Consider the following 144,179-nt stretch of genomic DNA (forward strand, 5'->3'; position numbering starts at 1 on the left):
TATTTTTATTAATTTACCATAAGTCTTTTACAAATATGGTATTTGGCCCATAGGATTCACTTAACTAAAACCTCTTTCTTCAGCCTTCATAAATAGAACGAGGGTTATGGACTAAATATAAAAATAGGTTTTATTTATTTACTATACGTCTAATTTATTTATATTTTTATTTATTTACCATACCTTTTGAGTAAGTATAAAAAGACGTTTTATTTATTTACCATACCTCCACTTTACTTATATTTTTATTTGTTTACACCCTTACATGTATATAAGGTGACTTATGGAGTAAATATAAAAAATGTTTTATTTATTTACCATACCTCTCATTTATTTATATTTTTATTAATTTACCATACCTCTTTTATAAATATGGTATTTGGCCCATAGGATTCACTTAAATAAAACCTATTCTTGAAAATGGACGAATGGATTCACTTAAATAAAACCTATTCAACCTATTCTTGAAAATGGGCGAATCGAAGGTTGTAAGTCCTAATTTCAAGGGCTAAATTTACCTTTTTTACCCTCTCCCTTAAAATAAGGTGGGCTATTTGAGGTGATTTGTAAAAATGTACTATGCTACAAAATATTCGCCCACTAAAATTTAAAACCCCTTAATTTCGCCAAAGGGCGAACATTCGCCCCTAAAATTATCCTTGAGTGGCTTATAAGCTGGCGCTGCCAAGCCACATTCGAGTTCACAATGTGTTTCATGTGTCCCTACTAAAGAAATATGTGTATAACCCTCAACACATTATTGACTGGGAAAATATTCAGGTAAAATAGTTAGATAACTATATGATTGGATATATTATTCTGTTGAAAATTCAAAGTTAATTTTTTCTTTTAGTGTTCCAGGTCAAATAGGAAGGAGAATTCTTGGCAGAACCCCTTCGTATTCTCCACCAGAGAGAAACCAACTTGCGGAAGTGAGCCATCACCCAAGTTAAAGTGAAATGGAAGCACGTTGTTTCGAATGAGGCCACTTGGGAAGAGGAGGAGTTTAAGTGGAAGACTTATCCAGCCTTGTTTTTAGAAAACAGAGAGAACACTAGGGTGGTGTTCCTCATATGGGGGGGAGATGTAACATCCCCAATTCACTTAAAAGGACTAAGGTTACCAAGTTAATTTTGTTAAATGTTGAATTATACTTTTTTTTACTTGTTAATGATTTAATATTAACAGACTGAGACTAGAGTGCCATGTATGTTGTGTTTACCAAAAACTATTGGTAATAATGTTTTAATAAATAGAAACTCTTAATTGTGGTTAAAAGAAATGGTTGCCAAGAAAAGGCAGTTACTCTCTACCTGAAAAGGGAGAGAGGGAAAAAAGAATCCTAGAGCTGGGAGGGGGAAGGAAAAGCCAGTGGGATTTTTGCAGAGGAAGACAGTTAATAGAAAGTATAGGACTTCAGGCTAGGTGGAAAACCCTGATGCCCAAGGTACTAACTCTAGCTAGTTAATCTAGTGTGGAACACAGATAGTGCTCGGGGGAGAGTCTGGACGTAATTTCTAGACTTGTGGTTGGGAGGAAAAGCCTATCAGAAAGATAGGTGAAACAATGATTTGCTGAAGAATAAGTGTCCACCTAATAGATAAGTAACTATTAAACTCTCATGATTTATTGTTCAGCTCTCTGATAGATTCAGATGTTCTAGACATAAAGGATAATAGAAAATTAGTTAACTATTAATTGATGTAGGTCTGAATTTATCAATGACGGATTTAGAAATGTAAAACAAGGTAAATGATTGTGCTTACACCAATATACATTCGTAAACAAATATCACAGGAAGCTGTAGACCTTTTTTTTAGTAAAACCAGTTAAATAACTTGATCGAACAGAAGAGAATTATGTGCAAATTCAGAATCAGTATTATAGTAATAGTCCTTGGCTATTAAAAATAGGAATCATTTAGAAACTTAAAACAAGATGATCCAAGAATGAGCATAGATAAGCCAAGATTATGAATTTTAACTAGCATAATCGAATACATTTTCATTTTCACACCTATAAATGAAAATTACAATATCAGGCAGAAGGTGTTAGCCTTTGCAATCATTGTTACTTTTACGGTAATCCTACAGGATGCTGGAAACAAAAAAAATAGTTCCTATTAGGTAGTGAATTATGAGATTATTCCCTAAAAGAAATATACTATGAATACCAAGCTTCTGATGTTTGTCTTTTTCTTAAAATGTACTTTTATTCAGAAATAGAGAAATAATGTGAAGTAAACTCATGAAAAATTGATCTCCATCAAATGTATATTTAATCAGAAGTAGAGACTTAATGCAAAGAAAAAATATGAACAGTGGTTTTTTTTATAAAATGTACATCTTCATTAGAACCAGAGAAGTAATGCAAAGGCCTCTTCACGAGAAATAATAAAAATTTATGCTGCAGAAGTTTACGAGAAAGTAAGCTGGATATAACCCATCATTCGACCACGTAGGGCAATTGAAAACATATATCATTAACAGTACTATAGGGCCCATGTGTTCGAGCTAACAAGCTTAAACCAACTACTAAACAACAGATTAATGAATAAGACATAAACCCCTGGAAACCCTTAACTCTAACGATAAACTAGAACCATAACCACAATCTTGCTGCGCCGAACGAATTCCATCCTCAACCTCAAAATAACTTAGGAATAGTATCATGACCAGGAGAGAACCAACCTGTACATACGACGAAGACATGGGCGAGGAGTTGACCTCCGGATGTTGATCTCCAATCAAAACAAGGGTAGTAGCATACTTGTGCCAAACCATTAAGTTCGAGGTCAAAAACTTGAAATCCAAGATCTTAGCTAAATAGAAGAAAGATAAATGCGCAAACATATATGGTATACCCACAAATGAGTCATAAGCCGAAGCCTCCTTGATATCCTATCAGTTCAAACCAGTCGAAACGACTCAGAACTTTAATCGACATAATGAGCATATTCATAGAGGGCAGTCTCTGATTATTCTGCGAAGGAAGTACCTGGCCTATAATGATGAGCTTCTGCCTCACCTCCGAAGAGCTGACATCCGAACCTATCGTGATATAAAGACCAGGGACGACGTTGCAAGCAAGTGAGCATAGTCATTACCATGCCACTATCTTACAAAGATAATGTATACATTAAGAGTGTAGTGATTCTATTGAACTGCAAGAAATTTTACCTTACCTGCTTTGTCGTGAGAGCAGATCAGCCACCATCTAGCGAGGGTCAAACTTTCTCGGCTGCCGCAGAGGCTAGTTGCTATGGAGCAAGAAACCTCGTTCAATTGGCGAAGAATGACAGAGTATCGACTAGAGAAGGGTAAAGTGGTTAGGTAAAACCCTTTGAATCCGGCATCATTCGATCTCTGCAAATCAACCGTCACCATGGATCCACTTGATGTACCTAGCAATTAAGACCTCTTCCCTTTCATTTAACGTGTGGCCCTTCGTGGCTCACTCGGGATCCGACTGAGGTTGGGAAGGGAGCCCCATATGTGTAATCAGCTCCAAATATCTATTACATGGGGTTATGATTTAAATTATAGTGGTAAGTAATTCATACCATGTGCAATATGTATCCTTAGGATTAACACTTTAATTATGATGGGATTGACCGTATATGGGATCCAAATTATGTTGAATAGGTAAGTAATGCAACCGGAGAAAAGGGTTAATATATTTTATTATTATTATTGTTTATACATGTTACAAAAACAAATCCTAAAAGAATGATCAAATTTTCAACCAAATATATCTATCTAAAAGAATATTAATATTGCTTTTAATTAGGAGAAAAATGTATCTTTAAAAAAAAAACTTTCAATGTGCAACAATTTTAGTCGCGCTATAATAATGAAATATGTTCTTACTTTAGATAAAAATAATATTAAGTTTAAGTTTAATAATATTATTATTATATTTAGGTTTAATAATAATATAATAATATTACATTAGATTAATATAATAATAATTATTAATAATATTATTAATTATTATTAATAATATTTTAATATTAAATTTGAGTAATATTAACTCTTATATAAGATAAATAACAATTATATAATACTAATATTAAATATTATTAATATTTTTTTGAAAAGTATTAATATTATTAATATTTTTTTGAAAATTATTAGTAGTATTAATATTAGATATCATTTTTTGGGATTCAACCGCGTTAAGAAAGTCATTCATCTATGACCATTTCCATGAGAGGTAGTCGTAACTAATTAATTTCTCATGATTTTTAAATTGTCCACTTAGCACTCATTGCATCGGGTGATACTCACAGGAGTGAAGAAGTGGGATTGAAACTAGTGAAATGAATCACATAGCATCAATCGTCACTTCCAAGGCTTGCACCCGATAACCAGGACTTCTCGGGAGGTCACCCATCCCAAATCGCCTTTGGCTCAAGTGTGCTTAAGCGTCCTGGTTACCGGGTGCAAGCCTCGGAAGTGACGATTGACGTTATGTGATTCATTTCACTAGTTTCAATCCCACTTCTTCACCCCTATGAGCATCACCCGATGCAATGAGTGCTAAGTGGACTATTCAAAAATCATGAGAAATTAGTCAGTTACGACTACCTCTCATGGAAATGCTCATAGATGAATGACTTTCTTAACACAATTGAGTCCCAGAAAATGATATCTAATATAATGCATTGCGAAAGACACTCAATACTTAAGTATTAATATTACTAATATTAATAATAATATTATTAGTAATTATAATACTATTAAGTTAATAATGTTTAAGTTTATTAATAATACAATAATATTACTTTACATTATAATAATATTAAATTAGTATAATAATGTTTAATATATTATTATTGTTATTATTAAAAAATAACATTAAGTTTAATTCATATTAATATTAATATTAATATTAACATTTATATAATATTAATATTAATTATATAACACTAATATTAATTATTAGTCATGTTTTTATTATAGAAAAATATTGAAAAAATTAATTATAATAATATTAATATTAACATTTATATAATATTAATATTTATTATATAACACTAATATTAATTATTAGTCATGTTTTTATTATAGAAAAATATTGAAAAAATTAATTATAATAATATTATTAATAATTATAATAATGTTACATTAATAATTTATTATATTAACAATATTAGATTAATTATGATTTTTTTTTTAAATTAATTATATTGTTAATAACATTTACATTAATATCGAAAATATCATTATAATAATTTATTTCTATATAGTTTTTGATGGTGTCCAATAGTAACCATAATCAAATTGTCATATCTCTTCTATTTATCTTCACCTCCTTTTATAAAATGCACATTTAAAACACATATAATTGAAATATATATATAAATAATTGTCTCCTCTATACTTGCTATTAAATTCTATGTAAATAATGCTCTAATAATCATAAATTGTGTTTGAAACCCTTCCTTTTTCTTATGTCTACAACATGTGCATCAAAAATTCATTATATATGATAAAATAAATTTAAAACGATTTAAACACTTGTATCAAATATTATTTAACTATTTATTTCATATACCATAGGGTGGTTGTTGCATGGCCACGACATATACTGCATGTCTATCACATTAGGTGACATATTGTGTCACACCATAGGTATATTATAACACTAATTTGAGCCATCGAGAATTTATATAACCCTATATTAGTGTCCTTGTATATCTAAAGACTTTATATAAAAATATATTTGTATTTAAGCAATGTCGGGTAAAGCACTTATATAAACTTTGGATATGGGCATGGTTGGCACCTAAGACTTCTCAAAACTTCTTATTTGACCATGTAGCACGACAAGGAACCTGAACCGGTGTGGAAGAGAGTCGACTCTTTGGCCCATGTGGCTGCCATGCGGATGGAAGGCAGTCATTTTCCACACCATGCATCGACGTGTAAGGATCTTGGTAGTCCATTTGTTAGGTCTTTGAATCAACGGTGGAGACGTAATAACTACCCCTACGGTCACTCCGATGTCTCAACTTCCATTTTCACATTCTATAGTTGGAGAATAGGCTCTGCAATATAGGGTTTCTGTTGAATATTAAAATTTTAACTCATTCAGTGGCCGATTCCCCCTCACCAGAGTCAAATAATACCATGTTAATGGCTTCCAAAATTGAGACAGGTGAATTCCTGTTTACTATGTTCCTGACATGACATATCCCTTTTTTTTCATATGACATGTTCCTAACATGACATATGACATTTTCGAATGCTTACCTCGCACCTCCACAAGGTTATCCAGGTTCTTACAAATATTTTATTATTTGCCCAAGGTTTCCACATTGAGTTGTCGAGACCCTTCCAGGTTTTCATGTTTAGTGTTTGGAATGAGATGAAGGCCGACGCGACTACTCTTAATCAAAAATATGTACCCTTTTTTTTCTAAAGGAACATTAAGGCCACAATTCGACCATAAGGCCACAATTTTTGCTAGCTTAATTTGTTTACAAGGTTTAGACTGGGTTTTTGGTTTATCTTTTTTATAATAGCCCATATTTCCTTGTCATGAATGGGTTTTTACATTGTTACAATAACCATGGTACCTTGTTAATATCAGTTTTAAAAAAGGTTGTTTAGATTACAATTATTTATGGCTATACCAACTCTTTCGAACTTTTTTTTCTTTTGCATTTCTGAATATATGTTTGTAACATATACTCTGAATTTATAGATGTAGTTTTTTTTTTATATTTTGCAAATCTTATTTTGGTCTGCTCTACGTCATATATTCTAGATTTATTTTGTCACTGATACAATTTTGTTCGTGTTTTACTTGCATACAAATTTTATAGGGTTTATTTGTGACCTTTGTGGCTATAAATAATTTTTTTTGTCTGTCTTGAAGCACAGTTACAATATATTCTTACACCACAATGTTATCTTTCCCATATTAGCTTTTGGGGTTTAAAGTTATGGTAATTGTTTTGTATATGTTGTATATATTTAGTTTTAATATTCCATGTATATCTTCTAATTATACATCTAGATTTATTATATATAGTTAATCGATAACATATTAGGCTATAATCTCTGGTGAGACCCATCATGGGACTTGCCATACTTTTCTATGCCCTAACTTCTCTAGTCCAAGACTATTGTTTTTGGAAAGGAAGGTAAAAACTTTACCTTCTGAAACCCTAGAACAACTAACGAGGATTGGTATTTAAGTCTAGTTAATAAGTATTTCTAACTCTAACATAGTTCCCTCACTTAACTTAATTTCCAAAATATTTTAGGATAAAGAAAGGATTACACCAGTAGTGTCAATTTTGTAACCCTAACTTTCCATACTATGATAATATCGTTTTGTCTTTGTTGGCAGATTCATTTATTCCATCCTTACTTTCCATACTATGATATATCGTTTTGTCTTTGTTGGCACATTCATTTATTCCATGCAACATTAGGTTTAGTTTAATAACATGGTTACTCACCTTAACTTTCTACCCTCCAATTATGACAAGGGTAAAGATTTACTTTGCCTTAAAGTCCTCCCTACTACCTATAACAAGTTAGAGACACATAGAACAATACTAACATATGCATATCCATGAGTATGACATAACCATATTGATATAGATAGATAAACATATAAAATAAATCTAGTTCAAGTTAATTATTTAGCCTCCTTAAATAATATTACTCATTTCCGAAAAAAGGAAGAAGTAAATCATCATACCATCTAAGACAACTAAATAATTATCTAGATTTCCTAGAAATGAGTTAAAGGTCTTCAATTTTTCTCTCAAACTTGAACCATCTTCTATAGTTGGTCCCCCGCCCCGAACTTTTTTGCTCTTGTCAGAAAATAGTCCAAAGATTTATTTTTAGATGTCACCTCTTGAACCCTTTTAGTAGCATCTTGCTTAATTTTCTTGGGCTCAACCACTCTTTCTCTCCCATTGTTTAAAGATTTCATAAATATTGTCTTTCTATCCCACAATACACTTATGCAAATTTCACATCATGACGTTTTTCTCTAGTTATTATTTGTTCAACCTATAATTCCCATTTGGCCAAAAGGATGATTTTTTCCTTTTTCTGTTTATGCCCTCTTTTGGGCATAACTAATTCCATCTATTTTCTGATAGTTAGGAGTGTAGAAATTATGACGTAGATTTTCAATTTCTCATGAAGTTTCAATCAAAATCACAAGACACAAACCTACTCTATTGCTCCGTGGAAACTAATTCACAATTTAGAACACCAATCACAAATATGCAATGAGAAATAACACACACGGAGACAATATTTTTTCCCAGGGAAAGCAAAATACAAAAAACCCCAATGCCTAATTGCACTAATATGATGAATAGATATGTATTACAATTTCTTTTCTCAACCGACCACACCTTGAGAGTGAATAACCTATCTCTCTTCTCACTGAGAATATTTGACCCAGACTTAGTCAATTTTTGTCACTACATAAGCCCATATTTCCTTCTGAAATTGTTGAGGAAATAGGCTCATGTTCTTTAGGAATTCCCCCCTATTTTCTTGCACAATTCCTCTGGGTTGATCACTTTACCAATACAATAACTATACACTCAATTTTGTATATAATTAATTGTACACTGCCTTGGAAACTCCACCACAGCTAGGAAACTCGTATTCTTTGCATGCATGAGATAATTATTAGTTGATTGATCAGTTAACTAGATGATCTCTAAGTTAGACTGATGTCCCACTACTTAACAAACCACCCACTAGTTCTATTAATAGTTAGAACTAGTTTAACTAATTACAACTAAAATTAACTCAACCTAGGCTCCTAAAATTTAGGAATCACTACATACAACTGAAATTCATGGCCCTAACATGAATTAACTGAGATAACTAAGTGAAATGTGCCATGTCACGTGCGTTAACTACTCCAATTTGTCTGCTGATGTGGAATTTTGAATTTCCTCAATTTGGCTAAGGAAAAATCAAATTAAGAGTTTCTTGTTGTGTTTTTCAACACTCCCTCTCAAAAAGAAAGGGATTATTAACCACCCCTATGATGCACCTGTGGAATGTACTTTATGTAACACCTCTCACTATTGTTGTTGCAACTGCAAAAACTGCAACTAAGAAGCATTAAGAAAACATTGAATCAATCTGCAGTTGTCTATTGAGAAACAATGATGCTATTGATTCTGCTACTGAGCCTCCCACTCTGATTTCAACACTCCTCTACACTCCTTAGTATATGAACGAAACTTATCCTCTTGCTACTGAATACTGTGGGCCCTCATCGCAAGGTAATGATCCATGAGGAGAACGCCTCAATGGACCCTGCCCAAATTTCTACAACTCTTGGATTAAGGATCACATCACTCAACCTCACTTGTGGTGGTATAGTTGCATGTGCTCACTCTTCCCACTTGGCTCAAACTCTCCCCCTACTGGAGTTCTCTACTTGGGCGGATGTCTCCACTTCGCCTCCTCTCCACCTATCTATTTGTGGCTGCTCCACAACTCCCCAAGGATCCTTCTAAGGCACTATTTTGAGATTTCTATCCTGCTTCCTCTCAACCACCATATCTCTAATCTATGCCTTTCTCCTCAAGGTTGTTCATGTATCTTCTACCTCAAGTGCATACAAGTTCTTGACTTAAAACCTGATTTGCTTCATCTGTCCCATGGCTATGTGTCTTAGGAATGCCTTTCCTTTGCTGAAGATCACATCATAACCACAGTCTTCCAAAACTGTTATTGAGATGAGATTTTTCATTAGGCTTGGAACGAACATGAAATTATTGAGTCGAATAGGGGATCCTAACTCCCTCTGAAAGGTGACTATACCAATCTCGGTCGCATTGTACCTTTCATCATTCCAAAACTCAATATGCATATGGAGATATTTCTCCTCTAGATCACTAAAAAACTCTCTATGCCTAGTCATGTGGAATGAGGCACCAGAGTCCAAGTACCACACACTCCCCATCAAAGTGCAGGCCATGCATGTGATAAGGGTGAATTCAAGCTTGAACTGTGAAGCAAAATATTCAATTGTTGCTCCTCCTGGAGACTCCATATCACTAGAATTTTTGTGTGTACACTTTGTAGCATAGTGCTCGAATTCATGAAAATTGAGGCATTTAATTTTGGAAAAGTTTTTATTATTTCCCTCTGGGATGGATTCGTCCTCACCTCAGGACTTCTTTCCCCTAGCCTTCATTCCTTTACTGGCTAGAGAAAATTCCTCTTCCTCTTCTTTGAAGGAGGTTCCATATATGGTATTCCAGCTTATTTCCTCATGTACCAAATCAGTCCATAGGCATTCCGAATTTGGTAGTTTCTCCCTCCCATTCACCAAATCTTGGTAGTTATGCCAACTCTTGGGATGGCCTAGAAGGGCTAGGTTTACCAAATCATCATCTGAAACAATAACACCAACTCCTGTAAGCTCATCACAAACTTGTGTGAACCTGCTCAGATACTGTTGAATAGTGTCATTCTTTTGCATCTTGATCTTTCGAAGTTTATCCTTGAGTGCCAACTTCATGTAGTCACTACTATTCTAGAATAGATCTCTGAGTGCCTGCCACATTGTATAATGAGTTTCTTTCCCATAGAGATTTGTGACAATGTGGTCCCATACTCCCTCCAATATTATTCTCTTTTCCCTAGCTACATCTTTATTCCATTGGGCTAGGTTCTGGACATCGACTTCTCCTGATCTTGCAACATCTATCTTGATGTATTCTAACAAACCATTTTCATCCAATACCGCTTCCATGTGATCCTTCCATACGCTGAAATTAGAGCTTCCTTCCAAGGCATACTTTAGCCTCAACCTGTTGAAGCTCATATTCCCAACTCTGAAGAGATCTTGCTACACTAAACTGCAAATTCGAACCTTCTAAGAAACAAATTCAAAATTCTTGCTCTAATTTGAATCGTGCTCTGATACCATGTAGAAAGTTTGTGTATATTTTCAACTTCTCATGAATTTTTAATCAAAATCACCAGACACAAACCTACTCTACTTCTTTGTGGAATGTAATTCAAAATTTAGAACACCAATCACAAACATGCAATGAGAAATAACACACATGCACACAATATTTTTTCCCTGGGAAAGTAAACTGCTAAAAACACCAATGCATGCTTGCATTAATATGATGAATAGAGATGTATCGCAATTTGTTTTCTCAACTGAGAAAACCCTACAAGTAAATAACCTATCTATCTACGCACTGTGAAGTTCAGACCGAAACTTAATCAATTTTTGCCTCTACTTGAGCCCCTATTTCCTTGCATAATTCCTGAGGAAATGGGCTCCTATTCTTTAGGAATTTCCCCCTATTTTCCTATGCAATTCTTCTCGGTTGATCACTTGACCAATATAATATCTATACACTCAATCTAGTATATAATTAATTGCATAGTTACCAAATTCGAATTCGAATTCGATTCGATACAGAAAAAATTCGACTCTATAAAATTCAATACGGAAAAAATTTGACATTATACATCTTACAAGTACTTAATATTCTTTTTTTTAATATTAGATTTATTTATTTTTTTCTATTTTTTTATAAGTTTTATTTTATAATTTTTTGTAATATAGAAGTTACTGTTTTTTTATTTTTTTATAAAAATTGTGGATTTGGAAGCTTACCATTTTATATCTTTTATAATAATGAATTTTTCCATTTTATAATTTTTTGTAATATAGAAGTTACTGCTTTTCTATAAAAATTGTGGATTTGGAAGCTTACCATTTTATATGTTTTATAATTTTTTATAATATTGATTTATCTTTTTTTTTTATAAGAGTTATTCATTTAACACGATATAGAAATTAGATTTTTTCTTTTTATAAAAGAGGTACCAATTTGCAACCAATTCATTATTTCATAATTCTTGTTAAAATAGAAGTTATATTTCTTTTAGTTGCAATTATATAGAAATTATTAACTCATCTCTCAATATGTATAAGAGCTATTTATATTATTTAATATCAATGATAATATTGATTTATTTTTAATTAAATTAATTATTTAATAAAAATTTTAGATTTTTGTATTAGCAATTTATTTTCTATTATGCCATATTATGTGGTAGAATAATTTGTAAATAATGTATAATAAAATATCAAAATCAAACTAAAATTAAAATAATCAAATTTCTAACCAAATTTCTAATAATATTTAATATTTTATAGAGAAATTTAATAAAAATCATTTTTTTATAATATAAGAATTATTAATTTTTATTTTTATTTTTATGTTTATAAAAATTATTGTTTATTTTTTTCCAATTTTCTGATTAATCCTCACATAAAAACATACCGAAAAAGTTAAAAAAAAAAAAAATTATCACTAAAACTAAAAAAATAGCTGCATTATTTTTATAAAATTTCAATTCTCAACTTTCCCTGCTTTATTTTATAAAAGGTAATTGAAAAACTTGATTTATTCTTTTGTGATTTTATTTAGCAGTGATTTGTAAGTGTTTCTATCAATGGTTACACAGAGCCTACACAACCACACTCTTCGTCAAGTCAGCGGGAGCAGCACAGTGGACACACTCTTCGTCAAGTCAGCAGGAGCAGCACAGTGGACGCTGGAAATAAACTGATAGAAAGCTTTGACCAAAATTTTTCACTGCTGACCTGTACCGAATTGGACACTGACGAATTATTCGTCGTACCGAACCGAATCAGCGAATTTCCGAATTCTTTTTGCCGGTACGGCCGAACTTGGTAACTATGATTAATTGTACACTACTTTGGAAACTCCACCACATATGGGAAACTCGTATTATTTGCATGCATGAGCTAATTATTAACAAACTGATCATTTAACTAGATGATCTCTGAGTTAGACTGATGTCCCAATACTTAATTGACCACCCACTAGCTCTATTAATAGTTATAACTAGTTTAACTTATTACAAATAAAATTAACTCAATCTAGGCTACTAAAATTTAGGAATCACTACATACAACGAAATTTCATGCCCATAAATCGAATTAACTGTGTTAACTAAGTGACAATTGCCATGTCACCTCAGTTAATTATAACAAGCTGTCTGTTGATGTGGAATTTCAAATTTCCTCAATTTGACTAAGGCAAAATCAAATTAAGAATTTCTTGCTGCATTTTTCAAGGAGTTGCATCTCATGTGATAACCTTTAACACATTTTTAGGAATTTTAACAGATCAAAAATTAATTTCTTCTTTCATTACTTACAATAAATATTTACATTAACATGTCATGCCCTTATTATTTCAGCTTTTCTAGCCAAATAATTAAATAAGAAAACATAAGTAATTGTTCAGGGTATTACATCTTCACCCCCCTTTACAGGGACACCGTCCTTGGTGTTTCAAATTCTATTCTTCTTTGGAACCACATAGGAAAATAATTCATAATTTCCTCTTCCATTTCCTAGGTGGTCTCCTTAGGCCCAAAATGTTTCCATGCACTTTTACCTGAGCAATGGTTCTATTAGGAAGAGTGGCTTCCCTTCGATCCAAAACTTGTAGAGGTTCGACTTGTACAACATTACAATCAATTATATGAGTAGGATAAAGTATATATTTATTTAAAAGAGACACTTGAAATACATTATTAATTCTAATATGAGCTAGTAATAGAAGCTAGTAGGCCATTGGCCCAACTCTGACCAATATCTCAAATGGTACACAAAACTGGGGAGCCAATTTAGAATAGTTCCCCAATTTAAAAGAACTATTTTTTGGTTGTAATTTCAAATAAACATGTTCACCCACGTGGAACTCTTTATGGGTTCTTTTTAAATCAATGTAACATTTCTTTCTATCCCATGCATCTTACAGTTTTTTCCTGATTTTCCTTACCATTTGCTCCATTTCCTACAATAATTATGGTCCTAAAACAAACATGTCATCAAGTAGAATCCAAATTAGAGGAATATGACACATCCTCCCATACATGGCCTCAAATGGACTCATCTTGAATGACGCTTGATAAATACTCTTATAGGTGAACTCCACTAAATGCCGATAGTTCTCCAATTTTGTAGGTCAGTTCATTACATACATACATAACATTGCCTCAAGAACCTGGTTAACTCTCTCCATATTCCCATTACTCTTTGGATGGTATGCAATGCTAAAGTTTAGCTCCATACCCATTCTAGTAAATAACAACTTCCAAAGGCTTGAGGTGAATTTCAGATCTCTGTATGATATAATTGTCTTGGGTATGCCATGAAGACTGGAAATTTTAGCCACTTGTGCAGCTTCATAAGTGGATTTCATAGGAATAAAATGGGAAGCCTTCTATAGTTTGTCTGCTACCACCATAATGGAATCATGTTGCTTTCGTGTTTGGAGGAATCTAGTAATATAATCCAAGGAGATCACTTCCCACTTCCACCCTAGTATAGGTAGGGGGTTCAATGATCTGACGGCGTGATAGCATTTTGTTTTCACTTTCTGACATTCTTGGCACCTTCCCAAGTATTCAACAACTTCCTTCTTCTTCCCTAGCAAAAAAAAAAACATTTTTAATGATAGTAATCATTTTTTGATACCTTGGATGACCTGGAAAATGTCTCTTATGATCTTCATATACTATTAATCTCTTAATTTTTTCATGTTATTGAATATAAAGTGTATTTTTATATGTTAACAATATACTTTTACTAAGTTCATAGTCAACCCACTTCCCATTGATCATATTTAATTTCAAGACCTTCACATATATGATTATAATTATGATCTGTTAATGTTGCTTCCTTAATTTGTTCTAGAATGTCTATCTCAATTTTTCTTATTGTAATTTCATACACTTGTTTCAAACTTCGAGTTAATGTGTATTCTACCTTGTTTTATTTTCCTTTAATATGTGTAATGTTGAAATTGTATTCACTTAAGAAATCCATCCACCTAGCCTACCTAACATTCATGTCAAGTTGGTTGAAGAAACATTTCAGACTTATATGGTTTGTAATTAAGGTGAAATTTTTTCCTATTAGATAGTGCCTCCACATTTTTGGTGCATGGATTACAACTGCCAACTCCAAATCATAAACTACATATTTTTTCTGATGTTATTTTAGTTTACGTGACTCATAGGCCAGTATGTGCCCCTCCTGCATAAGCACACCTCCAAGATTTTCTAGGAACACATTAATGCATACTTCAAAATATTTGTGTGGATATGCTATTTTGAGCACTGGCGCAACAATAAGTAGATATTTCATCCTCTCAAAACTTTCCTGACATTGTTGCGTCCACTCAAATTTCATTCCTTTCTTCTATAGAGAGGTTATAGGATATGTTTACTTTGAGAATCCTTCTATGAACTTGCGGTAGTAATTATAATTCTCATGAATGATCTTATATCCACCACATCTTTTTGTATTGGTCAATATAGAATAACTTCCACTTTCATGGGATCCAATGTTATTCATTCTTTTGAAATCACATGGCCAAAATATTGTATCTTATCTTGAAAGAACTTGCATTTGCTGATTTTTTCATGCAATTGATGTTCACGTAAGGTTTGCAATATTGGTTCTAAATTATTTTTTATGTCCTTCCAAATTTTTGCAATATATTAATATATCATCTATAAAAATCAATACAAGCTTATCCAAAAATTTACCAAACACATTGTTCATTAAACACATAAAGGTGGCAAGTGAATTTTTAAGCTGAAAGGTAACACTCTGGATCTATAGTGTCCATACCGAGTTTGAAAGGTTGTCTTTGGTATGTATTCTTCTCAGATGGTGATATCTAAATACAAGATCTATCTTAGAAAATATAGTTTCCCCATTAACTTCATTAAACAATTTGTCTATACGAGGTAAATGATATTTATTTTTTATTGTTAACTTGTTTAGTTAGAGGTAGTCAATGAACAATTTGAAAGTTCCATCTTTTTTTCTTAACAAAAAGAACTAGTGCACCCCATGTTGACACACAAGGTCTAATATAACCCTTATTGATTAATTCTTGCAACTGCATTTCTAGTTCCATTAGTTCTGATACACTCATCTAATAAGGGGCCGTTGATACTAGTATTACTCTAGGTATCATTTCTATGGAGAAACGTACCTACCTTTTAGGTGGTAAACCCAAAATCTCATTTTGAAATACATCCAGATGATATCTTACAACTTCTAATTCCTCCAAAGACATAGCTTATTGTTTCAAGGAATGGTATTCCATTTTAATAGGGAAACATTTATAGCATTTCCTTGTAGATTTTCTTAGTTGCAATGAAAATATTTGACATACAAAGATGGGCCTGCGTATGGCCCTTATAATTTATGTTTCTCCATTTTCTGCAATATACGTGACTATTTTTTTAAGGAAATTAACAATTTCCCTATGAATTTCCATATAATCCATTCCTATTAAGACATTTTATGAACCTAAAGGTAGTATGTTCAAGTTTACTTTAGTTTGGTTCCCATTTAATACAACTGAGCATGAATTTACAGAACTATCAACTTGTATTTTTTCATCAGTAGCCAACTAGACCAACCGAGACCTTTTATATGTCAGAGCTACTAATTTACAAATCTCTACAACCTTAGGTATAACGTAAATTAGGCTAGAACACGTATCAATTAATACATAAATAGATTGGTCAAGGATACTACCTTCTATATCAACCATGGTAGATTGATGCTCCACTCGAAGCTCTTCCAACGCCATGCTAATACACGAAATGTTCCTAGATACATTGTTGACGATGGAGGCCTTCTAAATATTTTGTACATCTTGGGCTAATATTATGTTTTAAGGATAATTTTGTAGGAGGTGGGGTTCACCACAACTACAAAAGTTCATGGTCCTTTATCTTTTCCATTCGGTCCTATATTATACTCAAGTTGTTTAGACCCAATTTGAGTTTGCATTTGATATTTTTGGGTATGATTTTTATTTTTTTTGAAATTCAGATTTTTACCCCTTTACCAAACTATTTAAATTGTGAATTTTTTCCTCCTTTACCACTTTTATCTAAATTGGTCTTTCTTTTTATTTAGCAAAGATTTGGAATTTTCATTTTTTTTACATGGCTTGTTGGTAAAAAAATATTACTTTTTAGATAACCTCATCCAAGGTTTTGGGGTTATCATATTCAATTCACTCCTTAAATGTAGAAAGAGGAAGTTCATGAAACATTATATCTTCACTTTTTCTTCTTTTATTTAAGGTACATAACGTAGAAAATGAGTGAATTTAGTCACCAACTCATCCATATAAATCTAGTCCAGTTTTAAATCATGGAAATCCTTCACCTGATCATCAAAATACAGTTTAGTTAAATATTTCTCCTTGAACACTCACTAGAATTCCTCCCAGCTAACCTCCTTTACTTTTAGGTTATGTATTGTTCTAAACTCCTTGCACCATTTGGCCTTTAGTTCAATGACGTAGTTATAAATGTGAAAATACCAATTAATATTGAGCATCAAAGCTTCTATTGCTTCCTCAGATCCCCATCGTAAGTTGGGGTCCTCATTTTTCTTGAGTTTCTCCCCAGATTTAGACTTAAATTTAATGAACTATGCTCTTTCTCAGATTTCCCTTTTAACTTTCAACCATCGCCTCCATTGTCTTCTATTTTGAGGTTTCCCCCTTTCTCTCTCCCTCTCTCACTATTTCCAAAGTCTTTGGGTTTCACTTATCTTTTGAATTCTTGATTAATTTCTCTTGTTCTACACTTTCCTTCAATAATTGTTCATGTCCAACATGAAGATTGGTTATTTCCATCTACAGGTCCTTCAATATATTGAATAATTCCCTAGTAGGGATTGCTTCCTGTTGGCCCAAATGCACATAAATTTCTTCTTCGCCTATATGAGTATCTTCATTGTGCTCTTCCATGGATTTTCTGTTATATAATATTTTTCTATTTTATATGTGTGAAATTTAACTTTCATTGTTAGATGAAAATATGGTTGGCCCAAAGGTCTCAATTTTGAACATGGCGCTCTAATACCACCAATGATATCCATTCTATTTGATGGGCCTAATTGATAGGTATATCATAAGGCCCATCTGGCCATCCTTCAACCTATATTTACCTTTTTCCTTGCATTTAATAACATGTTTTTGGCTATAATGTGTTTATTAGGAAGATTAAAGGATGTTTGTCATATCTCATGGCATAATATAATTAATATGTAGGAAAAGGGTGCACTTAAGTGCATTTACTATGCAGTTGGACAATATGTCAGAGGATTATACCCTAGATTTACTCACATACAAATTGACTTGCTCCCTGTATTTACTCACCCACAGTTTAGAGATCCACTAAAAGTTTTTGCACTCAAGGATTGTGAGGATCTTAGGGAGCTAGATGCATATTTCTAGTGATTTTGGAGGGAAGAAACTCTATTTCCAAGGAGGCATCTCAATAGTCATCTTTGTATAAATAAGGAAGCTTGAGGCTCAATAGGATTCAAAATTTTGGAGCAGATAGAGATTACTAGGAGCTAGGAGCTTGAACTTGTCATTTTCATTCCTTTTATCATGTACTTGAAAATTATTTTATATCAATGAGAAGCTTGCTATTATCTTCAATCTGGTTTTTCTTTAGAGGTATGAGTCCCCTTGAGTTATGACCCAACCCGGAGGCTCTAGTCTCTCTCTCTATATATATTTTATTCATACATTGTCTTTCCTAGCAGTATTTTCTTCCCTTTCTAGAAGAATTTGTTTATGAAAAATTGGCTGTACAAGTCTATTTATCACCTATCTTGCAAGAAGTGTGGTTTAGGATATTGTGATAGAAAGCCAAAAATATATAGTTTATTTTGCACATGTTAGATCTTAGATTAGCCTTGTTTTTGCATCTTTATTTTCTACATATTAGTGATTGGTTTAAAAAATTTCTTTAATTATAGGAAGCATAGTATCTTGTGGATGAAGATCTTGTATAGACTTCAAGATAAGTTATATTTCAATGCAATAAGTCAAATATCAAATAAAATTTAACTCACCCTTTCTCTATCATTTCAACTTTCTGCAATTTGCACTGTTAACTTACTCTAGATGTTTGCAAAAGTTGAGTAACTTTATGTGGTGTGTAGACACTACTATTGATTTGCAAGGTTAAATTTTTCATTCAAAATCCTCATCCTATCACCAAATCCTTTCCTTTCTATCTCAACACCTCCTTCAAAGCATTATTCATCAAGAGTACATTTCTAGTTTTCTGAAGGTCACCGTGTGCATTGTTTCTTGTGAAAGATGGACCCCTAAAGAGTACTAAGCTTGGTAAGGGAAACATACAAATTTATCCTACCTTCCACTACCCTTTACCACCTTCATATATCCTATTTATCCCTCAGAATGCTCATGTATTCAATTCTATAGAAAAATAGGGCAATCCTATAGCAATCTTGTAGCATCATATAGCACCATGTAAAAACCCTCCAAACTTGACTAGAATTGTCCTTGAAGCTTGATTATTTCCTCCTAGCCCTATATAATGTCTCTTATGCTATGAAACTATGATTGGGGAAGATTGTTGGGTCCCTATAATACTAGTGATTACCCCATTACTATTGTAGTTGTATCACTTATTAATATTGTTGTGCCCCTATTGTCCCCATATTATTATTACTGTGCCCCATAGAATCCCTCTATTGTTATTTTTGTGGCTTTATATTATTATTGTTAGGTCGGCTGGCTTATATTGTACTCCTTAGACTCCTATATATAGAAAGGAGGTATTGTCATTTGAATCATCCAAGAATTTTTCATTTATGTAATGTAAAGGAGGTTTCCCCCTCGAAGAGGCTGAATTCTAAGGCGTTGATCTATCTTTTCTATCTTTTTGTGAGCTGGTTTAATAACATTTGGTATCAGAGCTTTGGATTCTAGGGTTTTGCTGCTCCAAATAGGTCAAAGTGGCATTTTTGCTATAACTTTTTTCTGCGATGTCTCAGAAGCTTAAAGAAAAACCTATTTGAGAATACATTGCGTTGAACCTCGGGTCTGAATTTCAAAGCTTTTCGCGCTATATTTGCGCATATATGATCTGAGGAAGTGGGTATTTTTTAGACTCCTGAATTACATTCCAAACAGGTGACCTGGGGAAAATCGTCATAACTTTCTCTCTGAGCATCAGATTGAAATTTCGTAAGAAGATATAGAAATAGGACGGAGTATAGTGTCTTTAATATATTTTTTAGAGTCAAAGGTAGAAATGGTGACTCGTGGCATGTCGTACAAGTTCATTCTATTGAACTAGTCTATAATCAAGTCACTGTGGGAGATTTCACATAACTCTTCCTTGGAAAATCAAAGTTGGATCAGACTGGTGGCATTGGAAAGAGGACAGAGAGGGATACTACAAGTCACAATTTCAGAACTGGATGACTGGAAAGTACAGAGATACATCAGAGGCAATATCGAGCTCCTACAAAGTGAAAAAAGGTGTGTAGATTTTTTTAAATTTTTGCTTAAGCTTGGTTTGAAAATTTATTTTGAAGGAATTCAAAGGGCATAGTAGAGCATTATTATCGGTAACTGATGCCTCGAGGAAAGAAAATGAAAACATCTAGTAAGCAACCTGAAACCTCTAGCATGATTCATGAAGAAGAGGAAGAAATGTTACATGATATATCAAAATTACAAGACCAAGTGCAACAAATGTCACTCTCACAAAAGCTAACAGAAGCTAAGATAAATGGCGTGGAATCTAAGATAAAGGGCATGGAAGCTAATATGGATGATTTGAAGATAGATTTGAAGAAAGATTTGAAGAGAGACATGGCAGATTTGAAGACAGACATGGCAGATTTGGAGACAGATTTGACAAATTTTCTACAAGAAATACTTACTAATGGTGAAAATGTAGTAAAGGAAACTCATGATGCGAACAAAAGAAATTTTAATCATGATTTCATAGACTCTAATGTGGAATCAAAGACCCACCATATTCCAAAAATCGACGTGAGGAAGTTTGATGGCAAGGATCCCGCAACATTGATATTACAGATGGAGCAATTTTTCGATCTCAATAATGTGAAAAACACACAAAAGGTAAGTATTGCAAATTTATATTTGGAACCAAATCAGTTTGTATGGTATCAATGGCTTTGCTCTAGTAAATAAATTATCACTTGGGAAATTTTTACGGAAGAATTGACAGCACATTATGAGGATACAAAAAGCAACACTTTTTTTAGCCAATTGATAAGTCTCAAACAAAAGGGTTCAATAATGGAGCACATTGAGGAGTTCCAAAATTGAACATAAGGGTAAAAAATATTCCAGGGAGCATAGGATTGATGTGTTCATAGGGACTTTAAAGGATAATATCCAACATGATGTTCGCCTTTGAGAACCTGATTCATTAGAGAAGGCATTCAGGTTAGCAAGAAAAATGGAAAGCAAAATTATGGCAACCAGGAAGCATAACACTCACAACTATAAAGATGGAAGTGTTGTTGCCCCTAGTCTTCCACAACCTATAAGGTTGACACCACAACAATTGGAAGAAAAAAGAGCGAAAGGGCTTTTTTACAGTTGTGATAGAAAATACACTAAAGGTCATAAGTGTGCTAAGGAGAAATTATTCTACATAGATTGTGAAGAGGAAGAAGAAAATGAGCAAGAAAGGTCAAAAGAAGAGGATATACTCCAGGAACAAAGCCTAGATAAAGAAGAAATGAATCCGACACTATCTTGTAATGCATTGGCAGGAATTACCACTCCTCAAACCATCAAGATAGAAGGACAAATCAAGAAGAAAAAGGTAATAGCGTTGATTGATTCAAGAAGTACCCACAAATTTATTCATTGTAAGGTAGCAAAAGAATTGAATTTCTTCTTATATCCAACACCAGAATGTCAAGTGATGGTTGCAAATGGAGGAACGATAAATCACTCTGGAAAGTGCCATAATATCAAGCTATCCATAGGAGAATATGTATTGACTAGCCCAATGTTTTCCATTCCAATCGGAGGTGTTGATGTTGTACTAGGAGTCCAATGGCTACAATCCTTGGGTACAATAGCTTTTAATTTTCAATAACTTTTCATGAAATTTTCTGTGGAAGGAAAGGAAGTGGAATTAAGGGGTATTGCAAGGAAACTAGGAAAGATAATCAGCTCTAACGGTATGAAAAAGCTTCTAAAAAAGGAACAAAGAAGTGTAATTGCATAATTATGTTTGCTAGATGTTTCCACATTAGAACCATCTATTTCTCCAAATCTCCAAATCTCCAAAATGTCTTGGAAAATCATTCCAAGGTATTTGAGACTCCCAAAGGTCTCCCACCTATTCGTGATCATGATCATGCTATTCATCTGATTCCAGGAAGTGTTCCTCCAAACATCAGGCCGTACAGATATCCTGTTGGCATTATGATTCAAGTGTTGTCCTTGATGGCAACTCACTCAGAGGTTGGTACAGGTGATGGAAACTTAATCAAAGGACAGATCTTAGTACAACAGGCCAAGAAAGTTCATACACGCAGGTTCATTAAGCCCAAGTAGCGTATACAAGCAGGTTCACTATATACCAAGTCGCGTATACGCAGGTTCTCTATATACCAAGTCGCGTGTACACGCAGGTTGGCTTCAGTAAAAGCGCGTGTATGTGGAAAACTTATCTTTGGTCCACGACGGTTATTCCTTGGAAGTTGTGCCTATGGTTTTGGACCTTGGTGTCTCGACGGACGTGTTGATCCCTAGTTTTCAAGCTGATGGTATTGTGTTACTATGGTTTTGGACCGTGGTATTGTGAAGGGACTAAAGCTATATAAGGAGAAAGATCATTAGGCCAGAATGAGTAAGAGTGAGTGAGTGATGAAGATCTGAGGAAGTGTGAGATCTAAGTGCTGGTTATGGGTTGGTGATCTGAACCAAGGTTTCATTTATGTGGAGGATGATGAATGATGGAACAAGATCTCAAGGCTTGGAATGATTATCTTCATATGGTTTGACTGTGCATAGACTAGATCTATTGACGCATGTTTATTGTTATGATCTGGGTATGTTTTGATGTCTGATATAGCTGCAGAGTTTTAAGGTTGAATTTACAGATCTGTACGCGGGTTGTCTTTGGTAAAAGAGCGTGTACACGCAGGTTGGGTTCGTCGAAGTAGCGTATACAATGTGAAGTATGAAGATGGAGTTGGATTTGGCTGTTGTTATGTTGTCTGTGTTCTTGATAGAGTTTCAGTGATTCAGTATTGGGTGATTCAGAGATTGATGACGCAGGTTGTACTACAATGGTGATTGTTTTATGGATCCAGTATGAAAATGTATGAAACGTGGTCCCGGGAAGATCGTAGGCCGGCACCTACGTACTGGTAAATATATCAGCCAGTACAAGAGCCAAGGGGTTGTAGCTCCCTTCCAGGAGCAGCTGGAAAACGAGTGAAGGTTGGAGCCTTCTGTAGGCAGGCACCTACGTACTAGTAAATGGATCGGCTAGTACAAGAGCTATGAGGGTTGTAGCCCTCTGCAGGTTGTAGCCTGCGTGCTGGTAAAGGACTGCACCAGCATATTGTAAAAGAAGTTTCTTATTAAAGGAAGATAGAAACAAATTGCAGCAGGTGGTTTTCACCCACATTGGGTTTCCACCTTATATCATGGTGTTCATGTGTGTGCCTTATGTGTGATGATCTGTTCTGTTATACTGCACCTGTTTACTGTTAATATGGTTAATAATATTCTGATGCATTTACTGAAGATAAGCTAACTGAATCATAAGATTTCTGGATATACGCTAGTTGCTTTAGACACAGTAGCGTGTACACGCAGGTTCACTTAACTGAAGTAGCGTATATGTTTCTGAGTATGAAATTGAAAAGTTTTATTGATCTGATAATACTGATTCACCCCCCCCCCCCCCCTCTCAGTATTATTTCCAACAATTGGTATCAGAGCGGGTCCTTCAGAGAAGCTTGATCGCTTGAAGGAGATTCGTAGAACAATGGGGAAGAAAGCACGTCAGAAGAAGAAGACAGCTCAAAGGAATAATGACAACCTGCCATTGAGTGGAAGCAAGTATTCAGATCCTGAATCACCTCAGATTGAAGATGGACAAGCAAATGAAGCATCAAATCAAATCATAGATCAACAAGATCTACCTAGCAAAAGGGAGAATGCCCTCAAAGAAGAAATCATCATATTAAAAGATCAGTTGGAATGTGCATCCAGAATTCGACAAATGCTGCTAGCACTGAATAAAGAGCAAGAAAACGAGATCCTTGAACTAAGGCATCAGTTGGATGAAGGAAGGAAAGCTGAAGAGACCTTGAAGAAGCAATGTCTGGAAAAAGAAGAACAACATCAAGTTGAGGTAAATATCTTGAAAAGTAAATTAGAAGAAAAGGATAAACTATTACGATTTCAAGATAGTACTAAGATCTTGGATGATATTCTTAGTAGTCAAAGGTCCCCTGCTATCAAAACTGGTCTTGGTTTTCATGAGTCTATTGAAGGTGAATCTGGTTCACAAAGTAAGACAAGAATCTCTAATGCAAAATCTGAAAGGCTCTACAAGGAGATGAAAGGACAACTCCATCAACAATCAAGGAAAGAGACTCCTCAAAGAAAATCTTTTACTCCTCCCATGAATAATGTTGAATGTTATGTATGTCATAATTTTGGACATGTTGCAGCCATATGTAGAAGAAGAAGGTTTCAAGACCATCATGCAGAAAGATCATCACATTCAAGGTACTTTAATGGATATTGCTTTTCTTGCAATATGTTTGGCCACAAAGCTGCTGATTGCTATAGGAGGAATATGAAACATGTAAGATGCTATGCATGTAACAAGTTTGGACATAGAGCAAAGGATTGAAGGAACAAAGCTCATGATAAGAAGAAATCATCAACATGCCTGAAGATATGGAAGAAGAAGGAAGTTCAGTCAGAAAGATGTGGCACAGCACAAGGTACTCAGCACAGCACAGACATAACAGACTCAGGGGGAGCTGAAGGTATAGAACTTCAGTGTTCTAATTCTCATACGCAAGTTTAATTAAGGGAAGTCACGTATATACGCGAGTTTCACACTGCAAAGTCGCGTATATGTCAGTTTGTGAAAAAGCAGTGGGGACAGACTCGGAAAAGGGGTCTGATATGATCCAGTCCAGTATATGCTCTATTGGTTAACAATTACAGTCTGCTGAGGATGTCTGGAAATGTCTTGATACTTATGGAACAGGCTCAGGGGAAGCATATACTTCAAATAATGCATTGTTGGCATTATGGTTAGAAGTTGTTGATAAAGTCTATGAAGCTAAATGATACATCTTGCTGTTTGATCAAAGGAATGGTATTGCAGGCTGATGCTTATGGTACAGATCATGATGCTGCTGGTGGCTTTCATAAGTCTTGGTCTAGATATTTCATCACTATGTCATGTATCTCTTTTTTTATGATGTCAAGGTCATGTAACGGCCTATGTTGGTTTCCCCACTATGCCTGGGATGAATGATGTAATGTTCATGTCTTATCATGAGTAAACTCTTAATGTATCTCCACATGGTTAGGTGGATGAGTCAATATTGGTATATCCCCACTAGGTTGGGTGATGAATGTATGTATTGAGTCTTTTGGTGATAGGAAGTCTTTGTTCTTCTTGAAGAACATCTTTTGCAGATCTTGCCTACAATCAAGGGGAGCATGAACAACACAATTCAGCAAGAGCAGGATGGATAGATTGGTACACTTTGGCATACACAAAGGGGGAGCACATTTGGAGATTTCAGCAGGTACTCAGGGGGAGTATGTACAGCAAAAGGTATACCAAAGAGGAGAATATCTTGGTCCGCCCTTTGCCCTTGATGTCAAAGGGGGAGAGTGACTTGGTGTGGTGGTTGCCATCAAGTCCAAAGGGGAGATTGTTGGCATTATGATTCAAGTGTTGTCCTTGATGGAAACTCACTCAGAGGTTGGTACAGGTGATGACAACTTAATCAAAGGACAGATCTTAGTACAACAGGCCAAGAAAGTTCATACACGCAGGTTCATTAAGCCCAAGTAGCGTATACAAGCAGGTTCACTATATACCAAGTCGCGTATACGCAGGTTCTCTATATACCAAGTCGCGTGTACACGCAAGTTGGCTTCAGCGCGTGTATGTGGAAAACTTATCTTTGGTCCACGGCGGTTATTCCTTGGAAGTTGTGCCTATGGTTTTGGACCTTGGTGTCTCGACGGACGTGTTGATCCCTAGTTTTCAAGCTGATGGTATTGTGTTACTATGGTTTTGGACCGTGGTATTGTGAAGGGCCTAAAGCTATATAAGGAGAAAGATCATTAGGCCAGAATGAGTAAGAGTGAGTGAGTGATGAAGATCTGAGGAAGTGTGAGATCCAAGTGCTGGTTATGGGTTGGTGATCTGAACCAAGGTTTCACTTATGTGGAGGATGATGAATGATGGAACAAGATCTCAAGGCTTGGAATGATTATCTTCATATGGTTTGACTGTGCATAGACTAGATCTATTGACGCATGTTTATTGTTATGATCTGGGTATGTTTTGATGTCTGATATAGCTGCAGAGTTTTAAGGTTGAATTTACAGATCTGTACGCGGGTTGTCTTTGGTAAAAGAGCGTGTACACGCAGGTTGGGTTCGTCGAAGTAGCGTATACAATGTGAAGTATGAAGATGGAGTTGGATCTAGCTGTTGTTATGTTGTCTGTGTTCTTGACAGAGTTTCAGTGATTCAGTATTGGGTGATTCAGAGATTGATGATGCAGGTTGTACTACAATGGTGATTGTTTTATGGATCCAGTATGAAAATGTATGAAACGTGGTCCCGGGAAGATCGTAGGCCGGCACCTACGTACTGGTAAATATATCAGCCAGTACAAGAGCCAAGGGGTTGTAGCTCCCTTCCAGGAGCAGCTGGAAAACGAGTGAAGGTTGGAGCCTTCTGTAGGCAGGCACCTACGTACTAGTAAATGGATCGGCTAGTACAAGAGCTATGAGGGTTGTAGCCCTCTGCAGGTTGTAGCCTGCGTGCTGGTAAAGGACTGCACCAGCATATTGTAAAAGAAGTTTCTTATTAAAGGAAGATAGAAACAAATTGCAGCAGGTGGTTTTCACCCACATTGGGTTTCCACCTTATATCATGGTGTTCATGTGTGTGCCTTATGTGTGATGATTTGTTATGTTATACTGCACCTGTTTACTGTTAATATGGTTAATAATGTTCTGATGCATTTACTGAAGATAAGCTAACTGAATCATAAGATTTCTGGATATACGCTAGTTGCTTTAGACACAGTAGCGTGTACACGCAGGTTCACTTAACTGAAGTAGCGTATATGTTTCTGAGTATGAAATTGAAAAGTTTTATTGATCTGATAATACTGATTCACCCCCCCCCCCCCTCTCAGTATTATTTCCAACATATCCCTATGCCCAAAAGAGTGAAATTGAACGTATGGTTGTAGAAATGCTAGAGGCTGGTATAATTCAACCGAGTCAAAGTTCTTTCTCTGCTCAAGTAGTATTGGTGCACAAGAAGGATGGATCATGGCGCATGTGTTCGGATTATAGGGAGATCAACAAGCTCACTATTAAAGATAAGTTTCCAATTCCTGTCATTGATGAATTACTGGATGAATTGCATGGATCAATTTACTTCACCAAGTTGGATCTTCATTCAGGATATCATCAAATCAGAATGAAGACTGAAGACATTCCAAAAACAACATTTAGAACTCATGAGGATCATTATGAATTTTTGGTCATTCCTTTTGGCCTTGCCAATGCACCTTCAACATTTCAAGGTTTGATGAATTTCATTTTCAAACCATTCCTTAGAAAATTGCGTTAGTATTTTTTGATGATATACTAATCTACAACAAGTCTTGGAAGGATCATGTTGAACATGTTGACAGGCTGCTACAACTATTGGAGGAGAAACAATTATATGCAAAAAGATCCAAATGTTTCTTTGGAGTACAAGAGGTGGAATATCTGGGTCATATTGTATCTCATGAAGGAGTTAAGGTAGACCCTAGCAAAATTAAAGCCATTAATGAATGGAAAACCCCCACATCCATAATGCATCTGCGAGGATTTCTTAGGTTGACAGGGTATTATCGCAAGTTTGTTAAGAATTATGGGAGAATAACAACACCTCTAACACCATTATTGAATAAAGATGCATTTTCATGGACTCCAGAAGCAACAAAGACCTTCGAACATCTTAAAGAGGCAATGTGCCAAGCACCGGTCTTAGCTACATTGGACTTCACAAAAACCTTTATTGTGGAATGTGATGCTTCAGGAAATGGAATTGGTGCTGTTTTAATGCAAGATGAAAGACCCATTTCTTTTGAAAGTCGTCCAATCAAGGGAAATTTTTTACACAAAGCTATTTATGAGAAGGAAATGTTGGCAATACTCCATGCACTTAAGAAATGGCGACCCTACCTAATGGGAAGACACTTCAAGGTAAAAACGGATCATGATAGCCTTAAATACTTTTTAGAACAAAGATTATCCTCTGAAGAGCAACAAAAGTGGGTCACAAAGATGTTGGGTTATGACTTTGAAATCATCTACAAAAAAGTGAAGCAAAATGTGGTGGCAGATGCACTCTCAAGAAAGGATGAGGATGTGGAAGCATTGTTGTGCGCCATTTCTATTATCCAACCAGATTGGATAAATGAAGCAAGGGAGGAATGGAAGAATGACGAAGAAGTGTGGGCACTTATTTGAAAGTTACAACAAGATTCCAGTACGTCTGATACATTTAGCTAGAAAAATGATTCGTTATGGTACAAAGATTGCTTATACCTCCGTAAGAATTCCCAACTAAAACAAAAGATTCTTATGGAATTGCACACTTCTCCCTTAGGAGGGCACTCAGGATTTTTAAAAACTTACCATAGGGTTAAGAAGGACTTTTTTTGGGATGGCCTTAAGTCAGATATTCAAAATTTTGTGGCGGAATGTTTGGTTTGCCAACAAAATAAAGTTGAAACAATTAAGACACCGGGTCTATTACAACCTTTATCCATTCCAAGCCAACATTGGGAGGAGGTTTCAATGGATTTTATCACAGGTTTACCCAAGTCTGAGGGAAAGAGTTTCATCATGGTGGTAGTTGACAGACTTACCAAGTATGCACACTTTTGTGCATTATCACGTCCATTTAAAGCTAGTATAGTTTCTACTGCATTTATGGAAACACTTCAAAAACTACATGGAAACCCAAAGATTATTGTAAGTGACAAAGATCCCATTTTCACTGGAACTTTTTGGACATAATTATTTTCTTGCTTTGGTACTCAGTTAGCGCATAGCTCATCTTATCATCCTCAAACTGATGGGAAAACTGAGATAGTAAACAAATGTTTGGAAGGATATCTTCGTTGGTTTGTATCTGATAAACAGACATAATGGGTCAAATGGTTGCCTCTGGCTGAATGGTGGTATAACACTTCCTTCCATACAACAACAAAAATGACCCCATTTATGGCACTTTATGGATATCAGCCACCATCCATCACATCATATTTAAGAGAAAATTCTAAGGTTCAAGCAGTGGAACATCACATCGAACATAAACAACAAGTCCTCCAACTCTTAAAGGATAACCTCGCGTTGGCACAGAATAGAATGAAACAATAGGCAGATCAACATCGCAGCGAAAGAAGTTTTGATGTAGGTGATTGGGTATTCCTACGGCTACAAGCATATAAGCAAATGTCCCTCAAGCAAGCTAAGAAGGATAATAAATTATCACCAAAATATTATGGTCTGTACAAGGGGTTGAAAAATATTAGTACTATGGCATACAAATTGGAGCTTCCTACAGCTTCTCGATTGCACCGAATTTTCCATGTTTCATGTTTAAAGAAGGTTATAGGCGACAAGCTCCCAGTTTAAACAATATTGCTAGAACTTGACGAGGAAGGAAAAATTATATTGGAACCGGAACCAGTCACAGAAACAAGAACTCGACAGCTACGGAATCGATCAATTTCGAAGTATCTCATCAAGTGGAAGAACTTATCCGCTGAAGATTCCACATGGAAGGTTGAGAATTTTATACAAAAGCATCCAGAACTACTCAAGCGTTGAGGACAACACTTTTTTGAAGGAGAGGGGCATGTTGGGTCCCTATAATACAAGTGATTACCCCATTACTATTGTAGTTGTATCCCTTATTAATATTTTTGTGCCCCTATTGTCCCCATATTGTTATTACTGTGCCCCATAGAATCCCTCGATTGTTATTTTTGTGGCTTTATATTATTATTGTTAGGTCGGCTGGGTTATATTGTACTCCTTAGACTCCTATATATAGAAAGGAGGTTTTGTCATTTGAATCATCCAAGAATTGTTCATTTATGTAATGTAAAGGAGGTTTCCCCCTCGAAGAGGCTGAATTCTAAGGCGTCGATCTATCTTTTTGTGAGCTGGTTTCATAACAAAGATGAAAGACCATTTAGGAATTTCCTTTATGACACTCCAACACATTTCAACAATTAGGGTTAATAGACAGTTTCATGAATGGAATGACATGGTGATGATTTTGATTACTTTATGAAGCATAATGAACTCTGTTACTAGGTATGATCCCTTTGTAATGTAGTGATTAAAGTATGATTACATGCTCTTTAATTTATGCAAGGTATATTACATTTACTTACTTTGTTTCATGCTTCTTAAGTTAGAGTTTCTATTCCAAGCATTGTTATTTCCTATCCATAGACTAGTTTTTCCTTTTGATGTAACATTTCCATTTCTACAAGTATATTATAGCTTTTCATTGATGCAATCTATTTTGTTAAAAATATAGATTCAATTGATATAGTGGTCCCTATATACTTTGGTCTATTCGATTGCTTCAGAGTAATATGAGTAGATCTCAACCTTTAATGCATATATCACTTCCACCTCTTAAGTTTGTAGGAACCCAAGTTGATAATTGAAGATGCTAGCCTTGGGAGTTGCAACACTCTTTCTGGAATATTGAGGCTCATCACTTTTTTGGCACCATTACTAGGGAGGTGTCTAAGTAGGTGTTGTTTGTGGTTAGAGTTGCTTTATTTTTCATTTACTTTTGCTTTAGATCAATTTTTATTGTCCTAAAAAAAAATTAAAAAAAAGAAGAAAAACAAAAAAGGAAAAACTTATTTCATGCCTCGTTGGATTAAGGATAATCTAGGGAAATTTCTATCAAAAACACCCACCGATTCTAATAGTAAACCATCACTCTTATTTGGTGACTGTGAACCTCTTGCTCTGACCACAGAGGAGTTAGAGAATCCTTTAGGTGAGCAACCAAAAATATTTGAAGAAACCATAGGGGATGAAGAACCCACATCACCTACCCAAAACATGGTTGAAAACATGCATACTAAGCTCTTTCCTATCTGAGAAACCAATGGGGAGGCCAGAATAAAGAAAATAAGGCCCACTTCTATCCCACACTTCCATGGCCTAGCTTTTGAGGACCTTGATACATTCATGTTCGAGTTTGTTGCAGTTTGTAGAACCTATGATTATACTTCTGATGAGAAGATGTTGAATTTGTTCCATTCCAACCTCAAGGATGCAACCTTGCACTGGTTCATGAGCTTAGAAGGAGGAAACATCACCAATTGGATCTAATGCATCAAGCCTTTAATCAAAAATACAAGTATTAGTGTAGATCAAGGGCGACCCAGGAGGAAATCTTTAGGAAAACCCTAGGGCTAGATGAATCCTTAAGGGATCATGCAGAAAGATTCCAACTCAACTACAAAAGATCTAATTGTACCGTTGACCTAGAATCCTTGAAGCTTGTACTTTTATGAGGGATTAGGGGGGATTTGATGGAGACCCTAAATATGTTATTTGGTGGAGACATTTACCAGCGAAATTATGAAGACATCAAGACAATATTTGATGAGCCCCAGTATTGCAACAAGAGTGTGGCAACTCCTAAGGCTACCAATTGTAATTATCAACCCAAGGTTCGTACAAACTTAAAAGGTGATAGTGTTAGATGAAAAGTAGGTTAAGTTATACTCATGGCACCTTCAAGCAATGGACCAGACCAAGGTATACATAGAGCACTTTACAAGCTTACCTAAGAAGGTAAATTTCATAAGAATATAGTTCTATCCTAATTGAAAAATGGAAATATTATTCTACTTGCAATAAAAGGAATGAGAATGCTACTTGTTTAACTACAAATGCTAACCCTAGTTGTAGGAATGTAAAAAAAATATATATTACATGTAGGATTGTGATGAGCCTCTAAATTAGAAATAAATTAAGATCCATGCCTCTAAATTAAACATAAATTAAGGTTTATGACCATCCTTCAGCGCATTAAACCTCTCTTCTTGCATTAGATAATGTATTTTTAACTTTAATATGTTCATTAGGAAGGTTTATGAATAATTCCATATTTGTGTCTAATATTATTTATTTTTGTGGAATATTATGAGAATATTGGGCAAATTATGAAGATTTTGAGGAGATAATTTAGGGACTTTCTCCCTACTACAGGAGGATCAATAATAAATAATAAATCAATAAAATATTATGGAATTATGGCACAAATTTTGGAACTCCAATGATTGAGAAAATCTAGGAATGTGTTGCTTGCCATTTAATGCAGATTCCTAGTATTGGGGACCAGATCCACTAATCAAGGAATTTTGGTGGGGAAAGATTCCTCCATTCATGGGGAATGATTCATAATCATTTTGTATAAGTACCAAGTCGAATCTGCCTCTAGATATAGATTTTCATTTTTTTTGTGGAGAGAACTCGTATTTCTGTAGCTCCATTGTATTTTCTTGCAGGGATGTAATTGTATTGATGAAAATAATGAAGATTGGTGCCATGTTCAGCTTCTAAATCTTGTTCTCCTCCATAGGTATCTGAGTTTCCTTGGGCTTGGCGATCCCAGGAGTCTCAGGGCCCTTTTGTATCATTCTCTTTTCCTTCTTTTCACTACTTATTCACATGCATCTCTTATTTTTATTTCCTCCTACTTCTGCGTTTAGTATTAATGATTTCTTGTTGTAGGATTGAGTTAAATGGTTAATTTAAGTTCTTTTTCAGGATCACAAGCATCATTTCATCCTTGAAAAATATTTTTAAGGTTATAGTAATCATTGAGCTACTTGGATTAACTTTCTTATTCCCAAATCTAGATTTCTCGAACTCCTTTGTGGCAAAGAACAATAAATTTATTCTATTTTTAGAGCATGCTAACGAGCTTCAATAAAGTTGGTTCGACTTGAATTAGATCACAAAAAAATTCTAGTTCATAAAAAAAATTACCCCACTGCATTTGCACTTGATTAGGTTAGACATTTTTTAGATTTACTAGCTCACTAGTTCTCGAATTTCTAGAATTTCGACCAGTAATGTTTTTCTATTTTTTAGCATGGGTTAACGGAGGTCTTTATGAGTGATTCCACTTGGAATGGGGACCTAAGACAACCTAGTCAATACGAAAAGTTGTCCCGTCCAATTTGGATTTGATTTTCTTGGTCATTCGATGAATTGTAATTTCGTATAGTAAATATGTAACATCCTATAGTAAATCAGGGGATCCTATAGAAGATCCTGTAGCATCCTGTAGGAAATCCTGTAGCATCTTGTAGGAAAGCCTGTTTTGAACTCGAACTGAGAAAAGTCATCACTGAATCTAGGGTTAGGCCTCTACTTTACCTCCATGCCATCAAGACCATTTTAACCGTCTTGCTCCACACTTGTCTCCTTTGCCAAAGATCAAGGAAATATTAGTGTTTTCATTTATAAAGCAAAAAGATTTTAAAAAATGAGTTTTTTTATATTTACACATGCACACAACAGTTAGTACTCTCTAGATTAGATTTCATGCTTAGTTAGTTTAAATCATCACATGAAATAAATAGGGTTAAGCTAGGTTTCTTTTACATTTGGTTCATGATCTTTATGCAATTAGAATATGTTTTCGTCCTTGTACTTTATTTCTTGAAATAGGTTAAGGTTTCATTTTGAACATTTCATTTTCTGTAATCAGTTTAGGATTTGACTTCAGTACATGCACTCCATTACGTCATGACAACAAAGGAAGGACACATTGTATGCTGCACATATAGTTCCGATATCTTTTAAGTTTGTACGAACCCCGGGTTGATAATTAAAGTCGGTAACCTTGGGAGTTGCAACATTCTTGTTGCAATATCAAGGCTCATCACTTTTTGGCACCGTTACCGCAGAGGTGTTAAAGTATGCATTGTTTTATTCCCTAGTTGATTCATTTCTTTTTACTTTGTGCAAAAAAAAAATATTTGCATTAGGCATATTTAATTTCAAACGTAGAAAACTATATTGAATTATAGTTTTCATTCAATCATAAAAAAAAAATCTTCAACGCTAACAAACCACCCATTTGATCACATGGTACAGTAAGAGCCACATCACCATTCAATTTTGTAGGTAGAAGAAGAATATGGCAAAGAATGTAGAATAAATTGATAGAGATGATGACAATGAGGAAGATTCTTTCAGATTTACCATTCAAGATACTGATGGTAGTGTGCACATGAAGAACATCCCTCAATCTTTTCTTCTAGTCTAAGGTCAGAGGATCCAAAAACCTTTCTCTTTGAATATGAAATTGTTTGTAGATCTTATGGTTACTTATTAAAAACTCAAAAACTAATATTCTTTCTGACAACATTGAAGGATAGAGCTCTTAAATGGTTCATGAGTTTAGGGACTAATTCAATAAGATCATGGAGTGAGATGAAAAAGATATTTATATAAAAATATAAAGATTGTGATCTTAAAGAAGAAATATTTAGAATGAATCAAGAAGAAGATGAGAGCCTTGAGGATCTAATAGAGAGGTTCATGTATAATGTTAAGAGGAAAAAACTACATCATTTAGGATCTGACACACTGAAAACCCTCTTACTTAGAACAACTAGGAGTTAATGGATTAATCTCCTTGATCTCATGAGTAGAGGTGATGTATACCAACTATCATTTGAAGAAATTTGTGAAACATGAAAACACATCAAGAGGAAAGACAAGAGTAGGTAAATCAACATCCAAATTAGTAAGTGAAGCTAAACTTGGAAATTTGTTTGATGATTTTAAAACAAAAATTCTTAGCAATCTAACCAAGCAAGTAGAAATGTTAAGAATGCAAGATTAAGAAAAAAAGATGTTGATATTTGTGTTGTCCATGTAGAATCACATTATGTTAAATGCTTCTCCTCATTACCAAGGTTGAAGGAAGTTCACCAAGAGGACAATGGAACAAATCAATTTCCAATGCAGCTATGTTATGTAGTTCCAAGAGAACCATGGCAGCCTAGTCAACCTAGTATGATGCAAGATCCCAATACACAATTTCAAGGTTATGCATATCCACCTCAAAGTAATTGGAATACACCCTTTCCTTAGCAAAATTGGCCATCCCAACCCCAAAACTAATCTTGGCAACAAGGTTTGCAAGGAAATTAAGGGAGCCATCCACAATATCCTCAATATCCTCCATATCCAACTCCATATTATCCCTACCATTCACATACACCACAACCACAACCCCAACCACATTCATCTCAAATATTCACTCACACTCAACTACCTGTACCACCATTTCCAAACCCACACATCGAAGTAGCTCAACCCACTTACAATGTTGAGGTACAACACTTCCAAACATCTCTTCTTGAGATCAATGGTATCCACCATAGCTCAGGAAGAGTATTGCAAAAAAGATATTATCTTGATATCATTGAAGGACCACATCTAGAAGAAGAAGATTCAAATGAGAAGACCACAGAATCATGGGCTGCACTTGATGAAGAGCATGCATCAAAATCATAGATCGAGAGAGCTCCCTCATGGTTACCATCAAATCATCCATGTATTCAAGAGAAAAAACAACAAAAGGAGGAATATTTGAAGGTCATGGTAGACGAAGACATGAAGAATGATCCAGATAAGTAAGAAAACCAAGGACATCAAAGTTATATTGAGGTTTGGTTCTAGATACTCAACAAGATGGAGCATCACTCTCTTCTTCAACTATGCTTGATCCTTTCAAATTCAAATCATTTGGTCTCTGAAATCTAGGTACATGTCAAACCATACATTTCAAGCCTCCACATCATTTTGTCTGTCATCTTGATGTGCACATGGCTCCATTGGAAGTATTCTTATACTTGAAAGTGATTTTGTTTTTCAAGTAGGGTAGGGTAGAAAAAAATGAAAAATAAGAGAAAAAAATAAAAATCTCGAGTGAAAACCTCCTTGGAGGTGCCTGAGATTGGCTCATTGATTGAAAACCTCCATGAGGCGCTCAATGGATTGGGAAAAAATAAAATATCCTAGGTGAAAACCTCTTTTGAGGCGCCTAGGCAGACCTACTAGTTGAAAACTTCCTTGAGGCAGCTAGTACGCCTAGAAGAAAGAAAAAGGAAACAAATAAAAAAATCCTTGCTCCATGTATCTATTTGATGAATGTAGGTGCTCTCCAACATCTACAAGGAACAAAAACAAGTTTCCGCCAAAGAAAGAAAAATTGGTCAAACCTAGTCAAAAGAAGTAAAATTTTGACTTTCTCCTCCTTTGCTCAAATGATCAAACAAGGCCAAGGCCATGCCAATCCATCACCCTCATCTATTTCCATCATCCACCCATCATTCGCAAGCTTTTCCCATTCAGTTTTCTTACTGTCCAAAAAAACTACAAGAAGGCTCTATTTTACTACAGGAAATAAAAATACATAGAGCAGATTTATTTTTTTGTCATAACTTGAAAACCGTGCATCCAGTTTCCAATCTGTTTCAGGGGGAGATGCATATGGATGATGGTAACATACCCAAGAAATTTTAGCAAATTCTAGTGCACAGTTTCCGAGCAATCAGCCTCCATCACCTATAACCATTTTTGTATTTTCTCGATATCCGTGAATCCATTTAAAAATATGTTTCATGGGGAGATGCATATGGATGATGGTAACATTCCCAAGAAATTTTAGAAAATTCCAATGTGCGGTTTCCGAGAAATAACCCTCCATCACCTTTATTAATTTTAAGTTTTTTCTCAAGATCCATGCATCCATTGACCAAAATTGTTTTATGGGGAGGTGAATAATAATGATAAAAACATGTTCAAAAAGTTTCAGGTCAATCCATTCTACTATTTGGGAGATATGGACAAAAGAAGTCAGCTACAAGAGGCTGTACTGAATTTTGAAAATATTGTTTGCAGAGGAGGATCAGAGCAACAAGAGAGGATCAAAGGAGACCTATACAATTCATGTTTTCATTTCTCCATTCCACATCCTTCATCATTCCCTCCACTTTTCTACTCATTTAGCTCAGTTTGCAAGGGTTCTGTGTTTTCTACACGATTCCTTGTAAACCTACAGGATTCCCTGAAAAACCTACACGATGATCTTGTAGGAATTATAGTGCCTTGGGAATCCCAGAAAAAGTAACCCTAGAGCAAGGAGATGAATTGATTATGTCAAAAAAATAAATGTATACCTCACCAATTCATCACCATGCCTCTCTCCACCATGATCGCCCCAATTAAGTCAGTTTAAAAAAACTTACAGTTTTCAAAAAAAAAAAAACAGACAAAAGAGGATGAAGACAAAGAACAGGGGGACAAAACGTGAAAGCTATACCTCTCATTCACCAATCCCTAGACCACTTCTCTACCCATGCCAACCATCCTCATGCTCTAGAAGTGAAGAAATTATTAAAAAATTTGAGGGAGAGGCAACTAACAGACATCTTGTAGGAAATCCTGTAGGATCTTGTCCCATAAAACAAAAAATCATAGGTTGCAGTCAGCTTCAGCATGGAGATCCAGAGGTCAAAGAAGCTCCTCCAGAGCTTAGCAACAACAAAAATATCATCAGCATCACCATCCAGTACTTTCACATCAAGGAAAAACACCAGAGGAAAAAATAATAAGAGAAAAACACATGCAACAAATACAAGCAAGGACTTCACTCTCCAACAAAAAACATCTACAGGAAGGCTGAGAAGAAGCTACAAGAGGAAATGTGATGGAGAAATGGGTCAGATATTATTTAGGAAGGTTGATATAGGTCCCCCAACACCTACACGTTAACATGAACTTAGCATCAGCATGCATGTCTCTCCAACAACCATCAGGTAGGTATAGATATGCAATATTCTTAACCTCTTCTCTTGAGCATATTATAGTTAGAAATTTGTTGTTAGTGCATGAGAGATGAGGTTTTATAAGCTAAGGATGGGTCAGCAGTCTCAAATTCCTTCAATGAGTTAATTGTAGCTCACTCCTTTGCTCATGCAGTGTTGAAAAGCCAAATTATGAAGGTTGATGATTTCAAGGAATAAGGACAACAATTAAAAGAAGAAATTTTTGCAAAGGCCAAGTCACCATAACACTCCAAGCCCTCCATCCACTTCATATTCACTATCTATCCATCATTCATCCATCCCATTTCATAATTTCAAGAACAAACCCTATCTCACCTTGAAAAATTATTGAAAGCAAACAGAGCATCCTCTCCATTTTCACAAACCTACATCATTTCTCATCACTCCCATACAGTTAGAAGACTCTAAAGGAAGAAGGAATGACTACTACAAGAAGGCAGAATGTTGCTACAAGAAGGAAGAAAGAAGAAATTATGTTAAAACCAAAAATGTCAGTGCCTAAGAGAGACCTAATCAAAATAGAGAACTCCAAGGCCATTATGCAACCATCTAGGCCACAGGAGAGAAGAAGAAGGCAACAAAAGGAGATGAGGCATCCACCATCAAAACAAAACTCAAACTGCAGTGATGAAAAGAGACTTTCCAAGAGGTCTCTAATCTCTTTCTAGCTTTTGTCCAAAGCCTAAAAGATGTTATAGAAATTAGATAAAGGCATGGGAGTCAATTTGAGGGCCTGTCCTAGGATCAAACTATCATTTATGCTCAAAAAGGGTTTCCTATAGTTTTAATAGAGTTTCTTGTTGTTTTGACAAGAATTACTACAGGATGTCCTAGTTCTCATCTAAAGACATTTTGAAGGTTTCAGAGGTGTCCAAATGGTGGAACAAGGTAGCATAAGATTGATAAGGATGTGGAAGATCTTGCTAAATTGAGAAATATTCAAGAACCCATCTTAAATTAGGGGAAGAAGGCAAGATAATGGTCTCAAGAAACAATGATTTTTCTTTGCACAATTATGTTTTTGGGCTTTCCTTGCAAAACTTACAGCCAATATTCTTAATACACAAGAGAGAGGCCACCAGGGCCATGAATGAGGCACAATAAGGTCACTAAGTTTCTCAGAGGATGAGCAACACTTTCAGCAGGGGGGTATGACGGGCCTCTAAATTAGACATAAATTAAAGCCCATGCCTCTAAATTAAACATAAATTAAGGCTTATGACCATCCTTTAGCACATTAAAACTCTCTTCTTGCATTAGATAATGTATTTTTAACTTTAATATATTCATTAGGAAGGTTTATGAATAATTGCATATTTGTGCCTAATATTTTTTATTTTTGTGGAATATTATGAGAATATTTCGCAGATTATGAAGATTTGGAGGAGGAGATAATTTACGAACTTGGTCCCTACTACAGGAGGATCAATAATAAATAATAATTCAACAATATATTATGGAATTATGGCATAGATTTTGGAACTCCAATGATTGAGAAAATCTAGGAATGTGTTCCTTGCCATTTAATGTAGATTCCTAGTATTGGGGACCAGATCCACTAGTCAAGGGATTTTGTTTGGGAAAGCTTCTGCCATTCATGGAGAATGATTCATAATCATTTTTTAGAAGTACCAAGTCAAATTTACCTCTAGATATAGATTTTCATTAGTGTTCTTGTGGAGAGAACTCGTATTTCTACAACTCCATTGTATTTTCTTGCAGGGATGTAATTGTATTGACGAAAATAATGAAGATTGGTGTCATGTTCAACTTCTAAATATTGTTCTCTTCCATAGGTCTCTGATTTTCCTTGGGCTTGGCCATCCCAGGAGCCTCAGAGCCCTTTTGTATCATTTTATTTCCTTCTTTTCACTTCTTATTCACATGCATCTCTTGGTTTTATTTCCTTCTACTTTTGCATTTAGTATTAATGATTTATTGTTGCAGGATTGAGTTAAATGGTTAATGTAAGTTATTTTGTAATATAAATCCTTGGAAAAACTTTCGAAGGTCGTAGTAATAATTGAGGTACTTGGATTAGCTTTCTTATTCCCAAATCTAGATTTCTGGAACTCCTTTGTGGCAAAGAACAGTAAATTTATGCTATTTTTTAGAGCATGCTAACGAGCTTCAATCAAGTTGGTTCCACTTGCATTAGATAAAAAAAAAAATTATGTTTCATAACAAAAATTACGCCACTACATTTGCACTTGATTAGGTAAGGCATTTTTTAGATTTACTAGCTCACTATTTCTCGAATTTCTAGATTTTCGACTAGTAATGTTTTTCTATTTTTTAGCATGGGTTAACAGAGATATTTTTGAGTGATTCCACTTGGAATGGGGACCTAAGACATCCTATTCAAAAAAAAAAAATTTCCCATTCAATTTGGATTTGATTTTGTTGTTAATTCAATGAATTATAATTTCGTATAGTAAATATGTAACATCCTGTAGTAAATGAGGGGATACTATAGGAGATCCTGTAGCATCCTGTAGGAAAGCCCGTTTTGAGCCCGAATTGAGAAGAATCATCATTGAAGATGGGATTAGGCCTCTACCTGACCTCCATGCCATCAAGAACATTTTAACCCTCTTGCTCCACACTTGTCTCCCCTGCGAAAAATCAAGGAAAGATTAGCGTTTGCATTTATAAAGCAAAAACATTTTAAAAAATGAGTTCTTTTATATTTACACATGCACACGACAGTTAGTACTCTCTAGATCAGATTTCATGCTCAGTTAGTTTAAATCATCACATGTGATAAATAGGTTTAATCTAGGTTTCTTTTACATTTAGTTCATGATATTTATGCAATTAGAATATGTTTCTTTCATTGTACATTATTTCTTGCAATAGGTTAAGGTTCCATTTCGAGCATTTCATTTTCTGTAATCAGTTTATAATTTGACTTTAGTAAATGCACTCCATTACATCATGACAACAAAGGAAGGACATTGTATGCTGCACATAGAGTGCCGATGCCTCTTAAGTTTGTACAAACCCCGGGATGATAACTAAAGTTGGTAGCCTTGGGATTTGTAGCATTCTTGTTGCAATACCGAGGCTCATAAGATTGGAGACACTAATCTATTTGCATAATGTAAGACCTATGATACTTGCAAGATTGTAAACACTAGTCTAATTGCAGAATATGAAAATTTGAATTGAAAAGGAAATTAGCATATGTAATAACAATGCTTATAATAAACCCTACAAAAAGCATAAATTCAAAAAAATAAGCCTGATATACTTTGCATTGATAAGTCACCCCTCAATCATTGTGTTCAAAGGAACTTAGTGACAAAGTTCATTAGGATTTTCATAAGAAAGTCACCACTGTTCTTCAAATTCTGAAATTTGTCCTCTAACCGTAATTGTAGAATTATGTTGCAATAAAAAAAGGGTAGGTTTAAAGTTGTCTTTGGTCCTTCTTAATTAAGGCTTCAGAGCACATGGGTCATTATTCAATTCTAAGAGACAATTTTTTTTTTTTTTGGAGCAAATATGGTCTAGTTTACATGGTGCTATAGGATGCTACAAGATTTCCCTATTTGCTACAGGATTGTCCCGTTTTGCTATAGGATTGGATCCGTGAGAATTTTTAGGGTGGTAAAGGTGATCTAAAGGTGGGAAAGGTTCAATCCAGGTACATGATGCCTATATAGCACAAAAACAAATGCACACAATGTAATTCAATGACCCAAAAATGCAATTGCAGTGGTAGAGTTTTGAGGGAACTCTAGGATGAGGAGGAAGAGGATGATGATGATGGAAGGAATGTAGGATGAAAGTGCCAACCTTGCAGGCCATTAGTAGCACTTGCAAACCAAGAAAAAGATCTTCTTTGCAACATGAAAAGAGTGCCAATTAATGAACAAATTGTAACAAAATGCACTAACTCTGAAAGTATGAGTTGAATTTTTTGAAACTAAGTGGAAAGGTGGATGTGTTGAATTTTATTTCATAAAAATAAAATCTCACTTGCAACATGCATTTGACCTATATACATGAAAGCATAAAGAGAAATGTGATTTAAGTCCTAAGTATACCAAAACAAAGTAGGTAAAAGAGAAATAATCTAAGGTCTAATAAATACAAAGGAAAATAACCACATGTTTTTGGCTTGCTAATGCATATTATTTAGCCACACTTCCCATAAGAGAGGTGGTAACTAGACCTGCTCCAAAAATTTTGCAACTAAATTTCTATATGTAAGATAAGATATATTGCTAATCAAAGGCAATGCATGAATAAAATACACAAAGAGAGACTAGAGTCTCTAGCTTGAACCCAAGGGTACCCAACCCTCTGAAACAACCTCAGATGAAAGATAATAGTAAGATTTTCATTGACATAAAAAAAAAGTTCAAGTACATCATGGAATTAAAATGACAATCTCAAGCTTTCTAGCTCTCAATAACTCGTTTTTCTCCAAAAGTTTGAATCCTATTGATCTCTTAGGTTTGTTTTATTTATACAAAAATGATTGAGGGGCGACCTCCTTGGAAAGAGACTACTTGCCTCCAAAATATTGAAAAAATTGGTTCTAACTCCATTAGATCCTCAAAATTATTTCGGTGCATCAGCTACGAGTAGATCCTCGAGGTGTAGGTGAGTGATTTTACATATAAAGACTGGTTTTAGGTGAGTAAATGTAGGGGAAGGCCTCCTATATATCCTCTAGCTACCTCAAATATCCCTCTGTATAGTAAATGCACTAAAAATATATCATTTCTTGCATATTAACCACATTATACCACAAAGTATGAAAAACATCCTCTAGTCTCCCTATTAAGCATAGTATAGCAAAAAAGATGTTAATTAATGTGAGAAAAGAGGAAATTATAGGTTGGAGGATAGAAAAATAGGCCTTATAGTATACCTATTGATGGGGCCCATCATCACCCCGTACTAAAGGTGTTTCTCACCCTTTAAGTAACTTATTCACTGACTTGTAGCTCATGCATGATCTTGGTGGCCTCTTTGACAGCCCAAGGCACCTCAGATGGTGTGCCTCTTGTGTATAAAAACCAACATTTTCCTCTATGGCTACCACCTCTCTTTTTTCCTCTACTTGAATTCTTCTCTCCTGGAATTCTAATAGCAAGGGAGGACTGAGCTTTAGCCCTATCAAATTGATCTTCAACATTTGAACAATTATTTTATAGAGTGGGGTTCTCTCTAAGGCATTCTTCAACCTTTAGTAGAGTGGTATTCTTTGATTTGTAAATAGTGGGGCAGGACATGCCATCTCCTCCTGCAGGCCTACAAACTATTAGTTCCTAAAAGCCTAAAGATGTCTTAAAAATGGAGGATCGATTGATCTTATTTCTCTAGGCAACAAGTGGCTAATTTAGGGTCTACAGAGATGATGCTATGGTTTCTTATGAAAAAATTGGGAATTGTTAATTCTACTTTGATATACAGATGCTCACTTTCTTCCTTGGCCATAACTTTCTTCACTTCCTCAACCCTTGATTCCTCATGGAAAAGAAAAGAGGCTACTTCCGTTAGCTGTGCATCTACCAACCTTGAATTTGGGTCCCCAAAGTTCATATTTGTGAGGACCATGTTATGCATGTAGAACTTAGCTAATTTACCCCTATCTTCAATGCTGATTTGTTGAAAGAAATTAATGAACTTCCTATAATACTAAAATGGGACAAATTCATATTGTGCCAATGTCTTGATTTGAAATTGCATTTGTTGTTCTTTGAGGAAGATGGCATATGATTTGGATGGTTTCCTACACTAGATGGCCTCCATGGCCAAGCTTTCCATGGTGGCAAGTTGTGATTCCTTCTCTTGTAGCTTCTCTCTTAGCCTCTAATTTTGTAGTTCCATCTACTCCATCATGATTGACTCTTTGAGTCTTAATTTAGCCATTTATTCACCCATTTTCTTCATATTTTCTTCCATAAGGCCCACATCCTCAACTTTCTTGGACTTAGCAATCTGCATCCACCTATGAGTCAACATTCGTTTCTTTTCTAGTTCAAGGAGGATGAGGACGACAAATTTTTCAAATATGATTCGTCCTTGCTCATAAAACTTGTATTAGAACCCAATATCAGGTTTTGGATCAGGCTCATGGAGTTCTTTTGGTTCTTCTCCTTCTTGAGGTGTTATTGCTGCTCCCTACAACAATGTATCCTTATCCTATAGAGATTTGGACCCTTCCTATAGCAATCTTTTTTCTTCCTGTAGTTGGGTAGTTTCTGCTTGTAATTGCCTGGATCTAGCTTCCCTAGTGTTTGGTGTTATTATGTATGTCTGAGGTTGATTTTCCTTTGCTTTGAGGGAGGTGACTTCCTCAATTTTCCCTTTTCCTCATATTAATTGTAATTGGGTGTTATGAAACCACCTCACAAAAAGATAAAAAAGATAGATCAATGCCTTAGAATTCAGCCTCTTCGAGGGGGCAACCTCCTTTACATTACAAAAATGAATGATTCTTTGATGATTCAAATGACAAAACCTCCTTTATATATATAGGAGTCTAAGGAGTCACAATATAACCCAGCCGACCTAACAATAATAATATAAAGGAACAAAAATAACAATAGAGGGATTCTATGGGGCACAGTAATAAAAATATGGGGACAATAGGGGCACAACAATATTAATAAGGGATATAACTACAATAGTAATGGGGTAATCACTAGTATTATAGGGACCTAACATGCCCCTCTCCTTCAAAAACGTGTTGTCCTCAACGCTTGAGTAGTTCTGGAGGCTTCTATATAAAATTCTCATCCTCCCATGTGGAATCTTCAGCGGATAAGTTCTTCCACTTAATGAGATACTCCGAAATTGATCGATTTCGTAGCTGTCGAGTTCTTTTTTCTATGACTGCTTCCAGTTCCAATATAATTTTTCCTTCCTCGTCAAGTACTGGCAATATTGTTTGAACTGGGAGCTTCTCGCCTATAACCTTATTTAAACATGAAACATGGAAAACTGGGTGCACTCGAGAAGCTGTAGGAAGCTCCAATTTGTATGCCATAGTACCAATATTTTGCAACACCTTGTATGGACCGTAATACTTTTGTGATAATTTATTATCCTTCTTAGCTTGCTTGAGAGACATTTGTTTATATGGTTGTAGCCGTAGGAATACCCAGTCACCTACATCAAAACTTCTTTCACTGCGATGTTGATCTGTGTGTTGTTTCATTCTATTCTGGCCAACATGAGGTTATCCTTTAAGAGATGGAGGACTTGTTGTTGATGCTCGACGTGATGTTCCATTGCTTGAACCTTAGAATTTTTTGTTAAATATGATGTGATGGATGGTGGCTAATATCCATAAAGTGCCATAAATGGGGTCATTTTTATTGCTGTATGGAAGGAAGTGTTATACCACCATTCAGCCAGAGGCAACTATTTGACCCATTGTGTCTATTTATCAGATACAAAGCAACGAAGATATCCTTCCAAACATTTGTTTACTATCTCAGTTTGCCCATCAGATTGAGGATGATAAGATGAGCTATGAGCTAACTGAGTACCGAGAAAAGAAAATAATTCTGTCCAAAAATCTCCAGTGAAAATGGGATCTCTGTCATTGATAATAATCTTTGGGCTTATGGTATGTTTTCCAAAATATGAGCTCAAAAGACTCTTGAAACTGCTATCTACAAAATTAAAACATGAATGAGAAAGTGAACGTGCAACTATCTATATCAAACTAAGAATGAAGTACTAAAATGAAACTACTACCTCTGTTGTCTATTCTATTTGCAAAATTAAAGTCTAACTACAATTAAACTAAAGGAAAAAGTAAAAGAAAACTTGAAACTGAAAACTAATGATCAACCAATAATCTCATCCATAAACATAACACTTCACCAATTAACTTGAAAATCAGTCAGCTAAAGGCTCCGGAAATATCATCTTATAGCACGAGAGAATGTCATTAAACTATCTAACTCTACACTAATGAATAGCAAGTAAACTCATTTATAAACACAATACTTCATCAATTAACTTAAATTCAATCAGCTAAAGGCTCCCAAAATATTAGCTTATAACATGAGGAAATAACATTAAAACTATCTAGCTCTAAACTAGTGAATAGCAAGTAAACTCACTTATAAACACAACACTTCACCAATTAACTTAAATTCAGTCAACTAAATGTTGGGTGTAGAGCCTGATTATCTTCTATATTCAAATGTATCGCCACATTGGACCCCAGTTCGAAATGGGGGCGACAACGCGGCCCGTAAAATATTCGCTGCAGGGGTGGTCCAAGGGGGGGCGGCTACGATCTTTAGGAGCCCCCCCTAGTAGGGGGTTTCGGGGGCAGCGCCCCGAAGCTAAAAACAGCGATAAAATTGCCTTGTAAAAGTATGGTAATTTCTAGTCAATCTGGGCTGTTCATTAGGCAGATGATCTGACGGTAGAACTTATGTTTAGTTTAGGGTTTTTTGCCCTAGAAGGAAACCCCTCTCTTTGTATGAGGGCATTGTATTTGAGGCTGTGTGATAGATGTGTATTCCATGAGCAGGAAATAGAGAGGTGAGACTGTGAGAGAAAACAGAGGATATTACAATGGATTTTCTGTAGGTTGTGTCTCTTCATTTTGCTGGATAATAGAAAGGAAGGACTGGCTGTTCGGGGTGGACGTAGCCCAAACTGGGTGAACCACGTATATCTATGTCTCTCTTGTTTTGTGCGTTTTCTGTGTTTATATTTCTGCAATATTTTATGTGTTCCATTGCTCCGTAAAATATAATTTTCTAACAACTGGTATCAGAGCCGAAGGTCTATTTGGCTGATAAACTCGCAGGAAAGAAGGGTTCCTGGTTCGAGTGGGAGCAATGGCGGAAGATGGTAAGTTTAGGGTTGAGAAATTTAACGGCCAAAACTTCTCGCTGTGGAAGATGTAGATGGAAGATTATCTGTATCAGAAAGATCTATACCTACCATTGGGGGGAAAAACAAAGATGCCGACGGGTATGAAAGACGAAGAATGGAACCTTCTCGATAGAAAGGCACTCGGAACAATACGGTTGTGCCTTGCTGTTGTTGGGAAAAGTATCCAATACGGAATGACCCTATCCCACTCTAAGGGTGATAGTACCTCAACAACAATCAAAGCAAAGCTATTCGAGATTACTTCTTTATGAGATGTAAGAGAGGGGAGAAAGAGATCCACTAACCGTTGTCTTCCGCTAATGATTGATCCAATCTTCTCTCTTTGCTGCTTGCTCCCAGCTCCTTGCTCTTTCACTGGCCCAGCTACACCAAGATCCTGCAAAATGGCAAGAGAGGGAAACTACAAGAAGCATACATTCATAATTGATTCAAGGATTAGAATAAATCAAATACACAAGTATAACAATACACCATTGAGACACATGCATATAGAAGAACCTCAAATGCTTTATTAATGGAAGAAGTAAAGTTCAGGAAGTAATACAACCATAAAAGGCCCAATCCAGCATCACCTCCCAGCAGAAAGAAATCTCCTCTTCACCTCCTTCAAGCAAATCACCCAATAGTTCTATACTCAAACCAACAACACTTCCTTACATTCACAAGATTCCAGCCTCCCTAGACCTCATGAGAGAGCTCTATATATAGGAGTTTTGGAGAAAGGATGAGTCAGCTTGAGCTTGGCATGGAGCTGACTAGTGTCCTCTCTCACTTCAGTTATTCTTCAGTTCTTGAGTCCACTTGGAGGTTCTTGCTTCCACTTGGAGATCTAGACCCTCTTACTCATCACAAGTCGAATTCCCTGATCCAAGTGTCATTTTGGAAGCTTCCTGGGCATTGACACCTTGAGGAATGACTGTGCCACTTGGCCAAACTTGCCCAGCGCAGGTAGCCTTCTTTGCAGTTGACATTCAGCGCAGGTACACAGTGGAGCAGTTGACATTCAGTGCAGATGCTCAGTGGAGCAGTTGACATGATCCAGAATTAGCTTGTTTATGAGTGTTTTCAGGTGGAGAACTGATATTCAGTGCTGTGGTTTGCTGACCTTGTTCCTCTAGGGGTAGGAACAACATGTTTAGGGACTTTGGATCCCTTAGATTATGGACATTTCATGCTTCATGCTGTAAGGCACAAAAATGTCTATAACAGTTGCCCCCTAAAGTATGAGGTCGTTTATCGGGTGAAATGCTTTATCAGGAGGATCCGAAGTTCATTCAATTGCTGAGAGGTGACCTGTAATAAAATACAATACAATACATTATTTTTCATTCTACTTTCATGATCTAGCTGAGGCGGGCATTCCCATGCTCAGCATTATAAATTCATTTTGGTACATAGAACAGACGATCGTCTGATGGTAGACTGATAATTCTCTGCTGAAATTATCATCCTTTGAATAGGATGATCATCTGCTGCAATGATGTACATGTCAAATGTCTTTATATTTCCTGAATATATATCGCAGCCCGGATGGATGAAACTAGATTCAGGGTCTTCAAACTCGTTCGATCTTCACTCTAAGTACAAGTCGATCCATGTGAGAATTGCGCTGAAGTCGAACATTGAAAGACATCGCTTGATTACCGGTCAATGATGAAAATCGTTAACAAGTGCGAGAGGAATCACCGATAATGATAATGACCCTCAAGGTACTGCAGTACAATTCACGTGGTGTGAATAAAGGACTTGGTGTCGAACACCACGCAAAATCTTCTGGTCGAAGGTCATTGATGTATACCTGTCGCCGGAAGTGAGAAACTTGCCATTGAGGCATGCAAGTTTCAAAGTACTGAGGGGGGTGTTCCTAGATCAACTTCTTGGATAATGAGCTGAAGTCGACAAGAAGCGATCCGTCAAAGGAGGGCCTTAATGAATCCCACATCAGTGACACGGAACGGAGCTAATGATTTTAGTGGAGGTGAAAACAATCTGTGAAATATGATTCAGGGTGGCGATCATGGGTGGATGAAGGATAATGTATGGCAGTGGATGGGACACGGTTGACTCTTTCTGAACAACATCTCTTGAACATATAACGACACTGATGCGATGGATCGGTAGCATTACCCCAAGTGTGGATGGTTTGGCGAAGACCATGGTGATGAGACCGGTGAATGAAACAACCCAACCCGATGTGATACGGAGGAAAAGTGTCATGTTCAAGAGCGACCTGCTACCATTAAAGCTTTGAGGTTCTCCCAATTTTTCCCCAGTCATTTCTGACCAGTACCTCTTTATTTTTGTCAAGCTTGAGGAGGATAACATATGCTTGTTCTATAACCTGCCCTTCGGGCAAGCCCATCGCTATGTTTTAACGAGCCTAGCGATAGGGAAACTCGTTCTCGTCTAAAGACAAGTTTGTCGCTATTTAATCATTTTAACGAGTCTAACGACAAGGAAAACTCGGTCCTTTTCATTTTTAGAGAGTCTGAAAAGGTACGGAAAGTTAACTCCAAAATTCCGTTTTCGTCATCTAATCCCTTAAGTCCGAAAAAGTATAAAACAATACAGAAGGGATGAGTTTTCGATAATTTTAACGAGCCGAATAAAACAAGCGCTCGACCTTTTTGTGCAATAATCCCTCAGGTCCAAAAAGATTAAAATCTACGGGAGGGATAGCTCTTCCGGTCCTTTTAACGAGCTGGAAGGCCAAAGCTCAGCAAACTTTTCATATTTTACGAGTCAGATGAAAAGAGCTCAAAGAAGACTCGTCTTTTGAGGAACGAGTGATAAACAGGGATAGCAGCAGATTCCAGGTACAGGTTGGAATTCTCCAATCACGGCAGTGTAACAAGGATGGCTAGGTGAAATCACTCTTCGCAGCTGTTCCTCAAAATGGGTAAACAATCATATGGAGGTGAACGATCGGCCAAATGGAATGGAGGTGGCAGGTGCAAACACGACCAAGGCTTTTTATGGCTGATGAATTTACGGTCTCAAATGGTTATTTACCGGTACTGGGTTCATTTTTTAAAGAGCTCGAATGCGCCAAAACACTGCTCAATCTTATGTTTATTTTTTAACGAGCATGAACTATGTGCTAAAACTGCTCGGATCTTCGCTTTTCTATTTTTTAACGAGCATAAATTCCGCGGTAAAACTGCTCGATTATACCAGTCATAAGATAAGAATGTCTCCTGTGAGATAGCTATTTTTTATGGAGCTTTATCTCACGAAGCTATGCTCCGCTCCTTTCTTTATGCAAGTTCGGAAACGGCTAATCCTACGAGTTTAAAGGGTTAGACCTACAGGTTTAAAGGGGAGGACCTAAAAATTTAAAAAATAAATAGTCGCCCCTTGCTTGCACTCCAAAAGGTTGCATGCCCCCAGGTATAAAATACAATTTCAAGGCTGCCCCTACTTATCCGATAAAACATTTGTTTTAAAGGGTGAGGCTTACCTCTTTCAGGTTACCCAAAGATTGTTTTGTTAATCTTTCAAACTGAATACTTCTTCGGCGATGTCTACCTAGATAGACAACGGTGAATGACCCTGTTCCGTCAAACACATAACTTTGACAAAAGAATCCTATTCCAGAACAACCCCTCTTCCATCCACGGACGGGGTACGGACTAGTCATATTCTCTCGCGGAAATTCTATCTTATACCCAGAGTTCTTTCTGCCCGAAGCAGACCAGGATGCATGCCCCCTGGGTTCCAGTCCCATCTTTCCGAATCACTCGCACTCATCGGGAAGAAGGACTGGGGGTGGAGACATTTCTTGATTAAATAGACCATTTAGGGTTGGTATTTGACTATTTGCGATGCGTGATCCCGGAAATGAAAGCTGGTCTACGAGCTTGACCATTCTTCCTTCGTGTGGAAAACACATTACTCTAAAGAGTGAGGAGACTATAGCTCCCATGCAATATATATAGTCTCATCCAAGGAGTAGGTTATAATCCAAGGGTCCTTGAACGACCATCATGTTCATTTGAACAATCTTCCCTTTCAATGTAACAGGCACATTGGGGAGGATCCCTAATGGTCGACTGGTTCCTTTATCAAAACCTGAGAGATTTCTTATCTCAGGCAAAAGCGCCGGGGACCCCAGTGCTTTCCAAGCAATAGAGGAAAGGATACTCACAGATGCCCCTTCATCAATGATAGTTCCAGCCATTACCATTCTATAAATTTGGACTATGATTCTGAATGGTATACTGGCTGACAACCGGGGTCTGCCTAGTTGGTTCCAATCAAAGGACACAACCAGGTTGCTTGGTGGTGGGACCGAATACATGGCCGGATATGACCCTGACGATGTTCCTTCCTGCGATAAAGGAATGGGCGCATTGCCCTGATGCTCATCAGAGTCTGTGTTGATGAAAAGAATCTGGATGGTGTCATCCTTATTCTCTTCAGTGAGGGTGTCATTTGAAGATGAAACCTCTGAAGGCGGAACCGGGTCAACTGCCGTTTCGACCTTTGGACTTTCGTCCGGTCTGGATTCAGTAGGTTCATTCTCAATGACTGACACTTCAGCTGACCACTTGAGCGGGCCAGCTGTATTTTCAACCAACGAAGGACTTGGCACGAGTTTTTTGTATCTAGGAGGAAGTCTCAACGGTGAAACCAGGCGATCTTCCAAAACTCTTTTCGCTTCATCTAAGAAGGGACAACGGTGGATGGCGTGATCGCCTTCACACAGTCTGCAGGGGGATCTTGTTCCCCCTCTTTGTCTTGATCCTTCACTTTCGCTGGTTGACGGTAAGCATTCAACATGGCTATCAGAGGTTGATGCTCCCGAATTGTGCAAACGAGGGGACCAGTCCCTTAGTATCCGGGGAATACAGGGACAATCTCTATGGAAGTGGTCTCCTTTACATATGACACATGGCGATTTAGGCCCGGTCTGTGCTGTGTGTGGATTTTTGTCAGATGTCTTTTGCTTGCCCCCAGTCGCCTTAGGCTCCTTCTTCTTCTTCTCCTTCTTCTCCATGGGAGCTTGGCTTTTGCCGGCTCTACCTTGCGAAGATGAAGGATTGGAGGAAGAGTTATAGGAAGTAGAAGGCTGGTGGGCAGCTCTAGACTGATCTAACTGTTGACTCGACTGTTCAGGAACCATGGTGTTCTGAACTACATTGGTTGAGAATAGCCAAATTGGCAGGCCAATTGTCAGTCCTGGAAGCGACAATGTGGCCATGTGGGGCGCACCAACTTCTACCCAAGAGGAGAAAGGACTAGGATTTCCATCATGTGGAATTCCTTGGTTGGGGCGTTCCATGTTCTCAACCTACAGATCAACGCAGGAATAGGAGGTGATTATGTTCCGTTTAAAATAAATTTTATAACGACGCTTTAGACACAACTTGCTTTTTCACTTTTTAAGAGCCGAGAAAAAGCTAAAGATGACTCTAGTCTCCTTCGATGTTTTAACGAGCCCGAAGTGACAAATGCTCGGATGGACTTTTTCAGTTATAGAGTTTGAAAAAGGCCAAAAGAAACTGCTCTGGAGATCTAGGCAGAGGGTGTGCCAAACTTTTCGCAAAACCACAGAATACGTTTTACGGTACGAGTGGTCGATCTTCGTGAATGCTGTGTTCACTGCATTGCGATCAGTAGGGCGGCCGACACAGTTTCCTATGGATAAAGGCTTTATTCCTATAGGGGTCTCCCAATATATACGCGACGGTACGTGGGAGCACAAGTCCGTATTGATACTTATCGCTTCACCGTGGAGGAATCACCCAACCACTCAACGCTAAGATATCACGTTTAACGACGCCGGAACACGTCTCTAGCTTAGACCTCTATGTGTTTGCGTTATGTTTCAAAGCGTTGTTAGGTTCATTCAATATATTTTAAGTTGATCTTTTTAAAGTTTGCCTTTCAAGGTTCACCACGAGATGTTTGATACAAATTCCTAAATGCAGTCTAAGATGAGAAGCAAGCTTTTTTAATCTTTTCGACTTATGAAAATCTTAACTACTGAGGGAAAAGAAAGACAAAATCTTTTCACACAGATCAAAGAGCATACACTAATGCACCTTTTCCCTAAATCAACATGCAAACTTATCAAATGCAAAATGCAAAATGCAGGTATTTCTTTTCTCTTCCTTAATGTTGATGTAATACAAAAAGAAAGCTGTTGTATAACTTTGAATTCAATTTCAAGTGAAAGCAAACAAGCTTGTCCAAAATCAAAAGACACCTTAAGATTTACTTGTTTCGACACTAGAAATATATAAATTCAAACCATATGATGAAAGCAAAAGCTCAATCAGCTATGAACAGTAAACAAACTAACTCTTAAGATCAAAATGACACTTAACACAGGTCTAGATCTAAGAGGCCACAGCAAGACTAGTTCACTTTCGTTACGGGAAACTGTAAATGATATAAGAAATACCCAAGAACAAATACAGTTTCTTTATACAACTGAGGCGGAATAGTGGCAAGAAAATTTGGTTTCAGATAGGTACATTGACTGGTAACAGGCTGCAAAAACAAGGGTGAAAACAGGGTAATAAACAGGAGGGAACCCCAGTAACTCTAGGCAAAACTGGTTCAGCGCAGGTAGTACACTGGCAGTTTGACCTTCAGCGCAGGTAACCCCTTCGGGAACTGCGCTGAAATGCAGACTGCCTTCACAGTGCCTGCACTAAAGAGATAAACTTTCGGTTTTCTCAGTTTCCGGGTCACAGATTGCTCAAAAATTCACAGTTTTTGGCCAAATCAGAAGCTATCAATCAAGTACACACTAAGGGATGAAAAGGAGGATGAAAAGCTATCACTAAGAGCTATTTAGAGTCCTTGTGGATCAGCTCTTCAAATCATAAACTTGCCCAGAAACTGAGCTAGAGTAGCTGCCCTCTACTTTGCATTTGAAAGATCCAAATGCAGTTCGATTCGGTACTCCCAGTGTTTATGAAATGAATAGAAAAAAACACAAACAACCAACAAGATACGATCCCCAGTGGAGTCGCCAATTTGTTGTTGGGAAAAGTATCCAATACGGAATGACCCTATCCCACTCTAAAGGTGATAGTACCTCAGCAACAATCAAAGCAAAGCTATTCGAGATTACTTCTTTATGAGATGTAAGAGAGGGGAGAAAGAGATCCACTAATCGTTGTCTTCCGCTAATGATTGATCCAATCTTCTCTCTTTGCTGCTTGCTCCCAGCTCCTTGCTCTTTCACTGGCCCAGCTACACCAAGATCCTGCAAAATGGCAAGAGAGGGAAACTACAAGAAGCATACATTCATAATTGATTCAAGGATTAGAATAAATCAAATACACAAGTATAACAATACACCATTGAGACACATGCATATAGAAGAACCTCAAATGCTTTATTAATGGAAGAAGTAAAGTTCAGGAAGTAATACAACCATAAAAGGCCCAATCCAGCATCACCTCCCAGCAGAAAGAAATCTCTTCTTCACCTCCTTCAAGCAAATCACCCAATAGTTCTATACTCAAACCAACAGCACTTCCTTACATTCACAAGATTCCAGCCTCCCTAGACCTCATGAGAGAGCTCTATATATAGGAGTTTTGGAGAAAGGATGAGTCAGCTTGAGCTTGGCATGGAGCTGACTAGTGTCCTCTCCCACTTCAGTTATTCTTCAGTTCTTGAGTCCACTTGGAGGTTCTTGCTTCCACTTGGAGATCTAGACCCTCTTACTCATCACAAGTTGAATTCCCTGATCCAAGTGTCATTTTGGAAGCTTCCTGGGCATTGACACCTTGAGGAATGACTGTGCCACTTGGCCAAACTCGCCCAGCGTAGGTAGCCTTCTTTGCAGTTGACATTCAGCGCAGGTACACAGTGGAGCAGTTGACATTCAGCGCAGATGCTCAGTGGAGCAGTTGACATGATCCAGAATTAGCTTGTTTATGAGTGTTTTCAGGTGGAGAACTGATATTCAGTGCTGTGGTTTGCTGACCTTGTTCCTCTAGGGGTAGGAACAACATGTTTAGGGACTTTGGATCCCTTAGATTATGGACATTTCATGCTTCATGCTGTAAGGCACAAAAATGTCTATAACACTTGCTGCGCCAGTCGCCTTCAACATTTCGAAGGAAACCACGACAGAGGGTTTGATGCAGACGTTGTCAAAACTATATGAAAAACCCTCGGCCTCAAACAAGGTATTTCTTATGAAACGGTTATTTAATATGAATATGTCGGAAGGTGGATTTGTTGCAAACCATTTAAATGATTTTAATACAGTTACAAGTCAGTTAAGTTCTGTAGGGGTAAACTTTGATGTTGAAGTTAGAGCTCTGTTGTTCTTGTGCTCATTACCAGAAAGTTGGAATGGTTTGGTAATGGCCATTAGTAACTCCGTTTTTGGATCTAGTACTTTAAAGTTTGATGATGTTGTCAGTGCTATCCTTAGCGAGGAAATGCGACGGAAAAGCTCTGGTGAGATATCGGGAAATGCTTTGAGTGCATAGTCTAGAGGAAGAAAAATGGAAAGAGGAAAGAGCTCAAGATATCGCAGTAAATCAAGGAAAGGCAGATCCAAGTCCAGATCGGGGATAGTGTGCTGGAAATGTGGAAAGAAAGGACACCTAAAGAAAGACTGTAGATCTCGAAAGGGAAAAGAAGGAGATGCACAGCAAGAAAACAATCATGAAGCAAATGTGACAGGTGAGATGTTACAAGATGCTCTGATTCTTTCTTTCGAAAATATTACTGATTCCTGGGTGGTAGATTCAGGGGCTTCATTCCATGCCACACCTGATAAGAAATACTTTCATGACTATGTTCAAGGAGATTTTGGACAAGTTCGTCTGGGTGTGATAAACCCTGTAAAATCGTTGGAATGGGTAAGGTTCTTGTAAAACAGCAGAATGGAAGCCAATGGCTATTAAAGGAGGTAAGGCATGTTCCAGATCTAAAGAAAAATCTGATTTCAACAGGGCAGTTAGGCAGTGAAGGTTGTGTGACAACTTTCACAGATAAAGCTTGGAAGGTCACCAAAGGAGCCTTGGTAATAGTAAAAGGCGAAAAGGTTGGTACATTTTATTTATGAAATGGTATTTCTAACTCTGTTAATGCTTTAACTTCCAAAGGAGCAGATGCAACATTATGGCATCATAGGCTTGGACACATGAGTGAAAAGGGGATGAAGATTCTTCACTCCAGGAATTTGTTGCCGGGTTTGAAGAATGTTGATTTGGACTTCTGTGAGAATTGCATTTATGGAAAACAGAAGAGAGTCAGATTTCTCAGAGTTGGGAAAGATAAGAAGAATAAAAAATTAGAGCTTGTGCATACAAATGTATGGGGACCTACTCAGGTATTATATCTCGGTGGCTCTCGTTATTATGTTACTTTTAATGATGATGCAACTAGAAAAACTTGGATTTATTGTATTAAGAATAAATCTGATGTATTTGATACTTTCAAGAAATGGAAAGCTTTGGTTGAGATTGAGATAGGAAAGAAATTGAAGTGTCTTAGATCAGACAATGGAGGTGAATATTGCAGCAAAGAGTTTGATAGGTACTGTTCAGAGCATGGAATTTGCAGAGAGAAGACAGTTCCAAGAACACCACAACAAAATGGTGTGTCAGAAAGGATGAACAAAACAATCATGGAGTGTGCAAGGTGCATGAGATTGCATGCAGGATTGCCTTTACAGTTTTGGGCAGATGCTGTAGATACTGTTGTTTATCTAATAAACAGAGGGCCTTCAAGTTCCTTGGATGGTAGTGTTCCGGAGGAAGCATGGACAGGTAAAAAGGTAAACTACTCCTTTTTAAAGCCTTTTGGTTGTGAGGCCTTTGTCCATATTGATAAAGAAAATAGAACAAAGCTTGAGGCAAAGTCAAAGAAATGTACCTTTATTGGATATGGTGTTAATGATTTTGGTATCGCTTATATGATTACGAAAATCACAAAATCATTAGGAGTAGAGATGTAATATTCAATGAAAAGGTCTTGTATAAGAATCAGTTGCAGGAAAAGAAACAGGAAAAGGAAAACAAGGAGTATGCAGTTCTTGATGAAATCACTGAAAAAGTAAAGGTGCCTGAAAATAATAATAATCAACAACCACAACAACAACAACCACCACAACAACAACAGGCACCCCAAACACCTGAAAGTGGTGTTAGAAGATCTACCGGGATAAGTAGACCCCCTGAACGATACTCTCCTTCATTATATTATTTATTGTTGACTGATTCCAGTGAACTCGAATGTTATGAAGAAGCAATGCAGGTTGAAAGCAAGAAGAAGTGGGAGGTAGCCATGGAAGAAGAGATATATATGCAACAGCCACAAGGATATGAGGTGAAAGGGAAGGAGAAACTAGTGTGCAGGTTGAAGAAGAGCTTGTATGGCTTAAAACAGGCTCCAAGGGAGTGGTTTCTAAAATTTGACAAGTTTATGTCTGAACAAGGTTATACTAGATGTCACTCTGATCATTGTGTTTATTTGAAAAAGCAAAATGATGGCAGCTATATTATATTGTTATTGTATGTAGATGACATGCCTGTTGTAGGATCTAACACGCAGGAAATAAATGTGATCAAAAGAAAATTGGCAAATTCATTTGCAATGAAGGATTTGGGAGCTGCAAAACAAATCCTTGGTATGAGAATAACTAGAGACAGGAAAAATTGTAAATTAATATTGTCTCAGAATGAGTACATACAAAAGGTGTTGAAAATATTTAACATGCACAATGCAAAACTAGTTAGTACACCTTTTGCTAGCCATTTCAAACTTAGCAAGGAAATGTGCCCAAAGACCCAAGAAGACATGGATTATATGTCTAAAGTTCCATATGCATCAACAGTTGGAAGCTTAATGTATGCAATGGACTGCACAAGGCCCAATATTGCACATGCAGTGGGAGTTGTAAGCAGGTACATGAACAATCCAAGAAAGAAACATTGGATGGAAGTGAAATGGATTCTCAGATATTTGAAAGGTACCACAAATCAAGCATTATGCTTTGGTGGTTCAAACATCTCCCTAAAAGGATATGTTGATGCAGATATGGCAGGTGACAGAGATAACAGGAGGAGCACTACAGGATATGTATTTACTGTTGGAGGAACAACTGTCAGTTGGGTTTCAAAAATCCAAAGTGTTGTTGCACTTTCAACAACAGAAGCAGAGTATGCTGCTGCTACAGAGGCTAGTAAAGAAATGATTTGGTTACAAAGGTTTATGGGTGAATTGGGTAAGGAGCATGATATGGGCATGTTATACAGTGATAGCCAAAGTGCCATTCATCTTGCAAATAACTCAGCATTTCATTCCAGGACTAAACACATACAACTCAAGTACCATTTCATACGATCAGTGTTGGAAGATGGAGAGTTGAAGCTGGAAAAGATACACACTAGCCAGAATCATGCAGATATGCTAACAAAAGTTGTAACCAGGGAGAAACTGAGAATATGCTCAGTTTCAATTGGTCTTCAAGGATGACGATGAAGATGAGCAAGGATAATTTTAGGGGCGAATGTTCGCCCTTTGGCGAAATTAAGGGGTTTTAAATTTTTAGTGGGCGAATATTTTGTATCATAGTACATTTTTACAAATCACCTCAAATAGCCCACCTTATTTTAAGGGAGAGGGTAAAAAGGGTAAATTTAGCCCTTGAAATTAGGACTTACAACCTTCCATTCGCCCATTTTCAAGAATAGGTTTTATTTAAGTGAATCCATTCGCCCATTTTCAAGAATAGGTTTTATTTAAGTGAATCCTATGGGCCAAATACCATATTTATAAAAGAGGTATGGTAAATTAATAAAAATATAAATAAATGAGAGGTATGGTAAATAAATAAAACATTTTTTATATTTACTCCATAAGTCACCTTATATACATGTAAGGGTGTAAACAAATAAAAATATAAGTAAAGTGGATGTATGGTAAATAAATAAAACGTTTTTTATATTTACTCCATAAGTCACCTTATATACATGTAAGGGTGTAAACAAATAAAAATATAAGTAAAGTGGAGGTATGGTAAATAAATAAAACGTCTTTTTATACTCACTCAAAAGGTATGGTAAATAAATAAAAATATAAATAAACTAGACGTATCGTAAATAAATAAAACCTCTTTTTATATTTAGTAACTAGACGTATCGTGAATAAATAAAACCTCTTTTTATATTTAGTCCATAACCCTCGTTCTATTTATGAAGGCTCAAGAAAGAGGTTTTATTTAAGTGAATCCTATGGGCCAAATACCATATTTGTAAAAAAGGTATGGTAAATTAATAAAAATATAAATAAACGAGAGGTATGGTAAACAAATAAAACATTTTTTTATATTTACTCCATAAGTCACCTTATATTTACGGACACTCAAAAAATGGGTTATATTTAGGTGAAACCTATGGCCAAAATACTATGGGACAAATACCATGGACTAGATTGTTATTAATACCATGCAAAAAACCATTATTAACCCTAATTTTAGAATTAATAAAAACGAAAATGGCACATGGTATTGACCCATGGTATTCACCAAAATGGCACATGGTATTGACCCATGGTATTCACTTGGAATGTAGCCTATTTAAATGGGGGAATTAAACCAGCATGTAGCCTATGCTAAGATTCACTAGGAATTTACAAAGTTTTATTATTTAGTGAAAGACTCGACAAGATCTTACAAGATTTTATAATTGAGTAAAATATTCGTCATACCTGGTGAGAGATTCGCCAAAAAATTATATATACATATTATATTATTGATAAATTTGCCTTCCATTTTTCCTATATACCATGGAGATTCGCCCATTTATTATATTTATAAATTTAGGGGCGGCTCTTAAAATTTTCCCTGAAGATGAGAAACAGCCAGGTCCAAAGAGGTGTCATTGTCCAGCAAATGGAGCAGCGGTGGAGTTGCTATAATCAGTCTCCAAGTGGGAGATTGTTGGGTGTGGAGCCTGATTATCTTCTATATTCAAAGGTATCGCCACATTGGACCCTAGTTCGTTTCCGCCCGTAAAATATTCGCTGCAGGGGTGGTCCGGGGGGGGGGCGGCTGCGACCTTTGGGAGCCCCCTCCTGGCACGGGGTTTCGGGGGCAACGCCCCGAAGCTAAAAACAACTGTAAAATTGCCTTGTAAAAGTATGGTAATTTCTAGTCAATCTGGGCTGTTCACTAGGCAGATGATCTGACGGTAGAACTTATGTTTAGTTTAGGGGTTTTTGCCCTAGAAGGCAGCCCTCTCTTTGTATGAGGGCATTGTATTTGAGGTTGTGTGATAGATGTGTATTCCATGAGCAGGAAATAGAGAGGTGAGACTGTGAGAGAAAATAGAGGATATTACAATGGATTTGATGTAGGTTGTGTCTCTTCATTTTGCTGGATAATAGAAAGGAAGGACTGGCTGTTCGAGGTGGACATAGCCCAAACTGGGTGAACCACGTATATCTGTGTCTCTCTTGTTTTGTGCGTTTTCTGTGTTTCTGCAATATTTTATGTGTTCCATTGCTCCGTAAAATATAATTTTCTAACACTAAAGGCTTCGGAAATATCAGTTTATAACATGAGTGAATATATTAAGAAAGAAAATGTACTGAACAACAAGTAAATCTCATTCATAAATTCCATACTTCGCCAATTAGATCTGAAGGTAAACCATCAACTAAAGGCTATGGAAACATGTACTTATGTAATGAGTGTCTATCCTATTGAGAAAAAACATAAAACAACTTGAACTTGGAAACTAAAGAACAACAGAAGAAGTGAGTCCCAAAAATGCTACTTGATGCAAGTTTAAAACTAAGAAGCTTGAGCATAAACAAATTTAAAGTCCTATTGCTACTCTGAAATGCATCTATCATGGTTAGTAAAAACAAGTGACAAGCTGCAATATAAATACAATGTTAAAACGATTATGAACATAAACAAAACACAAGCAATATACAATTGAACGAAAGAAAATACAAATGGAAATATACAGAAATGAAAAAGAAACCTCAGCCATGCAGGGGCCCTCTACACAGCCTTGGATTATCAATGCAAATCTACTTCACACGCTCAGACAACCATATACGAAAACAAAGTTTTTATATCATGAAAACAGAGAATTGTGTGTCTCTTGATTACAAAATGAAATCACATTATTTCAACAGTAAAAACATTAACTTGTCTGCGTTCCAAACGCTTGAATTTATAGGAGAAATTGCTAACTGTTTCTAAGAGGAAATTATTCTACGGTAGACACGTGAATAGGTCATGCATCGAGGATATAGCCTTCTAGTTGGCACAAACAATAAAGCTATACATAGTGGATGTTTGATTTAGCTATGCAAGTGGCAAAATGAATCCTCAAGTTTAGGAACAGGCCTTAGTCTCAATTACGTGCTAGAACAGAGTTCTAACTACTATAGAACTTCTCTGTTGAATCCGCTTTGACCAGGGCCTTTTCCCTCGAATCTGATCAAATGAATAGGACCCTATCCATGTGTTGACATTTCCTGAGCTACCCATGTGGCTCATTCCTCTTCTCGACACCTGTAACCTACAAAAGTATGAAGATGGCTGCGGAATTGCCAGTTAGCTACAAAAAGTGGCTACATTCCGTAGCTGAGAAACAAAATCTTATCCAAATAACACACATAATAATATAATTTGAAAATCACTAAAATGTACTCCTGGAATCAACATGTCATGACTTTTGATGGCTTAGGATGCACTAGTATGGGAAAACAGAGGAAGAAAGGTGAAAAAATGCTTGAAAAAGAGGTGGTTTTGGGGCTCAACATACCCCCACTGTGAAGCTATTGCATGTACTCATGCAACCAAAATTGTAACAATCCTTCTTCTACAACATCTGCTCTGAAACCTCTGCTAGAACATCCAACCTCTTCTTCTTCTTCCTCACTACCACTGCCATTCTAGGTTTCCTTATAAGGCATCTATATTTAAGGTTGATGAGGGACCTCCTTAGCTTCGTATTTTTCTTCTTCAATTTTATATTTTTCTTATGCCATAATACCAAATAAAGCATGGTATTGTCCTGAACAATTTTGTCCAGCTTTTTTTTCTCCTTCAAGGCTTCATTTTCCCAATGGATATGCCTGTTTAAGACCACTAATTGTTAGGTCCCTATACTACTAGCGTAACCCGTTATTGTTATTAGTACAACCCACTTATTATATTGATGTACCCATGTAGTGCCCATATTGTTACTATTGCGCCCCATAGAAGCCCACTATTGTTAAAGGAGGTTGCCCCCTCGAAGAGGCTGAATTCTAAGGCATTCAACTATCTTTTCTATCTTTTTGTGAGCTGGTTTCATAACATTTGGTATCAGAGCTTTGGATTCTAGGGTTTCGCTGCTCCAAATAGGTCATCATGGAATTTTCACTATAACTTTTTTTCTTTGACGTTTTAGAAGCTAAAAAAAAAACCATTTGAGAAGACATCACGCTAAATCTCGGGTCAGAATTTCATAGATTTTTGCACTATATTTGCGGAGATATGATCTGAGGAAGTTGGTGTTTTTGCAGACTCCTGAATTACATTCCAAACAAGTGACCTGGGGAAAATCATCATAACTTTCTCTATGAGCATCGGATTGAAATTTTGTAAGAAGGTACAGAAAGAGGACAGAATTTAGTTTCTTGTATATATTTTTCAGAGCCAAAGCTTGAAATAGTGACTCGTGGCACGTCGTACAAGTTCACTCTACTGAACTAGTATATAATCAGGTCACTGTGGTAGATTGTGCATAACTCTTTCTTGGAGAATCAAATTTGGATCAGACTGGTGGCATTGGAAAAAGGACATAGAGGGCTACTACATGTCGCATTTTCAGAACTTAAAGATCTGAAAGTGCAGAGTTACAGTCGTTTCAAGGTCAAGCTCCTAAAATCAAGAAAAAGCAAGATGAGGAAGTTTGATGGCAAGGATCCGGTAAATTGGATACTTCAGATGGAGCAATATTTTGATCTACATGGTGTACCACTGTTACAAAAGGTATGTATTGCATCTTCATATTTAGAACCGGATCAATTTTTATGGTATGAAGGGCTTTGTTCTCGTAAACAACTTGTTACGTGGTCAATTTTCACAGAGGAAATGATAGCAGATTATGAGGATACAAAGAGCAACACCTTCTTTAGAGCAACACCACAACAATTGGAAAGAGTAAAAGGGCTTTGTGACATAGTGAAAAGTAAAATGATGGAAACCAGGAGGCATACCCCTCACAACTATAAAGATGGAAGTGTTGTTTCTCCTAGCCTTCCACAACCTACAAGGGTTACACCACAAAAATTGGAAGAAAAAAGAGAAAAAGGGCTTTGTTACAATTGTGATAGAAAATACACTAAAGGTCATAAGTGTGCTGAGAAGAAATTATTTTACATAGAATATGAAAAGGAGGAAGAAAAGGATTAAGAAACATCAAAAGAAGAAGATATACGCCAGGACCCCACCCCAGAGAAAGAAGAAATGAATCAGATCATATCTTGTAAAGCATTGGCAAGAATTACCACTCCTCAAACTCTCAAGATAGAAGGACATATCAAGAAGAAAAAGGTTCAAGAAGTGAAAGATCATATCGAGAAAGAAGAAATGAATCCAACCATATCTTGTAATTCATTGGTCGAAATTACCACTCCTCAAACTATCAAGATAGAAGGACATACCAAGAAGAAAAATGTTCAAGAAGTGAAAGATCACATCGAGCATCAAGAAATGAATTCGACCATATCTTGTAAAGGATTGGAAGAAATTACCACTCCTCAAACTCTAGAGATAGAAGGACATATCAAGAAGAAAAAGGTTCAAGCAGTGAAAGATCACATTGAGCATCAACAACAAGTTCTCCAACTTTTAAAGGATAACGCCACTTCGGTGCAAAATCAAATGAAACAACAGGTAGATCAACATCGTAGTGAATTTTTTTTTGATGTAGGTGATTGGGTATTTTTACTGCTACATCTCAAGCAAGGTATTTATGAGAAGGAAATGTTGGAAATACTGCATGCACTTAAAAAATGGCGACCTTACCGAATGGGAAGACTCTTCAAGGATGAGGATGTGGAAGCATTGTTTTGTGCTATTTCTATTACCCAACCAGATTGGATAAACGAAGCAAGGGATGAATGGAAGAAGGACAAAGAAGTATGGCCACTTATTCAAAAGTTGCAAAAGATCCAAATTCAAACAATATTGCCAAAAATTGAAGAGGAAGGAAAAATCATATTGGAACCTGGAGCACTCACAGAAGCAAGAACCTGATAGCTACGAAATCGATCAATTTCATAGTATCTCATCAAGTGGAAGAACTTACCCGCTGAATATTCCACATGGGAGGACAAGAATTTTATACAGAAGCATCAAGAACTACTCAAGCATTGAGGACAACGCTTTTTGAAGGAGAGGGGCATGTTATGCCCCTATACTACTAGTGTAACCCCTTATTGTTATTAGTACAACCCACTTATTATATTGATGTACCCATGTAGTGCCCATATTGTTACTATTGTGCCCCATAGAAGCCCACTATTGTTATAATTGTGCCCTTACATTATTATTGTTATGTCGGCTCTGATTATGTTATGACCCCTTAGACTCCTATATACAGAAAGGACGTCTTTTCATTTGTATCATCCAAGAATTGTTCATTTGTGTAATGTAAAGGAGGTTTCCCCCTCGAAGAGGCTAAATTCTAAGGCATTCAACTATCTTTTTTATCTTTTTATGAGCTGGTTTCATAACACTAATTCATAGATTTCTTGCTTTAATGAATGAATCAGTTTCCTGTGGTGTAAATGGCTGGTTAGATGAAGTTCCCTGTTCTGTTGTTGTGTTCTTCTACTCCAATGATTCAATGAAATCATAGATCTGCTGTTGAACCTGGTCAATCTCTGGAGATGCTTTTCTTGGACTATTTTCAAAGTCTAGTTGAGGAGAAAGAGAATATTGTGGACTATGCTCGAATGAGGTGTTATCTGGTGATTGGGTTGGAGTCTCCCCTCCCAAGTCTATGAATTGAGCTTCTTTTGTTTGTGTTTTCTTCAACTTGCCTTTAAGCCTAGAGCTTCTTCTTAGACTTTGTGAGCCTATATTCTCTTTTTCTATGACCTGTCTCCACTTCCCTTTTTCTTTTGCTTTCTTATACTGTTCTTTGATGTGGACTAATTTTTTAGAGAGCAATTGTTCTTCTTCTGATGAAGGCTCAGGAGCTTGGTAGATTTCCTCAACTTTTCTTTTTCCCTTCTATTTTTCTTGCTTCATGATTTCAGTTAGAGTTTCAGAGGGAAGTTCTTCCTCACTATTTTCTTTTGCTGAACTGGTAGGAGTATTTTGAATTGTTAGAGTTGCTCTTCTTCTCCTACTCCTCTTTACTGAACTCCCTTCAGGCAACTCAGGTGGATCTTGGAAAAATTTCCTGATTAGGAAGTTTTCCCATGTGTCTCCCATATCCTTCAAGTGATTTTCAACTAAGATCTTTATGAGACCATGGTGGTAAAGATGGGGTTCTATATCTTCTATGTTCTTTTGAACAATGGTAGACATCTTTCTTAAACTATTCAATAGAAAGTAAGGGAGATTGATGGTCTCATTTTCCAAAAAGTTCATCAATAACCTTATGTGATACATGTACATTGAGCCATATCTACCTTCACATGTGATAAATTTCTAAATAATCAAGAGCAAACTAGTCCATTTATCCTTTAATGCTGAGATAGGAATTCCTCTTTTGAAAATTGATATATCCATACCTGGTTTTTGAAGAATAACTCTCCAAGCCTTTTCATTGAAGCCCTTATTTTTGAACCACCTTTCTCCAGCTTTTGGAAGTTCTGTTGTAGCTGCAATTGAAGATTCAGTCACTCAAAACCTTATATCTCCAATTTCCACGTCTACTCCATTAAAAGATCTTGCAAATGTTTGGTAACTTCCTTGTGATGGCCATTGAATTTCTTGATAAACTTCAGCTAGGGAGCCTTCTTTAATTTCCCCTTCAACTGAGGGTATCCCTCCATGAACTTAACTCCTATGGGCTCTGCCCTTACAATGAGACCCATTCTGCCTCTCTTCACTATGTAGATACCTCTGTAATGTAAATTATATGGAAATAGAATGGTTATAGGGACGAAAATGGAAGAATACTGTAGAGAGAATTGATGGGTATAAAATTGGGAAAAACAATGAGTATGAGGTTGAATGATGGATAGGTTACGAAGTAGGGAAAACTATATGCAAGGGAATAATATGGAGGCTGTAAGGCTTGGTGTACACACAGACTGCATGGAGGCAGAGTGTTACTTATGCATAGAACTGAAATATTGAATGGAGTCCGAGTGCTTTGCATTCATAAAAAGGCTACGGGAGTGAGAAAATGAAAAATCGGTGAGTGAAAGAGCTGTATTCAACTAGCTTACGTTCACATAATTAGCCATTTCAATAGGTGGAGTAAGGATGTACGATGAAGTACGAGTTAGAATTGGAGGCAAATCATGAGACCGTTGAGGATTAAATCAGCGGGTATGGTGGAGTTATGGCAACAATCAAATCACATCATGACATGTTCAGGAGTAGTGATTATTCAAACTATATAATTTGTTCTTTTATAGTGCTATTTGAAATGGGTTTTATTCTCACCTTTGGAATCATACCTTTTCCATTTGATAACTTTTTATTTCTTGCTTTTGTAGGTGCTTTAGGTGTTGATATCTTCAAAATATTTCTCCTTCCATACCTACATCTGACTTTTTTTTTTTTTTTTAATTTGGCTAATAATCTGTCATTACAGAGTAACAGGATTAGCTGCGGAATCAGAAAACAGTTGCGGAATTGGAAAATAGCTGCGGAATGTAACATAGTCAATGAAATATGACTTGATGAATGAAAATGGAAAATGAAAGTATGAATGGAAATATGGAAAAGTGGATATGAAGAAATACTAAAAGAAATTTTATTGATTGAATGTGGTGATGAAATAGAGTGAAATTTGCAGAAATGTAATGGAATGGAATAAAACAAACCATGAATAAAATGGAAGATTTTTTTTTTTTTTTTGGGAAAACATAGGGTGTCAGAGTCTTCTGATTTTCACCCTGTTATTTCTGTATAAGAATGCCAATCAGTGATTGGTTTTGAAGCTTATACAATATTTTTTTATTTTTATTTTTCAATGATGAAAATAACAAAGACTAAGTTGGTGGGGAAGAATGATTCTTCTTCACCAACTTCATTTCAGAATTATTTTGAAAGATCTTGATAAACTCCTCCTTTGAGATTGGCTTCTGATAAATCTTCAATCTATGACCATTCACAAGGAGAGGAGTTTGGTGCTCATCAATGGTTCTAATTCTTACTACTCCATTACTGAAAACTTTTTCAATCTCATATGGCCCAAGCCAATGAGTTTGAAATTTACCTTGAAAATCCTTGAATTTTGAATCAAATATCAATGCCCAATCCCCTTCTTGAAACCTTTTGTCCTTGATGTATTTGTCATGCCACTTAGCTCTCTGCTCCTGAACTAGACCAGTTCTTTGAACTGCTTCTTGTCTGATTTCATCAAGTTCATTCAACTGCTCCAGTCTATGCTTCTGAGCTTCTAATAGATCCATTCCCAGCTGAACTTCCATCTTGAAAGTTTTAACCTGGAACTCAATGGGGAGCAAAACTTACTTTCCATAAACAAGTTCATAAGGTGTATGTCCCATTGTATTCCTCCATGTAGTTCTGTAGGCCGACAAGGCTTCAGGAAGCCTCTCTGCCCAATCCCTTCTATGTAGATGCACAGTCTTGGTCATGATTCCCTCAATCACTTTAATTGTGGACTCCACTTGACCATTTGCGTGTGGATGATAAGGAGTGGATTTCCTATGCTTAATCTTGTATTCTTCCACAAGCTTCTCCATCACTCTGGATGTAAATTGAGCTCCCTGATCTATCACAATTTCTCTTGGAACACCAAAGCGAGTAAAAATATCCTCAAAATGAAAACTAACTACTATATTTTCATTAGCAAAGAAAAATGCTTTGGCTTCTACCCATTTAGTGACATAATCAGTACATACCAATATATACCTTTTCTGCTTGGATTGAGGATTAATAGGCCCAATAAAGTCTGAAGCCCATTTTTCAAAGGGTTCAATAAGTACGTGAGGTTGTAATGGCATCTCATTTGAGGGAGTAGGTTTCCCTACCCTTTGGCAGCTGTCACACCTTTTGACATATTCTCTTTCATCTTTGAATATGGATGGACAATAATATCCTAAAGAAAGGATTTTAGAGGCTATCCTCCTATCAAAAAAATGTTCACCACATGGCTCATCATGACATGCTTTAAGAATATCAAGCATTTCATCTTCCCTGACACATCTTTTGATCACATAATCTAGCCGTGTTTTATACAATTCGTTAGATATCCATGAATATCTTGAACTATCTTGAATAATCTTTCTTTTCTCTTTAGGAAATAAATGTGAGGGTAGCTTCCCTATAACCAGATAGTTAGCAACATCTACAAACCAAGGAGTTTGAGTAGTTATTGCAAATAAGTATTCATCAGGAAACTTATCCTCAACCAGAGAGCCTTCTTTGATATTCTAAATTCTGGACAAGAAATCAACAACTGTGTTTTGTTTTCTAGGTCTATCTAGCACAGTAATATCGAATTCTTGCAAAAGTAAAAGCCATCATGTAACTCTGCCATTAGTAATTGGTTTATTCATTAAATATCTAAGTGTAGAGTGATTAGTATGAACAAAAGTTTAATAGCCTTTTATATAATGTCTAAACTTGTTAATTGCATGAACAATAGCTAAGAAATCTTTTTTAGTCACAGTATAATTCAACTCAGTGGGAGTCAAATTCTTACTTGTATAGTAAATTGCATAAGGAATCAAGTCTTTTTGTCCCAGTACAGCCCCTAGAGATGTATCTGAAGCATCTGTAGAAATATGGAAAGGAAGTTTCCAGTTTGGTCCTCTTAAGATAGGTGCTTCAGATATTTTTTTTCAAGGCTTCAAATGCTAGTTGGCAATCAAGATTCCACTTGAATTCACAATCTTTTGTAAGCAATTTGAAGAGTGGAGATGCTATTTTGGTAAAGTTTTCTGAATCTTCTGTAATATCCTATAAATCCTAGAAAAATTCTAACATCTTATTTTCAATTTGGAATTGGTAACTTGGAGATGACTTCAACTTTAGATTTGTCTACTTTAATCCCATCTCCTGAAATGTGATGTCCTAGAACAATACCTTCTGTAAACATCATAAAGCAATTTTCATGGCTTAATGAAAGGTTTGTTTCTTTACATATTTTAAGGAGATTTTCCAAAATTTCCAAGGCTTCTTCAAATGTGTTACCATAGACTGTAAAATCATCCATATATACCTCTACACAATCATGTATTAGATCAGAAACAATTCCTAGTAATGCTCTTTGGAATGTTGTGGGTGCATTACGTAATCCAAAAGGAAGCACTCGGTAGGCAAAAGTTCCCCATGGACAAGTAAATGTGGTCTTATCTTGATCTTCAGGTGCTACCTGAATTTGATTATAACCACTAAAACCATCCAAAAATGAAAAGTACTTTTTACCTGCTAATGTATCTAATACTTGATCTATAAAGGGCAAGGGAAAGTGATCCTTAAAGGTTTCTTTATTCAATTCTCTATAATCAATCCACACCCTCCATTTACCATTCTTTTTTGGGCACTATTACCAAGGGAGAAGCCCATTGGCTATCTGAGATTGGGTAAATGAAGTTTACATTGAGTAGTTTTTGGAGCTCTTCTCTCTCAATCTCCCTAAGATTTGGATTCATCCTTCTCCGAGGTTGTCTGATTAGTCTACTGTTTTCCTCAATATAGATATGATGGATACAAGTCTTAGGGTAAATACCTTTCATATTAGTATACTCCCATGCAAATGCAACAGAATGTTTTTGTAAGATTTTGGTTAGCTCCTCTTGGTGTAATTTATCCAAGTTTTTGTTTATATTCAATGTTATACCTGGAAAAGAAATTTAGAACTGCCAAACTCTTCCATGGAATAAAGAGACATCTGCCTAGATGACAAGTATTCAATATCAGATTTTAACTAAAATTGTTCATGATCATATTTTGAAGATGTTTCAAAATTTTCTAATGTATTCAAAATTTGACTATCCTCACTAATTTATGATATAGTAAAGATAGGTTGTATAACATCTTCATCATCGACCCATTCACTGTCATCTATTTCTGTAATTGATTTTTATGGACGATACAAAGTAAACTTCTTTGTTGATCTACCATTAGAAATGTAAATGTCACCAGATCTACAACTACTAAATGCATTAGCTGTGGCCAACCAAGGTCTTCCTAAGATAAGTGGGTGTCCTCCTAGATTATTCTTGGGAGTTAAAATCATGAAATCCATAGGATATTCCCAAGAATCTAAGGAGACTGAAATGTCTTCTAGCACACCATCTGGTTTGATTACTGATCTATCTGCAAGTTGCAGTAAAGTAGGTGTGTAAAGAAGATTAGGAAGTTTAAGTTGTTCCATAGTCTGTCTACTCATAATGTTTATAGTTGCCCCTAATTCAATTAATGTATTTGGAATTTCAATCCCATTTATGTGTGTCTTGACAACTGGACTTCCTGGATCCACATATTTCTGCATGGTAATCTTTCCCATCATGATATATGCTATTTTTCCTACTAGGTGAATTCTTTTTGTGTCTCTTGGTTTTCTACATGGTCTTTTGATACTCAACTCCTTTATTGTTTTTGCTAGAATGGGAATTTCCCTAATGGCTTGTAACAAGGAAATCTTGATACAAACATTCTTTAATTCATTTAGGAAATCATAATTGGGCAACAAGATCTGTTTTCCCACTCCTCTATCAATTTGCAATCTTTGAAGAAAAGGAGGTGCGGAAGTAGATGCAGGTTTCTCAACTATAGGAGTTGTGTTTATTGATTCTTTTTCTTTTTCTTTTTGCGTGTTTTGGTTTTGAAGGGATGTCTCCTCAAAATTTTTATTAACTTTCAGAGAGCCTTCCTTAGAAGCATCTTGCTCTTGAATATATATAGAAGGTTTTTCCTTTTCTAAAATCCTACTAGATCTAAGTTGAACATAATTAAGATCTAGAGGAACAATCATGTAAGTAGGAAATTGTTGTCCTTCTACCATGTAAGAATTCTGAGGGCTTTTATTATTGGGGTTTGGTAATGGTTGGGCTGGTAGTTGATTTGGCTTTTGTTGAAATGGAAGTAAGAGTTGAGGGTTTTGACTTTGTTGAGGAGGTTATTGTTGTGCTAATGGCAATGAAAGGTGAGGGATTTGATTTGGAAATTGTGATTGTTGATTTTACTGCTGATTTTGTGGGGGAGGATAGCTCTGATAAGATGGAGGATATTGATAATATTGAGAAAATCTCCCATAAGGATTTTATATCTCTTGTGCCCATTGTTGAGATTGATACTAATTTTGAGGTTGAGGCCAAGGTTGCTGTCAAGAATTCCAATTTGGTGGGGGCTAAAAATTCATTGGATTGTTAAATCCTTGATTTTATTGCCATTGCCAAGGTATTTTTGTAACAAAAAAAAGAGGTTCTACAGAATTTGGGACTATTTCCTTTTGGAAGATAGCCTTAAGACCTGAGATTGAAGGACAATCCTTGGTCTCATGACTTTCTGAACAAATTATACAAGTTTCTACAACTTTTGCATCTAGAGGGCATTCCCTTAGAGCATGTTTCTTCCTGTATTTTGGACAAAAGATGGCTAAAGCATCATCTTTTGTTTTATGATTGTTTTGGATTTTTAGGGTGTCTAGTTTCTCACTAAGGCTCCCTAAAATATCAGTTTTGAACTCATCAATCATATTGCCAATTTTTGCCCTACTTACAGTTCCAGTTGCAGATTCGTCTACTCTAATAAGAGAAGGATCTCTAGGCCCTTTCCCAATTTTAGATTTCCCTCTTGAGAGATGGACACATAGTTCTGCTATGTCACTCAATGGAAGTTGAGAGATCTCTCCCTTCCCCACCATGTTTAATATATCTATCCATTCATCTCTAATGGCTTTCAACAAAAGGGCTTTCAAGGTCTCTTCATCTAAATTGTTCATTTTTTATCTTTTCAAATTGTGTTGGAACCTCTCAAGCAAATCCTCTAAGCTTTCATATTCCTTTTGCATCATTTTGAATGCCTCATCCTTATGATTGGTAGGCATATAGTAATCCAAGTATCTATCTAAAAATGCCTGCCTCATATCATTCCAAGTCCTAATGGATTGAGTGACTAATCCCATAAGCCATTTCAGAGCAACCCCTTTAAGTGTTGAAGGGAACAATTTGAGTTTTTGAGAGTCTTCTAAATAGTCATAAGTTTGGCATAAGACTTCAAACTCAAACAAAAATGTTTCAAGATCCTCACTTCTCAACTCATAAAAGTTTTGGAGGACGGATGGTGAAATGTTTTTCATTGTTGTATGTGTTTCCTCATCTACTATAGGGAATCCAAATGAGTTATCTCCTTTCATATTTCATCTACCTCCTCCATTGTTACCTCTACCTCCTCCATTGTTTCTTTTACCACCTCTATTGTTTCCTCTACCTCTACCTCTACCCCCTCCCCCAAATAGTAAAAATTCTCCATCTTTATCTTCTTCTGTCATGATAGTTTCCTTAGAATTTTCTAGTTCTTCTATTAATGGCTGATGAGAGAGGGTTTCTATTTATTCTTCTTCTCTAGGTATTCCTACTTCTTCAACTACAATAGGTTCCCCTATAGAGGTGAAAAAGGGTTCCTCTCCTAGATCTGGTTTAGTAGATGAAGTGGGAGAATCTTCTAATTGAGTTGCTGCCTCTTGAATTCCAGGAATCCTAAGGCTAGGAGTATGAGTTTGGGATGGAGGTGTATCCTTTCTAATTGTTGGTGGAGTACTTGGAGTTGCGAAAATTGAACTTCTACCCCTATCTATAAATCTACCCCTAGAATCTCTTTCTCTATGCATGTCATTTTTTTTGTTGTTTTTGATGATTTTAATTGGACTAATAATTCTTTTTCTGATTTTCGAAATCACACTAAGTGCAAGAGGAGAGCATACTCGAGAAATTATTAATTCCTTTTTTTTTTAATGTAAGAGATAGGCTACCTAGTTACACTTCCCCGGCAACGGCGCCAAAATGTTTAGTCAATTTAGTGTCCTAAATTGCTACATAAATTATTAATCCAGGTGTTGTAAACTAATGAAGTGTAGTGCACTATATGTGCTAGATAACCCTTTCTTACCTTACTATTTTAAATTTTATGTTGTTTTGGGGTTTTGTTCTTTTGACCTACTAGAATGCTGCAATGTAATTGAAATTCTAATTTACTGCTACAGTGAGATTTTAAAAGTACTTTTTAGGTCAAGTTTGGAAGTGGAGTTTCAGGAAGATGAAGACAAAGCTCATTTCCTTACTTATTGTAATGTTTTCCAAAATATGAGCTCAAAAGACTCTTGAAATTGCTATCTACAAAATTAAAACTTGAATGAGAAAGTGAACGTGCAGCTATCTATATCAAACTAAGAATGAAGTACTAGAAATGAAACTACTACCTCTGCTGTCTATTCTATCTGCAAAATTAAAGTCTAAATGCAATTAAACTAAAGGAAAAAGTAAAAGAAGACTTGAAACAGAAAACTAATGATCATCCAATAATCTCATCCATAAACATAAAACTTTGCCAAGTAACCTAAAAATAAGTCAACTAAAGGCTCCGGAAATATCATCTTATAGCATGAGAGAATGTCATTAAAATACCTAACTCTACACTAGTGAACAACAAGTAAACTCATTTATAAACACAATACTTCACCAATTAACTTAAATTCATTCAGCTAAAGGCTTTGGAAATATCAGCTTATAACATGAGGAAATAACATTAAAACTATCTAGCTCTAAAGTAGTGAACAACAAGCAAACTCACTTATAAACACAACACTTCACCAATTAACTTAAATTCAGTCAGCTAAAGGCTCTGGAAATATCAGTTTATAACATGAGTGACTATATTAAGAAAGAAAATGTACTGAACGACAAGTAAATCTCATTCATAAATTCCATACTTCTCGAATTAGATCTAAATGTAAACCATCAACTAAAGGCTACAGAAACATGTACTTATGTAATGAGTGTCTATCCTATTGAGCAAAAACATAAAACAACTTGAACTTGGAAACTAAAGAATAATAGAAGAAGTGAGTCCCAAAAATGCTACTTGATGCAAGTTTAAGACTAAGAAGCTCGAGCATAAACAAATTTAAAGTCCTACAAATACTCTGAAATGCATCTATTAGGGTTAGTAAAAATGAGTGACAAGCTGCAATATAAATACAATGTTAAAACAATTATGAAAATAAACAAAACAAAAGAAATATATAGTTGAACGAAAGAAAATACAAATGGAAATATACAAAAATGAAAAAGAAACCTCAGCCACACAGGGGCCCTCTGCACAGCCTTGGATAATCAACGCAAATCTACTCCACACGCTCAGGCAGCCATATACGAAAACAGAGTTTTTATATCATGAAAGCAGAGAACTGTGTGTCTCTTGATTATAAAAGGAAATCACACTATTTCAACAGTAAAAACATTAACTTGTCTGCCTTCCAAACTAAGAGGAAATTCTTCTATGGTAGACACGTGAACAGGTCATGCATCAAGGATTTAGCCTTCCGGTTGCACAAACAGTAAATCTCTGCATAGTGGATGTTGGATTTAGTTACGCAGGTGGAAAAATGAATCCTCGGGTTCAGGAACAAGCCTCAGACTCATTTACGTGCCAGAACAGAGTTCTAACTGCTGTAGAACTTCTCCGTTGACTCCCCTTGGATCGGGGTCTTTTCCCTCGAATCTGATCAAATGAATAGGACCCTATCCATGTGTTGATATTTCATGAGCTACCCATGTGGCTCGTTCCTCTTCTCGACACCTATAACCTACAAAAGTATGAATATGGCTGCGGAATTGCCAATTAGCTACAAAAAGTGGCTACATTCCATAGCTGAGAAACAAAACCTTATCCAAATAACACACATAATAATATAATTTGAAAATCACTAAAATGTACTCCTGGAATCAACATGTAATGACTTTTGATGGCTTAGGATGCACTAGTATGGGAAAACAGAGGAAGAAAGGTGAAAAAAAATGCTTGGAAAAGAGGTAGTTTTGGGGCTCAACAATTTCTTGTTTGAGAATTTTCATAGAAGTTTTTAATTGACTAAATCTACATGATAAAATGAAATTTAACGTGTGAATGTCTTAATGGAGTGAGTACTGGATATAATGGTTTGGTATGGTTAAATAGAGGAGAAAGAAATTATTTTTGTGTTAGATAGTGTTCCTAGTGAAATGCATAAGTAATAGAGAAGCCACAACTCGAGCTCATAGAGGGTGAAAAATTGCAGAAGTAGACAACAAAGATCATGGAATGAGGAGACTCATTGCGAGGGCAGTTGTTGTTTTGGGGAGGTGGTTTTTTTTTTTTTTGTGATGGAGTTTAGAGAAGCTTGCAGCAAAAGATATTTAGAGGGAAATTCTTGATTTAATTGTGTTGGTGCAAAAAACTTATCACCCTAAATATAGAAGTGATGGTCTGTTTTATGTAGTAGTAACATGTTTATGACTACACGAAAATTCTATTGGAGGATTGTTGCATAAATTTGAAGATTATATATTGTTGTTAATTCGTGTTTGTAACTTGCAGAAAGACCTTGTTTTTCTTCACATGGTTGATTCCATGAGAGAGTTGTATCTCATGCATGCTACTAGTAGAATTATTTGGATTTGATATGCTGCTTGTAGTTGAGTTGTTGAGAGTAGATTTTTTATTGATGTATTGGGGTTTTCATTGTTCAATTGATTTTATGTATTAAGAGCTTATTAGAGAAATAAAGTTGTTATTTTGTGCAGGGTTCTAGTTTGAAGCATTTTGAAATGTGGCCCTAGATGATCAACATACCAAGATAGCTTGGTGAAGACGAAATGGGTGTTCCTTGTCGATGGTGGTTATTAGCTTTAGTATAAGGAGTAACATTCTCATAGTCCAATGTGTGTTATGCGAGGATTGTCTGGGGTAGAGGATTCTAGTGGATGAGTGTTCACAAAGTCAATTTAGAGTGAGAAACTTCCTTGCTAGACATAGCCAACTCTGATAATGTAAAATGATTTGTTTGCTTAATACAATTTGAAGTAGAGAAAAAAACAATAGAAAAGAGTGGTTTTTGATCCAAGGATGTTTTAAGCTAGAGACCCTTGTGTTCATTCTGCATGAATGTGTGATTTTATTGATTTTCTTTTGTTGAAGTTAAATGTTTATTTATTGATGAATTAATGTGTGTTTGCATAAATAATTGATATATGACTGCATGAGCTAAATTTGTGAAAAATATTGAAGAATACATCACTACAGATTCACCCCCCAATAGTGATATGATATCCCATAATAGATTCTTTAAAAGAAATTTCTACTGAATGGGGAGAAATCATTATTTTTTGGAAGTGCTCACACACTTGCTAGAGGCTCTTAGGATCACTCAACAAGAAACTAATGTAGAAACCAACAATGACACTATAGCATATCATAGAAAACAAGAAATGCTTGATATAGTCCATCACAAGACACAAAACAATGATAGAAATGATAAAAAGGAATAACTAGCAAGAGTGGAATTTGTTTAGGTAAAGGTTCATAGGAAAATAAAAAAATTGATTATTGATCCTATGATCATTTAAACTCAAGAACAAATAGAGAATTTATATTGAAAGGATTTAATAAAATATCAAACCTTCAACAAATTGTGGAAGGAGACTACCTAAAAGTTATATATAGGCTAAAATAAAATGGTATAGTTAGATTATAGGAGAGCATTGAGCAACTCACCACTAGATCCAACATGGCTACCAATACTAGATTAAATCAAACCTAGGATGAAGAGAAATATGAAGAATCTTGTCAAAGATTGGAAGAGAGGGCTAGTGAATTATAGAACTTGAATTGGATTGACTAAGTTGCCCTCTTAAATTTCCTTGCCTCTTGCCCAAAACAGGTCCTAAGTATGACATTTTGCGGAAAAATCATTAAAATGAAGCTAGAATCTATTTCTCAATTTTGAAATAATATTAATAAAATGGAAAGAAAATGTGGTCAAAGCATTGGAAATTTTAGGGGCTAATATTTGCAAGTGGGCTAATTTTCCATGATTTTTCTAAAAATAAGATTCACCAATTTCCATTTCTTCTAAAAATGATTCACCCAAATTTTACAATTAAAATCATTTTATCCTAAAAAACATCAAAATTAGATGGACTCTACTTATAAAATAATTAGAAAATTTGGTATTTTTATAAAGATATCAACAAACATTTTATAGCTTTCATATTAGACACTAGTGAGATTCACCAAGATTTATAAACATTGAAAAACCTCCATCCTTAAAATTTTCTTTGGGTTGAAGATGAACCATCTATAATAGATCAAGCATTGAATTATATTCCATTACATCTTCAATTCTTGTGTGGCTGGAAGTAGCTCAATATGACTAGTTAGAAGATAATAATAGTAGCCAAAAGATACAAAGTATAAAATAATGGAAGAACTCTATGGAAAAAAGTTAATGGAAGAGAGATATAATTTGATATATTCATTATATATTCTCACTCCCTCAATCAAAGTTGAAACAAAAAACAATAAATGATTCTCGTATCTCCCCCATACAATGACATTTTGTATACCTTAAAACATGTCAAAGGTTACAATAATCATTATTTGGGGAAAGAATTAGGATAGATATTCAGAATACACGTTAAATTAAACAACCCTAAATATTTTATACAAATTCATATGATCTATTCCCTTGAACCCTATACCTTCAAAATGCAGAACATGCACAAAGAATCTCCATATTTCCTTTGTTGCCCTCTTCCTGACAAATATGCAACTCAATCATTTAGGGTGTCTAGTTTCTCACTAAGGCTCCCTAAAATATCAGTTTTGAACTCATCAATCATATTGCCAATTTTTGCCCTACTTACAGTTCCAGTTGCAGATTCGTCTGCTCTAATAAGAGAAGGATCTCTAGGCCCTTTCCCAATTTTAGATTTCCCTCTTGAGAGATGGACACATAGTTCTGCTATGTCACTCAATGGAAGTTGAGAGATCTCTCCCTTCCCGACCATGTTTAAGATATCTATCCATTCATGTCTAATGGCTTTCAACAAAAGGGCTTTCAAGGTCTCTTCATCTAAATTGTTCATTTTTTCTCTTTTCAAATTGTGTTGGAACCTCTCAAGCAAATCCTCTAAGCTTTCATATTCCTTTTGCATCATTTTGAATGCCTCATCCTTATGATTGGTAGGCATACAGTAATCGAAGTATCTATTTAAAAATGCCTGCCTCATATCATTCCAAGTCCTAATGGATTGAGTGACTAATCCCATAAGCCATTTCAGAGCAACCCCTTTAAGTGTTGAAGGGAACAATTTGAGTTTTTGAGAGTCTTCTAAATAGTCATAAGTTTGGCATAAGACTTCAAACTCAAACAAAAATGTTTCAGGATCCTCACTTCTCAACCCATAAAAGTTTGGGAGGACGGATGGTGAAATGTTTTTCATTGTTGTATGTGTTTCCTCATCTACTATAGGGAATCCAAATGAGTTATCTCCTTTCATATTTCATCTACCTCCTCCATTGTTACCTCTACCTCCTCCATTGTTTCCTTTACCACCTCTATTGTTTCCTCTACCTCTACCTCTACCCCCTCCCCCAAATAGTAAAAATTCTCCATCTTTATCTTCTTCTGTCATGATAGTTTCCTTAGAATTTTCTGGTTCTTCTATTAATGGCTGATGAGAGAGAGTTTCTATTTCTTCTTCTTCTCTAGGTATTCCTACTTCTTCAACTACAATAGGTTCCCCTATAGAGGTGAAAAAGGGTTCCTCTCCTAGATCTGGTTTAGTAGATGAAGTGGGAGAATCTTCTAATTGAGTTGTTGCCTCTTGAATTCCAGGAATCCTAAGGCTAGGAGTATGAGTCTGGGATGGAGGTGTATCCTTTCTAATTGTTGGTGGAGTACTTGGAGTTGCGAAAATTGAACTTCTACCCCTATCTATAAATCTACCCCTAGAATCTCTTTCTCTATGCATGTCATTTTTTTTGTTGTTTTTGATGATTTTAATTGAACTAATAATTCTTTTTCTGATCTTCGAAATCACACTAAGTGCAAGAGGAGAGAATACTCGAGAAATTATTAATTCCTTTTTTTTTAATGTAAGAGATAGGCTACCTAGTTACACTTCCCCGGCAACGGCGCCAAAATGTTTAGTCAATTTAGTGTCCTAAATTGCTACATAAATTATTAATCCAGGTGTTGTAAACTAATGAAGTGTAGTGCACTATATGTGCTAGATAACCCTTTCTTACCTTACTATTTTAAATTTTATGTTGTTTTGGGGTTTTGTTCTTTTGACCTACTAGAATGCTGCAATGTAATTGAAATTCTAATCTACTGCTACAATGAGATTTTAAAAGTACTTTTTAGGTCAAGTTTGGAAGTGGAGTTTCAGGAAGATGAAGACAAAGCTCATTTCCTTACTTATTGTAATGTTTTCCAAAATATGAGCTCAAAAGACTCTTGAAACTGCTATCTACAAAATTAAAACTTGAATGAGAAAGTGAACGTGCAGCTATCTATATCAAACTAAGAATGAAGTACTAGAAATGAAACTACTACCTCTGCTGTCTATTCTATCTGCAAAATTAAAGTCTAAATGCAATTAAACTAAAGGAAAAAGTAAAAGAATACTTGAAACAGAAAACTAATGATCAGCCAATAATCTCATCCATAAAAATAAAACTTTGGCAAGTAACCTAAAAATAAGTCAACTAAAGGCTCCGGAAATATCATCTTATAGCATGAAAGAATGTCATTAAACTACCTAACTCTACACTAGTGAACAACAAGTAAACTCATTTATAAACACAATACTTCACCAATTAACTTAAATTCATTCAACTAAAGGCTCTGGAAATATCAGCTTATAACATGAGGAAATAACATTAAAACTATCTAGCTCTAAAGTAGTGAACAACAAGTAAACTCACTTATAAACACAACACTTCACCAATTAACTTAAATTCAGTTAGCTAAAGGCTCTGGAAATATCAGTTTATAACATGAGTGACTATATTAAGAAAGAAAATGTACTGAACAACAAGTAAATCTCATTCATAAATTCCATACTTCTCGAATTAGATCTAAATGTAAACCATCAACTAAAGGCTACAGAAACATGTACTTATGTAATGAGTGTCTATCCTATTGAGCAAAAACATAAAACAACTTGAACTTGGAAACTAAAGAATAATAGAAGAAGTGAGTCCCAAAAATGCTACTTGATGCAAGTTTAAGACTAAGAAGCTCGAGCATAAACAAATTTAAAGTCCTACAAATACTTTGAAATGCATCTATCAGGGTTAGTAAAAATGAGTGACAAGCTGCAATATAAATACAATGTTAAAACAATTATGAAAATAAACAAAACAAAAGAAATATATAGTTGAACGAAAGAAAATACAAATGGAAATATACAAAAATGAAAAAGAAACCTCAGCCACACAGGGGCCCTCTGCACAGCCTTGGATTATCAACGCAAATCTACTTCACACGCTCAGGCAGCCATATACGAAAACAGAGTTTTTATATCATGAAAGCAGAGAACTGTGTGTCTCTTGATTATAAAAGGAAATCACGCTATTTCAACAATAAAAACATTAACTTGTCTGCCTTCCAAACTAAGAGGAAATTCTTCTATGGTAGACACGTGAACAGGTCATGCATCAAGGATTTAGCCTTCCGGTTGCACAAACAGTAAATCTCTGCATAGTGGATGTTGGATTTAGTTACGCAGGTGGAAAAATGAATCCTCAGGTTCAGGAACAAGCCTCAGACTCATTTACGTGCCAGAACAGAGTTCTAACTGCTGTAGAACTTCTCCGTTGACTCCCCTTGGATCAGGGTCTTTTCCCTCGAATCTGATCAAATGAATAGGACCCTATCCATGTGTTGATATTTCATGAGCTACCCATGTGGCTCGTTCCTCTTCTCGACACCTATAACCTACAAAAGTATGAATATGGCTGCGGAATTGCCAGTTAGCTACGAAAAGTGGCTACATTCCATAGCTGAGAAACAAAACCTTATCCAAATAACACACATAATAATATAATTTGAAAATCACTAAAATGTACTCCTGGAATCAACATGTAATGACTTTTGATGGCTTAGGATGCACTAGTATGGGAAAACAGAGGAAGAAAGGTGAAAAAAAATTCTTGGAAAAGAGGTAGTTTTGGGGCTCAACAGTTTCTTGTTTGAGAATTTTCATAGAAGTTTTTAATTGACTAAATCTACATGATAAAATGAAATTTAACGTGTGAATGTCTTAATGGAGTGAGTACTGGATATAATGGTTTGGTATGGTTAAATAGAGGAGAAAGAAATTATTTTTGTGTTAGATAGTGTTCCTAGTGAAATGCATAAGTAATAGAGAAGCCACAACTCGAGCTCATAGAGGGTGAAAAATTGCAGAAGTAGACAACAGAGATCATGGAATGAGGAGACTCATTGCGAGGGCAGTTGTTGTTTTGGTGAGGTGGATTTTTTTTTTTTTTTTTTGTGATGGAGTTTAGAGAAGCTTGCAGCAAAAGATATTTAGAGGGAAATTCTTGATTTAACTGTGTTGGTGCAAAAAACTTATCACCCTAAATATAGAAGTGATGGTCTGTTTTATGTAGTAGTAACATGTTTATGACTACATGAAAATTCTATTGGAGGATTGTTGCATAAATTTGAAGATTATATATTGTTGTTAATTCGTGTTTGTAACTTGTAGAAAGACCTTGTTTTTCTTCACATGGTTGATTCCATGAGAGAGTTGTATCTCATGCATGCTACTAGTAGAATTATTTGGATTTGATATGCTGCTTGTAGTTGAGTTATTGAGAGTAGATTTTTTATTGATGTATTGGGGTTTTCATTGTTCAATTGATTTTATGTATTAAGAGCTTATTAGAGAAATAAAGTTGTTATTTTGTGCAGGGTTCTAGTTTGAAGCATTTTGAAATGTGGCCCTAGATGATCAACATACCAAGATAGCTTGGTGAAGACGAAATGGGTGTTCCTTGTCGATGGTGGTTATTAGCTTTAGTATAAGGAGTAACATTCTCATAGTCCAATGTGTGTTATGCGAGGATTGTCTCGGGTAGAGGATTCTAGTGGATGAGTGTTCACAAAGTCAATTTAGAGTGAGAAACTTCCTTGCTAGACATAGCCAACTCTGATAATGTAAAATGATTTGTTTGCTTAATACAATTTGAAGTAGAGAAAAAAACAATAGAAAAGAGTGGTTTTTGATCCAAGGATGTTTTAAGCTAGAGACCCTTGTGTTCATTCTGCATGAATGTGTGATTTTATTGATTTTCTTTTGTTGAAGTTAAATGTTTATTTATTGATGAATTAATGTGTGTTTGCATAAATAATTGATATATGACTGCATGAGCTAAATTTGTGAAAAATATTGAAGAATACATCACTACAGATTCACCCCCCAATAGTGATATGATATCCCATAATAGATTCTTTAAAAGAAATTTCTACTGAATGGGGAGAAATCATTATTTTTTGGAAGTGCCCACACACTTGCTAGAGTCTCTGAAGATCGCTTAACAAGAAACTAATGTTGAAACCAACAACGACACTATAGCATATCATATAAAAGAAGAAATGATTGATATAGTCCATCACAAGACACAAAACAATGATAGAAATGATATAAAGGAATAACTAGCGAGAGTGGAATTTGTTTAGGTAAAGGTTCATAGGAAAATAAAAAAATTATTTATTAGTTCTTATGATCATTTAAACTCAAGAACAAATGGAGAATTTATATTGAAAGGATTTAATAAAATATCAAACCTTCAACAAATTGTGGAAGGAGACTACCTAAAAGTTATATATAGTTTAAAATAAAATGGTATAGTTAGATTATAGGAGAGCATTGAGCAACTCACCACTAGATCCAACATGGCTACCAATACTAGATTAAATCAAACCTAGGATGAAGAGAAATATGAAGAATCTTGTCAAAGATTGGAAGAGAGGGCTAGTGAATTATAGAACTTGAATTGGATTGACTAAGTTGCCCTCTTAAATTTCCTTGCCTCTTGCCCAAAATAGGTCCTAAGTATGACATTTTGCGGAAAAATCATTAAAATGAAGCTAGAATCTATTTCTCAATTCTGAAATAATATTCATAAAATGGAAAGAAAATGTGGTCAAAGCATTGGAAATTTTAGGGGCTAATATTTGCAAGTGGGCTAATTTTCCATGATTTTTCTAAAAATAAGATTCACCAATTTCCATTTCTTCTAAAAATGATTCACCCAAATTTTACAGTTAAAATTATTTTATCCTAAAAAACATCAAAATTAGATGGACTCTACTTATAAAATAATTAGAAAATTTGGTATTTTTATAAAGATATCAACAAACATTTTATAGCTTTCATATTAGACACTAGTGAGATTCACCAAGATTTATAAACATTGAAATAAACCTCCATCCTTAAAATTTTCTTTGGGTTGAAGATGAACCATCTATAATAGATCAAGCATTGAATTATATTCCATTACATCTTCAATTCTTGTGTGGCTGGAAGTAGCTCAATATGACTAGTTAGAAGATAATAATAGTAGCCAAAAGATACAAAGTATAAAATAATGGAAGAACTCTATGGAAAAAATTTAATGGAAGAGAGATATAATTTGATATATTCATTATATATTCTCACTCCCTCAATCAAAGTTGAAACAAAAAACAATAAATGATTCTCGTATCTCCCCCATACAATGACATTTTTTATACCTTAAAACATGTCAAAGGTTACAATAATCATTATTTGGGGCAAGAATTAGGATAGATATTCAGAATACACGTTAAATTAAACAACCCTAAATATTTTATACAAATTCATATGATCTATTCCCTTGAACCCTATACCTTCAAAATGCAGAACATGCACAAAGAATCTCCATATTTCCTTTGTTGCCCTCTTCCTGACAAATATGCAACTCAATCATTATAACATCTCCATAGTCCATTAGTGATTCTTGTTTAAAAACAAAATAAAAAATGTTAATAAAACTTGGAACTCGCCTTGAATTTTTTTAAAAATGAAACAATTACCACATTTAAACATAAAAGTGTACTTTTGTAGATACTTCTCAAACAAAGTGGTGGTATTGGTCAAGACAACCAATACTATCTCCCATCTTCACCAGTAGTGTGTAGTGCATATATACATGAGTATGTTTTGAATTCATATATGCCCTAAATGCTATTGGTGAAGATAGGATGAAATATTGACTGTCTTGATCAATACTGATGCTCAATTTGAGAAGTATATGCAGAATTACACTTTTCCATTTTGATATTGTGGTAATTGTTTCCTTTTTAAAGTTTTGAAGGTCAATTTTAGGTTTTATAAACATATTTCATTTTGTTTTAAACATGAATCACTAATGGATTGTGGAGATCCTACAATGGTTCAATGTTTTATTTTCCAGGAAGAGGGAAAAAAAGGAAATATGGCGATTCCTCGTGTGTGTTCTACCCTTTTGTAGGTATAGGGTTTAGGGGAATAGATAAGAGAGGTTTTTATAAAATATTTAGGGAAGAGTGTAGTGAATGATTTTTTTTAGATTATTAAAATGAGAAATTTAATAGGAATGGAAAATTAATAATTTCACATTTATCCTTCAATAGATTAGGTCTCATCCAAATGACATGCATGAGCATTATTTTCGAAACTAGGCATATGAATTGTTGCACCATTTCATCAATCCATAAACAAATATTGATCATTATTAAAGACCAAAATTCATGTTTTGGACAAGGTATCTGAATTAAGTTTGAAAATACATTGTTAAAATATTAGACCTAGTTTAAAAATTACAGTCACTATACTTGAATAGGACAAAGTAGTCCTATACATACATATATAAGATATAAAGTTTGAACAAGAGTATAGAATCCAAGGCACTTTTTTTTCTATGCATATATATGTTGGAAATCCCAAACCACAACAATGATTAAAGAAAGCTGACTTTTGAAGCAGAATCACACTAGTCTAAGATATCAATATTTAGGTTTGAATAAGCCCCAACCAAAAGCACATTATCTTAGATAAAAAGTAAGGAGAAATATAAATATTTCCCTCTTAAAACAGTAAAAGAAGATCCTTGTGCAACAGTAAGAAGAGCTTGTAATATTACCTCCTTGAAAGCATCCACTATAGTCAATGATAGAAGAAGCATCAAGCATCTTGCACCAACCTATGAATAAAGTTTTTTGAGATCCTATAGCAGTCATTAAAAGGAATCCTTGGAGGAAGAAGTACATATCTGACTATAACAATGAAGGAAGGAGCCTATCTAAGAACCTATAACAACTTCTATATCCTTCCCTAACCTATAGTCAAGAAGAACAAGTGGTATCATCTCTCATATAGTATCATTGTTTGAAGCATCTAACATCATGAGACTTGCTTGAAGCAAGCCTTGAGGACCTTATAGGTTTGTTATACAAAAATATTGTGAAACTAGAAATCCCTAACTAGAGGGAAGAATACCTAACAATCATATAACATTTTAGAATGTTGAAAGGTTATCTTGGTTTGATGATTGCATCTTGAGAAGATCATGAAGTTGTAGTACCTTTAAAGGCAGTCTGTGGCCTTGGCATATTTGGATTTTTCACTTTTGAAAGTAGCAAGAAGACCATGACATCAATGGAAGAAGCAGTACCTTGAATTGTGAGGCCTCATAAAAAGACATTAGTTGTGATGTTTTTGGAAATAGTGGAAAGACTGTAGCAACTATGGAAGTTAAATAAGGCAGGATTTCAACAATCATGGTTGACTAAGTTTTGTAGTCATAAGGCCTGTGAATTTTCATATTTTAAAGATTTTATTTTTTCATTGTGTCCATATTTTTCAATGGATGTTTTGATCATAAGGTTTGTAGACTTCATCTTTGGAATCTAGGGATTACAAAACCCTAGATGATGTTTGAAGTAGAAAACCCTTATCAAGTAAGAAAACCCTAACCCTAATTTGATATAAAACCTTTCTCTTGACTTCTAAGGGTTTGTAGTCTTCATAAAGGTCATTAATTTTTGTAAAAAAAATCCTTGTTGATACTTAGAAACCCTAGTCAAGAGAGAAACCCTAACCGTAATATATTTGTTCCCTCATAAGAAACCCTAGCTTTTGGTTTTTAGGGTTTGTAGGTAGTCTAGGGTAAATGGAAAATCCTAGAAAGAGTAGAATTGGATTTGAGACTCAAACCCTAGGATTGATGTTTCAAAAGGAAATATCATGAAATTTAGGGTTTGAATCTGAAACCCTAGAATTCTCCCTCTCTAAGATTTATTGAAAACCCTAGAGTGACAACCATGTTTTCATGCACTTGTACTTGTATACTTGGCTTGGTTGTATTTTCTATTAAATAATTGCATGTAAGAGCAAGATGAGAAGGAAGAAGAAGCAAATAAACTATTGTACTTAATGATGCCTCCTTGGAAATAATGAGCATGGTGAATGGAGGGAATGATAACTTGGTAATCAAGTTGGATCCTTGGGAACTCTGATAAAAGTAGACTCATATAAATATGAACCATGAATATGTTAATATTGTCATGGTGAGAGGGAGCCCTATCAAAGAATGTAGAAAAAGAAACTCAAGGTATGTTTGAGGTTATAAAGTTTATAACAGGTCTCCATCATATGAGCAAGTACATAATTGTCAAAGTTGTAAAGAGGTAAGCCTACCTCATATGAAATAATGATGAAAATATTGAGCATGATAGAAAGAGGGAGTTGTAAATTGGAAGTACAATATGTTAGCATAAAAGAACATGTACATTAAAAGTTGAATGATGGTTGGGGTCATGAAGCTACAACATGTGCCAATTGATGAACAAGTAGCTAAAGTAATCTATTCCATAAGAAGTTAGTTTTAGGAGCATGCTTGGATTGGTCTATGTGTTTATCTCTTCTAGGAAAGCTGGTCTATGTTTTGCAGGTTTAGAGGGAGAGATGGAGTACCATGAAAGTGCTACTCATGGTACTCAGAAGGACATCTTGGCTTGGCCCATTGATAATGTCTAAATCTCGGTGATGGAGGGTATCATTGGTCTTGTGGAGCTCCAACCTTGGATATGATACCTAGATCCCTATGGGTTGGTGTTAGGGTTGAAGCATGATGGTACCTATAGTGGTAGATGCCCAGATAACACCTTAGTCCTGATAGTGTCTTAGATCCTTGAAGAGTGTATGACACTAGATTCCCTTACCTGTTTGTATTAGCGCCATTGACAAATGGATATTTGATGTGAGGATACCTTGGCAATTAGGGTATCCCTAGAGTTGCGTATGTTGATTCTATTCTTATAAGAACTTTTAAAATTGAGTATTTTCCTTATATTAGTTGGATAATTATGAATACCTCCATATTTAAGAGGGAATGTTGGAAATTGTAACTAGTTTTGGCCTTCACAATTATTTTTTATGTCATGATTTAATTATGTATTATCAAAAGAAATAAAAACAAATCTTATTATAAAATATTAACTTATTAAAGCATGGCTTTCATGCTTGGATCAAAAATCGATAGCTCTAGCACCCTTTGTGTTCTCATGGACTATTTGGGGTCTTCTAAAAAGAAAAAGAGAAGTTTATTCTGTGTAAAAAGTGTCCCAGAGTCCACCAATTGATTAGTTCAGCTAACCCTTCAAGTTGGCCTTGAAGTGACACATCTAGCCAACAAGAATACTATAAATATGATGAAATTTAACCTCAATTGGTGACAAAATGAGAAATCACGCACCTAGTAGACCAGTGCTTTGTAGGTTAAATTTGAGCATTACTTGGATGATATTTTTTGGGTATATGACTCCAAATCTAGTTAATCTTTCAAATGCAAATATGTAAATGAAAGTACCTTCAAAACAAAGGAAGGAGAAGAAGTTAGATGAGCTAAATAATTAGTAAAATAGAAGAAAAATCATACTAATGTCTTATGGCCAAATAATAGAGTAAGGGTTTCTCCTACCAGCTTAGATGAAAAATGAGAGTTTGTAGTCTTTCGCTCAAATAAAAACACAATGGTCAAAGAAAGACAAATACTACATGAATTTTTTTCATGGAAAAGTTTCTTATTTACTATGTTTCTACCATACAAAACTAAAAGAACAATGCATGAAAGAAAATAACTAGAATGAAATAAATCTACCATAAAAACGAGTAGTACATAATCAAAACATCAGCATGACAACACATAAGAAAGGGGGTAATCCAACTCTCAACAATTCGAGTAGAAATATGAAAACATTTCAATATAACAAAATAATAATCGATACAATGCACAAACCCATTTTATTATAATTATATCACTGCTTGACCTATCTTCTTCTAGAATATAGTACATTCCCACTCATGACTATTATTTATTTATATGGGCATAAACATTTATGTAACTTCCACTTAGCCAAGACATCCAACACAAATATCGAAAAATAAAAATCAAAATTCTCACCTAAAACCTTACCATTTTGAGCTATTTGCTTCAGATAGTTGTTCCATTACGCTGTTGCTTTTGGCCTTCCATCAATATACATAGTTGAGCCTTTATTTTGATCATTTTCTTTTAGTTGTATATAATTTTCGACCTCTCCATATCTTCACATACTTTTGGTATATTAGAATAGATGTACCCAATCATTATAGATGTAATAGGGTCTAACATACTCCATTAATTAAGTTAATCCTCTGTAATATACCTTTATGTCATCCATGGAAAATAACCCCCAACTATTGAATGATGATGGGGCAATGCTGTACATCCTTTCATTGACAGAAAAAATAATGTTTATTTCAGGAAGATCCTTGGGTACCCACTATTTCACTAGATGTTTTCTACCTTAAGGGAACCTCGATGTCATCTATGCTCGCATTATCATAAGAACATGACCCCCATTTAGTGAGAAACAAATCCATACATTTATGGAATTTACTTCTAATCTTTTCACCTCTAATTGATCTTTTCCTCTACCCTACCTCAACTTTTGTCACTCAACGAAATTAGATATGACACATAAATGTTTGGTGAAAATTCCTATAACACTCCATCAAATGAGAGAAACTAGTAGCGAGTGTCATAAGGGATTTCGAGAAACATCTTGAAAAAACCACAAGAAAATTATAATAGTACAAGTGAGTTACAAGTAATTTCTCCGCATTTAAAATTTTCAAGTAATATTTTAAAACATGAGAACTTGAGAACCTATAACCCTAACCATTGTTGAATGAACTCACTCGATAACTTGAGAACTCAACATAATTTGATAGCATTTAATCTTCTGTTACGAAAAAATACTGACATACTTAGATACGTTGAAGAATGTAACTAGTTTTGGCAGAATAAAAGGTTTTTTTTTTGGGATGTCGAGGTTGTTGAGATTTGTAGCTTAGTAGGTACTCCAAAAACTAGGCTAGAGGGTTTTGGAGGGATTGGCACACAAAAGGGACTTGTGGGCTAAGAATCCAAGCCTATGGGCTTTTCACCCAAGTTGGTGGGTGTGGAACCTCGGGGAATTTCAATGATTTGATACATGGAGGTGTTAGAGGACTTCGAGAGGAACCAAAGGAAATGAGAATCATTGAAATTTGATTTGTATAAGATGATATTTTTATTTTTCTATATGGATGTTGTGTTTGCACATGATGCGTTCAAGTAGGCTTGTGTAATTTTATGAGTTGTCAAGTGCACAAGGGCATATTAGATGAATCCCTTGAGAAGTATCCAAATTAGAGTGAGGAGAAGCCTTATTCTCACCAACACAATTGAAATTCATCATAAGTGGATAGCATCAGAGGTAGCCACAACCTATAGGAGTCTTGTCAAGAAAAGTAGGAGGTAGTTTTGGGTTTGTTTTATCTTCTCAATTTTGGTCAAAATATCATTTGGAATTCCTTTGAAGTGACGAAGAGGAGTTTGAATAATCCACATGAACTTTCTAACCATATTGCACAAGTTAAGAGCTCTTTCAGCCAACTGATCCCGTCCTCCTTTAAGAAAAATCTCAAAAAGTTCTCTCATGAGATGACTGGCACTTTGGAAACATAATTAGAAAAGGAAAAAAAATGTAGCAGTCCTTTAGGAAAACCCTAGGTTAGCTCTAAATCACCTCAATTTCCTTCATTCTTACACTAAAGTCAACTTCTTCCATTAAATTGAGTTTCTTATTTTAGGACAGATTTGAAGATCATCCTGAGGCTACGAGGAGGGTAGAAAGATGGTGATCTCGGGAGCCCCAATTCTATATTCATGAAGGCCATCAAATCTGGTAGGATTTACAGATGTATGGAGAAGCACAAGTTTTGGTACCTTGAAGGACAAATGACAATTGAGTGACAACATGCTACAACAGTTTGAGGATCATCCAAGGTGAAAATAATACAACAACAACTGCATATGTCAAGAAGGGCAATAGGTGTTTGTAGGACAAGGTATGTACCCTTCTTGACTTGATGTTGTTTGTAGGTGGATGTAGTGTCCTAGTAAAGGAAAATCCTATATATGTGCAACAGATCGTATACTACATAAATTCTTTCAGATTTTACATTACATTTTATTTAAATTCCTACAATCGCCCTAGCTACCTTGGAATATTGCTAATACATTATAATTTGTTTAATAGATTCCTCACTTTTCCTACAGAAGACACAAAAACTGAGTCCCTCCCTTGTTTCCCTATGGAGGGAATCCCAAGTTAAAATCTTACTAGATAAAGACAACCAAAGTAAAATTGTAGTTTTCAGTGGTTCCTTCAGTTTCCACAGTGGCTTTCAGCATGAATGCCAATCCTATATTTTCCTCATCCAAAAGCCTTACTATCCCAATATTACTATATATTCACATTCTGGAATTTTTTTTACTGCATTAAGAGTTTCCTTTCATGTTGATATGAATAAGGCTATGATAAATCCATTGACTAAATTTATTTCACTACTGCACCTTAATTGTCAATCAGTCTCATATTCTCAGCCTTTTTCCATTTATTGATTCAAGCAAATACCTTGTAGGTTTAGTGTTGGACAGTTTCCATTGTCTGAATGCTTGGTGGAACTTGGTATGTTGGCATTGATTTCAACCAGACTAGCATTGAGGTTAGAGGTAGCAAATTTTGTCATTAATGAACATGCTATTCAAGTGGAGTCCCATGGTTGCTACAATATTCTGTAGAGAATCATCATAGTCAGAGGCTTAGTGGATAATCCATAAAAATATGATTATGATGGTTGTGGAGTCCCAAACTTTTGAGGAGATTATGTCTTAAGAGATCATCTCAATTTCTCTTGAAAGTGGCATAGTTTGAAATTTCTTGGAAAATATTTCCATTAGTATATGGAAGTATGTGAATGAGCCTCTCGATCAAAAGTTAGGGTTAGTTAGAATAAGGACCTTAATTCATAAGTAGTAGTGCTCAGAACCTCGAAAGGCCTAGACGGCATGAAAGCTCAGAGGTTTATTTAAAAGTGGCATGGGCAAGAAAGCATACGATCACTGACTCTACAACACTATATATATATATATATATATATATATATATATATATATATATATATATATATATATATAAGAGTGAGGCCAATAGGTAGAGGCTAGTATGGCATACAAGATGTCGATAAATGGAAAGTGGGACAAGCCCTAAATCTCCAATATCAAAGCACAAAGGAAGAGGAGTGGCATAGCTAGTGAAGCACCCAGGTGGGTCAGGCCAAAAGCCCGAAAGCCTATAAGGAATGGGAAATTCATGTTATAAATTTTTACAGCCATGCAAACATCTGAGCTCCAACTCTGTAAAACACAATCGATAGTGGACACATAAAGTGTCAATATTTGATGTTAGGTGACAGAGACGAGTGATGAAATTTTTTGCTGATATTCGACATTATATCAAATATCAATAGGTGCACCAAGGACATTCTTGTGCAAAGATTTCATATTTTTCGGTGAGCAAGGGCCTTGGAGTTATGAAAAAAGAAAAACACTACAAGAAAGCATTTAAAGGGCTTAGGGTTACCGACCGACATTGGAATCGGTGCACTCTAGTGAGCCAATGCCTAAAATCCTAAAAGCCCGTAACTATTATGAAATTGTATTTAAAGAAACTTTACAAGCACTGGGGAATCTGGGATCCATCTCAGTAGTGGCATATGCTTAAAAATATAAATGAGTCGATAACACTTTGGCCTAATGAGTCTACATCTCTAGCGCATAATATACAAAGGAAGTATCAAATGACAACTGAAGTAAATGAACACAGAAAGTTAGCACCACTGGTTTAATGTTTACTATTGAAAGAAGCCTCCTTTCTTCTCACTTTCATGCCACAAAGAATTAAATGAGGTATATGGCTTAAGGACACCATAACAACAAATTAATGGAATTTGATGGTGCTATAACCAAAGAAGAAAGGAGAGACATACCTAAGGTACATACTCATCCCGATGTGCGTTTAAGAGGAATGGAAGAGAAAGTAATGTGCACAAACATAATTCATGAGTGGGACTCTTTGAGTGTGCAGGTTAACTGAGATTTAATTCTCAGTATGAATAATTCACAGGGGCCCATTCCAGATTTTAATGCACTTGTAGTGACCTTGCACCTTGATAGAATAATAACATGTAGATCCATGCAGAAGCATTCTATCATGCACTCAGAAACATATATAGCAAAGATAATAGGAGGATAGAAGAGACAATATTTACCTTTGCACAAAAGAGGAACAAAACCGAGGATTGTCTTTGAGAAAAGTGGAGGATGCAATAATTTCATTGAGTATGAGTGAGTGAGGAGCAGAAAGCTAAGTGCTAAGAGTAAACTATGTTTACAATAGAGTAGCAGGCCTAGACTAGAGATTGTCGAGCAATGGAGTTGCATAGTTGAAGGGAAGGAGTTGGTACAACAACATATTAGGTTTATATTTCTTATCATATGTATTAACCTATGTTTTCAATTTGAAAATTGTATGAAATTCATAAGAGTGGCTAGAGAAGGTAGTATCATACATTCATAATAGGTTGGTTCCCCTTGGAAAGTGGTGGCTCACAAGCAATTTGATTAAATTAAGTGGGTGCTTAATTTAGATCATAATAACAAACAAATTGGTGGTATTATCACTTTGGGTTTCCACGTAAAAAATACCTATGTCAATATGTGTGTCTTTCTCAACTGATGAATTACATGCTTATGTGAATTATTTTATTTACTGTACATTTATGTTCTAGTCTACATGCTCTTACAAATAACTAGCAAAAGTCAAAGGGAATATAATAATTGAGCTTAAATTTTAATAACCTCGCTATTACTGATTCACCACCCCTCTCAGTTATTCCTTATTGAAACAATTGGTATTAGAGCCAAGTTCCATAAAGAACAACTTAACCATTGGAAGGTAGATCCATAAGGAATTATTCCTAGGCTAGAGAGTCAGGATGCTTACTCAAGTAAGATACTAGTCTTCGATGGGACGCACTATGCTTTTTAGAAGGTTGGGATGGAAGCCTATCTTATGTCCCAAGGGGTAGAGGTTTGGAGATATGTGTTACTATATTATGATGTTCCTAATGTACCCCCCATAGATGCAGACAATAAAAAGGTGTATGTAAATAATTCCAAAGAAAAGAATGCCATTTTATTTGGCCTTAGTCAATCTAAAATTGTAAAAGTTAAGCGTTGTAAGTATGGTAAGGAAGTATAGGTCAAGCTCAAACAGATTCATGAAGGATATGATAAATTCAAGTAGAGAAAACTTCAAACCTTCAAAATGAGATTTGAAAGCTTAAAAATGAGTGAAGAAGAAAGCATAGAAGAATACTTCCTCAAAGTTGATGAAGTAACCAATATGACTAGAGGGCATGGTGAAGTTATCAAATAAGATGTAATTGTTTAAAAAGTATTAAGATCTCTTCCTATGAGATTTAATTCAAAAATATCTACCATTGAAGAAATGTATAATTTGAAAAGTTTCACAATGGACCAGTTTCTTGGTACTCTCACAACCTATGAAATGAGAGTAGGAAAAGAGAACTTTGAGCCAAAGGAGGAAACTTTAAAGGTGTCTAAGAAGGCTAAGGAACACAAAGATCATAGAGATTTATCCAACTGTGAATCTAATTAGGAGTTAGCTAACTTTACTAGGAAACTGAAGTGTGGCTCAGGAAATTATAAAGGGAATATTCCCTTCAAATGCTTTGATTGTTGAAGTGTTGGAAATTTTTCTTCAAAGTGCCCCTATAAAGAAAAGACTTAAAAATAAGATGATAGTATGTTCAAAGGAAAATATTACAAACATCAAAAGAAGACACTCTTTAAGTAGAAGTGACTCTACTCCAAAGACGATAGCTCAACACCAGAGTTAGATAGAGAAAACTCCTCAAAGGAGGAGTCGAATGAGTGGTTACTCATAGCATTTGGACCTGAATCCAAGAAACATAATACTACACTTGGAAGAAGAAGAAGAAGAAGAAGATGGAGTGGTTGAATTATAAGGGGGACTCATCATTGATTTAGATGAGATAAAGAAGGCCAAAATAAAGAAGAAGAAGCTAAAAGAGAATTTGCAAGTGATGAATGAGGTATGTATAAACCAGACATTGAGGAATTTGTTTATAAAATTAATAAACTTGAAGAATACATTAGAAGCAAAGACAACTTAGCTCTTCGACTACAAGAAAAAAAAAAATATGCGAAAAAATAAAAGTAGAGAACACACATCTAAAGTGGGAGCTAATCAAAGTAAATAAGGATGTGATCGTAGAGACATGCAAAGAAGAGTTTCTATCCATAAAAGTCAAATCAGAAGAAGATAAATGAAATGAAGAAGTTCTTAATGATATAATTCATGAATGGGAAGAAAACTATCAAATTCTTGGGGAAGAAATTGTCTCTCTAAGAATGGTCCTTGAGAAATGGGAGATTGAGAAGGGTGTAAACAAAAAGTTTGCAAAATGAACAGGAAAGCTAGATCAGATTGTGAATAGTCAAAGGTCTTCAAGAAGCAAGACAAGTCTAAGATATCCTAGATCACAAGAGTCTTCTATGAGAAATATGAGTATCAGGTCCATACAATTTGAGGAACCTTAGAGCTAAGCAAAGGTGCTTCAAGAGTAAATCAAGGAAGATAAAAATCTAGCAAGCAAGAAAGGAACCGATCACTAGAACAATAATTCCAACTTCAGGTACTCTAATTTATTTTATGCTCATTATTAGAAATTTCATATAGTTTGACATAAAGATATTGATTGTAGAAAATTCAAAGTTGAAAGAGATGAAAATTTCATATACAATAAGTATCAAAAATTTAGATATCAAAACTCTCCTCCTAGAAATAGAAATATATTCTCTCCCCTAATGGATGATGTTGAATGCTTCAAATGTAATAATTTTAAGAACAATGTGAATGAATGTAAAAGTAGGTTTGATTATTTATCTAAATCCTAGAATGCTTAGCAGCAAAAATTTCCAAAATATAAGAATAGTTGGAAGTATAAGTCTATAAAAGAACATGGAATGTGGACTTTCACTTTCAAAACATTATCAAGAAAATATATGGTATGTGGATAGTGATTTTTCTAAGCACATTACTCGGGATAAGATTAATTTCATGTCACTAAAAGAAAAGGAGAGAGGGAAAAATTTCATTTTTGGAAACAATGCTCCAACAAGAATTAAGGTAAAGGGCATAGTCAATATTCATAAAAAGATTAAAGTTCAAAATGTGTTTTATGTAGAGGGTCTTAAGAAAAAATATATTAGTGTGAGATAAATGTGTGATAATGATTATAATGTGACCTTTCAATCCAAATACTGTGAGATCTGAAATGAAAATAATGGAAAGTTGGTGGGAAAGGAAGTCAAAACTCAAAATAATGTATATGTGTTTGATGACTCTAGAATAAGCTTGTACTAGAGAAACAAAAATAGAAACCATCTGTGGCATAGGATACTTGGTCATATGAATTTTGATATTCTGATAAAAGTCAACAAGGTAGGAGAGGTAAGAGGATTTCTAAGACAGACAGGATCTAATAATTCAATATGTAATTCTTGCTAATTTGGTAGAAGACAACGACTCAATTAAAAAAAAGGAGTCATGATCATCTAAACCTATGAATATTATTCACACTAATATCTATGACTTAACAAGGACAAAATTCCCAACAAGAGAAAGGTATCTTATGTTACTTATTGAAAATTTTACTAGAGAGACATGGATAATTCACTTGAATGAAAAATCAAAATCTCTTAATCATTTTATGACATTTAAAACTCAGGTACAAAATGAGAAATATCTAAATACAAAATTATTGAGATCATATAGAGGTGGAGAATAAAATTCAAGAGAGTTTGAAGAATAATATGAAGAGCATGGAATAAGGCGACAACATTTTGTGGCCAAAACTCCACAACAGAATGGAGTAGCAAAGAGAAAGAATAAAAAAATTCAAGGGATGGTCAAAGTTATGATGGATTAAGAAGATGTACCTCACACCTTTTGGGGAGAAGCAACAAAAGAAGTAGTGTACCTAGCAAACAAAACACAACTTAGGCCTAATAGTGATATGACTCGTTACAAGTTATTGAAGGGAAGACCAGCATCAGTGAAACACTACAAGGTGTTTGGGAGAAAATGCTTCATCAAAATAAATGATAAAAATCCTAGAAAGTTTGACTCTCATGGTGATGAGGGTATATTTCTCGAGTACTTAGCTCAAAGTAAAGGATAAAAATGTTACAACAAAAGGAAAAAGAGAGTTGAGGATTGCATTGATATAGTAGTGGAAGAAATAATACGACAATTTTAGTCTTCCAAAGGAAACAAGAATCCATATGGAGAAGAAAATTCAGCCACCAGATTCTCAGATCATGTAGAAATAAAGGCAAATGACGAATATGAAGAAATAAGTACAACACCAAGGGCCAAAACTCCAAAAAGGTATGTACAAAAACAACATTGAGAAAGCCAAATTATTGGTGATCAAAGAATTGGTGTTAAAACTAGGAAATTACTTGGCAACCCAAGCTACACAAACCTTGATCAAATATCTTGAATTAAGCCAAAGAATCTTAGTAAGGCAAGTGAGCATAAGTTCTAGGTAAAGGAAATGAATGAATAGCTATATCAAATCGAGAAGAATGACACTTGTGACCTTGTTCCAAGGCCCAAAGAGAAAAAATTCATTGGAACCAAGTGAGTCTTCAAAAATAAGATAAATGAGAAAGGTCAAGTGATTATGAAAAAGCCTCACATAGTTTGCAAAGGATATGCCCAAAGAGAGGAAATGTATTTTGAAGAAACCTTTGCACCCGTACAAAGATTAGAATCTATTAGAATGTTTCATGCTTTTTTCCAGTCATAAAAACATCAATGTGTATTATATGGATGTGAAGTCATCCTTTCTCAATCGAGATACGGAAGAAGAAGAATATATTAAGCACCCATAGGGTTCATGCTGACAGAGAATGAAGGGTTTGTGGCCAAACTAAAAAGGCATTATATTGACTCAAAGAGGCCCCTAGAGCCTGGTATGGCAGATTGGATAGATACCTTTAGCAACAAGGCTTTAAGAGGGGCACTGTATGTACAAATTTGTATATAAAATTCGAAGATGATCACCTTTTGATTGTGGTAGTGTATGTAGATGACATAATCTTTGGTAGCAATCTGGAGCAGTTGGGACACCAGTTTGTAAACTGTATGTAGATAGAGTTTGAGATTTCCATGATTTGAGAGCTTCCATTTTTCTTAGGATTGTGAATTTATCAGTCCAAGGATGGAATTTTCATCTCTCAATCAAAATATTTGTGGGAAGATTTGAAAAAGTTGGACTAGAAGATTGCAATCTCGACAATGCCCCCATGGTTACAAGTTGTAAGTTATGCAAAGAAGATGAGAAACCTTTGGTAAATCGAACTGTCTACAAATTGATGATAGGATGCTTATTGTATCTCACAACATCTAGACCAGAAATCATGTAAGCAGTAGGTCTAGTGCCAAGATTTAAAGCGTGCCCCCATGAAAGTCATGTCATTGTTGTCAAAAGGATTTTCAAATATTTGTAAGGCTGATAAGGCTATGGGTTGTAGTATGATAGAAGCATATAGTTTAAATTAAAGGCCTATACTGATGTTGATTGGGAAGGCATCATTAATGATAGGAAGAGCACCTCTAGTGAAAAAAAATAATTTAGGGGATTGCTTAGTGTCTTAGGTCAGCAAGAAATAAGAATTCGTCTCTCTATCAAATGTTGAAGCAGATTATATTGCAATTGACACTTGCTTCTCACAAATTCTCTAGATGAAGCAGACATTAAAGGAAATTAAGGTAGGGTTGATTGATCCAATTCCAACCATGTGTGACAACACTAATGATATCAAAACTTCTAAGAATCCTATCATGTACTCCAAGACCAGACACATTCCTATCAAGTTTCATTTATTAAGAGAAGAAGTTGTTTCTAGTGTTGTTTGACTTGAATGTGTGGCCAATAAAGAAAATCTTGCAGACATATTCACTAAGCCACTTGCAAGAGAGCCCTTTATGTACCTTTGAAAACAAATAAGAGTTAAGACTCCTCCTCCCAAATGACTCAATTACAATGATTATTGGCAGCTACTCAGCTTCAACGATAAATTGAGGAGGATCTTTGAGGGGAAGAATTCAGCAAGATCCTTTTCCACTATCATAAATGGGGGAGAATATTACCAATTTCAAAGGGAGAAACAACGATGAATAAAGCCATGCTTGGTTTCAAGGGGAGCTTGGTTTTTTTCCATCAACTCGAAACGGGGATATTTTTCAACAAATGTCATTGTATAAACAATTGGTGACACTTGGTATGTTGGCATTGATGTCATCCAAACTAGCATTGAGGTTAGAGGTAACAAATGTTGGCATTGATGAACATGTTTTTCAGAGCGAGTCCCATGGTTGCTGCAATATTTTGTAGAGAATCGTTAGAGTAGCAGGATTAGTGGAGAACCCATAAAAAAATGACTACCATGGATGGGGAGTCCCTAAATTTGGATAAAATTATGTCTAAAGATACCGGCTCAGTTTCTCCTGAAAGTGGCATAGTTGGAAAGTTATTAGATATATATTTCTAACAATATGTGGAAGCAATGACCTTAAGCCATAAGTAGCAGTTCCCGGAACCCCAAAAGGCCCAAACACCTAGAGGTTTATTTCAAATAATTATGGGATGGCATTGACCTGGGGTAACGGGAACATTTCTTGGAAGCCCGGAATCCCAAAACCCCAAAGGTTTATTTAAAAGTGTTATCTGCAAGAGGACATCTAGGTTATATCTTCATAGAAATGAATATATATATATATATATATATATATATATATATATATATGTATGTATGTATGTATGTATGTATGAGTAGGGCCAACAAGAAGAGGCCAGTATAGCGTATAGGATGTCGACAAGTGGAAAGTGGGCCAAGCCTAGAATATCCAACAGCAAATCCCATAAGGAATATGCAATTCATTTTATAAACTCTTACGGGAAGGCGAGAATCCGAGCTCCAGCTCTACAAAGGCCAATAGGCGTGAACATATAAAACATCAAGATTTAATGGTAGGTGACAAAGATAGGTGATGAATTTTTTTTTTATATTTGACACTCAGTCAAATATCAATATGCATACTTAGGACTTGGTTTTGAAAATATTTCATGTGTTACAGTGACCAAGGGCCTTCAAGATATGAAAAAAGTAAAGCATTGTGAGTAAGTGTTTAAAGGGCTTAGAGTGAATGATTGATATTAGAAGTGATGCACTCTAGTGGGCCAATTGCCAGAAGCTTGTAACTCTTACGAAATTGTATTTAAAGAAAAGTTACGGGCACCAAGGCATTCATGATCTATCTCAATAGTGGCATATGATTAAATATATGGATGTGTTGGTTGCTCTTTGTCCTAATGGGTCTACAGATCCATCACATGATAGATAGAGGATATATGAGACGTCAATTGAAGTAAATGTACACAGGTAAGTTGGTGCCATTGGTTTAATGGTGAATGTTGAAATAAGCCTCATCTACTCTCACTTTCATGCCACAAAAATTAAATGTAGATGGTTTAAGGACACCATATTAGAAAGTTTATGGACTCTGATGGCGTGCTACAACCGAAGTAGAAAGGAGAGACATACCTGAGGTACAGACTGAGCCTTGTGGGAATTTAAGAGGAATGGAGGACCAAGCAATGTGCGCAAAAATAATTCACGAGTGGAATTATTTGAGTGTCTAGGTCAATTGAGATTTAATTCTCAGTATGAATAATTCATAGAGGCCCACTGATAGTTTAATGTAGTTTATTGGCCTTCGAATTTGATGGAGAAAAAACATGTAGATTCATTCATAAGCACACTATCCGTCACTAAGTAGTAGAGATAACAGAGGCAATAGGATGAAAACAGAGACAACATCGACCTTTGTGCATAAGAGGAAAAAAAACAAAGGATTTGCATTGAGAAAAGTGTGGGATGCAGTAGTTGTCTTGAGTTTGAGTGAGTGAGGGGTAGGGAGCTAAGTGTCGAGAATTAAATGTGTTTACAGTAGAGAAGTGAGACGATATTGGATATTGTTGAGTAGTGGAGGTGCAGAGCTAAAGGGAAGGACTGGGTACAACAATCGATTATGTTTTTTATTCTGAGCATATGTATTAGCCTCTAACTTCAATCTAAAAATTGTATGAAAAATAGAATAGTGGCTAGAGAAGGTAGTAGCCTACATTCATAAGAGGCTGGTGCTTGCTATCTGAAGGGGGTTGGAGCCTCCTATGAGTGGGTGATAAAAAAAAGTTTATGTAATTAAGTGGTTTCTTAATTTACATCATAAAAACAAACATATTGGTGGTTTTATCCCTTTGGGTTTCCACATAAAAGCACCTGTTTCAATATGTGTGTGCTATTGAACTGATGAACTTTGTTCTCATGTGAATGGTTTTCTTTATTGTACATTTATATTGTAATTGGAATTCTCTTACAAATAAATCGAAGAACTCAAAGAAAATATAATAATTAAGCATAAATTCTAATAACCTCGCTATTACTGATTCACACCCCCCCACCCCCCCCAATAATTCCTTTTTCCATTAGTTAGCTACATCAAATCTGGTAATAATTCCCTTTTAAGGGACATTATCAATGAATTTACGAGTCTATGATTGTCCTCACATCTGCTTTCCTCTAAAGGAAAACTTTGTGGGGAAACCAAGGGATGCTTCCTTACATTTGTGGAAGGAAATCCTAGTAAATATTTTGGCATAGGCTACTATGCTAACCTAGGAGTATTCAAATAAGGCACTTGCTGGTGCAGAACTAGCCAAATGACTATTAACAATGGTGAAAACCTATGGATAGAGTGGATCCATATGGGCATGGAAATGATTAGCATCTATGAAATACATTAAATATCAAATACAATCATTGCATCAAATAATTGTTTTCATGTCTTGTAATGAAAATTGTAATTGTTGCTAGTAATTTCGATGTGTTTTGAATTGAGGCTCTCGATAGTGGACAACAAAATGTAGAGGAAAATTATTGTTTGGGGATTTCTCTAATAAATGGTTTCCTTTAAATTTGGTGGAAGTATATAGGAAATCAATTCCTCCATATGACAAATAGCTTGTCAAACCAATGCTTCACATTCCTTGGAAAGGTTGAAGTAGCTATTAAAATCCTTCATGATGTGGAAAATTCTATGTTTTTGGTTGTTCTATTGCTCCAAACCATTTTCAATGGATAATAAAGTCCTTTTCCATGAAGCTCCTATTGAATATTGAGAGAATTTTCTTTGTTTATGCTAAGTTGGAAATAATTTCTTGATCACATTGATTCTTAAAAAATGTCTTAGTGACATTTTTTTAGATCCCCAATAATAAGGAAATTTGAGACACACTTTATTATTAGTTCGAACCTACTATTGAGACCTTTCATATTCTATTGTTATTCTTAGTCTTGAGTTTTCTAAGCTTAGTTTCATACTTTTTGATTCTTATTAGTCTTAAGAGTATTTTTTTGTTATGCTTAATCTAGAGAGTTGTTTTGTAGATGCCATTCCTAGATGGCAATTATTTTAGAAGAGAATATTTGTTGTTGATGTAGAACACCTGGAGATCAAGCACAGTGAGTAGAAAAAAATATTAGAGACAAGAATTGTTCAAGCATTATCATATGGCAAGGCCTACAACGAAGACAATTAAATCTCAAAGGTAATGTTGGATTTGAGAGTGGCGGCATACAACCAAGGCCAAGGCAGGCTAAGTAAGAGCCAAGGACAACCCTAAATAAACATATTTATTCTTTGAGTTAGTAAGGAGATAGGTTGGTTCAATTGACACAAATAATCTCAAAATCCAATCTTTATGTCTATTAAAAGAATATATGAAGAACTCTATGTTTATTGTGGCCATGAAAAAAGTGAAGACAAATTTTTAAGCATATTTCCAAACAAAGTTGATAATCTATTCTAGAACCTTAAATATATGGCTTACTTATCAGCCCCTTTAATGTAAAATACTCCTCTCATCCTTTGGTCTCTTTCCCTGTTTCAACTTCAGGGTTTTCTTGGTAATAAATTGAGTTCACCTTCAGGGGTTTCTTGGCAGGGACAAATTAGGTCGAGAAATAAATCCCTCACCTTGCAGCAGATATCTGTGTTTATTACTCCCCACCCTAGTGTAGCTTTTATGCTACGCATCATGGCATGGAGAAAAGGGAAACCATCAATGAATTCCTAGGATACTGCAGACCTAGAATAAAAACTTCCTACCTTGGGGTGATTACCTTCAGGGTTTTCTCGGTTGGGACAAATTATGTCAGGGTCAGTGGGGTCTCATTGGGGTGGAATTACTTCAAGGGAAATGGGGAGGAATTACTTCAAGGTCGGCGGGGATGAATTACTTTAAGGTCGGTGGGGTCTCAGGGAGGATGAATTACTTCAGGGTCGGCAACAAATTACAAGAGTCAGCTGGGTCAAATCAGAGTACAAATGAAAACAATGAATGAGGAAAAATTACCACAATCGATAGGGTCAAATCATAGTACAAATGAAAAACAATGAATAAAACAAATAGTGTATATATTTTATTTTGATTTTTAAAATAAAGCTAATTTCATTTTTGTATTGTGTATAAAATGAATAGTGTATAAATTTTGTTTTTATTTTTTGAAATAAAAAATAAATTTATTACAAAAATAATGTATTATAAATAGGAAAAAAATTAAGTATAAAAGAATATAAAAAATTTCTTTCTCATAATTTTATCAACAATGTTAATTCTTTGTATACTATTTACAAGTTTTAGAATACATTGTAGATAAGTCAAAAAATGAAATATAGATAAGAGCCAAATCACCATACATAATAACATTTCATAACTAAAATAATAGTATCTCAAAACAAATATGTGATTGTCATGAAGCTTAGGTGAATTCTTTTAAGTATTTTCTAGCAAGAAACAAATGTCAATTGATTATATTTATGTATGTCTATAAAGAAAGTATCAATGTACAAATCCAATATTTGAAAAGGTGTTTATGCATTTTTCCAACGTATTTGGATAAGGAAATTTTAGTATCAAGTTTGAAGTAAGGGTGGAAATCCCAAGTTTCCGTTGTAGAGCTTAATCAATTCATTGAACAATAACTAAATGATAGTAAATAGGCTACATTATTTGTCATTGGAAAGTCATCATTTCAAAAAAATGTGATGAAATAGAAAATCAAGATACTTTCATAGACATATAAAAATTAAATCTTAGGTGGGGAAATGAATAGGGTAAAGGTTGAAAATCAAATCCTAGATGGAGAAATGGCTACAGTAAATGTTAAAGATCATTTGAAACCCAAAGATAAAATTAATAATATCATAGGGTGGAGTGTATATGATGTCTAGAAAGTAATGTGACATAAGGGAGTTGGGAGTGAGAGTTCCAAATCATAAAGTGTATGTGTGTTTGGGTGGCCATTAAGACTATAGAACTCAATGTATAAAAATGTATGATTAATATAAGTTTGCTAGGTCTACCCAATGATAAAGAGAACCAAGAGAGGATAAAGGTTATAAGGGTGGATGATAGACGCCAAGGAACCTATTGAGTCAAGTAAATGTTCAAGTGGGCATGAAACCAAAAGAATTAGAAATAAAGAATATGATATCTGGAGTTGAAGAGAAGCTTAAAAAATACTTAACACCATGATGAATGGAATGAAACATGTTTGGAATAGTTTTTTAAAATATAACAAGAAAATAATAATAACTCAAAAAATATTGCTCGTTTTATCTGCTTGGTGAAAAGTCATTTTAGAAAACAATAATAATTCAAAACATATTACTAACTTATACACTTTGCAAAAAAATCATTTTATACATTTTGCAATGGGTTTATAATTAATTGCTTGAGTAATTATATACAATTCAAGAATTTGATTATCGTTTGATTGTCAAACTCTTTCAATGAGTCATATTTGTGTCTCAAAACCCTCCCATGTCATCAATTCGCGTGTCTGCCATAACCATGTCAAATTTCAATGCATACTAGCACAAACTAAAAAAATTTCAATGTTGGCCCCATTCCCAAGTCACATCACAACTAGCTCAAGAGACTTCTGCAACCCTCTAAAAATTGATTTATTGAAAATTACAAAGAATATATAGGTCAAATCAGTCTTGGGTCCTTAATCATAGTCTAGGTAAGTAGAGAACAACCTCTAATGATAATAATTTCTTTTCAGTCTCAAGAACCATCGATAATTCATTGAACCAACACATATGATCATTGTAGCTTAAAATTCACATCCAGGAGGGATATAGCCACCATGAATAGGTTAGTTATGAACCAAGAATAGGTCTCAAGGTCTAACATGGTAAGCACCCAATACAATGGATATTTTAGATGGATAATTTCATCTCCTTGACATTTATGTTATAATATTACCATTTTTTTGTCGAATTATTTTTGTGAGTTGTATTTGAGTCTTCAAATCCTCCCATACCGTCAACACATGTATCTATTATAACCATGTCAAATTTCAATGCATATAAGCAAACAATAAAAATTTTTCAATCTTGGCCACTTTCATAGGTCACTCTATGTGGGGTCAATTAATTAAAGCATAATTTCGACTAATTAGTAAATGTAAAGTGGTGGGTTGGTACTTAGGGGTAGGTTTGAAACAAGTAAAAATATAGCTTGACGTCAATGATAAATTCTTCTTAGCTAGCCATCATTTCTACATTCATGAGGACTCATATCATTAAAGATTGGAAGTAGGAGCATAAGAGACATAATAAATTTTGTGTGATTCATTGAGGCATTATTCCTTTTGGATTATGTTAATGATGATGACGATGATGATGATGACGACGTTGTTGTTGATGATGATGATGATGACGAAGATGATGATGTTGATGTTGATAATGATAATGATGATGACGACGATGACAATTATGATGATGATGATGATGTGGATGAAAAAGATGACGATGATGATGATTTTGATGAAGACGAAAAATATGATGGTGATGATGATTATGTGTATGATGATGACGATGAAGGGTAAGATTTTTTCTCAAATGGAAGGGTAAGGAATTTTCTTAACCTCTAGACTATGAAGTACATTATAAGCTCACAACTGGTAAATAATAATAAATAATTTCATCTCCTTGACATTTATATATGTTATAATTTTTTCATTTGAGATTTGAATTATTTCTTTGAGTCATATTTGAGTCTCAAAACCCTCCCATATTTTCAATGCATGCATCTACCATAATCATGTCAAATTTCATTCCATACGAGAACAAAATAAAACAAAATCAATGTTTTCCCCATTCTCAAGTCACATCATGACTAGCTCAAGAGACTTCTACAACCCTCTGGAAATTGATTCATTAAAATTGCAAAGAATATATAGTGCGAAACAATAAATTATACATCAATTGATAACACTTTCATATGATGATGATGATGAGAATAATGGTGATGCATCTTGGTAGTGGAGCAAGAAATATATTAGTCGACACAAATTATTAAATCATCAATGAAAATAAAATATTATCATTTTTTAGTACCATGCTTCATAATCAATCAATTATAAACAAAATTTTAACACCTAAACATTAATTTAGTAAATTTTCTAAAAATAATTATGAGACCCCCCTGTGGGAACTCTATTGTAAATTTCCATGATATATAAGAGCCCAGATTTATAGAGGCTAAAAATGATGACAAATATTTTGAGATATTTCATGTCCTATTCATTGTATAAAGTTGGGAGCCTAGAAGTCCTCCTTAAACTTATGGGATTATTTGAAGGCTTTGGATCATTACATTCATGAAGCATATCATCCTAGAAGCCTTTTCTCTCATTGCGTTGACCTTGGGCATACCTTACTCACGTCAACTTGTACCTCAACCCTAGGTCTTGTGTCGTTTAAATATCAAGGGGTTTTTTGTGGAAATATTTGAGGCCTATTCCTAGGGATGGAGCCTTTAGTGCCTCTTTCCACCGAATTAACTATATTTTCTCTACTTTAATACTTATCCAAGACTCACCTATCAAAAGTAAGGAATAGTGGAACTCCTCCCATCGGTGAAAATATGAGAAGAGAAGGGGTCTTAGGTTGTGGTGACACTAGGCCTTAAAAGTCTCAAATTGTTATTATGCATCCAAGCCTTGGCATACTCCCTAGGCCTGCTTGTTTGTGAAACAACAAGCCCCATTCATAGTTTATTCTATGCAGGGTCAATGCGTAATTTCCACTAATAATTAGTAAATGGAAAACCATGGAAAGTATTAGATGAATGAAATTTGAAATTGGAAATGATGGTATAAACATAAATTAGCTTCTCTTCGATGCAAGAATAATATATTCTCTACTGGACAAGGCCAACCACATGAAGGTGGAAGCTCATATGACCCCTCCCCCTCCACATCACTATCAATTCCTCAATACCCAATCTATCTATTGTAGTATATTTGAAAGAAACACAATAACATTCAAACATAAAAACTATGAAAATAAAAAATTAAGGTGAACAAAAGAGAACAAACCAACTAAATAAATATAAATACATACCTTGTACTTTTCAACATTTTGATATCGTTAATCTTATTCCTGATATAGCTAATCATCTGTAGAATCAAGTTCATAATTCATGTTCAAATGATTCACCATATCATAATCATCATCATCATCATTGTCTATATCATCCTCTGGAACATGGTCTTCTACATTTGGTTCAACTCTTCAAGTTCTTCGTTTGACACAATGTAAATATCATCTACTTCATCCAAGTTAACATTGTCGCAATTAACATATATTCCTTGAACTTCTTTGACATCTTCTTCTGACACTTCATGAACCCCATACTCCTCTACATCATCATCTTCTTCAATTTCATATTCTTATGCTACATTATACTTTACGGGCCTTCCTCTGGGATCATATCTAACAACATATGACCAACCCACTTTACCTTGAACATCTATGTAAAATACATGTTCACATTGGTTTAGAAGTACACATGGCTTTGATCTTGGTAAATATATCTTGTATAAACCATCATAAATCGATTAGGATGCTCAATAATAACTCTATCAAGGTCACATTCCTGGATTCATAGCCTAAACCATTTGACATCGAACACAACAAACTTGAAGGATTTATAGTCACATTCAAGTATGTCATGAACATACCCATAGTATTGATTCTCAAAGACTTTTGGATGCTTGTCACCTCTTGAGGTAACATTGATAACCTGAAAAATTGCAATAAGCCCACTATCATAAGTTTTAATCTTTTCATCCAACCTTTTTATGTGAAATTTTTAGCCATTGCACCACATTCTATTGGGGTGTTTCAACTGCAGTACATCAAACACATAAAAAGTGCATTGTCAATTGATAATCATATTTATACTTGGAAAATTTTCAAATTAAGAAAAAAGCATGCCATATTCATCGATATAATTATAAAAAGGACTAAGTAGTATGGGTGAATATGCTTGCCTCAGAATACTTTAAACCATATGCTAAATCAATTTCCCTCTGTGTAACATTGGTATCACCACTACATTGAGCTTCTTTGACCAATGTAGACACACCATACCATGATAACTTACCATTATTATCCTTTTTCAATTGTTCAATCCACACCTTCATCTAATCAATATCGTTCGCAATCTATAAATGTATTACATCCGACTCTCGACTGATTATATTAAAATAAAACAATTCACGTATATATAATTAGTTACCATTTTATACCTTCATAAAAACAGATGATATAGGAGGACTAAAAATTAAATACTTACATTATACATAAAAACAAAAAAGTAAAATGTACTATAAATATCCACTATATACTTTTTTCCAAGGAAAAAAAACCGGTAACTTTTTATTAAAAAGAAAAAGAAAAGTTACACAAAGCAGATGCAATTAAGCATTCCATAGGCTACCTCAAGGGCCCGAGTGCTTTCGCACCCCACGCAACGTTAGGGGACTAACGTGCAAAAAGAATAAGAAAAGAGAAGAGAGAAGAGAGAATGAAAGGAGCAAAAACTGGAATCTGGCAGTGAGTAGAAAACTCACGCTTCAAGTTTTTCTCCCCTTTTTCTTTTCGACCTTGCGCCATACTCCTTGTGTGGGCTCGATCGAAGCAATGACTAACTGTGTCTCTGTGTTCTATAGGCCAGGTTCCTTGTCTGAATCTGAAGTATCTGAGTGGTGGTACCGTTTGGTGCCTCCCGTACTAGGATCCATGCTTGTCTCCCCTGCCTTTTTGTCTGATGGGGTTCCTTTCTGTTTCTCCATTTCTTGGGTTACCTCAGTTTGCTCTGCTGGAGGTTCTTCCTCTTCTGCTTCTGATTCTTCTTCCTCTGAATCTGGGTGAGAAAAATTCCAACCTTTCCTCTGCTTCCCTTTCTGCTTCTTTCTATTATTGGCTTCTGGACATGTGCTTTGTAAGTGACCTGTCTGCCTACAGATCCTACATCTGAAAGCGGTGTTTTCGTAATCTAGGACCTGCATCCAGTTCTGTTGTTTGTAGATCAACCTTATATTTTCCGGCAGTCCTTTACTTAAGTCTACTTCCACACAGATACGTGCGTAAGTGTAGATCCTTTCATCGATCCTGTCCCGATCTGTTTTGATATATTTCCCTATGCTGTTCCCAATACCTTATAGCACCCGTTCATCCCAAAAGTGCAATGGAAGATTGTGTAGTCTAACCCAAACTGGCATTCTGGTTACCGTCATTTTATTTGGATCGAAATCTGGGAACCATGGAGTCACAAACAGCCATGCTGTTCCCCAAAACCATGGTCCAGTATTGATGACTGTATCTCTGACTTCCTTGGATGTGAATCTCACAATGAAAAAACCCTTTGCACATAAATGAATATCACACTCCATGGTCCAGCTGGTGAGGATCCAGTGGAAAAGATCCATTGGTTTAGGCCAAAAGCTGTTGAAACGGCAAATTAAAGCTTGCGTTTCATAGGACTTGACGAAATCATCGAGCCCTGAGGAATCTAAGTTTAAAGCTGGGGTTTTCTCTGACTGATCTAATATGTATGGCCTGGGCAGTTGTCCTCCTTGATCTGGTAATGGCCCTGAATTTCTGCTGCCCTGCAAAATATTTTTATAAGATTTTGGTTGGTGCTGGGCTGCAGCTTTTTTCCCCTTGTCTCCCCCTGAGGAGCTTGGTTGTCCCTGAGGCAGAGCCCCTCCTCTCAATCTGAGATTTAAAATAATGATTGATCCTGGTCCAATCTCATCACTTTCCAGAGATCTATGGTCCTGGAGAGACCACCTTCCGCTAACCAGATGTTGGGTTTGAACTGGGTACCCCATTTCTGCCCATATTTGTTGTTTTAGCTGCATGGGGGTATCTCCTGCATGAACCCATACTAATCGAGATTTCCCCTGTGAGGGTTTAATCAGGATCTGAAAACAAAATTTTTTTACCTGCCTTGACTGATGGCGAAGTTCCAGATCTGGGTCCGTTTTCTTGTCTGGATCTGCATAAAACCTACCCGATCTAGGGTTGTTTTCTCCGTTCTGCCGCCTGGACTCCAGTTGATCTCGGATGAGTACTCGGGCAAGGCCTAGATCGTGTAGCTCCATGTCGTAGCTAGCAAATTTGAGCCCATTCATTGAAAAGGGGGGCAGGTCTGTAACATGCAGACCCCCCCTATCGTTTCTCCATGCAATCTGGTTTTGACGGGCCCTTGCCCCTAAACTCCATACGGCCCATTGGTTTGTTTGTTCATGCGCGCATTTTTTTGCTTCGATCTTCAGCCAGAGAGAAGCCTCCTCGCGGATCCACACAGGAAGGTAATAAACCTGGATCTTGTTCCAAACGAAAAGATCCGCCCGAGATCTACATTGTTTGGGGCTCAGATCTGGTTGATCCGACCCAGATCTGCCGAGATTGGGTCTCACGCTTTTGTGGCTCGGATCTGCGGCCCACAGTCCCCGAAGCTTGCATGCAGAGTTCGTGTGGAGGAGGGCAGCATTTGTGGAGCCGAAACCTATCGATTTCCCGCCTCCGTGATGAGTTCTTAACCTAGAAACACTTGCCGTTTGCGGCTCATACCTCTTGGCGATCTCTCCTTCCAGATCTACCTTTGTTAGCTTTGACCCATCACGCAAATGGAGTTTTGGGCGTGGGTTTTCTGCGATATCTGAAACTTTCGGTGTTTTCCAGTTTCTAGGCCTCGTCACCAAAACCGTGTCGACGCCTTTGATGTCATCGTGCAGCTCCCTCTTCTGGACGGACCAGTGGAAGGTAATGGCTGTGGCCAAGCCAGCAGCGCCTCCTCCCGCAGCCGTGTTTCCTGTGGTTTCGATACCAGAACTAGGAATAACCTTCGCGCAAGCCATCTCGTTCCTCTACCGACCGTATATCCACTATATACTTACATCTCACTTTCCTCATTTTACCTTTCCCCAATAGGTTGTCCCCTTCAAATTTGTTCATGGAGTTGACATCCCAAATGAAATCTAATACATTAATTCCTTTTCCTATTATAGTACTATATTGGTGAATATAAACCATGGTTTTATATACCATATATCGCTCTACCATAGAACCCTTAGGACGTGCTCTTTGTTTGACCAAATCCCTTAGTGATTTCAAGTGCCTTTCATCCATCCACATTGATTTCATGTGTACAGGTCCATGCTTTTCAATCTCCTCAACTTGGTGTATGAGGTAGTGTTCTTCTGCATTGAAAAATGCGAGAGGTAGATACTTTTTCATTTCAAACATTAGACGAGGAATTTGTTTCCTCCAATACTTTATATCTTCTTTATTGATTTCTTTAGATGACAACCATCTACAAATGAAGCAAGAAAATCATAGGTTTCAACAAAAAACTATATAGTACATGATGACAAGTAAAACACATCAAGTCAAAAATAAGTTGTACAACAACTTATTGAACACATTTCATTTTTCACATAAATATCCACTTACGTCATGTATTTGCCGATATCATATATAGCATGTTTGACATTGTTGTGAAAATTTTCTCGGAGAGTTAGAGGTAGAACATACTGTAAAAAAATAATGATCGATCATTATTTTCCCCAACTTAGTAGAAAAGAAACACTAATTAACAATATGTTTCACCAACGGGTAAATATATACACCAAAATGATTACCTTAATGAATGCATTCCAATCATGAGTTTTTCCCCACCTAATTCACCTTTCTTTGTTAGGATATTCTTTATGTTTGACGAAAATCCAATTTGATATTTAATTTTTTCAATAACCTCTTCAACATGTTTTCCTTGTTACTCTCTTAATAACCATGGAAGGGCTCTTATATTTTGGCCATATCCATCACTATTTGAATGAGACGCACTTTGCAATGCATGGTTTACCTCCTTATTGTCATTACAAATATTGTCAAATTTTTCTTATCTCTCCTTCCATATAAGATTCACCATGATGTCTCTATTACATTCTTACTGATGTGGATTGTGTCAAATAAATAAACAATTTCCTACTACTCATAGTAGGGGAGTCTATTGAATTGCTCTGGATAATTTTTCATTCCCCATGGAAGTGCCCTGTTATTAATTCACTGATGATCTACAACGTGAATCTAGTTAAAGATATTATAAAAACAATATAATCTGTCAATTAGTAAAATCAAGAAAATGGCATAAAAATATAAAATAATCCAAACATATCATGTGTATTGAAATTTGAAACGTAAACAATTCAATCCATACCTTGAGAGACTATTATATTGCAACTTCCATGCACTAGGTGTCATTCTCCATGGTATTAATCCAGTCTCTTTTTTACCATTGAAAATATGTTTTCGGTATTTCAGTACCTATGGTTCTTAGAAAGGAAGTGCCTATACTCATCAAAATCCTCCTTTCCAAATATTCTTTAACAATGAGATTTCATCTTAGGACCACAAGCTAGACAAACAAATTTACCCTTCATTTGAAGACTTGTAAGAGATGGAATCATTTTTATATTACTTATTTTAAGTATGTATAATGAAGGAACTATTTAAAAACATACATGAAATGAACTTCATAAAATTAAACACTATTGAAGTGCATGATAACATTATAACATACCACAAAAATGTGTTATCCCTGGGGCATCGTGAATTTTCCATACAAGCATCGCACGGAATTCAAATTCCCTTTGTGCATATACTAGTCTATAGATGTCATACATAGTGACACCATTCCATAATTACATTAATTGATTGAACATAAAATACATAATTACTACATATATGAGTAAACAAAAAAATATATAAGATATAATTATGAAACAAACAAGACAAATGAGATATTATTTTGTTAAAAAAAAATTATTCTAAACAAATTAATACCTCGAACAATCATTGTCAACATTATGTGCTCCCTCTTTATTGATATCGAGAGAGGGATGTTACTGCTAATAAAAAATGGTCCACACCGAGTAAGTAGATCTAGTCTCTCCAAATGGATTCAAACTATCAGCTGCTATTGAAAACCTAAGATTGCGAGGTTTTCTCTTAAACTTTGGCCACATTTCCTCTATATTCCTAAATGTAGATCTGTTTGCAGGAATTCGAGGAACACCATATTCACTTATATTCATTTCATGATAATCTATAAGTTTTTACATGCTTTTTCATCTAAAAAATTATTGCAGATGTGGAATTATGGGAATGTAATGAAGAACCTTGTGAGGCACATTTTTTGCTACTTTATCAGTTTGATATCTACTCTCACCATATTTTGGGAATTTTCCTTTTCACGAATGTTCTTTACAATAGATAATATCACCATTAGGACATGCATGAATAGCTTGCTACTCCATTCCAATATAGTTCATAATGGTATGTACGAGGCGAAACATTTGACAGTGGTAACAAACATTCACCTAATAATATACAACATAATAAAAGTAGTAATGGTCAATGTACTAAACAATATTAATCATACATATTTCATCCAAATGTTAGATATTAATTAAATGATTATCAAATTTTACATTAAAAATAAAGGAAAAATAATTTCTTTATCATGTATATAGTACTAAATGTCACAAAATATATTACAAACCTTAGGATTTGTTTCACACATGTGTTTGAAAAACTTTTCACCACCTTTAAATTGAACAACAACAATACAACAAATAGAAGAGATGTTTTTGAGTCTTCATAAAGAGGTTGAAATGCCCTCTCAAGTACAGGTACATCAAAACTACAGTCATCATACTGGTTGCCATCACCATCCATTCCAACATTATTAAATGTCTCCTAGATCAATATGTTTGTCCCATCTTCTTCAGCTATGTTATCAACATCATTATTGTTGAAAATAGCAACAAGAAATGCTAAAAATAGCATTGCTATAAATAGCATTTCAGGATATACTCCAACTTTGTTGGAAATAACAAAAAATAGAAATGCTAAAAATAGCATTGCTATAAATAGCATTTCAGGATATATTCCAATTTTCATTTGTCCTTGAATTAAAATTCGAATTTAGTCTCACTAGCTGTTTGAAAAATAATTAATTAATTCATCTTGAGTTAATTTGTTGGAGAAAATCAAACATGAAGTCTTTGTGAAGACATGCAACAGTTATCCCTTGGATTGAGGAAGTTATCCCTTAATTAAGGAGATAAGGATAAGTTGTACTTGAGTTGTAACTAGTTAGCTCAGTTGACTGAGTTAAGTCCAGTTAAATTAGTTCCAAACAGTTGGAGGAACTAATTGTGAGTTCAGTCAGTTAATGCATGCATGCATGAAACTAGTGTTCTCCAGATAACTGAATATTCTCTCATAAATAACTCATGCATGTCAATTCAGACAGAGACCCATTTGAGATTAAAGACAGGGACACTGTACTATCAGTTGGAGGAATTTTCCTATAAAGGAAACTCATCCATGCAGAAGGAATCAACTCCTTCAGGATTGCGCAGTTATTTTAGAGGTCAGTGTTGTGTGTGAGGTCAGAATCACACGAGTGGTAGCTGGAGGACCCAGGAGAAACTGCACAAGGAAATAGGAGGCTTGGAGGACTGAAGGAAGGCACATGTGTTGTCTATTCTGTCTATGAGCAGCAGTAGAGGAATTTTACTAAGAGCTGGATAGCCGGTGAGCTAAAGCTTTGTGTAATCCTGAGATATTTCCACTTGAATGATAATACAGATAGCAGGGTTTTTAGCCAAGGCTTTCCCCAAAGTATTCTTCTATGTTTCATGTGTGATTGAATCTTCTTCTCTGTTATATGTGTTCTGTTTGATCTTGCTCAAAATCGATTAAGATTCCGCAAGTTTGATTGTAGAAGTAGATTAAGTATTTTTCTTTAATACATTGCATAATCAGTTTAATCTACAGTGAGGATTTCTACAATTATCTTCTTCCATATTGTCATTAACTTTATCCTCAATATTGACTCCATGTTCTTGAATAGGTGCTTGTACTACAACCACCTCTTCTTCTTCGAGCAATTCCATATGTGGCACATACTATACAATTACAATCACTAAAGTAATATTAGTATATATAGAAAATATTTAAAAGTCGATATAATAGTTTACAAATATAGTATATAAGGAAAAAAAAGACAACAAAGACAAAGAAAAAGACAACTCAGGTGATACCAAGAATCAAAGACAAAAATTCAATGATGATGCTTGTGCAATTTATCAAGATATTTAGGAACATGTTGAAAAAATATAAGAAATATGTTACCTTGACATGTAGGAAGTGATACACTTTGTGAGATATATAGTCATAACCATAATAAAAAACATATTGATCTTATTTTTTCATTCATCATTATTATGTCATATTATTTCTTAATTTCACTTAGATACCAAAAGTTTTAAGAGGATGGGTTAGAAACCATGAGCTTGGGTGAGGGCAAGAAAGAAATGAAACAAATCAATGTGATCATGAAGCTTGTGGAATTTAGCAAGATCTTTAATATTATGTTAAAAAAATTAGGAACAATCAACACGTGTGATCTGTAGGAATGTGTCTAGCACATATTCTAATTTTATGTAAGAATGTTTAAAGTAAAGAAGTGCGACAAAACTAACTCTAGTAATGTCGGAAGGTGCAACACATGTAGGGGTGGACATACTTAAAAGCAACACCTACGACTATAAGAAAATATGAAAACAACACTTGCACATGTGATCAACCTTAAAAGTGACACATGCCAGAGAGAAGATAACATGAAAACACCACTTACTAAAGTGAAACCAAGCCAAAACAACAACCTCAAATGTGAAAGGGACACCTGTGAAAGCAAAAGTTTGCAAAAGACAATAGTTGAGAAAACTCACCAAAATAGAAGTACAAACACAATCAAAGTGAGGGAGGATGTGGAAAAAGGTGCGCATTGACTATCAACATGAGTTGAACATCACACAAACACTATCTTGATGGATGGTGCTATGCTAATTTAATATTGCATAAAGGAAGTGTACTTTTTTCTTTAGGCAAGTGGTAGGGGACCCACCAAGGACATTTGTTTTATAGGAAGCTCTTTTTGACTAAGGAACGACATCAAATATCTCTCCTTGTACACAAAATGGGGTATTCTTTCTTTTTGACTACTTATTTGATTTCTCCAAAATGTCAAAAATCACTCCTTTGTACTTAGTGGTAAGTTAATGTTATAGAATAAAAACATTGTGCCTACTTCAAAGGACATTTAAAATGGAATGTTCTACCTTGCATGAGTGACAATAAGTGAGATGAATTTGGAAAGAATAACCATTGATGATTTATCAAACATTTCAATAATATACCATTTTCCTACAACTATTATAGCTTTGATATTACTTCAATTAGTTTTCTCATAAATTACAACAAGTGAGACCCTTTACTTATCACAAAAAGAAACTTTATATAGAGAATTATTTACTCTATATCACCCGAGCTAAGAAAATTCATTGTCACCTAAAACATTTTGAAACACCAAGTGCAAAGCTTGTGTTACCTCATGCTTTTTCCTTAAAAATTAGAAAGAGTCTTTTTTATGAGGGAAATGGATTGTGGGTAGGAACATACCATTTTAATAAAATGTGGTTTATAAATTTAAACCTTTTAATAAATAAAGTAATTTCTTTTTTATATAATTTTTTCATATAAATTGGTTTTTTATTAATTATAATCTTACCTAAATTAATAAAATGGACTCCTTTTATCTTTATCCAATCATACTTCTTTATAATGATTTTATTTTTATTAAAAATAAATATTTAATTAATTTTTAAATGATATTTATATTTTATTATTTTGTCTTATAAAATTTTATTACAATATATTATATAATTATTTTCTTTTTTCCTATAAAATGTATTCACTATGTCCGTCTTTTAAATTATGTGCATAATATACTTTAAAAACTTATTAATAATGCTCCATAAAATCCCATGATTAACCTCTAAATTGTCTAGGTCCTCATTAACCCCCTAAACATATATTAACCTCCCAACACCTTAACCCCATTCCCCTAAGCCCTTAAATCCCTAACACCTAACCCCTAAATGCTTAAACAAGAACCACTTGTCCCTAAGCCCATAAAGTAATTAGCACCTAACTCGACCTAACCCCTTAATCAACCATAACAAAAATAATCAAATAATATTTCTCCACATCAAGATGACAACATAGGTCAAGCACCTTCCAAAATAATATAAAATAAATTTACAATAGAAAGGCAATACAATTTAAAATACAAAGACATAAAATCTAAAATATAATATACATATAAACATTTACAAAAATAATCTACAATACAAATACATATAATGAATAAATTACTAATGGATGATACTCATGTCCACCCTAGGCATCTCCATAGTTTCTACAATGTTTTTGAGCTATTTTTATTAGAATTCTCCTTGGTCTCAATCCCTTGTAATTTCTACAAGGGAAATAACATATTTGATCCTACAAAGCCCCCGATGTCGAGCCCACACATCCTTCGGCTCCTTGACGAATGTTATGTGACATTTTTTGTCACCAAAATTTCAGTGATGATTTTGTTCAAAAAATAACTTGAAAATAAGCCTACAACCTTTCAAAACAATCACAACTAATATATATATATATATATATATATATATATCTATATATATATATATATATATATATATGATGTAATTATGATATTAATCTTATATTTATTATAATTAGTTAAACTCAAGGTAAAGGGGTCACATATTAGACGTTGTCATTCGAGAAAATTGATTAATGGTGGAATTGAGTGTTATACAATGGTTCATTGCCATATGTAAGATATTGGACAACATGTCGGACATTTGATATCTGAGAAAACATCAGAAATTCGATGACCAAATAAATTATGTTGGATATTCGATGGTAAAAGAACTCTTGTCGGATATTCGACAATTGTCAAGATTTAAAGAAACAAATACAAAATAAAGAATATTCGATGGGAAAAGAGCTTCCATCATATATTCAATGGTGAAATAATTATTTTTGGATATTTTATGAACTTCAAGATTTAAAACAAAAATAAATAAAAAAATACATTTACTTCCGATAATTTTTTGATTTTGTCCATTCCATCATATTCTACCGTCAGAATTTTTGCACATGTGTAGTAGCAATACTCTCATCTCTCCCTCTCTCTCTCCACTCTTATTATGTATTTCTTCTTACCTCCCCCCCTCTCTCTCTCTAACTCCCTCTCTCTCCCCCTCCCTCTCTCTTCCCCTCCCTCTCTCCTTCTCTCTCTCAATTCCTCTCTCTCTTCCTTCATCTCTCTCCCACATCCTTTTGTCTCTCCCTCTCATCACTCCATCTCTCTCTCTCTCTCTCTCTCTCTCTCTCTCTCTCTTCATCCTCCAACTTTGTCACTATATACCCCCCTCTCTCATTCTCTCTCCCCATTCTCTCCATCTCTCATTCTTTTTCTTTCTATCTCACCCCCAAACATACACACTCTCTCTCCATATCTCCCTTGTCACTCCCTCTCTTTCTCTCTCTATATGTCTTTTTTCTTCCTTCCTTGTATTTTCCTCTAACTCCATCTTTGTTTCCCTCTCATTCTTATCCACTCTCCCCTCCTCTCCCTCGCTCCTTCTTTTTTTCTCCCTCTCTCTTACCCTTCTATCCCCCTCTCTTTACTCTCCTTATATATTTCTTCACTCTTCTCTATCCCTCACTTTATCTCCATATCTCCCTTGCAACTCCCTTTATGTGTCCACCTCTATCACTGTAGGTATTTTTTCTTTCCACTAGTATGTATTTGGACCTAATATACAACTGAATATATTAATATATATTATAGTATAACAAATTTAATATTATATTAATCTAAAACTATTAAATTTAATAATATAATATTAACAATATTAAATTTTTAATATTAACATAAGATTTCACAATAATAATATTAGATTTAATGAGGTTTTTACATGACATGATAACAAAAATTATAATAAAATTACAATAAACTAATATTTTCAAATATGACAACATTTATTACAACTTTGACCTAGAAATATTTTATGTCCTTAAAAGATTTAATATATCCATAAGAGATGGTTTTTCCTTTTAAAAAATAATCTTATAAAGATTTAATTAAAAGAAATATTGAAATATTTCGGAGCAATTTATATAAAACATAAAGGATTTTTTATTCTTTATGTTAAATTAGCCTTTTTATTTTGATTTAAGAAACAATATTGACGTTAGTAAAGAGTAAAGATGTTTAAAATTTTGCATAATTTGGAATTTTAATGTGGTAAAAACTATTGTGAAAGAAATTTATGATCCATTAAAATTAAAGGAATATGGTAAGGTATATTTTGAGCACAAACATACATACTTGCACATTGCCCCCATGTTGGTTTATATAATGCCCCTCTCGTTGCAATAACATAAAATTTTCTGATGTTGTTCATAACCGAGATCCAGTTGAATTTTCATTTTTAGTAAAACAATATCATATCATGTTGGTTAAATTATTAATGGATTAAATTTTAGAACTTTCTTGATTATAAATCTATGGGATTCACATAAGGATTCTACCTGAAAAAATTATTTTTACAAAGGCTTGATCAAGCCCTTGTTTAACCATCTAAATGATTTATTGAGATATTTTTAAACCCTCTATCAAGATATTTGAATTTATAATTTAAGTGCTCAATTGCACATTTTAAGCACTTGATCAAGATTTTTAGGTCCTAAAAGACACAATTTTAGCACCCCTTTTGCAGATCTCTCTGCAACACCATTTTGTACCCTTGTCCTGAAGTGGAAGAGTTGATCATGTTGGGTTCATGAAGGAATCCTCTATCAAATGGAATATGAGTTTGATATTTTCAAATCCATAAGATGTCTTTCTTCTAATTTCTTTTAAACATAATGCTTGAAATTTTTTTGGATAGTTTCAAAGAGCATGAATAAAAAATCAATAACATAAAATATACAAAACGAAAAAGTTTCACAAAAAACCACTATATTCGTTTACAATTCCTCTTAAAAATGGAACTCTTGTGTTTTCAATTTATTTAAATACTCGAAAAAAACTTACACGAACACATGTGTCTGCAAGATGAAATTGAAATATTACTTTTCCAACTTCGAAAAATAATAAAAAATATAATTTTGCAATTTTTTTTATATAATATGAAAAAACTTTGTTTTCTCCATGTAGATCATGCTCATATATATATTGTTTGAAAACTACACATTTTACACTAATTTATGCTACAAAAACACACACATCTTAAGGTGTCCGAAATTTTGTAACGATATGCATTTGATTTAATGAAAAATCGACATATTATACGATGCTAAGTTTTTTTGAAATAAATATCATTAGGACAAAAAAATTCTCCACAATTTTTCTTTAATATGAATTTTGAGGGCTTCAATTCGATAAGAGAATAATATTTTGAAATTTCATTGCCAAATTTTGCCCAAAAATGTAACGCATCTTCATGCATCCACCGCTTTTGAAATTATATTGAATAAAGGTATGAAATTTGAGTCGCATGTTCATGAGTATATTTTATATGTATCTTGCAAGTTACATGTTCTAAAATATCCAAGAAGAAAATTTATAGCAAAAATTCCCAGATGACTCAGTCATACCATAAATGACATTTTTGTTCCACCTTTAGACTCCAAGAATCACCTCGAAAGTTATTCCTCGTCTCCTCTTACATATTCATATCTCTTATTTCTTGGATCATGTACAAATGAAATAATCTATCATTTATTTATAGTGTTTTAACATACACTTATGGGGTTGACTTGTAAAATTGGTTGGGTTAGCCTTCTTGTACTTTGGTTGGGTCATCTTGATAAACAAATTCATGTCTCCTCATCCATATGTAGTTAGAGGGAGTTTCATATGATGTTAAAAACATATTAAAATAAGTTTTACAACCATATATGCCATATTCTGATTTTAGCTAAGTAATTAGAGAAGCAATTCTTGTAAAGAGAGGGTATCCAAATTGAGAACCAAAATTCCAAAAACAACATTTCAACAAAGTTCTCTTTCCAATATTTATCTTGAACATAAATAGTCTCCCCCTATATTTGACATCAATGATAACAATATTTCCAACAATATCCCCATTTCTCATTGAATGTAACCCTTAATCAGTTCTACAATGATACTATAGGAATTCCCCTATATGTCATTCTCCTTGTGCCTGCAACTTCTCCCCCTTTGACATAAATGGAAAAGGGATCCTCCCCTTGAACTTGTGCTTCTAATTATCTATAACACTTATCTTCTATGTGACTTTTCTTAGTGTTTATAACTTTTCCTATTTTCGCAACTTATGCCAATGATTGCAATTAATCCCCTCATCTTCTATCTCTCCTTGTTCCTATATGTTCTCTTCCTTTTATGATATCAAGGGAAATATTCTCCTCCTATTGAACTTATGCCCTATTGTGAATTGAAATACATCATCATTAGGGGATTTTTTAGGTATAAAATGGGCCTCGTAAAGAAATTATAAAATAATAGTGGAAATAATAAAATTATATTACATTACATCATCAAATTTTAGAGGGAAAAAAGAAAAAACTATTTTTTAAACTCGTATTTTCAACTTATCCCCTATGGGTTTACTCAAATTTTGAACGAAAACACTAGTTGGATGAAAAATTTGATTCCTCATCCAAGTAGTACCCATGTTGCATATTTTCGATGGACCCTACTACACAAAAAATGAGAAATAAATGAAAAATGTGATTGCAATCACGTTTTTCATATATTTATCATTTTTCATGTACAAGGATCCATCAAAAGTATGCAACATGGATACTCCTTGGATGAGGAATTAAATTTTTCATACAAAGAGTACTCCCACATGAAATTTGAGTAAAACCTTATGGAGATAAGTTGAAAATCTAAGTTGAAAAAGTAGTTTTATTATTTTATTATTTTTTAATTTTTTTACTTTTTTACTCCAAAAATGGTGAATTATCCCCCATGGTTGACATCATCATCTTGAATCCTATTGGTTCTTATAAATTTTATTTTGGTTTTACATTTTTCTTAAGAGGCCCATTTTAGACCTCAAAGTTACCCTAATTTTTATTTCACTTTTTTCACACATCATTGTTATATATATCTTGCAGACTCATCATCCCTCCCTTGTAGCTTATGTTGTAACACTTATATCTTTTTTATGAGACCTGAAATCTCTTTCTTCACTTGAAAATATACTCTCTTTTTTTGATGAGCTATTAGGGATATTACTCTCGTAGAGGATTTTTTGTTTCTTTTAATTTCATTGAGGAAATACACATTGTTTGGAGACATGATTGCATTTGATACTAATCTTCCTGAACTCACTTCTTTTATTTTAAATCCTTTGGAATTAAATTTGAGATCATACACTTGATCAACCATTTGACCTACACTGAGTAGATTGTGCTTCAGTCCTTCAACAAGAATAACATTTGATATTTTTCTCCTACCACCACAAACATTTATTGTGTTTTTTTCCATAATTCTTTTTCTATCATTATTTCCAAGGATTAAAATACCTCCTTTAAATTCCTTGAGAGAGAGAAATTTTATTTTATCACCTTCCATATGATTTGAACATCTATTGTCTACAAAAGAAAGGCTTTATTTATCTTCAACACATAGAGGTAGAATGCATTATTTACAATGCTCTTACTTTCTACTCCATATCATCATAGTTTGATTTATATTGATGATGATGTCTTGCCTTATTCTTTGATATTTAGACCTTAATATATTGGTTCACCAACCAAAATATTTTTTGTCTAAAATTGTTTAATTTTAAACATTCAATGTGACCTAACAAAGGAGCAAATGAATTAAGGTTTCTTATTCCGTTATTGTAGGAATTTCTAAATATGATAGGGTTTCTCACTCAGCTTTCATAAGGACATTTTCTACTTCTTGATCTACAATAGTCTGCTTTGTGGCAAAAGTTAAGAAAAATAATACAATGTCCGTTAAATAAATATGACTATCTTGAGGTGAATGGTCTTCTCAGAGGAATTGATATTTTTAATAGAATTGACTTGCTTTATATGCTTTCTTGAGGAAGTTTAAACTTTTCTTTCTTTTTTACTCCATCTCTACTTTTGGGGTTGATTTGAGTTTTCTTTAACTAATCATCACTTTATTTCATCCTTTTTGTGTGGCTAGTTTAACTAATATTATACCGATCTTTGGATTTGTTTCTCATTGTGTTTTAGTACTTTCTACTTCATTTAAGAAACTAGCATAACTTCTATGTTCTTCTATCTTTAATGTGTTTTCATTTGATTATCACTTGAAAAAATCATGAATGCCAACACCTATTTTAATAAAAGGGGATCTCTAGCTACTGAGAATATTTTACAAGATTTCAGAACTCCTTCCAAACTTCAGGTGATCATTTTCCTTTTCAAGGTCATTTCTTGGAGAAATAATCCTAGCTTCTAGTTTCTCAAAATGTCCTTCCTTTTAGTCTAGCTAGCTTGATACCACTTATTTCATCTCCCTTTATTCCTCTAATTGAGTTTTAAGGATTAAAACCATATTCTCTATTTCATCATGATCCTTATCTTCAAACTCTGGCAATAACTCATTCTGAATTTTGTTCATTATTGTGACTCTCATGATCTCTTATAGAGTAACAGAGATCTCACCTTGAAAATATTTCTTACTTCCAATTTATTCTTCTTCACTTATCTTCTCTTCTTAGCTATATTTATTTTGTTTATTAATATTTTGATCATTCAAGACTAGAGAAACATCTTCCTCAACATTTCCTTCATTTGTTTTCATATCAATAAGTAGTGGTAAAATGACCTTCATTACCACAACTAAAACGTAGTGCAAGATTAACTTTATTTTTTTTTATTCCTTTTGAGATAGATTGCACTAATCTGATTTTTGACGACCTTCAATATTACATAAAGGGTGTTGCAACTCCCAAGGGTCTCAACTTTAATTGAAAACCTTGGGTTTGTAAAAACTTAAAAGGGGTCAGAATTATGTGTGCAACATGTATTATGCTCTTCTTTTGTTGATCTTATGTAAGTGAAAGAAACTTAGGAGAAATTAAGTTACATAGAGACCAATTTGATGTCTATGCTACAAGGAATTTTCAAAATTGTAGGGAATGAAGAATAATGAGAAAACATGTACTACTTGTAGAAAAAACAAGCAAACCAATTCAATCATACTGGAGTAAAAGCAGGTATACTTTACTGTGCATTGAAAATAAACTCGAAGCTGAAGTAAAGCATAAAAACATCAAACCATAATTTGAAATATAAGAGTCTTGGGGACATTATAACATTTCAAGGGAGGCTAATATATCTTTGGATGGAAATCTAGATGATTTTATGATGCAACACACAAATTGTTATGGGAGTCTCTCTTTTTCTATAGGAGATAGTCCAATGAGAAACACAATGTAATATAGATGCAGTTTGAAGGAAATATGAGTTAAGGGGAGGCTAAAGGATGGTAAATAACTATTTTCCATGTCCTTATGCCTCTGATGGACAACTTTATTCAGTAAAAGAGAAATTGTAGGTTTTCCTCTAGCTCTATAGAACATCATAATGCGAAATTAACAGTACACAAAAATGCATGAATAATAAACAAAGAAAAGTAATCAAAGTAAGTTAATGCATGGAAAGGAATGTCAAATGCATATAATAACCTTTATTGATGTCCACTAAAAATGGTGCATCAAAAGACATGTAAGAAAACTAGCTCATTAACCTTGCAGGAAACAATGTTGAGAAATGAAATTAGATTAGTGACTAAGTGAACTGATACATGAAAAATAAGAATACAAAGAGGGGTCTTGAGCACCCAGGGTGGGTCGTAACCTAGGGATACTCGAATCCTTGAAGAGGTAGTATTCTAGGAACCAAAAAATGCCTTTCATTGACTAGAAAATCTGATTATACGTGGAAAGGTGAAAAATTGGAAGTCTTAGGCTAATGACTCTACTTAACTAAAAGTAACTTTTTACTTCAAAAATTTATCCCCTAATAAAATACTCGAGCCCTTTATATAAAAAATCACTTAGGGGCAACATCCTTAAAGAGAGGGTTGTTTTCCATCCAAAATTCCTAGAACATAGGATATTTATCCCTGAGTTACCTCACCACTTAAGGGAGCAACAATGATTCCACAAGCCAACCAAGTTTAGTCATCCTACAATAGGGGACAAGTCCCATAATTTTCTCTTGACTGGATTCCGTTGTGATCTATAGAAAATATTCTCAATATCCTACACAATAAACAAACTAGGCACACAAAGTATGGGGAACATCTCTAACCTTCCTAACAACTTATTGAAGGTAAGAAATGTATTTTTAAGTGAAAAAGGAGAGGTTTAATATGCCTCTGAAAGGTAATATGGCCCTTATGTTGTACCTAATTGGGAGTCCCGTCATACCCCCTACTCAAATTGTTTCTCATCCTTTGTGAAACCTATAAATCTTCTTTTCTCTACTTTTCTTCATTTATTTCTCTAATGACCTACCTAATGTCTCATGTAGTGCCAAAGGTGGTTGTCCTTGCTAGATAAAACCAAAACTTTCCTCACTTTCCTTCCATTATTTTCACTCTTCCTATTTTCTTTTATATTCCTAAAGTTCCATGAACAAAGTGGGTTTAAATTTTAGTCATATCCACGAGATTTAGAGTTTCTAGATGATTATCTTATAAAAGGGGGTTCTTGCTAGTACAACCTATAATGTGTGAAGGGATTTATATTCCCCGATCTTGATGCTATAGGGAAGTGTCTTCCATCTCCTTTTTTTGTTCCTATGAAATCTTTTCTCCTAATAGTGTTAAGGTATCCTCAATGTGGAGAATGGTTTCTTCTTGCCTTTGCTTTCTACTGCCCCATGGGGATCTTTTGTTAGAAGTGCATGGTTTGTAGTGAGGACATGTGGGTAAGGTTGTTCTGCCTTAATCAAGGGTATCTCTTTCATCTCCATGTCTAATGATCCATTTACTTCTTTTTCCCTTATCTCTTCATTCATTAGCCATGATTCTATGTCCATTAGTGGTGCATCAACTAAATAGGGAATATGTCTTTGAGAGGTGCCTATACTTCACAACTTCTAAAGAAAAATGGGCCATGGTTCCCAAATTTGTTTCTAAGGTGGAAACATGAAATTTGATTCCTGGAACAACCTCTGTGTTCCTACAATTGGTCCCTCAACGTTTTATTTTCCTTTTCTAGGTGGTCTCTTATATTAGCTTCATCAAATATAATAAGCACCATTTCCTCTCTCATATTTTTCATCTCTTCTTCCATTCTACCAACATAAAAAACTCCCTTAGATTTTACAATCTTCTTCCATCTATGAGATCTAGCCTTTTCTTCCCCAAGCTCAAAGAATAAGAATAATACTAAGTGAATAGGGATTACTTTCCTTCACTTAATATAGGAGTAGTAGGATGATGATCCTTTCAGATTTTCCTATGGCTATGTGATATTTTATTGTAGCTTGGTTGTTTACTCCTATAGTTCTACAGGTTGAGTGCTTGGTTTTGCTAGTTGTAATTGCAACTCCTCTCCCTTAGGAGATGTTACTGGTCTCTATCCTTCTTCTTTTTGAGTTTCTTCTTTCCTAGGTCTAGAATATTCTTCAATGGTTACATGAGTGGGATATGGAGGCTTATATTTTCCAGCAAACCAAATTTTATTACTCTTTCCTTTTCTAAAATATACATGAGGATTTATTTGTTTACATGCCTTGGATTTTCTTAGAGTGCTTAGGGCTACTAAAATAACAACAACATATTTCTCTTCCTCTTCTATATTTTCTTCTAATATTTTTATAGTGCTTCCCTCTACCTCCTTCTTCCTCTTCTTAGCTATCTTCCTTGGTGATTCAATGTCCTTTTGAGACTCTATTGTCTCTGTCTTGGATTTTGCCTATGGTACTGGTACTTTAGATTGGACTTCTAATTCTGCTAACTACAACTCAGACAATTCTATTATAGCTTCTTCTTTTTGATCATTTTTATAGGTTTTGATAACTTTTTTTTGCTTCTACTTCATCATCTGTTTTGTCTCTTGTCTCTGCATTTTTTGCTTCATTTGTTCCTTCCTTTGTTTCTTCTTCCAACTATGTTTGGGTTTCTATAAAAGCTTATCTATCCATATCAATGAAATCTTCCTAGGAGATATGGTTTTCAATGTGCTTTAGGGCATCCTTAACTATTATTATAATGAGGCCATGCTCAGCCAAATAATTATTCTTCCCTTCATTCACCTTTGTGCTCATTTCCTTCATAGATTAAAGGAGGAAATATGGGATGTTAAGTTGTTCATGGACACGTGAATTAGTTTGGAATTTGAGTTGGTATAGAAGTCTAAACTAGTAGGCATAAAAAATGAACAATCTCCCTCAAAAGAAATTTATTTTATGATTTTGTATACTCATCCCATGGATTTGGTAATATTTCTCTCCTTATCACATTCTTATATTCTTCAGGTTGTTCAATAGGGACGAAAAATCCTCTCTTAACACTAATTCCTTCATGCCTTTATTCCTTTCTCTATTTATTCCCCTTGGGAAGGGTTGTGAGGCTACTAATGAGATATTCATCAAGATATATATTTAAACCTTTAACTATATTCACCATTTCATGTCCGTTAGGATGTTGGAGACTCACGGTAAAGTCCAAAGCAATATCATCATCATAACCTCTCAACCTTTCAAAGAACCCTAGCCAATTACAATTTTCTAAGATGTCCCTGAATTCAGGGTTTTGATGAATCCTTGAGGTTTTTCTTTGTTCTCTTCTATTAAAACCTCCACGCATGATTTGAAACAACTTTTGATGTAATTGAGCAAGAAAAATTTGTACATTGGAGCACTAGCCCCAGGTTTCTACAGGCATTAGTGTTTCCTGTGGCAGCAAAGGATCATGTAGTATAGATTAGACGGACAATTTTTCAAGGACATGAAAGGACAAAATTATTAACTAATTACTCCATCAAATTTCATCTCCATTCATCAAATTTCATCTCCATTCATCAAATTATGTTCATGAAAAAAAAACTACCTAACTGCTTCATTGATTATTTCAGACTATTTAATACATAAAATTCTTTTGGATAACTAAGGTAATTTAAACACTTTTGAAAAATGTAAGTGGGGAAGAACATTTAATTACATTTATTTTGTAGATCCATTTACCTTTTAAGTAATCTGAGGCTTTTCTGGGTGTTTTGGGAAAAAAATTGACATGCTCTAGAAATCTATCTATCTTCTATAACAGACTATTTTTCTTGTAGAAATGCCTTTAGATTCCTATAGTAGACATTTTTGGTATATATGTCGAGCTTTTCTAGTGACGAAGGGTCCCTGTTGGGATTTTTAAACAATATTGTATGCAAGACAAACTTAGAGTGCATTGATTGAAGTGACCTTTGTTGAGGTTGATGTGAGGGGACTTAACGCACAGCGGTGAGTTGGACCCCATCTACTCCTTCATACTCCACATCCTCTATCATGAGTGACTGATAATAGCCCACTTGTTCAAATAGTTCTTAGATTTCATCTCATTCTCTTCCATAGATGTGGGATTCTTAGGGGAAAATGTGAATTCTTCTGCTAGATTTGGCCAATGTACTCTGCTAAGTACGATTGGCTATAAATTCCTATGCTTCCTACACTTTTACATTTTCTTATACTTGGAATAAGTCTAAAGTGATATTTTTAGAGATGCATGCCTGGTGCCTTAGATTTAATTCTTTTGCAGGTGAAATGGATGTTATTATTGTTGACTTTGAGGATTTCTCTGGTGATTTTTAGGCTTTTTCTGCTCCTATGGGTGATTTTAATGTTACCACTAAAGACTTAGACGCTTTTATTGTTTTTGTGGGTAATTTTGATGTTGATGTTGGAGACTTTGGTGCTTAAATTATTGTTTTGGTTGAATAAGAGACCATGTAGTAGCCTACAGTAGGCCCTTTAACTACTCAAGGTGGTTTCCTTATCTTGGGTGGCTTCTGGAGATGTGTACCTTTGTGACATGTAGTGACCTTTTGTAAAAGCACTGAGACTTGGGCTTGTATGGTTTTCAAAAGTTGCTACAAGGTTGTGTAGTCTCATGTAGAAGTCATAGAAAATCCTTAGGTTCATCATTTAGTCTTTCTAAGGAATCATAGGGTTCTAATAATTCAAAGAGAGGCTATTGGTAGTGTTGGAAATGTTACTACTAGTGACTAACAGGAAAAAACTAATGATGTTGAGATGTTGTCGATAGAAAATGATGGAAAATGAAGGTGAAAATGAGGGGTGAAACATGATAATGGAATGAATAAATGTTAGGAATCCTTTGACACCTTTTCTTTCTTACAAGTATAAAAAACCTTCGATATGTGCCTTTTTATCAATCTTGTGACATGTTGTAATAGTACAAAACTTTTTCTTCTGAGAATGAATGCATTGGTGCTTGGATGTAGACGTGCTTTTTTTGTTCTCACATTAAGAGGATCATGTTGTTTTTTAGTGTTTAGTGTTCTATGTCATGTCCTCGATGATTATTATTGTGTGATCATGTTTAATTCCTATCTTGTTTTCATCTTTGCCTCACTAATCCCACACAGTTAAATTATGGAAATTTTCATGCTTGACCAAACTTCGCTCACTCTGCCCTCCTAATTTTCACATGGTGAATTGGAAAGCATCAACACTACATCCCTACCTCCTAGAACTGCACAATGCATAGTGACTGACTCCCAAAACTATGCATTATGAATTCATAGTACTTAATCTCATCCTCTTAACCTCCAAACTATGAAATCTTGCCTCCCATCAATTCCTTTTGTGTGGATTATGAAATCTGAGTCCACGGCCTAGCCCCTTGGCTCCTTGAACTACACAACTGCACAATCCTATTGCCCAGCCTCCCTCCAAAACTGCGTATTTCACAGTTATAGTGGAAAATCCTACCTCACTATAACCCTCAACTACTCAATCCTACCTCTTAGGCCTAAAAAATGTGCATTGGAAAGTTGTAAGCCTCATTCCCTCAGTCATGGCCTCTAAAACTACACAATATGAAATCCCTAAGTCTTCCTCCCTTTCCAGTACCCAGTTCCATCTCAATCAACAGTTTTCATGATGCAAGTTAGAATAGGAGGTTTTTAGACGAATGTCTTCTTGTCATGAGTTGATTTCACCTGCAAATATTACATCTTGACATGATAGGATAATACTCAAAAAATATGAGAAGGAGGTTGTGCTAGATGACACATGGGAAACTATCAAGATAAGGTTATCATTGAGAAGGAAGATGAAGGGACACTAGATTTTAATATAGGCTAGAAGGTAGAGATAATAGCAAAGACTCCAACTTTTCAAGCCTTTTGGAGAAAGAAGAGGAATACCATGCAACATCTTTCATGAAGACACAAATATAGCAACAAGAGAAGAGTGGCTTGACATTTCCACATGATCAGAAAGTCCATGTCATCGATGTTAAGTCATGTCTTGTTAAAGTGTCACTTTAAGGTGTTATATGAGTCATCATCTACCAAATCATTCATGGATGTAATTATGTAATTTTCAATAATATGAGAAATGTAAAGTAAATTGGAAGTCCAAGGGTCACTTATAAAACGTGAAAAGTCATGTAGAATTCAAAGGGTCATATGGAACTTCAAGAATCATGAGGGGAGTCCAAGAGTCACAAGGGCGGTGGAGATTCACCTCATTTGTTATATATATGCCCTCATAGCTCAAGCAAAGGAATTTTAACCCTAGCATCTCCACATAGGCATTAGAGAGGAAGAAAGTTCTTTTGGACAGCAAGTGGTAGCTCTAATTCTTCACTATTGGAGCTAGCAATGTTCATTGTATCGATGTATCTTTGAAATTTCACTTAATACTTACAACTCATTACACCAGCATACTTTCATGCATCTGTCATAGACGTTGTAAGACTATTCTTCAAATGTTTGTGATGTATATTGTTTTCAATTGTACTAAAGAAATTGAACTATTCTGATGGCTTTGGTGCTTATCTTATTAAATGTGTGTTTTACTTGTTTTAATAAATCATTGCTTCTGTGTGAAATATTTCACTAGTTGATTAATGATTCTATCATATGTATGCTTGTGTGCCTTTATTGTATTAGTACTATTACTCTTCTCTTAAAGGCTCGCTTTCATTCCGCTCCAGTGAAAGAACTTTAATACATTCTACAACTGAACTTTCCATAAGGCATACGCACTTGTTCATTCAAAAGTACATGTACATTACTCTCTTGTGCTAACTATCATAGTCGAGGAAAATATCTAAGAAAAATTGTAGGCAAGCTTTATTTCTGAAAGAGATACTACACCAAATGGTGTGAAGTCTAACTCAGACTTCACATCAGGGAGACCTCCTTGCATGTTGGTTGGCTCTAGAAGGGGGGTGGCCATCATTTTATGGTTGAGAACTCACCACATCTTAACAAGAAAAATTCCGGGCAAGGCAATAACGTTCTCATTTCCACTCCAACTCATACTCCTGAGAGAGAGGAAAAATCTCATCCTTGTCTAGGACAAGCCTTTGAATTTATTTACGATCAATTATGGATAATTTGACCTATTACTTGTCAGTTTATGTGAGCTCTTGGTTTACTCCCTATTGTTATCATTCTACCTCATAAACATGTAAATAAAGAAACAACTCCCAATAGTGTATTAGTTTCTTCGATGGAAGATTTAGTTATTGCAACCCTTGAAGAGTTGGTTCCTCCTACGGAAAGAACAAATCACCAAGGGGAACTTCCACCTATTGAGGATAATTTGTAAAGTGAAGGAAATTATTTTTAGTTTTCTTATGAGGAACATCCTAATTATAACAAAGATTTTAATGATGAAGGAGCAGCCTCTTCACACTCAGAAGAAGAGGAGGAGGAAGGAGACGAAGATATGGCTGATGTAGAAATGGATTGGATGGCCCAAGGGCCACTCGCTCTTCAAAATAATCTTCACCTCATACCGAAACATCGAGAAACATTATTGTTAAAGTTTGATCCTGATAAGAAGACCAAATTTGAAAACCATATTGATGATTTCTACACGAATTTACGAATTCTTAAAGTATGTTTTTATGACGTTTCTTGCAGACTCTTTTCATGCACTTTATAAAGTTGAGCATTAGTATGGTATCAAATCCTTCCGTCCAATTCAATTTATACTTGGAGGGAGTTTAAGAAGTTGATTTGGAAAAAAAATTCTAATGATAAAACTCCTGCCGTATTATTAAAAGAACTTTGGAATTTGAAAATGGGTGAAAAAGAAAGTGTGAAATATTTCAACCAAATATTTATTCATTTATTGAAAAATTTACCTACAAATGTGCAACTACACGATGACAATATGAAATATTATTATACAGTCGCCTTGCCAACTATTTTTTTTGTGTTTTTCTATAGACATGTAAAGGATACCTTGGATTTAAAATTTTCAGAAGCTCTTATTGTTGAAAAGGATCTGTTATTATTGGAGCTGTTGAAGACACTAATGGTCCTAAAGACTCCAAGTAAATTGGTAAGAAAACGCAAGCCCTTTCCACCAAAAGTAAAGAGAAAGATTTGTATGATATGGATAGCTTGACCCAGTATTTGAAGTTGTCCATGAATGAAGTGTCCTAATTAAACAGTAGGTCAAGTGAGGCAACCAACAACAACAAGTTCTCTAAGATACATTTCTTTAAAATTAATAACAACTCTCAACCACCTAAATCCACTCAGAGCTATAATTCAATGTTTAATGTTGAAAGTTGGAAATGAATAACTACTGCACTTTCTGTCAAGAGAAGCATTCAGAAAATGCATGTCCCCAATGGAACCATAAAATGACTACCATGATGACCAATTTCATAGACACATTGCTGGCAAGTGAACAACCTAAGTGGAGTGAAGAAGCAAATGAACTTGTTGTGACCAAGGAAAGTTCGGGTGTTGGACACTCAGTAAATGAATTTCACGTGATATACAATGATGACAAGAAAAGTGCTAATGAGCCATCAGTGAGTGAGGATCCTCCTCAACAAACCATTGTTCATTAAAATTTGAGGAGCAAAGGACCTATCTCTGAGCAAGAGGTCAAGAAGAAGTTGTTGCGAAGGATTCTACCACCTTCCAACTCAACTCAAAATTTGCAGAACAAGTCTGGAAGTGATCTCTCTTCTAAGAAAACTTTTGCCAACAACAAAAACATGTCTACCACTCATGAAGCGTCAAATAAAGCTACACCACCTGATATGTCAACACAACCCATTAAGAATGAAAGTATTGATTACAACAATGTTGAACACATGAAAAGAGCTTGTGCCAACATCTCAATCTTTGAGCTCACGAAGATAAAGGGACAATGACAACTGATTATCCAAGCACCTATGCACACTCTTTAGTAGGTAAGAAATTTTATGCTTCTCAAGTTATGTCTGGTAACTCTTGCGATATTCTCGAGCCTATAGTTAATGTTGTCAATTTAAATTCTAACACTCTTTCCCCCCATTTGTTTTAACATTTGAAATATTTAAGTATAATTTCCATACTTGTTTGGCTAATTCTAGTGCATCCATGAATTTTATGTCATTATCTATTGCTAAGAAAATTAGCACTAAATGGGAAAATACCGATGCATGAATCATGTAGTTGGACAAATCAATAGCTAGAGAAATTGGTGAACTTAACATTGTTATAATTTGTTTGTAATCATACCATAGAGTTAAAAAGTGCATACACATTTTTCTTGTAAACATTCCCAAAGCCTATGGTTTTCTTTTCAGCAGAGATTGGTCCAACAAACTGCAAAGGTATTTCTCAACTAAATGGACACATTTATGCCTTTTATATAAGGGCAGAAAAAAATCAGATTAGAGTAGAAAGTGAGCCATATATGAAATATACCATCACACGACTTTAGGGACAAAATGACCCAGTAGTCTTTGTAGATGTTATTTTCAGAAATGGTTTTTTCGAAGTAGATCACGAATGTTATCTAGAACATCCTTCACTCATGCCACCAGAAACATAGTTGGATTTCCTTCCTTGAAATCCAACTGGTGCAAATCGATCTTGTAATATGGTTGTAAATAGCATCAGTGTAGGAACTAACTCTAGTACTGCTAACATTTGGACATTGTATTTTGATGCTCAAAGATTCAGGAATATTTTGGGATTGGTTTTATTCCAATAGAACTGCACCAGAACAGAAAATGATCTCTTGTCACTTGGAATTTGAGTGCACTAACAATGTTGTTGTTTAATATAATTTTTGTTCCTCAAAGTCATAATGTTGCTCCTAATACATTACAAAATGGTGCTTCTAAGTTGTCACCTTTAAACGATGCCTTTTGAATTGAAATTATTTATAGTTTTTTGTGTTTTCAATGATGAACAGCAGATACTAGACTTTATGTTGAATCTTGATATGTTCAAGGATGTAGCGATTGATGAGGACGAGCACGAAAAATGATTACAGGGTTCAACTAAAGAAAGTAAAGGAAAATTTATGCCCAAGCATGTGGTGTCATTAGAAGAGTTGTATGGCCTACAAAATTGGTTCAATGGATGAGTTAATGCAAAGATTCATAGCTCCACTTTTTTGCACGAAAAAGTGAATCATCGTATAGAAGAAGATCCGAAGTATGTAAATCTCAGTACTTGTTTCACACCTAAAGAGTGGTAATATTTCATCTAGTTCTTTAAGTAGTATCAAGGCATGTTCACATGGATGTACAATGATTTAAAAAATTACGACACATTAATAATCCAACAATTGATTCCCCTTAAAGAGAGGGTTAAGATGTTTCAGTAGAAACTGAGGAAAGTGCACCCTAGGATTGAACCCATCATTCAAAAGGAACTCAAAAAATTATTGGATGCTCAGACCATATTTATAGTTTGTCATTCAACATGGGCCTCTATCTTGTCGAGGTAAGAAAGAAGTCAAGATAAATATGCCTGTGTTGATTTTCGCAATTTGAACGAGGCTTCGGATAAGGATAGCTACCTCCTGCCATCAATAGCAAAAATTTTACAAACAATATCGGGGTCGGAGATGTTATCATTAGTATAAGGTTTTTCTGGCTACAACCCAGTTGTAGTAGGGAACATGAAAGGCACAAGACCACTTTTAGGACGAAGTGGGGCAATTTTGTGTTCAAACAAATACCTTTTGGACTTATAAATGTAGGATATACATTCTAATGAGCCATGGACATCACGTTACGTGATTTTATTGGCTAAAGTTTTGTGGTCTACTTAGATGATGTGACAATATTCTCAAGGAAAAAATATAAGAACTTGTGTCATCCGAGGCATATTTTTGAGCGATGTCGCAAATACCAGATATCATTAAATCCTAAGAATAGAATATTTGGATGTTATGAGGGAAATATCTTGGGCCATATCATCACAAAGAGTGGAACTAAAGTGGACCCATAATGGGTCAAAGCTATCTCTCATATTCCCTTCCCGGTGAACAAGAACGTTATGTAGTCTTTCTTAGGGAAATTCAATTCCTCCATAAATTAATCTCTAACTATGCACAGATAGTAAAACCATTACAAAATATGATTAATAAGGATGGAAATTATAAGTGGGATAAACGAGAAAAGGATGTATTCAATCATATCAAGAAAGAAATTATCGAAGCTTCAGTGCTATATAGTCTAAATTTTGGAAAATATTTCATGTTGTATACTTTCGCTTTTGATACTTCTCTTGCATTCATTCTCAAGAAAAAGGACGATCAAGGTAACGATTAGCTCATATCATTAATGAGCTATATCTTGCAAGGATCCTAGTTAAACTACCCCGCTATTAATAAGAAAGTGTATGGAGTGTACAAGGCAGTGAAACATTCCAGGCCATACCTTCTGAAAAGTCACGTTATTATCTTTGTACCTCACCCAATGGTTAAATTGTTGTTTTTTAAACTAGAGTTGGGTGAAACAAGGGAGAACTAGATGACAATATTACAAGAGTATGATCTTGAATTTAAGCCAGTTCACACTATAAAGGGATATGGTCTATGCCAACTCACGACAGAAGTGGTTAACACACTAGATGAAAGTTCTTCTAGTTTGGACTAGGAAATTGAAATGTATTGTTAGAACCCCATAATACCAGTGACTCCCCCATTACTATTGTCATTGTATCCCTTATTGTTATTATTGTACCCCTATTGTCCCCATATTGTTATTATTATGCCCCAAAGAAACCCACTATTATTATTTTTGTGCCTTTATGTTATTATTGTTATGTCGGCTTGATTATATTGTGACCCCTTAGACTCCTATATATAGAAGGGAGGTTTAGTCATTTGTATCATCCAAGAATTGTTCATTTGTGTAATGTAAAGGATGTTGCCCCCTCGAAGAGGCTGAATTATAAGGCATTCATCTATATTTTCTATCTTTTCATGAGCTGGTTTCCTAACATTTGGTATCAGAGCTTTGGATTCTAGGGATTCGCTGCTCTAAACAAGTCATCGTGGAATTTTTACTATAACGTTTTTTCTACGACGTTTCAGAAGCTACAAAGAAAACCATTTGATACGACATCGTTCTAAACTTCGGGTCTGAGTTTCAGAGCTTGTATCACTATATTTGCGGAGATATGATCTGAGGAAGCTAGGGTTTTTGCAGACTCCCAAGTTACATTCCAAACATGCGACCTGGGGAAAATCGTCATAACTTTTGTTTTGAGCATCAGATTAAAATTTAGTAAGAATTTTCAGAAAGAGGATGGCCTGTAGTTTTTTTTTTTGTCATTTTCAGGTACTAAGGTCAAAACAATGACACTTGGCACGTCGTACAAGTTTGCTCTACTGAACTAGTCTATAATCAGGTCACCGTGGGAGATTTGGCATAACTCTTCCTTGGAGAATCCAATATTGATTAGACTTGTGGGGTTAGAAACAGGACTCAAAGGGCTACCGCAAGACATGGTTTCAGATATTCAAGATCTGAAGTTACAGAGATACAACAGATTCAATATTGACCTCTTACAAAGTGAAAAAAGAAAAGGTGTGTAGTTTTTTTTAAATTTCGCATAAGATTGGTTTTAAAAATTAGTTTGAAGGAATTCAAAGGGAATAGTGAAGAATTATTAGCATTAATTAAGGCCCCGAAGAAAGAAAATGGAAACACCTAGTAAGCAACCTAAATGCTCTAGCATGTCTTGTGAAGAAGAGGAAGAAATGCAACATGATATATCAATATTACAAGACCAGGTACAACAAATTTCACTCTCACTAAAGGTAAATGAAGCTAAGAATGGCGTGGAGGCTAATATGAATGGAATGCAAGTTAAGATGGATGGTGTTAAAGCTAATATGGATGGCATGCAAGTTAAGATGGATGGCGTGGAAGCTAAGATGGATGGCATGGAAGATAAGATGGATGGTGTGGAAGCTAAGATGAATGGCATGGATGCTAAGATGAATGGCATGGATGATAAGATGGAAGAATTGAAGATAAATTTGAATACGTTGCTACAATAAATGGTCACTAATGGTGAAATGGTAGTAAAGGAAACTCATGATGAGAACAAAAGAAATGTTAATCATGATTTCATAGACTCTAATGTTGGATTGAAGACCCACCATGTTTAAAAAATCGATATGAAGAAGTTTGATGGAAAGCATCCCGGAACATGGATACTATAGATGGAGCAATTTTCCGATCTCCATAATGTGCAAAACACACAAAAGGTACGTATTGCAACTTTATATTTGGAACCAAATCAGTTTGTAAGGTATCGATGGCTTTGCTCTCATAAACAAATTATGACTTGGGCAATTTTTACAAAAGAAATGATAGCACATTATGAGGATACAAAAAGAAACACCTTTTTTAGCCAATTGATAAATATCAAACAAAAGGGTTCAATGATTGAGCACATTGAGGACTTCCAAAAATTGAATATAAGGGTCAAAAATATTCCATAGGATCATAGGATTGATGTGTTCATAGGGAATTTAAAGGATAATATCCAACATGAGGTTTACCTTTGGGAACCTGATTCATTGGAGAAGGCATTCAGGTTAGCAAGAAAAATCGAAAGCAAAATTACGGCAACCGAGAAGCCTACCACTCACAACTATAAAGATGGAAGTGTTGTTTCCCCTAGCCTTCCACAACCTACAAGGTTGACACCACAACTATTGGAAGAAAAAAGAACAAAATGGCTTTGTTACAGTTGTGATAACAAATACACTAAAGGTCATAAGTGTGCCGAGAAGAAATTATTCTACTTAGATTGTGAAGAGGAGGAAGAAAAGGAACAAGAAATGTCAAAAGAAGAGGATATACTCCAGGAACAAACCCTAGATAAAGAAGAAATGAATCTGATCATATCTTGTAATGCAGTGACTGGAATTACCACTCCTCAAACTATCAAGATAGAAGGACATATCAAGAAGAAAAAGGTAATAGTGTTGATTGATTCAGGAAGTACCCATAATTTTATTCATTGTAAGATAGCAAATGATAGCACCAGAGTGTAGAGTGATGGATGCAAGTGGAGGAACCATAAATTTCTCTAGAAAGTGCCATAATATCAAGCTATCCATGGGAGAATATGTATTGAATAGCCCAATGCTTTCCATTCCAATGGGTGGTACTGATGTTGTACTAGGAGTCCAATGGCTACAATCCTTGGGTACAATAGCTCTTAATTTTGAAGAACTTTTCATGAAATTTTGTGTGGAAGGAAGGGAGGTTGAATTAAGGGTATTGCAGAGAAATCGAGAAAGATAATCAGCTCTAACGGTATGACAAAGCTTCTAAATAAGGAACAACGAGGTGTAATTGCACAATTATGTTCTCTAGAGGTTCCCACATTGAAATCATCTATTTCTCCAGATCTACAAAAAGTCTTGGACAATCATTCAAAGGTATTTGAGACTCCCAAATGTATCCCACCTATTCATGATCATGATCATGCTATTCATTTCGTTCCAGGAAGTGTTCCTCCAAACATCAGGCCGTACAAATATCCCTATGCCCTAAAGAGTGAAATTGAACGTATGGTTACAGAAATGCTAGAGGCTGGTATAATTCAACCTAGTCAAAGTTATTTCTCTGTTCCAATAGTATTTTTGCATAAGAAGGATGGATCATGGCACATGTGTCCCGATTATAGGGAGCTCAACAAGCTCACTATAAAAGATAAATTTCCCATTCCTGTCATTGATGAATTATTGGATGAATTGCATGGATAATTTTACTTCACCAAGTTGGATCTCCGTTCAGGATATCATCAAATTAGAATGAAGACTGAAGACATTCTGAAGACAACATTTAGAACTCATGAGTGTCATTATGATTTTTTGGTCATGCCTTTTGGCCTTACCAATGCACCTTCTACATTTCAAGGTTTGATGAATTCCATTTTCAAACCCTTCCATAGAAAATTTGTGGTAGTATTTTTTTATGATATACTAATCTAAAACAAGTCTTGGAAGGATCATGTTGAACATGTTGATAAGGTGCTCAAACTATTAGAGGAGAAACAATTATATGCAAAAAGCTCCAAATGTTTCTTTGGATTAAAAGAGGTGGAATATCTAGGTCATATTGTATCTCATGAAGGTGTTAAGGTAGACCCTAGAAAAATTAAAGCAATTAAGGAATCGAAAATTTCCACATCCATAAAGCATCTGCGAGGATTTCGCGGGTTGACAGGGTATTATCATAAGTTTGTTAAGAATTATGGGAGAATAGTAGCACCTCTAACAACATTATTGAAGAAATATGCATTTTCATGGACTCCAGAAGCAACAAAGGCCTTCGAACATCTTAAAGAGGCAATGTGCCAAGCACCGGCCTTAGCTACGCCAAACTTCACAAAAACCTTTACTGTGGAATGTGATGCTTCAGGAATGGAATTGGTGTTTTTTTAATGCAAGATGAAAGACCCATTGCTTTCGAATGTCATCCAATGAAGGGAAAGTATTTACAAAAAGATATTTATGAGAATGGAATGTTGGCAATACTACATGCACTTAAGAAATGGTGACCCTACCTAATGGGAAGAAACTTCAAGGTAAAAACGGATCATGGTAGTCTCAAATACTTTTTAGAACAAACATTATCCTCTAAAGAGAAACAAAAATGGGTCACAAAGATGTTGGGTTATGACTTTGAAATCATCTACAGAAAAGGGAAGCAAAATGTTGTGGCATATGCACTCTCAAGAAATTATGAGGATGTGGAAGCATTGTTGTGCGCCATTTCTATTATCCAACCAGATTGGATAAATGAATCAAGGGAGGAATGAAAGAATAACGAAGAAGTGTGGGCACTCATTCAAAAGTTACAACAAGATCCCACTACATCTGATACATTTAGCTGGAAAAATGATTCGTTATGGTACAATGATCACGTATACCTATGTAAGAATTCCCAACTCAAACAAAACATTCTTATGGAATTGCACACTTCTCCCTTAGGAGGGCACTCAGGATTTTTAAAAACTTACCACAAGTTTAAGAAGGAATTTTTTTGAGATTGCCTTAAATCAGATATTCAAAATTTTGTGGCGGAATGTTTGGTTTGCCAACAAAATAAAGTTGAAACAACTGAGACCCTGGGTCTATTACAACCTTTATCCATTCCAAGCCAACGTTGGGAGGAGGTTTCAATGGATTTTATCACAGGTTTACCCAAGTCCGAAGGAAAGAGTGTCATCATGGTGGTAGTTGACAGACTTACCAAGCATGCACACTTTTGTGCAGTATCACATCTATTTAAAGCTAGTACAATTTCTACTGCATTTATGGAAACAATTCAAAATCTACATGGAAACCCAAAGATTATTGTAAGCGTCAGAGATCCCATTTTCACTAGATATTTTTGGATAGAATTATCTTCTTTTCTCGGTACTCAGTTAGCTCATAGCTCATCTTATCATCCTCAATCTGATGGGAAAACTGAGATAGTAAACAAATGTTTGGAAGGATATCTTTGTTGCTTTGTATTTGATAGACAAACACAATGGATCAAATGGTTGCCTCTGGTTGAATGGTGGTATAACACTTCCTTCCATACTACAACAAAAATTACCCCATTTATGGCACTTTATGGATATCATCCACCATCCATCACATCATATTTAAGAGAAAATTCTAAGGTTCAAGCGGTGGAACATCACATCGAGAATCAACAACAAGTTCTCCAACTCTTAAAGGATAACCTCACGTTGGCACAGAATAGAATGAAACAATCAACAAATCAACATCAAAGTGAAAGAATTTTTTATGTAGGTGACTGGGTATTCCTACGGCTACAACCATATAAACAAATTTCCCTCAAGAAAGCTAAGAAGGATAATAAATTATCACCAAAGTATTATGGTCTGTACAAGGTTTTGCAAAAGATTTTTATTATGGCATACAAATTGGAGCTTCTTGTAGCTTCCCGAGTGCACCCAATTTTCCATGTTTCGTGTTTAAAGAAGGTTATAGGGGACAAGCTCCCAGTTCAAACAATATTGCCAGAACTTGACGAGGAAGAAAAAATCATATTGGAATCGGAAGCAGTCACAGAAACAAGAACTCGACAGCTACGAAATCGATCAATTTCAAAGTATCTCATCAAGTGGAAGAACTTATCCACTGAAGATTCCACATGGGAGGATGAGAATTTTATGCAAAAGCAACCAAAACTACTCAAGCATTGAGGACAACGCTTTTCGGAAGGAGAGGGGCATGTTAGACCCCTATAATACCTCGCCCATTACTATTGTCATTGTATCCCTTATTGTTATTATTGTACCCCTATTGTCCCCATATTGTTATTATTATGCCCCAAAGAAATCCACTATTGTTATTTTTGTGCCCTTGTGTTATTACTATTATGTCGACTTGATTATATTGTGACCCCATATACTGCTATATATAGAAGGGAGGTTTAATCATTTGTATCATCCAAGAATTGTTCATTTGTGTAATGTAAAGGAGGTTGCCCCCTCGAAGAGGCTGAATTCTAAGGCGTTCATCTATCTTTTCTATCTTTTTGTGAGCTGGTTTCCTAACATTGAAAACATTACCCCCATTGATGCATCCACCTCGCGGTACATGGATGTGAAACAATATCTTAAGCATGGTACCTTTCCCTCATATTTACCAATATGACCAAAAAGAGCTATTTGGCATAAAGCTCTATCATATGAGTTGGTACATGAGGTTATTTTTCGAAAGCACCATAATGGGGCCTTTTCCAGATGTCTGGAAGCACCTGATACAAAAAGGTTATTGCATGATCTCCATGATGGAACAATTGGTGGACATTATGTTGGTGATACTAATGTGCACAATATCATGTGGATCAGTTTATATTGGCCCACACTTTTAAAGGATGCTCATGCTTATGCCCGTAAATGTTTAGTTTGTTAGAAATGTGTTGGTCGTGATAGGATGTGAATTGTATCATTCCAACCCATCGTTGTAGAAGATCCTTTTCAACAATAGGGATTGTATATCATTGGTGAAATCTTTCCACACTTATCAAAGCAACATCGATACATCCTAACTACTACAGACAATTTCACACAATAGAGAAAAGAAGGGGGTCTATAAGCCATCTTACCTCCCAAAATCAGAAGATCATATGATCCAGTGGAAAATGTTATATTTGGGAGACTGGAAGATATTTTAAAATTGGACTAAAAATAGATAATTCTCGCTTTGTGGGGAATTTTTTGTCAAACTTGTGGGGATTCATGGACACTAAATTGAAAAGGAGTACAACCTTTCATCCACAAATAGATGGTCAAACAAAGGTAGTGAGGAAAACAGTGACACATTTTCTGCGTGGGTATTGCAGCAAGCACCATAAGTTGTGGGATGAACAATTGCACTATATTCAACATGCTTACAACCGAACCAAGCACCCTTCCACTCAAACTTATCCATTTGAGACATACATGGGATACTTCTCTAAATCTACTTTGGATTTTATTTTTGGCAAAGTTGTTGCTATTGAAGGTCATAGCGACATAGACAAAGCAAGAAAGTTCATTGAAAAAATACAATTAGCACACCAAAAGGTTCTAGAATAACTTGAGAAAAGCCAAGGGAAGTATAAATAAAGGCATGACAATCATCGTCAAGATCACAAGTTCCAAGTTGGTGATGAAGTTTGGCTTCACATTAATAAAGAGAGGCTCCGAATAGAAGGTAAAAAGCTAAAACCAATTAGATATGGTCCATTCATAATTTTGCAAAAGATTGGTAACAATGCCTTCAGGTTGGATTTTCCTTTATATATGCAAATTTATGTTGTTTTTAATGTTGATAATTTAAAGTTGTATGAGCCTCCTTTGATTGAAAAGCAAGGAGAGAATGTTCAACCCCATCTATTGAAGACTTTTCTCTAGAATTCCTTGATGTGCTTTAGCAAGACACTATACTTGATAGAAGAAAAAGGACAACAAAATGGGGAATTATTGATATCTTCTACTCGGGCTCAAGGGTACAATTCCTTAAAAATCCAAATGGATAGAGGTTGTAAAGGTGAGGGAACTGTACCCTCACTTGTTAAACAATTGAAAGTGATCCTTTTGGGGTCTAAAGGGCTTCCAGTGGGGACGAGTGATCAGGTGATCAAAATTAGGATCAGAAATAAAAGTGTTGGGATCTTGATAAACATAGATTCAGATCGAAGAGCTCATCATTCTGATTCCAACAATGTGAATGACACTCAAATTTGAGCTCATATGAAGAAGTTATAGAAAGTTAAAGTTTAGGTTTGACTTGCTCACATGGCAGGATTAGATGATGTGGAAAGGTCCTTCATTGAATTAGGAGGTGCCAAGTGGCAAGCCTCCATTGGCTCCTGTATGTTGCAAATCACAACCGCAGGTAGGTTGGCATTAAAAATTAGCCCCTGGGCAAG

This window comes from Pinus tabuliformis, chromosome 2_2 (genome assembly GCF_031772625.1).
Source record: "Pinus tabuliformis cultivar Carrire ecotype Pingquan chromosome 2_2, CPIR1, whole genome shotgun sequence".
Taxonomy (NCBI): domain Eukaryota; kingdom Viridiplantae; phylum Streptophyta; class Pinopsida; order Pinales; family Pinaceae; genus Pinus; species Pinus tabuliformis.